At 43.9% G+C, this 144179-nt stretch overlaps 1 protein-coding gene across 1 annotated transcript; it reads right to left on the bottom strand.

Annotated features, from left to right (window-relative positions):
* Window positions 1–26056: 26056 nt before the first annotated feature.
* On the bottom strand, window positions 26057–129323 carry HCRTR2 (hypocretin receptor 2). The gene is made up of 7 exons (XM_068279364.1): window positions 128973–129323; window positions 95278–95456; window positions 72426–72669; window positions 58663–58778; window positions 37413–37636; window positions 31860–31981; window positions 26057–26428 (listed from the first exon to the last, which is right to left on the bottom strand). The coding sequence occupies exons 1-7, from the start codon at window positions 129208–129210 to the stop codon at window positions 26202–26204; spliced, it is 1350 nt and encodes a 449-aa protein (XP_068135465.1). The 5' UTR covers window positions 129211–129323; the 3' UTR covers window positions 26057–26201.
* Window positions 129324–144179: the final 14856 nt, after the last annotated feature.

Genomic DNA, 144179 nt, shown 5'->3' with positions numbered 1-144179 from the left:
CACATTTTGCATCGCTTGCCAATCAAGTAGAGGTAGCTAGTGATTATTGTAATCAGCTAATTATGATTACACAAAATTTAACGTAAATGTAAAAAAAAATTTTTGGGGACTTGTACCCACTATTTTCTTTAACATATGTAGCAATTTTGGTGGCAATGGCATGTATGGGGACTTTGCTATTAACTTTTAAAATGTTATGCAAAATTGCAAATTATTACAATTACTGACAAAATTAATTAGGATTTTTCCCGAAATTATCACATCACTATTTTGCATCGTAATTTTGAATTTCAATGCGAAATTACATCTATGGAAATTTGTGCTCATCACTAGAGGCAGCCTTGGTTTTTGGTATGTGTTGTGCAGCATTAGAGACATGCTTTTAATGCACTCTTTGCACCAAGGCCCATGGGTAAGACATTGGTGGTTGGCCTATTGGTAGGTCATTGCATTTGGCTTTTTTAGGTCAAAAGTAAGTGTGTGTGTGTGTGTGTGTGTGTGCGTGTGTGTGTGTGTGCGCGTGCGCGTGCGTGCGCGGTATGCGCTAGGCTGCGTGAGGCAGGAGTGCCATCTCTCTGGACATTGTCCTGGACCTTTTGCCATCATGGCAGAACAGGAGGGGTATGTGTGTGGCAGACAGACATACATACACACAGTTGACAGCTTTATTATAAAATAGTGTTATCATTTACTACAACTGCCACTGACTATTACTACTTCTACTACTATATATTTCATAAATACAGAAGTGACACATTTTTTACACAGGACTTGACACCGAACAATATGCACCACTAACTGCTCTATGGTAAAACTAAGACACCAATATTCCTGGCAGTCTATGGCCAGTTTTGTGAGCAGATCATTAGCATACTTGGCTGTTTGCTTTTAGGTCGTAGGCTTGAACAAAAGCCCTCAGAGTAAACCCAAACAAACACAGAGATAGATTCCATATTCCAGCTTCCTTGCCAAAATGTGGATTTGGCTCTGGATGGTAAAAGAACCAATATTTGTCAGTTTGTCACAGTTAAAATGATACACCATATACATAATCAGATACCTTTTTGGCACACAAAAGACTGTAAAAGCGTAATGAGGGCTTAGAATATATTTTTTAGGGGACACCTTGTTAGCTTGGTCATGGAGGGTGGATTATTCACTGAGATTTGACCAGAAGGCTAAACAAGTACAGCAAGGTATCATACCATAAGACACAAATACATTGGTACTCTCCGCCAGAGTCAAAAGCTGTAGAGTCTTTAGCCAAACCAGAGGTCAGAAGTCAGAGGGTGGGTATAATCCACCCTCTGGATTACAGAGAAAATTGTCACTGTGGCCTGTTTTTTTGTAGATGTTGTGAGCGTTATATAGGGGCACCTGTAGAATGTAAAACACAATTTTTATACCAGGCCTTTCTTCTTCAGTCAATTCTGAAAGGTGCCAGCATCTGGTCGGTCAGGTCGACAGCCCCCATGTACTTATTATACTCCTTGATGGGCACAGGTGATCCAATTTGCCTGATCACAACTGTCCTGCATGCTGCATCAATTTGTGTTTCTAGAAGTCAGTGAAAATCATAAAAGCCATAGCAGAAACATTGCATTGTAAAATTGCACTGCATTTTGTATTGCAATTGCATTTCACACTATAAAACGCCCCTGAGGCCTTCCAGAGTGGGAAACGTTATAGTGTTTGTGGTGTGGATTGTGTTTTAGGTATATGTGATTAAGTCAAAGCATCCAGAATTCCAATGTAGAAAAGACCATGTACTATGAATTTACTTTATGTGATCTCTGCAGTTTCTAAAGCACACCTAAACTGGGGAAAAATAGATTTTTACTTATCTAGGGCTTTTTCCAGTCCGTGAACCGCCCCCAACCCACCTACCCCCCTCACCCCCAGTAGTCTGTGAGGTTTCTTAGTGTCCTCCGGCTCCTCTCCATAGTGTTTCTGTAACCCCAATTAAAGTATTTGACTAAACTGGGTTGATCATGATCATGTTCCAATAGCTGTGAGAGTTTTTAGGGGGCAGGCTGGCCAGGTAAGTCGGGTTGCGATAATTGTTCTATGCACAATAGATAACTGCTGGAAATAAAATTGCTGTGTGTTGCCTTCACATGGCATTTATACGGCTAATTCGTGCATTGACACGTTACTGTTAATGAACTCTGCTTTTGATGCACCGGTTAATCAGTAGTTTGCTTTAACAGATAAAATGCATTTACAAAAGAGTGCCAGTAGATGGCATAAAAGCACAGTTGTAAAATAAAGTACAATCCCTGAAAGGAATCATTTCATGAGAGTAGAAAAATGTAACAGGATAAAGAAGGGACTATGGTAAATCAAAACCAAAATATGCATGCATTTATAGATTTTAACCTACTAAGATAAATGTTCAAGAAACAGATAATCACAGGTTGAACACCTGTGAAGTGAATACTTTTTCAAATGTAAAGTGAATAAGGATATCTAATACAGCCAATTCAGACAGATAAAAAGCATTGTGTGTGTACGTGCACAAAATAATGCCAAACAGCCCTGAAGCCAGGATAAATAATATGTTAGCAATCATCTGTGATCCAACACCATAAAAGTCTGTGGGCCCAAATCACAGACCAAGCTCTAGCTCTCTGTTTAGCTGGGAGCAATCTAAAATTTGAAGCACCATTACTTTATTGTGTTTCCCCAAACTCATTTTGTCCTTGTGCCTTCCTTACATACCTGAATTGAATTGCTTCTCCATGAAGTTATTAGGAAATTCTTTTTAGATCTTCGTTAAGTCTAGCCTCTGTGAAATGTAAATTACAGAGCTCATGAATATAATAATTCTTAAAGGCCTCAGTATTTCCTGTATTTTTGGACAGGCCTGGTGCCCTCTATTGGGCGCCCAAATTTCTGCGTTTGGTGCCCAATAGCTGATGCAGAGAAGAGTCTCGGTTAACAGGAACTAGGGCATCTGGCAGTCTCAACTCACTGGGGGGAGAATTGGGGCATTCCTACCACAGTTAGCAGAGTATTGCGCAGTGGTAGTGACTTACGAATGCTCCCTGAGGCTCTGCATTGTCCTTTTATGGCTCCCTGGTATGTCACCTGACCCGCATCGGTTCACATGAGGAATAGGAACCGTGCACGGAGGATGCCACAAAGCCTCTGGGAGTTACTGAAGAGAAGAAGACCTGTGCCTGGAGCATTCATAAGTCACTACAGCTGCACAATACACTGCTTTTAATCAACGGGCATGGGTAGTCTTATATTTAACGCTGGTTACTTGACTTCTCAAGCAATCGACATATATCCGGCATTAGGCAATCCCAGCCTTTTCCAGATAAATGAGACTCTACTGTATTTGCTTAGTGCCTATGCTGGCGCCCAAATTGTCTATTAGCTGCTGGTGCCCAAATGTCCTGCTTCCACATCTATTTGTTTTTAAACAATTCTGATTTCCAGGCTGTCCTGCTGACCCTCTGCCTCAAACCTTTAACCATAGGCACTAAAACAAGCATTCAGAACAGATGTGTGACTGATGTTTGAATGGCTTAGCCACATGCTTATTTTGTGTGGTTAATTTAGACACTATTGATGCATGAACGCTCCGAAGGACCGCCAGGTAACTGTAATTGTTTTAATATCAAGTTGGCAGCGTCCATATCTATCTTACTTCATGTGTACTTTAATGGCTATTTTATAATGACAGTAGTTCACAAATGTGAGTACAATTCTTTCATTTTTTGTAAATATTTTATTATATCTTCTCATGGGACACACTGAAGATATGACACTTAGATGCAATGCAAAGTAGTCAGTGTACAGCTTGTAGTCAGTGTAAATTTGCTGTGCCATCAAAATAACCCAACACACAACCACTGATGTCTAAACCACTAGCAACAAAAGTAAGTACACCCCTAAGTGAAGAGTGTCAAAATTTTGCAAAGTGTCATTATTCTGTGTTTCCACCATTATTTCCATTGCCTCAACTCTCATGGAGTTTTTCAGAGCTTCATGGAATAATTACATTTGTGCTTCTCTACTAGGGTTTGTTGCTTTGTCAGGAGCCTTTGAAAATGATCTCCCTATCCTCTAGCCTTCCTGGCAGGATGTTTAATAAATATGCATTGTACCACACATGCAGGTGTATACCAGATTAGATGGTATTTTTCTTTCCATTATACCCAAGTGTCTATTCTTTAGAAATATTCAGTGCAAATTTTGTATTTTCCACATGTTCTCAAACTTTTAGTATATCTAAACCAAGAATACACTCTGACAACCCCCCCCCCCCCCCTTTCCCCAGCACTACATCACCTCAACTTATTGTGACAATGGCATGTATTAACAAAATAAATAAAAACCTTACATATGCAGACAGTACATATTAAGCTTACTGAGGTTTTTGAATCTGGTGTAGGGAGTTACACAAATACATTCATCTTTTACATTTTATGTGATGCATGTAAATAGCAAGTTACAACATTTGCTCTGTCTAGGTTAAGTTTACTGCTGTTTTGTGAAATATACTCTAATGATTGTGCATGGTCTGAAAAGGTTACGTTTACCATTACCATACGCTTATCAGAAAGACATGATCTAAATTGTCTAAATGAGAATTTAGCGTAAAATTCTCGCCAATTATAATCCTACCAGCTGCAATGTATTTGACTTTATTCAGAAGGCCTGAAAAAAAAAGTAACTTGCCCATTATAGAAGGCATGGATATTAGGCAAAGAACCACAAACATCTATTAATCTTGCAATCAACAAAAAGCATAGATCTTCACACTCTACACAGTGAACAGGAACGTGCTAGCCAACTTGCAAAACGGACTCCCAGGATGTATTAAACAAGACTGGGCCTCCAGGTATAAAGACAAGCCAAACCATCAACCAATAAACAACTGTACTGGCACGACTCCACCTTTAACAGCTTTAATCCACTTTGTACATAATACTAGGTACATGTTATACATCACCTGTCCCTGCCATCCGTGCCATTCATCATATAGTGACAAAAACTAAGTTGGAATTTATTTCTTGTTTGTGTGTTTCCTTGCAGACAAGTTGTGTTCATGAAAGCAAGAAATTTGGGCGCATGAGGCAGGTGGACAAAAAGGGCGCCGCCATTCACTCCTATAATAAATATCGTTTAATGGGCGCCCAACAGGAAAAAAGGGCGCCGGAGAAAAATAACGTTTTACAAGCGGCGCCCGGAGACTTTTAATGTTTTATAACATAGCAAAGAAATGAACAGCGCTACTTAAAAACAGATGAGTGCTTACCTTCAAAAAAGTGCACACCCCACTCATGGGATTCAAATACACAATGAGCATACACATGAACTGTCTACCACTTGGAGGATGTTAGTTTCACTAACAATTTGCAATTTGTTAGGTACTTGTCCCTCCCACTGTCGAAGAAGTCTTTCCTCCATGGGAGGGGGTACTTGTCCCTCCCACTGTCGAAGAAGTCTTTCCTCCATGGGAGGGGACCTAACACTAACTAAATTCTACCTATGCATATGCATAGCCTGGGCGCGCTACCAGTAAAATTGAGAATTGCGCAAAAAAAGTGGGATCAGCGCATCACCAGGCCGCCTCTGAATGGCCTCAGCTCAGAGATGCGCTGAGCCCCCCCAGAAACTGCAAACGCACCTTGAACCCAAACAGAGGCTCTGCATATACACCAAAGGAAAACTATTAAGTGGGAGCAGCTGACCAGAAATAAATCAATCAATAAATCATAGCAAAGAAATGAACAGCGCTACTTAAAAACAGATGAGTGCTTACCTGCAAAAAAGTGCACACCCCACTCATGGGATTCAAATACACAATGAGCATACACATGACCTGTCTACCACTTGGAGGATGTTAGTTTCATCACTTGCCAGCAGTAAAATGTAACTATGTGATAAATGTCAGAATATAAATCAGGGATTTAAAATATTTTACAATGGGCAAACACTGACTAAATCATTTATACATAATTATTGTAAAAATTAAGCACTTTTTTTATTACATTATTTTCACTGGAGTTCCTCTTTAAAATAAGGCTATGTTCCCCCGATGTGTGTTGCGTTATGACATGCACATAGCAAGGTGCTGCAATGATTCCACAATCGTAGAGGATGCCATGCATAGTTTGCTTTCTTTTTAAATGGCTGGCTATGAGGTAATGCATGTTGCAACGCGTGTGTTGCTGTGAGCTACAGCTTTTGAAATCCACTGAAATATGTTACATTTGGACTGTAATGGATTTAATGTAAGCTAGGCCTTATGGAATCTATCATAATTTATCTTCTTTCCACAATACAAAATTATAGCCATGATAGTATAGAGCGTATTAAGACAGAAATACGGAACACACACACACCTCTTACAATCCGAGTCCCTTATGTGAGTCAGCAACTTAAATTCAATATACAATTAAGGGGCACCGCTGTCATAAACAGTCCATGGAAATAATACTGAAAATTTCCCTACCATTAATAACAATTTATTTAGAACGGATGATAGACTGACTGGGCATTGAATTATACACTTGACCCATACAAGATTACAGTTAGTTCACATAAACGTCACACTACCAAGAACTTACTCCATTATTCATGGTTAGTGCAGTGCATTTCACTCCTACCAATTAAAGCATGTCTCAAAGTTAAGCCAAACAGACATACATCATATAATAACTCTACTTCAATGGTCTGTCTGCTGCCACTACACCTCACTCCATGCCACCAGTGCTATACGAAGTAAACTACAGCTGGTCCGAAGAGGAGGCTGGATAGGCTCCAGCCTCTGGGCGCAGGGAGGGGGGATGACAACTATTCTCCCTCTCTCTCCTCGGTCCCCCTCCTGCAGTGTGTGGCAGTGCACACTTTCTCCCACCATAGCGTTACAGAGCACAGCAAAGAGAATTACAGCTGCAGCCAGCAGCACAATCACCTCCTCCCAGTTCCAGGCGCTGCAGGTCCTGTCTCTGAGGGGAGTGAGGGGGACATCTGTCCGCAATACAATACTGAGGGTGAGAGAGGGGGAAACCTCTAACTACAATAATGGAGGGAGGGAGGGCATCTGACTACAATACTGGGGGGAGGGGGACATCTGACTTCAGAACTGGAGGAGAGCTAGGTAGGGGGACACATCTAAATACAATACTGAGGGGGACTTCTAACTACAGTACTGGGGGGTGGGGAACATCTGACTACAATACTAGGGGTGAGGGAAGGAGGGAGACATAGTTACATAGTTAGTTTGGTTGAAAAAAGACGTTTGTCTATCAAGTCCAACCAGAAAAAAATAAATAATAATAAAAAAATAAATCAACACCATCCTGAACATGCACATATCCCAGTTGATCCAGGGGAAGGCAAAAAAAAACTCACAAGGCCTGGGCCAATTAGCCTTAAAGGGAAGGTCCAAGCAAAAAAAAAAAATGAGTTTCACTTACCTGGGGCTTCTACCAGCCCCATGCAGCCATCCTGTGCCCTCGTAGTCACTCATTGCTGCTCCAGTCCCCCGATGGCAGCTTTCTGACCTCGGAGGTCAGGGCCCAATTGCGTACATTTTTACACATTCCCGCTAGTGCAGGAACATTAACACATACATTTTTACGCGTTAGTGGTGCAACGCATACATTTTTGTTCCTGCACTAGCTGGAATGCGTAAAAATGTATGCAATGTGGCCCTGACCTCCGAGGTCAGAAAGCTGCCAGCGGGGGACTGGAGCAGCAGTGAGTGACTACGAGGGCACAGGATGGCTACATGGAGCTGGTAGAAGCCCCAGGTAAGTGAAACTCATTTTTTTTTTTTGCTTGGACCTTCCCTTTAAAAGGGTAAAATTCCTTCCCGAATGCAGATGGCAGTCAGATAAATCCCTCGATCAACTCTTCTGGGAAGGGCCTAATAATTATAGCCCACGATGCCCTTCAATGAAAGGAAAGCATCCAAGCCCTCTTTAAATGCGGATATAGAATTTGCCATTACGACTTCCTGAGGTAAGATGTTCCAGATTTTAACCACTCTCACTGTGAAGGACCCCTTTCTAAATAAATGGCAAAAACTGTTTTCCTCCACAGGCAGATCATGTCCCCCTGTCTGTCGTACAACCCTAGGGACTGTCAGGAATCATGTTCTGCCACTTTCTGCCTGCTGGTGGCAGCATTGACTTAAACTTTTATGGACTATGCATTTCCATCATGCAGCAGGTATGTCCTCTTTATATAAAGGCCTTGCAAGATGTAACTTGTGCCAGAACTTTGCGCTCACAAGCTGGAGTATCTGGACAATTCTGGTTTCCTGGTATTTTGTATTCCTGTGTCCGCCACCCTGTTACTGGACCTATTTCCTGTCTGACCTCGATTCCTATCTGCTCCTTTGTACCGTGATTGCTCGATTGTTGCTGACTTTATGCTTGTTGTGACCGTGATTTCTGCCTGCCTCCTTGTACTGTGATTGTGTATATATTTATCCTGTGTATATATCCTGTATATATTTAGTTAGTTAGATAGATAGATAGATAGATAGATAGATAGATAGATAGATAGATAGGGTTTTGGGGATTTGCACTTTGCTTGTATAGTGTATATGCATGTGGTGATTGCATCATAGTGTATATTTGTCTTTGCAATCCTGATGGAATTTGCATTATATTGTCTGAAGCACGATTTTTCAATAAACATTTTGCACAGAATTTCCCTGCCTCAGTGTCTGTGTTGCTGCAAACTGTGATCAATCCCAGTTTCTCCGTTCAGGCTTGTAACAGTGACAAAAAGCTCGTCTGCCAAGCTTTTGTATTGCCCTCTGATGTATTTATACATGTTAGGCCTGGTGCACACCGAGCGGTTTTTGAAGCGTTTCGCAAACCGCTTCCGTCTGTGAAAACGCTTAGCTAATGTTATTGGGCTGGTGCACACCAGCGGTTTGAGGTTTTTAACAAACCGCAAACGTGGGTCCTGCAGCACTTTTTCAGTTTGCAGCAGTGTTTCTGCCTCAATGTAAAGTATAGGAAAAGCGCAAACCGCTCGGAAAAACTCTAGATCAGATCGGTTTTCCAGGGGTTTTTGTTACAGTAGCTGTTCAGTAACAGCTTTACTGTAAAAATATATGAAATCTGCTACACAAAAACGCTCCAGAAAACACTAGGCATGTTTAGAAAACCTCTCTAAACATGCCTAGAATCTCTTTGAAAATCTGCTTCAATAACTTCTAGCGTTTTGCGGATTTAGCGGTTTTGGTGTGCACTGGGCCTTAATCAGGTCACCTCTCAGTCGCCTTTTTTCCAAGTGAATAAGCCCAGTTTGTCCAACCTTTCTTGGTAAGTGAGATGTTCCATCCCTCTAATTAATTTAGTTGCCCGTATTTGTACCCGTTCCAGAAAGTCAATGTCCTTTATATAGTGTGCTGCCCAAAACTGTATTTCATACTGCAGATGTGGCCTCACAAGTGATTTATGCAGAGGGAGTAGTTTACTAGCATCTCGAGATATAATTTCCCTTTTTATGCATCTCAGAATTTTATTTGCTTTAGCTACCACTGCTTGGCATTGTATACGATTACCTAACTTGTTATCAACCAGTATTCCTAAGTACTTATCCTAGTCTGATGTTCCCAGTTTTATTCCATTTATTTTATATGATGATCTACCATTGGTACATCCAAGGTGTATGACTTTACATTTATCAACATTAAATTTCATCTGCCACGTGCCTGCCCATATTGCCATGTCAAGGTCCTGTTGTAATATGTCACAATCAGTCTTAGTGTTGATAATTCTGCATAATTTTGTATCATCTGCAAAGATGGCTACATTACTCTGTATTCCGTCTACTGGATCATTAATAAATACCTTGAAAAGAATAGGACCAAGTACTGACCCCTGTGGTACCCCACTGCTAACAGCTTTCCATTCTGAGTATGTTTTGTTTACCACCACTCTTTGCTTTCTATTCCTTAACCAGTTCTCTATCCACATTCACACATTTTCTCCTAGGCCCTGTATCCTCAGCTTCTGCACCAGGCTTTTGTGTGGAACTGTGTCAAAAGCTTTTGCAAAGTCCAAGTACACTACATGTATAGCTTTCCCAAGATCTAATTTTTAATTCACCACTTCATAAAAGCTGAGCATGTTGTTGAGACAGGACCTGTCTTTAGTAAAACCATGCTAGTGTCGAACTTTCAATAAGATTATTCTGTGCTACATAATTTTATATAGCATCCCATAGGATACCTTCAAACAATTTAAACACAACCGATGTTAAGCTTACTGGTGTATAGTTTCCTAGCTCTGATTTTTTACCCTTCTTGAGTAAGGGGAATACATTAGCTGTACGCCAGTGATAAGAAACTGACCCACTTTAACCACTTAAGCCTATCTGGATGAGTATTCTCATCCAGATAGGCGCCGCTAAAGTCAATATCAGTGGCGTAGCTAAGGAGCTATGGGCCCCGGTGCAAGGTTTACATTGGGGCCCACCAAGCACTCTATACATAACAATTGAATTGATACATTGCACCAAAACCGGCCAAGGACACCCACAGTGTCAGAGGTGCAAGTAGGGGATGGGGGCAGTTTTTTAATGATTACTATTATTTAAAGCATCTATAGAAGTGATTATTACCAGCACAGGGCCAATAGAGAGCTAATACTGTGGTTGAGGGTGGGCCCCTCAGGGCCCCTCTGGCCCAAGGGCCCTGATGCGGTCGCTACCTCTGCACCCCCTATTGCTACGCCCCTGGTCAATATATTAGATTAGCAGTTGCGCTCCCCTATTTCACCCCTTCCCCCTATACATAGGCCTGCTGCAACTCTTTTATAATGCTACATGCACATCCCAATAAAAGTCAGAGTTCTTATAGAGTGTGCTACCCTTTTACATACAATTATGGGATAGTCCTAATAGTTCCTACTATATTAGTCCTCATTTATTGCATCCTCCTCCACTCAGAGGCCACTAGTCGTCCAGGTGCTCCAGGGGAATCGGTCATGAAGGACAAAAAAAGGAGAAAGAACAAAAGAAGAAAATCATAGTGCGATCTGTCTATACTATTTCCACATGGGGACCATCACCCTATGGGGGCCCAACAGTGCAAGTTCTATTGCGGGATCACCTCTGTCAACCTGTATAGTGACCATCAAATGGCACGCTCACCTTGCTGCAAAGCTGCCCTGCCCTACAGACAGCAACTGCGCTTAGGTTGTTACAATGGCTCTTTTCCAACGGTCTTTGTATACCCAATCTCAAATGAAACAATAAGACATCATAGTGCAGTTAAGTCTCACAATACTGGGTTATCCCAGTGGTCCACACCTATTGTCTCCTGCTCACCCTTTGCCACTGCTGCCCACTCTCACAGACAGCTGTCGTCGCTTGATTGGTATATATACACCTCCACAGTGCTTCCAGGTGATATCCTACTCCAAGTTATATTGTATCTTGAAACAGATTTGGGTAAATATCTAAGACTAAAAAACCTCCAATAGTGTAAAACCGATTGATTTAGAACCAGCATCTCTGGATTCTCTTTTCCCAGCTTCTAATGCTAATAAATGTATTTCATGCCACTACCTTTCTCTGCCCCGTGATGGTAATCCTGTATGAATATGCCTAATTCTGACATTGCCTTTCCCTTCAGGCACTGAAGGGGTTAACTCCTAGCTCTATCACATGCATAGATGCAGTAGGCAGTTTAAGCATCTGCATCCTGACAGTATCTGAGCACTGGTCTCCCTCCCCCTAGAGTGGATTTATGCCTGGCTGCTAACAGGGGTGGCTTTTGTGTTTACATCTTACAGTTTTGTTTACAACATCCCATGGTGACCATGGCTGTCCAGCTAGCTTATGCTGAGCTGCCTATGAAGAGTTAATTTATTCACTACTCCTGCAGCTCTGTTTGCTTATTTCCTAGACAATCTAGGACTTACTAATCAGTCATGCCTCTGGCAGAGCTATGTGTGACTTGATTCATTAACTGCTCCTGAAGTGGGAGGATGTCAGGTACTGAAGGGGTTAACACCTAGCGAAGTCACATGCATGGATACAATAGGCAGCCTGAAGCATCTGTATCCTGACAGTGTCTGGGCACTTTCCCTAGAGCAGTTGCACTGTTGGACCCCCATAGGGTGATGGTCCCCATGTGGAAATAGTATAGACAGATCGCAATTTGATTTTCTTCTTTTGTTCTTTTTCCTTTTTTTCTCCTTCATGACCGATTCCTCTGGAGCACCTGGATGACTAGTGGCCTCTGAGCGGTGGAGGATGCAATAAATGAGGACTAATATAGTAGGAACTATTAGGACTATCCCATAATTGTATGTAAAAAGGTAGCGCACTCTATAAGAACTCTGGCCGCTAAAGTCAAACTGGACGAGTACTCTCGTCCAGTGTTTAAGCTGCAGTGTGTACGCATACGCAGGGCCGCGGCCCTGAGCACCCTGGCAGTTTTCCGTTTTGCCAGTTGTGGAAGAGAAGCAAAGCTTCCAGGTACCAAATGCAGTGCCTGTAATGAATGGACATGACCCCGATCACGGGCCATGTCCATTCATAAGAATGAACATGAATCGAAGTGAAACGAAACACTTCCTGGAAAAGTTGAATTGCAAACCACATATATTTTGCAGTCTTGTAGTGTTGATATAAATCCACCACTTTTACTAGAGCGAGTGGCCTCAATTTCCCAGTTAATATCTGGATAATTGAATTGTCCCCGTCATCCGAGGGTGACTTTTGTTTTTGTATCTGATAGTGTTGTTTGATGTCCAGTAAAGATTGTTTGATTATTCTTTTACATATATGGTCAGTGTGGTGCTGTTTTTTTCAGGGTATCTTTCTGCAATAGTGGGGGAGGGAGTGGGGCACCTGACTACAATACTGGGGGAAAGGGAGGGGGGAAATCTGACTACAATACTGACTATAATATGGGGGGGGGGGGCATCTTACTACAATACAGGGAGAGAGGGAGGAAGAGGGGCACATCTAACTACAATACTCTGAGGAGAAAGTTGGGCGGAGGGGCACATCTGGCTATTTTACTGGAGGGCTGCCTAATATTTGCTACCTATACTGGGGCGGGCAGAGATCGGGGGGCATTTTGGGTTTTCCGCTTCTACTCTAGTGCTGGAGAAGCCTATCCCAGTCTTGTGGTAAACAAATCGGTGTCCCCTCTACCATCACTTGCTCCTTTTGCCAACACCGGTAACAAAAGCTGCTCATCTCTTCTCTTTGTTGCTGCTACAGACAGCTAATAATTAATGTTCAAGCACTGTCTTCAATAAGACACTAAGAGAACTGACTCATGGTCACACAAGCCACGTTCCTTATTCTTATGCTGTCTTAATGACAGGACAGCCAGTAGCGCATATGCTGTTCCCCGCAGCCTCAACCATGACATGCTCACAGCACTCCTTTTGTCTCATTTCTGGGATTTTACCACATATACATATACAGTATACATTAGCCCCTATATAAAAATGTTAGATTTATAAAAGCTTACAGTACTACAATGTCAACACACATGCTGGTGCTGACCCACCCCTTGTTTCGATCAATGCGTTTTATCAAAGTACTGATTGTTGAGACTTCAGAAACACTGAAAAGAATGTAATGAATGAAACTGCTAATTTTTTTTTTTTACAATATAACATAAAAAATTATTGAAATTATTTAGTCATTTAGTGTTTTACCCATAGTAAAATCTTTTCTCACCCTTTCCTTTCTCTGATTTGCATTCTGAAATTTATCTCAAAATCTTTCACGTGAAGAGGTGCCTGGCTCTTCTACTGACCACATATGCTATTGCTCAATTGTTATTGTCTGAAGCAGCGGTATCAAACCTGTGAAACGCGTTGCATTGTCCCCCGGAGTATGTAAATAAACTTGTGGTATTTGACAAACACATTGGCAATTTTTGTGTCTGTTTGGAGGAGGTAAGTCCACCACTGTCTCCTCATGTTTTAAACTTTTTACATACTTTTATCCTTTTGGTGCCTCTGTATCCATACTACGCTATCTCAAGTCCACCCCTGGTGGAGGGGTGTTACCCTCTTTTTCTTCATCTACGGAGAGTGACTTCTTAATCCTGAGTGTGGTCAGGTTTAATCTCCCCACCTGCCTACACAGTGGTTGCCTTTGAGGTAACCCTGCTTTGTGAATATAGCTTATTACTCTATAATACTTCATTTCAACTACCAGTACATACTACACTATATCTGGCTCTTGGTGTTCCTACTCTGTTCTGCTGAATGTTTGTCTATTCTGTGTCATAAACCAGTAGACAAAAATACCTGGTCTCCCAGAATGCTCTGGGAGGAGAATTATGCATTGCTAAAAAGCTTAGGCTGTGACATCACTTGAAGGGCGGGGCTACATACCAATATACAGCAATATTTAAATATAGGAAGTGTTTCTGATGCTGAAGGATAATTAACATAAACGTGGGTATCCTAAATAATTTACTGCACTCTACTATATGTCACTACAGTGCCTCTTCAAATGAAAATTCAGTTGTGATTATATAGATGCTATAACATGGTTTGGTGCTATAAACATTTTTTTCCAATTTAATTGTATTACAATGTACTGTTCAGTTTAAAGAGACACTGTAACATCAAAAAGATCCCCTGGGGGGTACTCACCTCGGGTGGGGGAAGCCTCCGGATCCTAATGAGGCTTCCCACGCCGTCCTCTGTCCCACGGGGGTCTCGCCGCAGCCCTCCGAACAGCCGGCGACTGTGCCGACTGTCAGTTCAATATTTACCTTTGCTGGCTCCAGCGGGGGCGCTGTGGCGACTTTCGGCACGGAAATAGACGGAAATACCCGATCTCCGTCGGGTCCGCTCTACTGCGCAGGCGCCGGAAACTTGCGCCTGCGCAGTAGAGCAGACCCGACGGAGATCGGGTATTTCCGCCTACTTCGGCGCTGACAGCCGTCAGAGCGCCTGCGCAGGAGCCAGGAAGGTAAATATTACGTCACCGCTGCACGGAGGGCTACAGCGAGACCCCTGACGGATGGAGGACGGCGTGGTAAGCCTCATTAGGATCCGGAGGCTTCCCCCACCCGAGGTGAGTACCCCCCAGGGGCCGTTTTGTCGTTACAGTTCCTCTTTAAGTTTACAGCCAGAATTTCCAGAACTGAGCACTCAAATTGCACATAATTCCAATACTCATATGGGAGTACAGATTTCTACTACACACCTACCTTGTTGCCAGGGACATGACCAAAATTTGTAGAAGAGTGTCTAAAATGTGTTGGGCCTCCTTACAAAACCCTGCTGAGACATGTTCCCTCTAATATTAGGTAGGGGCTGGTGACCATGAATCGTTTCCTGCTTCCAGCAGCAGGAAAGGTCCTCTCTGCTCTTTTCGGTGCAACTCCACACTGTACCGCCTACCTCCTTGTGGATCCTGGCTCTAAACCAAGCTGATAACCAGAGTTATGCTACAAGGAATTCGGATGCATTTTATGTGCTCTGTACAGTATTTACAGATGGCTGTGCTGTTTTTGGATCTGAGGACTCATGCCCACTTATAATGCACATGCCAATGTATTGTCTCTCAAGTGTTCTGTCACTCTGTATATATACATACTTACATACTGTACATACATACATACACACACCAGCCAATATATATACAGGTATATATATATATATATATCAACATCAATGTAAGGCCTGGGACACACTAGAAATCGCAAAATGCAATTGCTAGCGCTTTGTGTATGCACTTTGCAGGTTATTGCAGCTGCGTTTTCCAGCAATTAAGCCAACTCATATACTAAGCATATGAGTACAAATGCTCACAAAATGCTGCATATCCTCCGATTTCCAAAATCGCAATCGCTCTAGTGGGTTCAACACCATAGCCTGGCATTAGAAAAGCTTTTTTTACAAGCGTCAGTGAGTCTCAAAACTTCAAAATTGCTCCAAAAAGCACTGTAGTGTGTCCCAGGCCTTATAGATGAAAGATGAAAAGCGGGCACAAGAGTACCCAGTAGGTTTTTCTAGTATGGGGCCCAGAAATTTCTGCGTCTCTGCATGTCAGTCAGCTGCACTGGTGAGAGGAGTAAGGACCTGTCCTGCCAATGGAAACCTGAAAGCTTTCACAATCCACCACCACTGCTCTACAAGTCACCACCGAAACACCACAAGAAGCTAACGATTGTCCTAACTGCCACTCGTAGTGCGACCGCGGTACTCCAATAGCTGTTTGCACAGTGTGTGAGCCTAACACTGCACTACAAAGATAGTGAAGACTTGGGGGTTGATTCACAAAAGTTACTTGTTTTTCACCTTAACTGTAAGGAGTGCTAATGCAGGAGATAAACAAATAAGGAGAGATAATTCATGAGATAAATAGATAAGGAGAGCTAAACCATGATTTAAGTCAGTTAAGGAGATTTATACAATGAATTAAGTCAGTTAAGGTGAGCTAAATCACTAGCTAAGTCATTTAAGGAGAGCTAAATCGTGAGTTAAGTTAGATAAGGAGAGCTAAACAATGAGTTAAGTCAGTTGAGGAGAGCTAAATCATGAGTTTAGTCATTTAAGCAGAGATACATTGTGAGACAATAAGTAAGGTGAGATAATTTAACAGAAAAGCTTTGTGACTCAGGCCCTTAGTGTGACAATGTCAAGTGGCACAAATATTTTAAAGTACAGGTCAACCACTTTATTTTAGCAGTCACAGGCTGACAAGCTGTAACGGTGACACAGCCACACACTACACTATATTACATGGCAAGTTTATAAGCTAGCTACAAACCACACCACCAACAGAAACAAAAAATAACAACAAAATCAGTCCTCATAAGGACTATTGGGGTCTCTAGCTGGCAATGGTGAACTGCAAGAAGCAGAACACCTATGGAAACAGCTAAACAGCAGCGGATGACACAGAACTGCTACCTAGCTTTCCCTCAATCAATAGCACAGCTCTCCCTACACTGACTCCAGGCTGTAAAAGTCAAGCTTGTTTTTTTTTGGGGGGGGGGGGGGGGGGGGGGGGGGCATGTGGTAACAATGTCCTGTTCCACCTGACTTAAAGGGGCACTATGGCGAAACATTGTAAAATGTAAACTATGTGCAAACGTATTCAAATAAGTATGTTTTTTCCAGAGTAAAATGAGCCATAAATTACTTCTCCTATGTTGCTGTCACTTACAGTAGGTAGTAGAAATCTGAAAAAAGTGACAGGTTTTGTACTAGTCCATCTCTTCATGGGGGATTCTCAGGGATTTATTTATTTTCAAAAGCACTTAGTGAATGGCAGTTGCTCTGTCCATCTGCCAAAAAACTGTAGCGAGCAGGGAAGCTGGCCAGCATCATTGTTTAAATCCTTTTTAAATCCTTTTTAGGGAATATCTTTATAAAGAGTAAAAGCCTTGCTGAAAATCCCCTATGAAGAGACGGACTAGTCCAAAACCTGTCGCTTCTGTCAGATTTCTACTACATATTGTAAGTGACAGCAACATAGGAGGAAAGTAATTTATGACTCATTTTACTCTGGGAAAAACATACTTATTATTCATCTTTGTTTGCACATATTTTACATTTTACAAATTTTTGCCATAGTGCCGCTTTAAGGGTAAAGGGTAAAAAAAAAAGCTCCATGTTAAAGTACAGGGTGAACGCAAACTTTGCACAAAGTTTGTGGTAAATGCGAATGGCGAACATGTTCATCCATCACCACTTGTGATGGTGGCGGTCGTAAGGGCCATTGCTATCCAAGTGCTTGCTTCATGATTTATTAGCTGTGCAGGATGAGAGCTGTTGCTACATATTTTTAACATCCATATAATCGATTGACTGAAATGATCTGCCAGGTTCTGGTGGAATCGCAGTGGAATACCTGCTATATTTATACACACATAAAGCAAACTAAGCAAAATTTAATTATGTTTACAATTAATCCTTGCAATATGGATATTTGAAATGAATGGAATATGTTTTTCAAACATCCAGCTGTGTAGAGAAGTTCCTATATTTTTCATTGTATATTTGTTGTCATTGCATATCACCACCTTTTTCTGAAATTGCCCTAAAGGACAACTGAAGTAAGAAATATATGGATGCTGCCATATTTATTTCCTGTTATACAATACCAGTTGCCTGGTAGTCCTTCTGGTCTATTAGTGTGCTGTAGTGTCTAAATAAAGCCAGAAACAAGCATGCAGCTAATCTTGTCAGATCTGACAATAATGTCAGAAACACCTGATCTGCTGCATGCTTGTTCAGGGTCTAGGGCTAAAAGTATTAAAGGCAGAGAATTAGCAGGATAGCCAGGCAACTGGTATTGCTTAAAAGGAAATAAATATGACAGCCTCCATATACCTCTCACTTCAGTTGCCTTTCAATTTCTTGTGCTGCGTGATGTTTTATGGAACATTATATTTTCTTGCAAATGAAGCATTAAGGACACATATTGTAGCTATTTTTGTGGCTTGCCTGATGTTCTTTATATGGCGCCTTCACAGATATATTACATTAAAAAGAAAAAAGGCAACATTTGTAAAAAAAAAATGTTTTATTGAAAACAATTTGCATATTCAAAACAGGCATTTACATAACTCCTTTCTTTTGCATTATAAAATAAACATATACACATGCCAGTCTAACGTATATACATATACAGCACAACTCTTTATTGGAGTGAATGTTAGGCAAATTAAATTTGATAATCAAGCCAATATATACAAAACGTAAGTGCGGTCAGGTATTCGTTATAAATGTCCGTGTGCAGTTTTCTTGACTATCAAATGTATCCAACATTTTCTGTTTTGTTTAGAAAATAAATATATGATACAAATTTCGACATATACATATATATTTATTAACTGTAAGCTTTTTTTGCATTTCTCAATAAAAATGTAAAACAATTTTTTCATAAAATATTTCCTACTTTTTGCAATAAAGGATTTTTCCTTCTATTTCTGTTCGTAGTATTTGCCCACAAATGAATTATGGCAGAGATAAAGGGTCTGATACAGGAAACCACAGTAATGTTGCTATGCACACACTTTGCTCTGCAATATAACACTTACTAACGGCACTGTGTATTGTGAGTTACATCGATAGTAAAAGCCAGGGGAACTTGACTAGCACAACTATTGCTATGGTAACGTGCGTTACTAACGAGCTGTACTGCTAGTAGTACGTTAACCTTAACAACAGTCAGGCTAGTCAAATAACGTGGGTTGCACTAATAGCATATGGCAAGAAAATGAGCAGCGCTACTTAAAAATAGATAAGTGCCTACCTGCAAGAGAGTGCAAGCCCCACTTGTGGGGTAAAATACACACTTAGCATACACATGACCTGTCTACCACTGGAGGATGTTGGTTTCCTGTAACTGTTTCCTGTAAGTACCCGTTCCTCCCACTGCGAAGAAGTCATCCTCAATTGGAGGGGACCAAACACCAAACATTAACTACATCCTAACATATGCATATACATAGCCTGGTTGCGCCACCAAGTAAAATTGATAATTGCGCAAAATGTGGATCAGCGCATCACTAGGTTGCCTCCGAATGGCCTCCAATCAGAGGTGCGCTGAGCCCCCTTAGAAACTGCAAACGCACCTTAAACCCAAACAGAAGCTCTGCATATACACCAAAAGCAAGGCTGTTAAGTGGGAGCAGCTGACCAAAAATGAATTAAATTAGTACATGGTAAGGAAATGAGCAGCGCACATGCATATGCATAGGTTAGGATTTAGTTAGTGTTAGGTCCCCTCCCATCGAGTATGACTGAAGGGGCAAGCTGTTACAGGAAACCAACATCCTCCAGTGGTAGACAGGTCATGCGTATGCTAGGTGTGTATTTTACCCCACAAGTGGGGCTTGCACTCTCTTGCAAGTAGGAACTTATCTGTTTTTAAGTAGCGCTGCTCATTTCCTTGCCATGTACTGGGTTCAGGGTGCGTTTGCAGTTTCTGGGGGGGCTCAGAGCACCTCTGATTGGAGGCCATTCAGAGGCGGCCTGGTGATGCACTGATCCACCTTTTGCACTAATAGCATAACTCGCAGTACACAGTGCTGGTAGTAAGGGTAATATTTCAGTGCAAAGTCTGTGCATGGCAATGCTCCCCGGTTCCCTGCATCAGGCCCGTAGTCATTTACACTCTCATGTTTTAAGTGTCTCCCTGTAGAAGATGTTTTATGGATCTCCTATCTGGAAAGAGTATTCAGTTTTAGGGCAGGCTAGAACTTATACGGTGGCGACCAACCAGTTCCTATTAAAAAATATATATATTGTGCAGCCAAACCCTTTACAGTACCTCAGCTTATTTAGCAAAAGATTACCTAAACTTACATTATTGCAAGTTAAAAAAGTGTATTTCTCCCTATCTGGGAAGCTAGCAATCTTAAATGTGTATACAGCTGTTGTATATTTTTGAAGCTTCTGCTTTTGTTCTATATAGATGTACTAATCCTAAAGGTACCTAATGTATCATTCTTCTAAGTACTAGGGATGAGGGATGGAGTAAAAGGGTAGCACTACCTTGTAGAGTCATCTCCAACAACCCTAATGTTCCTCATTATGCTGCCAGTCACAATGATAAACAAAAATTGGCTAGCATTTAAATGTATGTTCACTCACAAAAAAGAAAGCAGTAGCTATCACGTCAAAGGTGCTAGCCACTTATCAGCTAGGCAGGGAACACGCTTAGCAAAATCCCATGCGTTTTCCCCAAAGCACATTGTGGAAAATGCATGTGATTCTGTTAAGTGTGTTCCCTGTCTAAATCATCAGCTTTTGACTAAAGCCTCATACTGTATACATATGGACAGTCACCTGCCAGGGATTAAGATTCAGGCTGTGTCCACACATAAATGTGGACAATTCCATTTCAGTCCTGTCCTGTCAGTTTTATATCAGTTTCCTATGGCTAGGTCCATGCATGCAAAGCGTACAGGCCTATTTCAGTCCTGTCTGTGTGCCCAGCCTTGGACAAGTGTCAAGTCTGTATGTGTTCTTTTGTTATGCAAGGTGGAGGATTGGCATGAAGCAGGAAGGACAAGCAGAAAACAATGCAGATCACTTGCTGAGGCACTGAGGAGGATCAAGGGCTACTGTAAAGGTGGCCATACATGGTACAATTTTTCATTTTTTTTCGATTAGATAATTTAGTTTGATTATTCCGTTAGATCAAATATAAAGATTTTTCCAGCATGTCCGATCAGATTTTTCTCGGAAAAAATGGATAATCGTTCGAATTTCTTGATCGAAAAAAAATATTTTCAAATTTCATTCCATTCGATCATTTAGATCGAATAAACGGGAAAATTGAAAGTTTTTATTGTATCGTGTATGGGCACCATAACAATCAGGGCCGCCACCAGAAATTTTTGGGCCCCATAGTGGGCAAACCTAATTGGCCCCTCCTCACTCCCATCTGCTCCCACATAGCAAATCTCATTCTTTAAAGGCCTAAAATGCACCAATGTCCATTTGTCCACTTTTCACACACACTTATGCATTCTGAATATGCTCAGTTCATTAAGAATGTAACTATGCTTACAATGTTCCCAGCTATGAGAGCACAATGGAGGAGGTGTGCAGTCCAGAAAAATGCATGTACAGTGCCAGAGGGGTTTCCAAGCAGTGGCGGAGCTAGGGGGGGGGGTGCTTTGGGTGCTAAAGCACCCCCTAAAATTCTCCAAGCACCCCTAAAGCACCCCCCAGCGTGAACTGACTTTTAGTGTCTAATAGACACCATGTCAGTTCACCGGCAGCAGCAGCCCACAGCTCCAGCAGCGCCTGAGCAGGGCTACGGTAAAATGGCGTCCAAAGCCCTGCTCTGAAGACTTTGAGTCTGCAGTGCAGGGCTTCGGGTGCTATTTTCCCATAGCCCTGCTCTTAGCGCGGGGGTTTCAGTTGCTGGCTGGCAGAGGATCATGGGAGCTGTACGCCAGGCAGAGGCTGGGACCGGAGTTCCTCAGCAGACGAGTAATTTTTTTTTTATTTATTAGCAGGTGTATTTCCTGATCAAGTCTGCCACATGATTGAAGTGTTTTCTGGTCAAACCTGCCACATGATTGAAGTTGTTTCTGGTCAAGTCTGCCACATGATTGAAATGTTTTCTGATCAAGTCTGCTAGATGATTGAACGTCTGCCACTGCCACATGATTGCACATATTTTCTGGTCAAATCTGCCAACATGATTGAACTATTTTCTGGTCAAATCTGCCGACATGATTGCACATATTTTCTGGGCAATTCTGCCACATGGTTGAACGTATTTTCTGGTCAAATCTGCCACATGGTTGAACGTATTTTCTGGGCAAATCTGCTCACATTACGTGTATTTTCTTGAGAAAACCTGCACAATTATTTGAATTTTCTGGGAAAAGGTTCACCAACACTTGGGCCTACTGTCTTTGCATTGCACTTTTAAAGGGAACCCGAGGTGAGAATATTATTGAGGCTGCCATATTTATCTCCTTTTAAGCAATGCCTGTTGCCTGGCTGCTGTGCTGGTCCTCTGCCACTAATTCTTTCAACCATAGACCCTGAACAAGCATGCAGCAGGTCAGGGGTTTCTGACAATATTGTCAGAACTGACAAGATTAGCTGCATGCTTGTTGCTGGTGTATTTCAGTTCACTACTACAGCCAAATAGATTAGCAGGGCTGCCAGGCAACTAGTATTGTTTAAAAGGAAATAAATATGGCAGCCTCCATATCACTCTCACCTCGGCTTCTTGTTAAATTACAGTTAGCTCCGCCCTCATCCGGTCATGGCCACACCCATTTTTTGCACTGCACGGGTCATCAGCTACTCCAGAAGTGGGTCCAGCACCTGCATAGCATCCCCCCCCCCCCCTCAAAAAAAAATCCTGGGGCCGTCGCTGTTTCCAAGGCGTCCGTACGCAGAAACCCGGTCATGAAATGTATTGCTCTTTCTATTGATATATGTAAATTTACACTACTGTTAGGCTTGCTACATTAAGGGCTTGATTCACTAAAGCATGCTAACACAGTTAGCACGCCTAAAAGCTTTGCACGTGCAAACTAGGGTGCTAAGTAGTTTACACGGGCAAAGCTGTTACTGATCGTGCGCTATTTGGTGCGAGCGAAACGCCGCACTGGCCGCGTGCAAAGTACGCTTATCAGGCTATTTTGCACACGGACAGTGCAACGTTTCGCGCGCACCGGTGCTACGTTTTGCGCACACAAACTTTTGCGTGCATATTAGTGCATGCAAAGGCACTTTTCATGTGCTGAGGGGCTTTTCACTGGCGTGCTAACACTTAGCACGCTTTAGTGAATCAAACCCTAACTTTCATTTACCGCATTTAAATGTATACTTTTTTCCTTAAACGTTAAAATCGATTTTCTCAATAAGGTCTTTTTTTTTCTAATTTCCCCTTGTTCCCACTGTTTTTCTTAACATAATCTGCAAATTTGGTGTATCTAGCATGTAATGGGGCTTTGATATTTACCGCTAAATTCAGCTGGATTTTAATCATGAATACCGACTCGTGCAGGGGTGTAGCAATAGGGGTTGCAGAGGTTGCGACCGCATCGGGGCCCTTGGGCCAGAGGGGCCCCGCAGGGTCCTACCTCAACTTCAGTATTACCTCTTTATTAGTCCTGTACTATTAATAATCACTTCTATAGATACTTTGAATATTGGTAATTATTAACAAGCTGTTCCCCATTCCCTTCTTGCACCTCTGACACTGTAGTTGCCATTGGCAGATTTTGGAGTGCCGTATCAATTGTTATGTATAGTGGGCATGGGGGGGGGGGGCCCATGTAAAACTTGCACCGGGCCCCACAGCTCCTTAGCTACACCACTGGACTTGTGATTCATGATTACATGTGGATATGTGACTCAAAACCGCACTCGAGTCAAATATATCTTTCTACTCGTGATCAAGAGACAATTAGGAAGTGAGTCATGCTCGTGATCACTCGTATTTGTGATCAGGGCTATCCAAGCAACCCTGAGCAGATCCTCATTTTGAGCCAATTGAAGGTATTTCAGAAAATATGCTTATCCATCCTTTTTGCCCATATTATCATCTTCCTTTCACAAATATCAAGAAGTTTACCTGCCATCGTTTTGCGAAAAAATGACAAACACTGAAGAGGAGAGGCTCCATGTCTGGTTGTATGATGAGGCATTCTACAATATATTAAAAGAAATGCTAGTTGGAGTAAAACAGAAGCAATGTTAATCATTCTTGCAGAAACAAGAGAGGACAACAGGGTTCTAAATCCACAATGGCAAGATGGATTAGAAAAGCAATGTCTCTTGCTTATATGAATCAGGGGAAGGAGCCTCCAGCAAGAATACAAGCTTATTGAACAAAAGCAGTATTGACTTCTTGGGTAGAGAGGGCTGGAACATCAAAAGAGCAGATTTGCAGGGCTGCAACCTGGTAAAGTTCAATCACTTTCACTCGTCATTATAAGTTGAATGTGTCTGCAGCAGTAGATCTATCATTTGGGAGAAACGTATTACAAACTGTTGCCACTCCCTAAAATAAGTCTTGTTTATCTTCTCATGGTAACGTCCTGGAGATTACTGTGGATAAGACTAGGTTACTTACCATTAATGATGTGAACATTCATTTGCCACGGCAAATGAACGTTGGTGAAAACAATTGCGAACCATTCACAAACAATCGTTGGCAGCGAACCCACATCACTGTTTACCGATTAATGTCTTTTCTGGTAATCGTAAGGACAGCCCACATTACTTCCCTCCCTATACTTTTCTAGTTATAATTACATTTTTTGAAGCATTATTTCTGGTGGTCTTTTTTATAACTGAGTAAGAGAGTTCCTGTGACTGTGCTTTATACTGCCTGTTGCCAATTAATTATTTAAATTCTTAAATGTGTACATCCTGTCCAGGATTTGTGGATCTCTCAGGGTGCTGACCTTACGATTACTGGAAAAGACGTATCGGTAAGTAACCTAGTCTTTAACACTCACGCTTCATGCACTGTATATCTGTGTGATGCAGAATCACCTAACATGTATTTTCATGTGTATCATGTAACAATGCAAGTCTATGGCTACTGCTTGATCTCATGAGTTTTAGCACCTGCATCTTTATGTTCTTTCTTTGAAAGTAACATTGGATAAAAATAGCTTGTAGTCATAAAAACTACATTGAAAAATGCATTAAAATGCACACAAAGAACACGCTATCACATAACACTATGCATAAAAATGTGTTCTGTGACTGATGTGAGCTTGAGAAAGAGACCTTAGAAAGAGTTGTACTATAATCTGCGTTTGCGTCACAGCGCTAAAGATGAAAGTATTTGTTTGCAAGGGTTTTTTAAAATACAACAGAATGGGAAAATATACTATTTATTTGAACAAGTATTATAAACCAGGTTACGAAGGTAGCCCTTTAGCTTCTCAGGTAACTATGGGACATATTCACTAAACACTGGTAAAAGTACTGTTCAAAGACAGCACACAGCAATTTTACCAGTTTACAAACAGCTGATGTAGCACAGGCTGTGCAGCTATCATTACCTAGGCAACACATGCATTGCTTACATAATGCGCAAGTAACTTATTATGCGTTATACTAGCAATGCATGCGTTACGTAGGTAACACAAGTTGCGCTACTTGCACAATGCACTCTGCATCGGTTGCATAAACACTGGTAGAATTGCAGTGCACTGCATGCTGTTATTCTACCAGTATTTAGTAAGTATACACCTTTATATCACACTTGCTCATGAATCCATTTTAGCCTGAATTGTCAGTATGAGGGAAACGAGTGTCTGCCATTTTCAGCATCATGGTGACAATGGTAAAATTCATACATTTATAGGTAATCAAAGAGCCTTCATGTAAAGTAAAATTATGTTAACTGGAAGATGATTGTTGAGTCGCCTATTTGCAGTGCTTTGATGGAGCGGTTTATAACCTGATTTTCGATACTAGGATATTTAAAAAAAAACCTATATATATATAATGATAAATGATTTCCAGTGCATACTGGTTTTGTATACTAAGCATATGGCTTGAAGTAGTTCTTCACTTATAGGGAATGGCAATAAATGCTTTGGCAAGATATCTGTGCATGGCGTCTACTTTGGTCAGGGTAAACCATAAATACAAGCAAAAAAATAAACTGATGAGCACTAGTGTGCAATATGCAACAATAACCATGTTACACAGTACGGCTTTATTCATATGTCTGTTCGCAAAGTTTCATAGTTTACTTTGATTATTGTTTTACCAGTTGTGAACTGTTTCAGTACCATTTGTGTTCATAGGGCTCAGATTAGTTAGAACAACATGTTCTGAGATTCTTGAAACGTTATCAAAGTTGCTGATTTGTGTGGTTAGCGATTTCCTGCTTTCATTGCTGGCTCTTCCTCGAATAAGGTGATCCTCCTGGTTAGTCGTGGCTTTAAGACAACAGCATGAAAAGGCTGCTTTGAATTCCTCTCTAAATTTACCTGTTGGTTCAGAAAAACAAAAGGAAGAATAACAGTGGTATTGCCAATACCTGGGCATGGCGAGTATTTTCTATTTTATACACAATACTGTAAATCAAAGCTGCACATTATTGCAGCTGCACATTATTTATTAGCGATGAATATTCTTATACATTACCATCCATATAAGTCAATGTCACCATATTATTATGAATCACTGTTTGATGTGTGTAATGACATTGCTTTCAGGGCTGGCATGTTAGTCTATCGCATACTCAGGTTGTGCATCTTGTTTATTCATGATAACGCAACCTTCCTGTCAATCTTTTGAGTGAGAATCTGTCTAGTTAGGCATTTAGGCTAATATAGTTCTGGACATTTAGATTATGTGCCCAGTTTGCAGGGTTGCAGCACCCTAATGAGTAGTGATCATTAGTCATTCAGCATGACTTTTATATGAGGAAAAATCAGTTAAAGGAGTTACCTCAGGCCTTAATTAATTCTGTGATTGATGTATGTGGGGGGAAATGCCCATAGGCTTACCGCACCTCCCGTGGCCCAGGTCTGTCTCCACAGGTCCCAGTCCAGTACACGCATGCTCACATGGGAATAAGTAGCCCCATGCATGCCCTCTGATCCGGACATACTGCACGCATATGTGTAGTATGTCCGCTTGGGCACCAGAGAGCACGCACGCTGGCTATGTCTTCCCATGGGAGTGCGTGTGTATTCCCGTGGACATACTGCAGCTGCACCCACCCCGCCAACCACTGCTGTGGACCTGGACATTATTTAAAGTGGATCCAAAATAAACTTTTACTCACTGCATAAGTGTGTTACTTTCATATAGTTTATAGGGCATTCCTCAAGCCAAATACTTTTTTTGTTTTGTTTTAATACTCTAATTCCCTATAAACTAAACAAGCCTCGCCCACAGATTTTCAGAGTGCCTTGGCATTTTCAGACAGTAGCAAGGGCATATGGGTGCTCAGTCTGGGCAGGAGGACGGGGAGGTGTGACTAGTCTGAGATTTCAGAGGCAGAGGGGAGGAGGCGAGGGGACTGAATTTCCACACAGACAAGCTGATAGCATCTCCAGGTCTCAGCCTGTGACAATGTGACAAACAGAACATGGCTGCCCTCATTGTATCACAGGAATACATATTCATAAGCTGTTTGCAGATAGATATGCTGTGTAAACTATCTAAACTTTAGATAACATATATAGACAAGTTACTTGTTGTAGTTAGTTTTTCATCTCGGATCTGCTTTAAACAGAGACATGTGCTGGACCATGGGAGATGGGATACGCATATGCACACCTCCCCAGTCCCACACACATGGCATCAGTGGTATCATTTAAAAGCTAAAAGCACGGATGCTCTCATTGGCCAGTGGCACTAGCCAATCAAAGTTTTTGTTAAATAGGAAGGATATTGACTACCAATGACTTTCTTAAGTCCTGTACAAACACTACATTTAGTCTGCATACCCCATAACATTGTTTATTTATCTGCTGGTGGATTGCCAAATGATGGGCAGTTAACCTGCCTATTATGCTTTTTTCTATCCTAGGTTTTAGTCTTTGATTGATTTTTTACCAATAATAAGTCTTTATATGGTAATCAGTTCTGCATAGAGTGGCAGAATGGAGGTGGCTGTAGCTGTCTTTCAGAGAGTTGCTGCTGATCATGCATAGCAACAAAGAGGCTGTGGGGAACCTCTTGTCCTGATATATATTTTGCTTTTGAAAAAGGTTTGTTAAAGTAAACATTTTCAGAATAAGCCACATGATCTTATCTGATGTGATATGTAACTGAAAACAAAATCTAAAGAATGGTATAAAATACTACCCCACACAGCTCAACTGGTTTGCTATTCCCCCCTTGAAATTAAATTCAGTCCTGTAAATCACTATCTCAATATCATACAAAGAATTACACCAATGTTATATGTTATGTAACTAGCAGGGCTGTGGAGTCGGAGTTGGAGTCACAGTCGGAGCAATTTTGGGTACCTGGAGTCGGAGTTGGAGTCGAAGTAGGTGGTTTCATAAACTGAGTAGTCGGGAGTCAGGTGATTTTTGTACTAAATCCACAACCCCAGTAAGAATTAGACTAAGGAGTCTGAGTCGAGGAGTCAAAGCCATTTTGGGTACCTGGAGTCGGAGTTAAAGTCGTGGTTTCCTAAACTGAGAGGTTGGAGTCGGTTGGAGTTGGAGTCGGTGGTTTCCTAAACTGAGGGGTTGGAGTCAGAGTTGGATGATTTTTGTAGTTCAACCAGTACAAAGTACAACTCCAGACCGTCCCCCACATACCCCTGTTGATCCAGAGGAAGGCGAAAAAAACCCCACCAGGCATGGTCCAATTAGCCCCAAATGGGAAAAATTCCTTCCTGACTCCAGATGGCAATCAGATAAAATCCCTGGATCAACATCATTAGGCATAACCTAGTAATTGTAGCCATGGATGTCTTTCAACGCAAGGAAAGCATCTAAGCCCCCTTTAAATGCAGGTATAGAGTTTGCCATAACGACTTCCTGTGGCAATGCATTCCACATCTTAACCACTCTTACTGTAAAGAACCCTTTCCTAAATAAATGGCTAAAACGTTTTTCCTCCATGCGCAGCTCATGTCCTCTAGTCCTTTGAGAAGGTCTAGGGACAAAAAGCTCATCCGCCAAGCTATTATACTGCCCTCTAATGTATTTATACATGTTAATTAGATCTCCTCTAAGGCGTCTTTTCTCTAGACTAAATAAACCCAGTTTATCTAACCTTTCTTGGTAAGCGAGACCTTCCATCCCACGTATCAATTTTGTAGCTCGTCTCTGCACCTGCTCTAAAACTGCAATATCTTTTTTGTAATGTGGTGCCCAGAACTGAATTCCATATTCCAGATGTGGCCTTACTAGAGAGTTAAACAGGGGCAATATTATGCTAGCATCTCGAGTTTTTATTTCCCTTTTAATGCATCCCGACATTTTGTTAGCTTTAGCTGCAGCGGCTTGGCATTGAGTACGATTATTTAACTTGTTGTCGATGAGTACTCCTAAGTCCTTCTCCAAGTTTGATGTCCCCAACTGTATCCCATTTATTTTGTATGGTGCTAGACCATTGGTACGACCAAAATGCATGACTTTACATTTGTCAACATTGAATTTCATCTGCCATGTATGTGCCCATATAGCCATCCTATCCAGATCCTGTTGCAATATGACACTATCTTCCTGAGAGTTGATGATTCTGCACAATTTTGTATCATCTGCAAAAATAGCAACATTGCTCACTACTGCATCTACTAGGTCATTAATAAATAAATTGAAGAGCACTGGACCCAGTACAGACCCCTGTGGGACCCCACTGCTAACAGTCTCCCATTTTGAGTACGATCCATTGACCACAACTCTTTGTTTTCTGTCCATTAGCCAGTTCCCTATCCATGCACACAAACTCTTCCCCAGTCCTTGCATCCTCAACTTTTGCACCAGACTTCTGTGGGGAACAGTGTCGAAGGCCTTTGCAAAGTCCAAGTATATCACATCTACAGCATTCCCAATATCCATATTAGCATTCACTACCTCATAAAAGCTGAGCATGTTAGTCAAACAGGACCTGTCTTTAGTAAACCCATGTTGATGCTGAGAAATAAGATTATTTTCTACTATGAAGTCATGTATAGTATCTCTTAGTAACCCCTCAAATAGTTTGCATACAACTGATGTTAAGCTTACAGGTCTATAATTTCCTGGATCAGATTTTTTGCCCTTCTTAAATAATGGGAAAACGTGGGCTGTACGCCAATCCACTGGGACTCTGCTAGTTGCAAGAGAGTCACAAAAGATAAGATAAAGGGGCTTAGCTATAACTGAACTTAATTCTCTTAGGACCCGAGGATGCATGCCATCCGGGCCAGGTGCCTTGTCTATTTTTAATTTATTTAGTCTTGCCTTTACTTCTTCCTGCGTTAAGTATTTAATATTACAGTTAGAAGATTGAGACTCTTCTGCCTCTGTAATTTGCAACAGTGCTGTTTCCTTTGTGAAGACAGAAGCAAAGAAAGCATTTAATAACTCTGCCTTACCTTGGTCGTCCACCATTGAGTTCCCACCCTCATCCTTTAGGATTCCTATACAGTCAACCTTTCTTTTTTTAGAGTTGATGTACTTGTAAAACTTTTTTGGGTTAGATTTGATATCCCTAGCGATTTGATTTTCAGCTTCGATCTTTGCCAGCCTAATTTCTTTTTTACAATTTTTATTGCACTCCTTATAATTGCTTAGTGCAGCCTCAGTCCCCTCCTGTTTTAGGACCTTATAGGCATTCTTTTTCCTCTTCATTTTATCCCTAACCTTTCTATTCATCCATAGAGGCCTTTTTTTATTCCTAGACATTTTGTTTCCATATGGGATATACATACTACAATATTGATTGAGAATACGTTTAAAAGCTTGCCATTTCCCTTCAGTGTCGTCCCCTTGTAGTACATTATCCCAGTTCACCAAACTTAGTGCCTGCCTAATTTGATTGAACTTTGCTTTTCTAAAATTCATAGTTTTAGTGGTCCCGCTGCCCCGTGGCCTATCAGTCACCAGATCAAACGTTATCATGTTGTGATCACTATTTCCCAAATGTTCTTGAACCTGCACATTTGATACATTATCTGGTCTATTAGAAATGATCAGATCCAGTAACGCATTCCCCCTAGTTGGTTCCGTTACCATTTGAGTCAAGTAATTGTCCTGTAGTGCTGCCAGAAATCTGCTGCTTTTACCAGAATGGGTAGCCTCAATACCCCAGTCAATGTCTGGAAAGTTGAAGTCGCCCATAATTATGACCTCGTTTTTACTTGCAGCTTTTTCAATCTGCTGTAGTAATCGCAGTTCTGCAGCTTCATTAATAAGAGGTGGTCTGTAGCATACCCCAATAAGCAAGTGGCAACTTTTATTTCCACCATGAATATTTACCCAAACGGACTCCACATCTTCGCAATCTTCCTCCATCTCATCGTTGAGGACAGCTGTAAAAGAATTCTTAACAAAGAGACAAACCCCTCCACCTTTTTTCCCTGTTCTATCCCTCCTAAACACATTGTATCCTTTTAAATTAGCTATCCAGTCATGGCTTTCATCCATCCATGTCTCGGTTATTCCCACAATGTCATAGCCTTTGTCATTCAGAATGAACTCTAGTTCGTCTATTTTATTTGCAAGGCTCCGAGCATTGGTTACCATGCACTTTATATTTTTACCAACACATTTACCAATTTTGAGGGTTCTAACAAATTAGAGGGTTTTCTGTGCTTTGCAGAACTTTTTGAACATCTGTTTTCCTTTTTACATAATCTTATTCTACACCTTCATCATCCATTATCATTTCATCATTCATCATATTTATTTTTCATTTGTAAAGTATTTATATTCCAGCATAGTATGAAAGGAAAAAAAGTCTTACCACTTAGAAAGTTATAAATTATTGGATTGGCAGCACTGTTTGCATACACCAGCCAATGAGAGAATGTAAACCAAGCATATACTGTCTCTCTGTCATTTGTGTGGTCAAACATTCCAAAAACTCTGTAGAAGCAAGATGGTAAAAAATAGTTATGGCAAATTAATACATACTAACATTGTTTATAGCTGAACTTAAAGGGACTCTGAGCTCAAGATAAAAACGAAATCGGTACTCACCTGGGGCTTTCTGCAGCCCAGTGTAGGTTGGGAGGTCCCAGAGCATCCATCTGGCTCTTCTCCCAGGGCATGGCCAGAAATGGCTCCCCGGCGGCTCCCGGCAACACTGGGCCCGGGTGTCGGACTCCTTCTTCCTGAAACGTCACGTCTGTCATCACCACGCCGACCGCCTCGCGTCATCACGGTGGCCGGCGTGACAGAACGGCGCATGCGCGATCATATCGCGCATGCACAGTATAATCGCACATGCGCTGTACTGTCACGCCGGCCACCGTGATGACGCAAGGCGGCCGGCGTGGTGATGACGTTTCAGGAAGAAGGAGCCCGACACTCGGGCCCAGTGTTGCCGGGAGCCGCCGGGGAGCCATTTCTGGCCAGGCCCTGGGAGAAGAGCCAGATGGACGCTGTGGGACCTCCCGACCTACACTGGGCTGCAGAAAGCCACAAGTAAGTACCGATTTTGTTTTTATTTTGATCTCTGAGTCCCTTTAAAGCAAACAGCTGAGTAAATACAAAGCTGAAATACTGGTTGAACAAAAATGTCTTAAATGTTAAAAGGTATTTAGCCATTCTTGTGATTGAGTCGTTCTTGTGATTAAACAATCACTGTGGTTTTTCCTCATGCAGAGAATTTCAGTGTTTTAATGTATATACACCTAATTTAAAGTTTATTGGTAATTTTAACAATATTCTACAATGCCCACTGTACCCCAACTCTCACATGAAGGGCTTGATTCACAAAAGCGTGCTAAGTGTTAGCACGCCAGTGAAAAGCCCCTTAGCACGTGCAAACCACCTCTTCACTCGCTAATATGCACGTAAGAGTTTGCGCGCATAAAGTTTAGTAAGGTTTTGTGCGCAGCGCTTCGCATGCAAAATCAGCCACTTCATTTGCTAAGTAGTGTGATAAGCATACTTTGCATGTGAAGCGGCTGATTTTGCACGCGAACGGAGCGTAGCACGCAGCGCCGTTTGAGCACACTGTGTAATACCGTACGCGTGCTAAAATAGCACACGAACAGCATCAGCTTTGTAGTGCAAACTACTTAGTACCCTAGTTTGCACATGCAAAGCTTTTAGGCATGATAACTGAGTTATCACGCTTTTGTGAATCAAGCCCGAAGTGTTCATTGAAAATGTCCACATGCAAATTTTGGCACAGGTTGAAGCCGAAAGATTGTTTACCCTGTGCCTGTTGAATGTCCTGGGTGGCATTAATCCTCGGGGGATGGGGGGGAAGGGGGTTGTTGTAATTCAGGCACAGTTTTTCTAAGATTGCCAGCGTTTAAATTAGTCACTGAGTGCCTCTTTAGCTGTAATTTATATTATGGCCTATGGCAGCGCCCAAATCATCAGTGCAGTTCTGCATCGAAATTAGTTGTCTTGTTCATGAACCCTCCCCTATCTATGCCTAACAAGAACCCAACCCTATCTAATAACCACCCCCACCTACTCTTAACACTAACCACCACAAATTTGCTGCTATTTTGCACTGGAGTCCAGTTACAGTGCAGCCAAACTCCAGTGAACTACTGTTCCCGGCATACCCACCAAATTTCCGAGTTCTGCTACAGGCTACTCTGTAACTTCTATTTTTCTCCTGCAGAATTCCACTACAATGTAGTGGAACTTTGCCACCACTATTTTTCGGGCACCCCCTGTGCCAAAATTTCTAGCTGTAGCTGGCATCTAAGGTGTGCCCAAATTTCCCTGGTGCTGCTCATGCCCAAATTGTCCATTTCCACACAGTGGCCGCATAAGCAGATTACTAGGTGAACTTTAGGCTCCTCTAGTGATGTGAGGTAATGCAGTGGTTCCTCTTCTAGGGCTGAGCAGGACAAAGCACATACTGCATACCCTGATAAACCGTTGATAATTCCAAATGCATGCACCAAGTGCAAAAAAGTGACAAGAGCATTACAAGCCTTGCTTACAACTCTTCCATACTGTCTGGCTCCAAACATAATGCATTTTAGGAGGCGAAAAGACTCCACTCCACACACAATACAGGGAGTGCAGAATTATTAGGCAAATGAGTATTTTGACCACATCATCCTCTCTATGCATGTTGTCTTACTCCAAGCTGTATAGGCTCGAAACCAATTAAGCATATTAGGTGATGTGCATCTCTGTAATGAGAAGGGGTGTGGTCTAATGACATCAACACCCTATATCAGGTGTGCATAATTATTAGGCAACTTCCTTTCCTTTGGCAAAATGGGTCAAAAGAAGGACTTGACAGGCTCAGAAAAGTAAAAAATAGTGAGATATCTTGCAGAGGGATGCAGCACTCTTAAAATTGCAAAGCTTCTGAAGCGTGATCATCGAACAATCAAGCGTTTCATTCAAAATAGTCAACAGGGTCGCAAGAAGCGTGTGGAAAAACCAAGGCGCAAAATAACTGCCCATGAACTGAGAAAAGTCAAGCGTGCAGCTGCCAAGATGCCACTTGCCACCAGTTTGGCCATATTTCAGAGCTGCAACATCACTGGAGTATCCAAAAGCACAAGGTGTGCAATACTCAGAGACATGGCCAAGGTAAAAAAGGCTGAAAGACGACCACCACTGAACAAGACACACAAGCTGAAACGTCAAGACTGGGCCAAGAAATATCTCAAGACTGATTTTTCTAAGGTTTTATGGACTGATGAAATGAGAGTGAGTCTTGATGGGCCAGATGGATGGGCCCGTGGCTGGATTGGTAAAGGGCAGAGAGCTCCAGTCCGACTCAGACGCCAGCAAGGTGGAGGTGGAGTACTGGTTTGGGCTGGTATCATCAAAGATGAGCTTGTGGGGCCTTTTTGGGTTGAGGATGGAGTTAAGCTCAACTCCCAGTCCTATTGCCAGTTTCTGGAAGACACCTTCTTCAAGCAGTGGTACAGGAAGAAGTCTGCATCCCTCAAGAAAAACATGATTTTCATGCAGGACAATGCTCCATCACACGCGTCCAAGTACTCCACAGCGTGGCTGGCAAGAAAGGGTATAAAAGAAGAAAAACTAATGACATGGCCTCCTTGTTCACCAGATCTGAACCCCATTGAGAACCTGTGGTCCATCATAAAATGTGAGATTTACAAGGAGGGAAAACAGTACACCTCTCTGAACAGTGTCTGGGAGGCTGTGGTTGCTGCTGCACGCAATGTTGATGGTGAACAGATCAAAACACTGACAGAATCCATGGATGGCAGGCTTTTGAGTGTCATTGCAAAGAAAGGTGGCTATATTGGTCACTGATTTGTTTTTGTTTTGTTTTTGAATGTCAGAAATGTATATTTGTGAATGTTGAGATGTTATATTGGTTTCACTGGTAAAAATAAATAATTGAAATGGGTATATATTTGTTTTTTGTTAAGTTGCCTAATAATTATGCACAGTTATAGTCACCTGCACACACAGATATCCCCCTAAAATAGCTAAAACTAAAAACAAACTAAAAACTACTTTCAAAAATATTCAGCTTTGATATTAATGAGTTTTTTGGGTTCATTGAGAACATGGTTGTTGTTTAATAATAAAATTATTCCTCAAAAATACAACTTGCCTAATAATTCTGCACTCCCTGTAGTAAAACTTCCAGATACAAATCCTTGGTGCAATGTGGGTTAAACAGCATCAAACACCTCAACAGGTGTATGCAGTACCTATATCCTGCACTCCAGCTCTTGAGTAGGGATGATCAATGACATGCAAATACGCAAGTTTCAAGTTTCAAACATGCAAATATAGGCAGTTTGAAATTGGACCAATCAAGTCCCATCCAGGTTTAAATTGAGTAGTCCATTTTCAAGCTGCATATATTTGCACACAAAAAAGTACGGTGGTGCAGTGGTTAGCTCTCTCGCCTTGCAGCGCTGGGTCCCTGGTTCGAATCCCAGCCAGGGCACTATCTGCAAAGAGTTTGTATGTTCTCTCCATGTCTGCGTGGGTTTCCTCCGGGAACTCCGGTTTCCTCCCACATTCCAAAAACATACGGATAAGTTAATTGGCTCCCCCTAAAAAAAAATTGGCCCTAGACTACAGTACTTACATTACATAATATATAGACATATGGCAATAGTAGGGATAAGATTGTGAGCTCCTTTGAGCGCTGTACAGTGTATATATATATCTTGTCACTAACTGTCCGTTAGTGACAAGATATATATATACACTGTACAGCGCTGCGTAATATGTTGGCGCTATATAAATACTAAATAATAATAATAATTAATTTGCATAAACTCTGAAGTATTTGCATACCATTCATCATCCCTACTCAAAAGAGAAAAGCACCATTCATAAAGTAGCCCAAATAGAGTCTTTGTTAGATGAGAGTTGCATCTCCTATCTTTGTAGTTTAGGAAGTTTTTGTATGAAAACCGTGCATGATCATTTTAGCTGTATTTACACAAAGTAACATAGCGTGGGATGCACACATAGCCCAACTCATGTAAATTACTATTTTCCACTTCTGTTTACAAATATTGCAGTAATGAGCTTTGTTAGTTTGTGATGGGCAGTACATAGCATCAGACAGCGATTGGAAGATATACCTGGACGGCAAGCGGAGGTAATTACATTTAAAATAATATATATTAATGAAGGTTTAAAAAATGCAAAACATAAATAAATAGTGATGCACTGAGATAATAAGTGATGTGTTTTGCTGAAGACAACTCAGAAAAGGGAATTGAAATTGTTCAGCAATTTACATAAAGCCACCACCTACCTAATGCTCAAGTAAATTAGTTTAATGTACCAAATGAATAAAAATTCGCCCAGAAATTGGAAGCATTACTTTTAAAACTGAATCTGCTGGTGTGATGCTGGACGATATGACGATATGAAAATTGCAGTAGTGATAGCCATTTTTGCCACATGTCCGCACTACTGAGAATATTCATGGAAAATATATGAGCATTTTTCACCAAATGCTCTACAGTGTATAAAACACATTTCCACAGATGTGTATATGTGCAAATATTTATGGGCTTGAATATGAAAACACATTTTTACCACCAACATTGACATTTTTGAGAATGGGAAACACGTTTTCGCACGAATAAGTATATGCATAAATACCTAAGAGCATGCATGTCAAGCTCCACAATTTTTTCCAGATATATTGAAATCAATGGGCATGAAGGAACATATTTTCAAGAAAGTTAGAAAGTTCTTCTTCTTGTAAAAATGTGCATCTTGCAAAAATTCCATTATGTTTTCTCAAAAATATCAAGTGAGGTGTAAGTTCATTTTGATGCACAATGACCTTGGTGTAAATTTGCATTCATCCCTAGCAGCAAGTCTGGTATCACATGGAATTACAAATAAACGTTACCTTTTCAGAATATTCAGGATGCTGATTGGTAAGTAGCAAATGGCAAACACCAGAAGGACAACCATTAACATTCGTGCAGTTTTCCTCCGAGCCCGAATCTGCTTAATTTCAGCAGCCACTGCATTCATTCTTGGTTTGCCTGTCTGTTGTCCTTGACCTCTAGATTGCATCGGGCACTGTAAAGGCTTCCATTTTCTCTGAACTATAGAAGAAGTTCCTGGAATCTGTCATATAATGTAAGAGACATTTTAAAGATTTTAGAATATTCATCAGTATTTTGACCTAATTGGCATTAACATGGAATAAAGAGCTTTTTATTAAGATGGTAACCACTTGTATTTAGTTGACATCATTTTCTTATATTAGCTGGAGATACTTTCTATCCTTCTCTGAAGTGATTAAAATATCCGTAGTTCCGATCTATGCATCTTTTATAAAATGAGAAAGAATATAAAAATTAATCAACCTTACCTGCTGCTAAGTGGTTATTGCCAAGTCTTGGAAGTCACCCAATATACTAATAAATCACACCACTGACAGAATTGATAATGGTGAAACATGAAAAATGGAGGGTATGGTTCTGCAAACAAAATTTGATAATGGGCTTATTTGGAAGTAATATCCTGCTTGCTATAAAATTCTAAACAGAGGAAAGAAGACATTGTAAGTCATGCTAGGAATCAATGTTCCTTTTTAAAAAGAGTTTTAAAGATAGACTGATCAAGTTGTTCTGGTAGTTAACAGTTATTTTTTTCTCCTGAGTTTCCTCCTAGGTGATATTTTCACATTATATATTAAATGCCTTTTAAGCCATAAGCAAGCAAGAAAATACTCATAAATCATTTTGACAGTACTTCTTTACCTACTTGTTAGTACTTTTTTTTAACTGAGGAGTTTTGAAAAGTTATTTTAAACAGAAGATTAAAAATTATCTCCTGGGAGAAAACTTAGGAGTAGAGATGTCGCGAACCTCCGATTTTCGGTTCGCGAACCGGGTTCGCGAACTTCCGCAGAAGGTTTGGTTTGCGGAAAAATTCGCGAACCGCAATAGACTTCAATGGGGAGGCGAACTTTGAAAAATAGAAAAAATTATGCTGGCCACAAAAGTGATGGAAAAGATGTTTCAAGGGGTCTAACACCTGGAGGGGGGCATGGCGGAGTGGGATAAACGCCAAAAGTCCCGGTGAAAAATCTGGATGTGACGCAAAGCAGCGTTTTAAGGGCAGAAATCACATTGAATGCTAAATTGCAGGCCTAACGTGCTTTCAAACATCTTGCATGTGTATATGTTACGGCCAGAACCCGAAGTTTGGCCAGAACTAGAAGTGGCCGGCCACTTCGGGTTCTGGCCGGCCAATGCGCGAACTGGCCGCTGCGCTGCGGCCAATGTGAGAAATGAAACAATTCCTGTAAGGTTTAATGTGATGTTGTGGCCGCAGCGCAGCGGGGCAAAATGTATCACACATCTTTACTTTATTCAATGGCATTAAGCCGCCCGGCTTTTTCCTCTGCCTCTCTCTCCTCCCCCCCCCCCCCCCGCCTCTCTCTCTCCTTCTCTTTATGGGCACAGCCGGGCGGGGACACGCGTGTCCCTCCGGAGTCGTTCGTCGCGGCAGGGGAATCCTGCCGTTCTTGCAGAGCGGGTGCTGGCAGAAGCAATGTCTGCAGCCTCCCCGCTCTGCTCTCCTGCCGCGAGGAACGACTCTCCTGGACACGAGTGTCCCCGCCCGGCTGTGCCCATAAGAGAAGGGGAGAGAGAGGCGGGGGGGGGGGGGGGGAGGAGAGAGAGGCAGAGGAAAAAGCCGGGCGGCTTAATGCCATTGAATAAAGTAAAGATGTGTGATACATTTTGCCCTGCTGCGCTGCGGCCACAACATCACATTTAAACCTTACAGGAATTGTTTCATTTCTCACATTGGCCGCAGCGCAGCGGCCAGTTCGCGCATTGGCCGGCCAGAACCCGAAGTGGCCGGCCACTTCTAGTTCTGGCCAAACTTCGGGTTCTGGCCGTAACATATACATCAAACAGGGAGTGTAATTAGAGTACTGCTTCACACTGACACACCAAACTCACTGTGTAACGCACCGCAAACAGCTGTTTGTGTAGTGACGGCCATGCTGGACTACTGCGCAACATGGCGTGATTGCTCTTCCTCACTCAGTGATGTCAGGTAATGTGTGACTTCCTTCTCAACTTTCCATGGCATTGTTAAAAAGCTTACGTTTTGTTTTTAATTTACATTTTCTACTTGCTGTGTACTTGTTCAGTACCGCTACAATGAGAATCCTGTGGAGGCGGGCAAGTCTGCCATTGTGACCCCGGGTAATGGCCGGGGAATGAGAGGTTTGAATCCGGTGTGGAGCCTGAGCAACGGCTACCACTACACATCCAAGGAGGGCAGCGGGCAGGCATGCACGCCCGCCCGCCCCGAGGTAGTGACCAAAAATAACAATACAGGAGGAGGACTTTCGAGGCCCTGCTGTGTATTTGAAATGAATGTACTTTAAATCCTTTAACGAGAACCAGTTATGGCGGGCAAAGATGACACCACATTCCTTTCACGAGAATCATATGGAGGCGGGCAAGTCTGTCATTTGTGACCCCGGGTAATGGCCGGGGAATGAGGGATGGAATCCGGTGTGGAGCCTGAGAAACGGCTACCACTACACATCCAAGGAGGGCAGCAGGTAGGCATGCACGCCCGCCCCGAGGTAGTGACCAAAAATAACAATACAGGAGGCGGACTTTCGAGGCCCTGCTGTGTATTTGAAATGAATGTACTTTAAATCCTTTAACGAGAACCAGTTATGGCGGGCAAAGATGACACCACATTCCTTTCACGAGAATCATATGGAGGCGGGCAAGTCTGTCATTTGTGACCCCGGGTAATGGCCGGGGAATGAGGGATGGAATCCGGTGTGGAGCCTGAGAAACAGCTACCACTACACATCCAAGGAGGGCAGCAGGTAGGCATGCACGCCCGCCCCGAGGTAGTGACCAAAAATAACAATACAGGAGGCGGACTTTCGAGGCCCTGCTGTGTATTTGAAATTAATTAACTTTAAATCCTTTAACGGGAATCCGTTATGGAGGGCAAGTCTGCCATTGTCACCGCGGGGAATGAAGGTTGGATTGCGGCCCGAAGTGGGAGCCTGCTGAGACCCATGCTGTAGCTGCCCTGACCGTGCTTTGCAGACCAGGCATCTGTGGTCAGATGGACCCTTGAGCCAGCGGAAGACAAACCAAGTCGAAAGCATTTGCCAAGAATGTTTTACGGAGGGCAAGTTTTTTTGCCCTTTTTTTAAATTTTTTGAAAATGATAGATGGTTGTATTTTTAAATTGTTTGAAAGTTTAGATGGTTGTATTTTTAAATTGTTTGACAGTTTAGATGGTTGTATTTTTAAATTGTTTGAAAGTTTAGATGGTTGTATTTTTAAATTGTTTAAAAGTGTATCCATTCTTCCTCCCCCCAGCCACGAACAATACCATGGGAACGTGGAGCAGCAGAAGCCCCCTGTGACGGCTGCCACGGTTGTTCTCCGCTGCTTGTCTTTTGAGGGGTGCTTCTTTTCCTCAGGTGTTCTTGCCATAGCTGTTTGTGCCTTTGATACGGGGGTCCCTCAACAGGCTGGACAACATGAAAGAGGACATCTGCACAAAGCTGGATGCAGAGGTACTCTCCATCTCCTCTTGCTCTTCCTCAGTGACGGGACGCAACTCCTCTTCCTCCCCCCAGCCACGAACAATACCACGGGAACGTGGAGCAGCAGAAGCCCCCTGTGATGGCTGCCGCGGTTGTTCTCCTTCCGCCGCCTCTTCCTCCTCCACAGAAACACCTTCCTCATCATCACCATCATCAGAGTCTGACTCCTCTCCTTCCCCACACGACTCCTCTTCTTCCTCCTCCTCCCCCTCTGTGCTGCCGCCGGTGTTGTGGAAACATCGGGTACGTGTGTAAATGGCTCCAATGAATCCTGCTGCCCTAACTCTTCTTGTTCACGCTCCTCCACAGCTGTATCCACCACTCTACGCATGGCACGCTCCAAGAAGTAGGCGTAGGGGATCAAGTCGCTGATGGTGCCCTCATCGCGACTTACCAGATTGGTCACCTCCTCAAAGGGCTCCATGACCCTGCATGCATTTCGCATCAGTGTCCAGTTGTTGGGCCACAACATCCCCATCCTCCCAGATTGTGTCCTTGTACTGTAATGATACAGGTACTGGGTGACGGCTTTCTCCTGGTCTAGCAGGCGAGAGAACATCAGCAGGGTGGAATTCCAGCGAGTCGGGCTATCGCAAATCAGGCGTCTAACCGGCAAGTTGTTTCTACGCTGAATCTCTGCAAAGCGTGCCATGGCCTTGTAAGAGCGCCTGAAATGCCCACACAACTTCCTGGCCTGCTTCAGGACGTCCTCTAAGCCTGGGTACTTGGACACAAATCTTTGCACGACCAGATTAAGCACATGTGCCATGCAGGGTATGTGTGTCAGCTTTCCCAAATTCAACGCAGCAATGAGATTGCTGCCGTTGTCACACACCACGTTGCCGATCTCAAGCTTGTGCGGGGTCAGCCATTACTCCACCTGTTTGTTAAGAGCAGCCAGGAGAGCTGCTCCAGTGTGACTCTCCGCTTTCAGGCAAGACATGTCTAACACTGCATGACACCGTCGTACCTGGCATGCAGCATAGGCCCTGGGGTGCTGGGGCTGTGTAGCTGGGGAGGAGATGGCGGCACCAGCCAAGGAGGTGGAGGAGGAGGATGACGACAGCGAAGAGGTGATAGCAGGTGGAGAGGAGGTGGCTGGAGGCCTGCCTGCAAGCCGTGGAGGTGTGACAAGTCGGTCCTCTGCGCAGCCACGTACTCCCTGCTTGCTGCCATCGGTCACCAGGTTGACCCAATGGGCTGTGTATGTAATGTAGTAGCCCTGCCCGTGCTTGGCATACCAGGCATCCGTGGTCAGGTGGACCCTTGACCCAACGCTGTGTGCCAGAGATGACACCACTTGCCTCTCAACTGCACGGTACAGTTTGGGTATGGCCTTTTGAGAAAAATAATTGCGGCCTGGTATCTTCCACTGCGGTGTACCAATGGCCACAAACTTATGGAAAGCCTCCGACTCCACCAGCTTGTATGGTAATAGCTGGCGAGCTAATAGTTCCGCCACGCCAGCTGTCAGACGCCAGGCAAGAGGGTGACTGGCAGACATTTGCTTCTTCCGCTCAAATACTTCCTTCACGGACAGCTGGGTACTGCTGTGGGCAGAGGAGAAGGACCGCTCAAGGGAAGAGGCGGTGTGGAGGAGTGTGGCTGTGAAGGTGCAAGGGAGAAAGTGGATGAAGACGATGCACCTGAAGGAGGAAGAGGAGAAGGAGTTTGGCTTGTCTTTTGAGGAGTGCTGCTTTTACTCAGGTGTTCTTGCCATAGCTGTTTGTGCCTTCTCTCCAGGTGCTTTCGTAAGGCACTTGTCCCTACGTGAGAGTTGGCCTTTCCACGGCTCAATTTTTGCTGGCAGAGACAACAGATGGCTTTGCTCCGATCTGAGACACACACGTGAAAAAATTTCCAAACCGCTGAGCCCCCCTGGGGTGATGGCGCTACGGTGGCATCAGCAGCAGCTGACGTTGAAGGGCATGTGTGCTCCCTGGCCATAGCTGGCGATACATGGCACCGGACACTGCCCCCAGCTGTTTCTGAGGACGAGCTCCCTCTGCTTCTATCATGGAGTCGTCTCCTCCTACTCCTCTCTGACTCCTCCTCTGAACTGTCCCCCTGGTCATCTCCTCTACCGGGAACATATGTGGTATCCGTATAATCGTCATCATAATCCTCCTGGCCAGCTGCGCTTTCCTCAGACACCTCCTCAAGTACACCAACTTCAGGTGGTCCACCATCATCCCCATCCACACACGTTACGTCCATACTATCACCACCTAACTCAGACGTATGAGGTGGTGTACCTGCGCCTTCTTGTTGTTGTTGCAGTAGTGGCTGGGAATCAGTGATTTCACCACCACCACCGAATAACTCCTGCGAAGTGTCAAATGCAGCGGATGTGGTGCTTGTTGTAGCGCTGGTGGCTGCGGGAGATGAGGTGTTCTGTGTTAAATACTCAATCACCTCCTCACGATTTTGGGAAGTGATGGCACGTGCCTTCTTCTGAGCACTGTATTTTGGGGCAGGTCCGCATGAAATCACAGCAACACCACCTCGCACAGCCACAGAACTGCCGGTGCCTGGTGGCCTTCCTCTGGGTCTGCTTCTACCTCTTCCTCTACCTGGTTTGTCCATTTTGTATATCTCGGGGGTATGCTAGCTATATGCAGTGAGGTGGGTTCTCACTCAACACAACAGGTAGTTAGATGCAGTGAGGTGGCCAGGTGGGTTCACACTCAACACAACAGGTAGTTAGATGCAGTGAGCTGGGTTCACTCAACAGTAAAGGTACTTAAAATGCAGTGAGGTGGGTTCTCACTCAACACAACAGGTAGTTAGATGCAGTGAGGTGGCCAGGTGGGTTCACACTCAACACAACAGGTAGTTAGATGCAGTGAGCTGGGTTCACTCAACAGTAAAGGTACTTAAGATGCAGTGAGGTGGGTTCTCACTCAACACAACAGGTAGTTAGATGCAGTGAGGTGGCCAGGTGGGTTCACACTCAACACAACAGGTAGTTAGATGCAGTGAGCTGGGTTCACTCAACAGTAAAGGTACTTAAGATGCAGTGAGGTGGGTTCTCACTCAACACAACAGGTAGTTAGATGCAGTGAGGTGGTCAGGTGGGTTCACACTCAACACAACAGGTAGTTAGATGCAGTGAGCTGGGTTCACTCAACACAACGCTAGGTATATGCAGTGATGATGTGGGTTAAGTAAACACAACAGGTACTGGGTAGTTAGATGCAGTGAGCTGGCTTCACTCAACACAAAGCTAGGTATATGCAGTGATGAGGTGGGTTAAGTAAACACAACAGGTACTGGGGTATATGCAGTACTGGGTAGTACAATGTGCAGCTCCCTGTCACACACACAGGCAGTCAGTCACTGAATGTGCTGGGCTGCTGGCAGTGGCACACACACTATCAATTAGCAAGGCTGTGCATGCAACAAAAGTGTCAGAAAAAAAAAATGTACAGGTTGAGCTCTGAAAAGAGCTGTTGCTGGGTGCTTTAACCACCCTGGCGTTCTATTAAGATCGCCAGGGCGGCTGCGGGAGGTTTTTTTTTAAATAAAAAAAAAACTATTTCATGCAGCCAACTGAAAGTTGAGGGCGCTCCGGAGGCCCTCCGGAGGCGTTCTTCCGATCGCCTCCGGCGCCCAGAATAAACAAGGAAGGCCGCAATGAGCGGCCTTCCTTGTTTTGCTTACATCGTCGCCATAGCGACGAGCGGAGTGACGTCATGGACGTCAGCCAACATCCTGACGTCAGCCGCCTCCGATCCAGCCCTTAGCGCTGGCCGGAACTTTTTGTTCCGGCTACGCTGGGCTCAGGCGGCTGGGGGGACCCTCTTTCGCCGCTGCTCGCGGCGGATCGCCGCAGAGCGGCGGCGATCGGGCAGCACACGCGGCTGGCAAAGTGCTGGCTGCGTGTGCTGCTCTTTATTTGATGAAAATCGGCCCAGCAGGGCCTGAGCGGCAGCCTCCGGTGGTGATGGACGAGCTGAGCTCGTCCATACCGCCCGGCTGGTTAAAAGCAATATTAATCAGTCAGGAACAAGCAAAGCAGCCTAGAACCTAACTAATCTGTCCCTAAGAGAAAAAGTCTGCAGCAGCTGTCCCTTTCCTCTCTCTAGCAGGCACACGAGTGACTGTAATGGCCGCCGGAGGCTGCCTTATAAAAGGGGGGGTGGGGCTCCAGGGCTTACTGTAGCCTGAATGGCTACAATGTGCCTGCTGACTGTGATGCAGAGGGTCAAAGTTGACCCTCATAGTGCATTATGGGGCGAATCGAACTTCCGGAAAAGTTCGCCTGGCGCAAGCGAACGCGAACCCCCAATGTTCGCCTGGAACCGTTCGCCGGCGAACCGTTCGGTACACCTCTACTTAGGAGAAAAAGTTGATTGGCTCTGTCCCAATGTTTATTCAATTTAACTAGTATATGGTAGATTTAGTTCAATAGACACAGGTAGGGTTGATAATGGATTTGAACCTATAAGAATTGTACAACAATTGTATATATACTATCATGAAAACAGGTTCACAAAAGTTTGGTATTACACTATAAACAATACGAGTTGGAATTAAAAAGTAATAGACATCAAATCTTTAAAGAAGGGTTTTAAAAACTACCTAATTTCTTAGTTTAACCTCTTGAGGACTGCAGGGCTAAACCCCCCTAGTGACCAGGCAATTTTTAGTTTAAAAGGCCACTGCAGCTTTAAGGCCAAGCTGCAGGGCAGCACAAAATAGCACACGAGTGATTCCCCCCCCCCTTTTCTCCCCACCAACAGAGCTCTCTGTTGGTGGGGTCTGATCGCTCCCCCCATGTTTATTTTTGTTTTAATAAATATTATTGTTGCCTTTTTTAAAAAAAAAAACCCTCTTCCTTTAAACCCCTTCCCTCCCTCGCTCCCTCCCTCCCCACAGCCGGCCAATTACGGCGATCGGCTGTCATAGGCTTCTGCCTATGAGAGCCGATCGCTCTCTTGTCCCCCAGGGGGACAGCCGTGTCACACGGCTGTCCCCAGTGCAGCGCTGCTGCTGATCGCAGCGCTGCACAAAGTAAATAGACGGCGATCACGCCGTCTACTGGTCTCCCGAGCGGCTGAAGGCGGGGCGGAGCTCCGCCCCCCAAGCAGGAGATGCGCGCGCAGCCTGCGCGTGATCTCCTGCAAAACAGAGCCCCAGGACTTTACGCCAATTGGCGTTAGGCGGTCCTGGGGCTGCCGCCGCGGCCACGCCTACTGGCGTGACGCGGTCGGCAAGAGGTTAATGAAAACTTGATCTATAGAGACAGCTACCACTTTTTCACAAGATATTTGCCAGATTTGTATTGGTGGTGTGTTTTGTCTCACAGTGTGGGCAGAATTACATGCATGGTTCTGATCCATTTCTGTATCATGCCTGAAGAAGAAGTTTATCATTTTGAAAGCTTGCAAGGAAATATTGTGCAATTACTAATTAAAAATATTACATAGCCAACTTCAGTTGTTTTGTTTTTGGACAGTGTTTGCTGAAAGGTTTGGGTTAGAGTTTTATCATAGACAGGATTAAGATCAGGCCCGTTTCTACGGTCGGATGAGATGGGACATTGCCCTGGAAATGGCAGGGAAGGGCAGTGGGGAGGGATGCATGCAGAGGGAGCGATACACTTACTCATCTGCTCATATTCACAGGTACCGCATATTTACCTCTTGGTCCTGAGTACCATCTAATGGTAACAGCCCTGTGGAGTAGGTGGCACTGCAACCATTAGATGGGATGCAAAACCTGGAAGCTAATGTGGGATGTGTGGATGCAAGCAGATGTGTTAGTGTATTGCTCCCCGTGCCCCATGCATGTGCCCCCACCCCAGGCTACCTAACAAGGGGGTCTCTGGCTGCCTAAAGAGGTCTCTATGGCTACGTACAGGGGGTCTTTCAGGCTCCCTACAGGAAGAAGGGGCAGCTCTCTGGCTACCTAAAAGCGGGTCTCACTGGCTCCCTACATGGTGGACTCTCTGGCTACCTAAAGAGGATCTCCCTGGCTACCTAAATGGGGTTGTCACTGTCTTCCTACAAGAGGTCTCTCTGGCTACCTAAAGGGGTCTCCCTGGCTACCTAAATGGGGGTCTCACTGGTTCCCTACGTGGGGGGGAAGAAGTGGCTCCATGGCTACTTAAAGTGAACCTCCGGACTAAAAATCTACTCAGCAGAACTGAAAAGGCTTGGTGTTTCTTTAACAGTTTCACAGCATCAGAACTTTGTTTTTCTTACAAAAGCATAATTTTAGCTGCATTTTTAACTAAGCTCCACCCATCAAAGAAAACAGCCCGGGCTTTTTTTCCCTGATGCTGTGCAAAGCATGATGGGATTTCCTATGTTGTTATTCTCATTGCCTAGCAACTGGGAGGGGTGATCAGCACACAGGACAGTTGGAACTGTGTCTCATGCTCCCTGTCACCTCCTTTCATCCAAAAGGATAGCTGCCCTCATGAAATCAAACATTTGCCTGTTCTTTTAAAACAGAGTGGGTAAGAAATTATATTACCTATCTATTTTAATTAACATAACTAATGTAACTTAATGACAGTATGTTTGTTTAGGCTGAAGTTCCTCTTTAAAGTGGGGCTCTCTGGCTACCTAAAGGAAATTTCCCTGGTTACCTAAACAGGCATCTCACTGGCTCCCTATAGGGGTCTTAAAACAGGGGTGAAGGTGCACAGTCCATAAATGATAGTCTAATAAAGCAGTTGATCTTATAAACAGAGAGGTAATTTTACCTTACCAAAATTTGGATCAGACTATTGGAAAAAGGTCTGTTATTTGAGCACTATGTAAGTTGTGTAACTACCAGTACATTTACAGTGTGCATGGAATTTTGTTTGGTGAATATGGCTTAATGTATCAAATAGTAGAAATGTTTTTTTATTTCTCTTTTTGTGCACTTTGCCATTATTGTGGCTAGTTTTGTTTTTGTTTTTTTAAATGTATGTATGGGTTTCTAAAATGTATTTTTAATAAAAAAATTTTTTTTGATATATATATACAATATATTATGAATAATAAAAAGGCACTTGCTGAATCATTTACTTAATAGTAGGATGTTTTCCCTCAAAATAATATTTCAGAATGAATAGTAGTGACTTATTCCCTGTAGATGAATTTAATGATGATATTGTTTAAAAACTGTTCTATGCGACAGAAATATGTGTCACAGCTATAATGGCAATGCAGACACAGTGCTGTGGTTCTTATAATGCAGCATTTCATCTATATATACATGTGTATTATAAAGCATGCTTAACACAGCTCTATAATTTCCTGAGGGGTTTTCAGGAATCCTGTTTGTTTGTGCTGAGATGATTAATGGAAGCAAAATGTGAACACAACATATTTGCAATAGATGCCTACTGTAATAGAAATCACAGAATATAGCAGTGGTGGATAGATTTACATTCATTTAGCCCCTCATCACTAAAACTTGGTAGTTCCCAAAGCTGTGCAGTAAATTTGTGAATCATCCACATGTATTCCCAGCACTTAATGTACTCTTCAGCAATCTCCTATTCACATTACTAGTCACATAGGCTCTACAAAAAAGAATGAGCTTAAAATGGAACGTAATTCATACCAGCTCAAATAAAACAGAAACATGAATGCTGCATTAGCAGGCTTAAGGTACCCAGACACTTTTATAATACCCAGACAATATTTTATATTCATATTTATAATAAATTGACTAATTAAAATCTATTTATAACTAAGGCCCTCTCAACTTATTTCCATTTGTTTTTGGAGCAAGGGCAGGTATAGTACACAGCTAAAAGCCATATAGTTACACTGAGCAGTACAAAACAAAGTGGTGTAAAGCCTAGTTCACACTATAAAACGTGATCGCTAAGCCCTTAGCAATTTAGCAAAATGGTTTTCCGCGCAATTTTTGAAGGAATATGCATCTTTGCAAATTCCCTTAGAAAAAAATGGCTCCAAAAATGGTACAAGCAGCATGTTTTCAATTTTCTAAAAATCTAGATGCTGCTGTGAGAACACCCTCATAGGGCAACATTGCTGTAGTGCTTTGCAAGCAAGAAGAGCGCAATTGCTCAGAGTATGAACCAGCCCTCATTCTGATTGACATTCAATCTAATTCCTCCTCCTAGTTGTGCAAGGCAGTAAACACGTTCAAACTAGCGTCCAGGAAGAATCAACTATTTACTTGATTTACTTCTAATCTTATGGTATCTGGCTTGCAAATCCCACCTACTTGTAAAATAAATCTTCCATTAACCCCTACAGGTTTGCTACACCTCCTGGAAGTCATATCTTGGATCCTCCACCTTCTTCTGACTGTGCTCTGGTCTTTGCATTGGTGTGTATAATATTGTATGGGTATGTATGAGCCTGCTCATCTACTTCCCAAAACTTCAAAAACTGGGGGGAATTCTAGGGCTCAAAATGTAGTTATTTTTAAAGCTGAAATCCAGGTAAACATACTGTAAATATGCCAGTTAATGGTGTTTAGAGATGTCCCGAACGGTACCCGGCGAACTTCCAGGGGTTCGCGATCGCGGAGAACCGCACATTTTTTGGGAAGTTCGGTTCGCCCCCATAATGCACCATTAGGGTCAACTTTGACCCTCTACATCACAGTCAGCAGGCACATCGTAGCCAATCAGGCTACACTCCCTCCTGGAGCCATTCCCCCCTTATAAAAGGCAGGCATCAGCGGCCATTTTACTCACTCGTGTGCCTGCAGTAAATAGAGAAGGGACAGCTGCTGCAGACTCTCGTATGGAAAGATTAGTTAGGCTCTTGTAGGCTTCTTAGCTTGCTCCTTGCTGATTCTTATTGCTAAATTAGCACCCCACAACAGCTCTTTTGAGAGCTAATCTTGTTCTTGTGATCAATTTTTTTTTCTGTGTGTCCCACTGACACTTGTGTTGCATAGACAGCCTTGCTAATCAGGGCCGGCCTTAGGTTTCACAGCGCCCTGAGCGTAACCAGATTTTGGTGCCCCCCCCCCACATTCATCCTCTTCGCGTGTGAGTGCACCACACACATACACTAATGGGGGGGGGGATGGCGGGGGGATCTGCTGCCTAAATACACTAAAAGGGAATCTGCGACTGCAAGACTAGTAGCCTAAGCCTATATACACTAAAGGGGGGATCTGCCTACATATACAAGACCAGATCCCCCCCTTAGTGTATATGGGCTTAGGCTACTAGTCTTGCAGTCGCAGATCCCCTTATAGTGTATTTAAGCAGCAGATCCCCCCCCCTTAGTGTAAGTGTCCAGCTACAGATCCCCCCCAGTATAGGTTAGCCAGATGAGTGCCCACAGTATAGGTAGCCAGTATACTTGTCCCAGCTATAGGTTAGATAGGTAGGTGCCCCCAGTACAGGTTAGATAGGTAGCTGCCCCCAGTGTATAGGTTAGATAGGTAGGTACCTGCAATATTGGTTAGATAGGTAGCTGCCCCAGTATAGATTAGATAGGTAACTGCCCCCAGTATAGATTAGATAGGTAGCTGCCCCCAGTATAGATTAGATAGGTAGCTGCCCCCAGTATAGATTAGTTAGGTAGCTACCCCCAGTATAGGATAGATAGGTAGCTGCCCCCAGTATAGATTAGATAGGTAGGTGCCCCCAGTATAGGTTAGATAGGTAGGTGCCCCCAGTATAGGTTAGATAGGTAGCTGCCCCCAGTATAGATTAGATAGGTAGGTGCCCCAAGTATAGGTTAGATAGGTAGCTACCCCCAGTATAGGTTAGATAGGTAGCTGCCCCCAGTATAGATTAGATAGGTAGGTGCCCCCAGTATCGGTTAGATAGGTAGCTGCCCCCAGTATAGGTTAGATCGGTAGCTGCCCCCAGTATAGGTTAGATCGGTAGCTGCCCCCAGTATAGGTTAGATAGGTAGGTGCCCCCAGTATTGGCTAGATAGGTAGGTGCCCCCAGTGTAGATTAGATAGGTAGCTGCCCCCCAGTATAGGTTAGATAGGTAGGTTCCCCCAGTATTGGCTAGACAGGTAGGTGCCTCCAGTATAGATTAGATAGGTAGCTACCCCCAGTATAGGTTAGATAGGTAGGTGCCCCCAGTATTGGCTAGATAGGTAGGTGCCCCCAGTGTAGATTAGATAGGTAGGTGCCCCCAGTATAGATTAGATAGGTAGCTGCCCCCAGTATAGATTAGATAGGTAAGTGCCCCAAGTATAGGTTAGATAGGTAGCTACCCCCAGTATAGGTTAGATAGGTAGCTGCCCCCAGTATAGATTAGATAGGTAGGTGCCCCCAGTATCGGTTAGATAGGTAGCTGCCCCCAGTATCGGTTAGATAGGTAGCTGCCCCCAGTATAGGTTAGATCGGTAGCTGCCCCCAGTATAGGTTAGATCGGTAGCTGCCCCCAGTATAGGTTAGATAGGTAGGTGCCCCCAGTATTGGCTAGATAGGTAGGTGCCCCCAGTGTAGATTAGATAGGTAGCTGCCCCCCAGTATAGGTTAGATAGGTAGGTTCCCCCAGTATTGGCTAGACAGGTAGGTGCCTCCAGTATAGATTAGATAGGTAGCTACCCCCAGTATAGGTTAGATAGGTAGGTGCCCCCAGTATTGGCTAGATAGGTAGGTGCCCCCAGTGTAGATTAGATAGGTAGGTGCCCCCAGTATAGATTAGATAGGTAGCTGCCCCCCAGTATAGATTAGGTAGGTAGGTAGGTAACACCCCCCCCCCCTAGGTAGGTAGGTAGGTAGGTAGGTACCCCCCCCCCCCCCATAGAGGAGGGGGGAGCCGCGGGGAGGGCAGCCCGACCTCTCCCTCCCTTCCTCTCCGGGCACCCTCCGTGCTCCCCCCCTCCGATCCGATGCAGACTGCTAAGGGAACAACTCACCTTCCTGGTTCCGATCGCCGGCTCCTCTCACTTGCTGCTGGTCGCCTCTTCTACATAGCCGCTGATGCACAATAAACTTCCTGTTAAGCAGGAAGTTTATTGTGCATCAGCGGCTATGTACAAGAGGTGACCAGCAGCAAGTGAGAGGAGCCGGCGATCGGAACCAGGAAGGTGAGTTGTTCCCTTAGCAGTCTGCATCGGATTGGAGGGGGGGGGAGCACGGAGGGTGCCCGGAGAGGAAGGGAGGGAGAGGTCGGGCTGCCCTCCCCGCGGCTCCCCCCTCCATCACGGCGGCCACACGGGCATGTTTGCCCCATCACCCCCAGCAGCGCACCAGGGGGCGGAGCGAGACGGACCCAGCCGGGGCCCTGCAGTTGCGGCCAGGTCAGGTGGCACGAGCGCCCCCTGGAAGCCGGCGCCCTGAGCGATCGCACCGGTCGCTCAGGTCAAAGGCCGGCCCTGTTGCTAATTCATACTGTGTGTGTGCCACTGCCAGGCCCAGCACATTCAGTGACTACCTGTGTGTGTGACAGGTGCACATTGTAATACCCATCACTGCATATACCTACCTGTTGTTCACTGTGCACCCACCTACCTACGTGAGCGCATGCAGTGTCACTGTGCCTGTCCACTACCTGTCTGTGTGTGACAGGTGCACATTGTAATACCCATTACTGCATATACCTACCTACCTGTTGTTCACAGTGCACCCACCTAATCACTGCATATACCTACCTGTTGTGCTCAGTGCACCCACCTACCTACGTGAGTGCACACAGTGTGATATACCACTCCGTGCATACCTGTTAACTGCACCTGTGTGACTGCACATTGTATTAGTCAAGTCAGTGCATACCTTTCACTTCATCCCCCCCGATATGGACACAACGGACAAAACAGGCGGAGGTAGAGGCAAACCCAGAGGAAGGCCACCCGGCAGGTCTGTGCGAGGTCGTGTTGATGTGATTTTGTGCGGCCCTGGCCCAAAGTACAGTGCTCAGAAGAAGGCACATCGCATCAACTCCCAAGATTGTCAGGACGTGGTTGACTATTTAACACAGAACACCTCATCTTCCGCAGCCACCAGCGCTACTACAAGCACCACATCCATTGCATTTGACACTTTGCAGGAGTTAATTGGTGGAGAATTAACTGATTCACAGCCATTATTGTTACAACCAGATGAAGGCGCTAAGCAAGTTACACCACCTCATATGTCTGAGTTAGGCGGCGACATTATGGACGTAACGTGTGAAGATGATGAAGTACCTGGGGTTGGTGCAGTATATGAGGTGTCTGAGGCAAGCGAAGCTGGGCAGGATGATTATGATGATGACGATGATCCGGATCCCCCGTATGTTCCCAATAGAGGAGATGAACAGGGGGACAGTTCAGAGGGGGAGTCAGAGAGGAGTGGAGTTGAGTTCCTGAAAGAAGCAGGGGAAGCTCGTCGTCAGAAACAGCTGGTGGCAGTGTCCGGCGCCATGTATCGCCACCTATGTACAGCCAGCCAACATGCCCTTCAACGTCAGCTGCTGATGCCACCATAGTGCCATCACCCCAGGGGGGCTCAGCAGTTTGGAAATGTTTTAATGTGTTTGCCTCAGATCGGAGTAAAGCCATCTGTTCTCTCTGCTTCCAAAAATTGAGCCGTGGAAAGGCCAACACTCACGTAGGGACAAGTGCCTTACGAAGTCACATGGAGAAAAGGCACAAACTGCAATAAGAAGAGCACCTGTGCAAAAGCAGCACACAAAAGGAAAGCCACCCTCCTTCTCCTCTTCCTCCTTCAGGTGCAGCATCTTTAGCCGCTTTCTCCCTTGCACCTTCACAGCCACCCTCCTCCACTCCACCTCTGCCCTTGAGCGGTTCCTGCTCCTCTGCCCACAGCAGCCAGGTGTCCATGAAGGAAATCTTTGAGCGGAAGAAGCCAATTTCTGCCAGTCACCCCCTTGCCCGGCGTCTGACAGCTGGCGTGGCGGAACTGTTAGCTCGCCAGCTGTTACCATACAAGCTGTTGGACTCTGAGGCCTTCCATACATTTGTGGCCATTGGGACACCGCAGTGGAAGATACCAGGCCGCAATTATTTATCTAAAAAGGAGATACCCAAACTGTACCGTAAAGTGGAGAGGCAAGCGGTGTCATCTCTGGCACACAGCGTTGGGTCAAGGGTCTACCTGACCACGGATGCATGGTCTGCCAAGCATGGTCAGGGCCGCTACATTACTTACACAGCCCATTGGGTCAACCTGGTGACCGATGGCAAGCAGGGAATATGTGGCTGTGCAGCGGACCCACTTGTGACACCTCCACGGCTTGCAGGCAGGCCTACTGCCACCTCCTCTGCTATATCTTCTTCACTGTCATCTTCCTCCTCCTCCTTGGCTAAGTGGCAGTTCAACTCTACTGGTGCTGCGATCTCCTCTCCAGCTACACAGCCCCATCTCCCCAGGGCCTATGCTGCATGCCAGGTACGACGGTGTCACGCCATCTTAGTCATGTTTTGCCTCAAAGCGGAGAGTCACACTGGACCAGCTCTTCTGCCTGCTCTTAACAAACAGGTGGATCAATGGCTGACCCCGCACCAGCTGGAGATGGCAACGTGGTGTGTGACAATGGCAGCAATCTCCTTTCCGCTTTGAATTTGGGAAAGCTGACACATGTACCCTGCATGGCACATGTGCTCAATCTAGTCATTCAAAGATTTGTGTCAAAGTACCCAGGCTTAGGGAACGTCCTGAAGCAGGCCAGGAAGTTGTGTGGGCATTTCAGGCGGTCTTACACGGCCATGGCACGCTTTGCGGACATTCAGTGGAGAAACAACTTGCCGGTGAGACGCTTGATGTGTGATAGCCCGACTCGCTGGAATTCGACCCTGGTCATGTTCTCTCGCCTGCTAGAACAGTAAAAGGACACAATCTGGGGAGATGGGGATGTTCTGGCCCAACAACTGGACACTGATGCAAAATGCATGCAGGCTCATGCGGCCGTTTGAGGAGGTGACCAACCTGGTGAGTCGCAGTGAAAGCACCATCAGCAAATTGATCCCGTACGCTTACTTCCTGGAGAGTGCCATGCGTAGAGTGGTGGATCAAGCTGTGGAGGAGCGTGAAGAGGAACAGTTACGGCAGGAACAGTCATGGGAGCAATTTTCATCAGAATCAGATGTTTCCTCAACACCTGCGGCAGCACAGAGGAGGGAGGAGGAGGAGGAAGAGTCATGTGGGGAAGAGGAGTCAGACTCGGATGATGAGGAAGGTATTTCTTTGGAGGAGGAGGAGGCGGCAGAAGAAGAACAACCGCAGCAGGCGTCGCAGGGGGCTTGTGCTGTTCGAGGTTCCCGTGGTATTGTTCGTGGCTAGGGGGAGGAGGAGGACTTACCTGACGTCACTGAGGAAGAGCAAGAAGAGATGGATAGGACATCTGCATCCAACTTTGTGCAGATGGCGTCTTTCATGCTGTCCAGCCTGTTGAGGGACCCCCGTATAAAAAAACTCAAGGGGAATGAGATGTACTGGGTGGCAACGCTACTAGACCCTCGGTATAGGCACAAAGTGGCAGACATGTTACCAATTCACCAGAAGGCAAAAAGGATGCAGCACATGCAAAACAAGCTGGCAACTATGCTTTACAATGCGTTTAAGGGTGATGTCACAGCACAACGCTATAAAGGTACCACTGCCAGTAATCCTTCTCACATGTCCACGCAGGCAAGGACAGGATGCTCCGGCAATCTCATGGTGATGTCGGACATGCGGACATTCTTTAGTCCAATGCCTCACCTTAGCACTTCCGGATCCACCCTCCACCAACGCCTGGACCGGCAGGCAGCCGACTACCTGGCCTTAAGTCTGGATGTAGACACTGTGAGTAGCGATGAACCCTTGGACTACTGGGTGTGCAGGCTTGACCTGTGGCCAGAGCTGTCCCAATTTGCCATCCAACTTCTGTCTTGCCCTGCCTCAAGTGTCCTGTCAGAAAGGACCTTCAGCACAGCTGGAGGCATTGTCACTGAGAAGAGAAGTCGTCTAAGTCACAAAAGTGTTCAGTACCTCACCTTTATCAAAATGAATGAGGCATGGATCCCGAAGGGCTACTGCTCGCCCGAAGAGTAAGTCAGTCCCCACACACAGCATCACTGCCTGCACGCCGTGTGACTGGCTGCCTGCCCCAAAACTGGCACACAGCGTTGGGTTAAGGGACCATCTGACCACGCGGTCTGCAAAGCACGGTCAGGCCTGCCTGAAGACTAAGTCAGTCCCCACACACAGCATCTCTGCCTGCATGCCGTGTGACTGCCTGCCCCAAGACTAAGTCACTCCCCACACAGCATCTCTGCCCGCAGGCTGCTTGACTGCCTTCTCCGCCACCACCAGCAGGGTCCAGGACTCCAGGCGGATTCCTGAATTTTTAAGGCCGCTGCTAGCAGTGGCCGCTATAATACTTTTTCTGGTACGTGTACATGCCTGCCTAATTTTTCTGGCTGCACTGCATCTGCAACAACAAAACAAAAGGCATATACATGTGCCCATTCCCCTTCGTGATCATCACCTTGCCGAGGTGAAGGGACTTGCGTACCACAATGAAGCAATGACCACCGGCTATATGAGTGTCTCAGGGGATGGCACACCAAAGATAATAAGGTTGTTGCTTCATTGTGGATAGACCAAATTTGATCAGCTGGATAGTCACTGTTGTTCTATCATTGAGCTACCACAGCCCGGCAACCATATGGGCTTGAAAACCGCCACGGCTTGCACTCTGGCCATGGCGCGCACCAGTCCAGCACAGCCGTCACTACGCAAACAGCTGTTTGCAGTGCGTTACACAGTGAGTTTGGTGTGCCACTACCTGATTTACGTACTGTATACGCATGCAAGATGTTTTAAAGCACTTTAGGCCTGCAATTTAGCATTCAATGTGATTTCTCTACTTAAAACGCTGCTTTGCATCCAATCCGTATTTTTCCCGGGACTTTTGGCGTGTATCCCACTCTGCCATGCCCCCCTCCAGGTGTTAGACCCCTTGAAACATCTTTTCCATCACTTTTGTGGCCAACATAAATTTTTCTAGTTTTCAAAGTTCGCCTCCCTATTGAAGTCTATTGCAGTTCGCGAAAGTTTTCGCGAACCGAACTTTCGCGGTAGGTTCGCGAACCTAAAATTGGAGGTTCAGGCCATCTCTAATGGTGTTGCCCAGCAGTAAATAACCGTATATCTTATAAAAATACATTAAAGACTGCATCCTTTAACTTCCTGTGCAGCAGCTGTTTGTCTAGGAAAGGAGAAAGTAGCATTAGGGAATATTCACATTATGCCAATAGCACAACTCATGTTGTGTACAAAATTAAGTTTGCTGCTTCCATAAAGAGCCTTAAGCAAATAGACTTAAAGCAGATCCGAGATAAAAAAAAATAAACTATAACAAGTAACTTGTCTACATATCTTAGCTAAAGTTTAGATAGTTTACACAGAGAATCTATCTGCAAACAGCTTCAACAGTTTATGGTTATTTATTCCTGTGATACAATGAGAGCGGCCATTTTCTGCTTGTCACATTACACACAGGCAAGCTGATCTGCATCTCCAGCCCCCAGCCTGTGAAAACTTCCCTCCCCTCTCCTCCTCCCTCCTCACCTCTGCCTCTGAAATCTCTGGCTAGTAATCTCCTCCTCCTGGCCAGACTGAGCTCCCATAATGCCTTGCTACTAAGGCTCAGAGTGCCAAGGCACTCTGGAGAAGCTGTGGGTGAAGCTTGTTTAGTTTATAGGGAATTAGAGTATTAAAACAAAACCAAAAAAAGTAATTGGCTTGATGAATACCCTATAAACTATGCATATAAACTGTTGTATGCATAGATAGCAATGCTGGTCTTATCTGTTAAGTCAATCTCTTAAAGTTAAAGTGGACCTGAACTCTTGCACAGGACAGAAGGAAAGCATAGAGAAATGCACCCTGCATGTGTTTAGAGTTTAGCCTGTTTAATTCACCCTCATTTGTGTCTAATCACAAGTGTTAATTTGATCTCTCCCCTGTGTCACATGACTGACATGGCAGAGATGGCAGATAAGCCTGTTTGAAAGCACAGGATGTTAACAATATGTCTGCCTCCATGAATCAGGAAGTAGGAACAGTGCAGATGTATTTTAGGATTTGTATCAGCTGAAGCAAAGACATTTTTTTTCTGTTTAAAGGTTATTAAGTTGATGTGTATCTTTTAGAGCAGAGAGGACATTCTGAGTACAGGTCTGCTTTAACAAAAAAAAAAATGTTTTGCAGAGCCTGAAATACTGCTGAAGCCTGTCAGTAACTAGTGGTCTGTAGCAGGGACAGCTGTTTCTCTTTTGCTAACACTGTGGTCTGGCTCCCATTTACCTGTGTTGGGATGCTCATTCATCCTAATACAAATGAATGGGAGCTAAGCTGTGCTGAAACCAGGTGGTGGCCAGCCAATGTCATTGCTGCATAACGCTGGCTCCCAACAGATTTCCCCAATCAACAGATTTTTTCCACAATGGACGCATAATGTAGCAGCTGAAACATGCTTTAATATACTTGTTAGGAGGTTTTTATGCACAACCTATTAATTATCTTGCATGCATTTATTTTCCTTGGCAGGTGCAAAAAAAGTCTTGTATGCTCGCCTCTTTTCTATAATTGGCAAAAGCCCATTAGATCTCCAACAGCATCTATACCACAAAGACAAATAAAACAGAATATTACCTGCCGACACCACAGTTTTCGAAAAATTTGCAGATATGCCAGAATCATCAGGCATAACGGAACCATATACGTTATAAAGAAGAAACAGATGTGATATACTTTGGAGTAAATGTCACCTGAGGTAAAAAACCAAGTAAAACATAAATAACTGTATGGAAGACAAACTACATTATATGCACATTTTAGTTGTCTAACAGTCACAATAAAAAGTATAATTGATAAATGTTATTTCTATTCAATGTCTAATTCAATAATCTCTAACACAATACAGACAGTCTCCTACTTACAAACAGGTTACATCCTGGGAGTTTGTTTGTAAGTTAAATTTATTTGTAAGTTGAGTCATGTGTTACACAGTGCTGCCCATAATTATTCATACCCCTGGCAAATTTTAAATTAGAGTTACTTTTATTCAACCAGCTAGTAATTTTTTGATGGGAAATGACATAGGTGTCTCCCAAAAGATAATAAGACGATGTACAAGAGGCAATATTGTGGGAAAAAAACATTTCTCAGCTTTTATTTACATTTGAGAAAAAAGTGTCCAGTCCAAATGATTCATACCCTTCTCAATATTCAATAGAAAAGCCTTGAGTGACTATTACAGCAATCAAACACTTCCTATAATTGCAGACCAGCTTTTTTGCATGTCTCCATGGGTATTTTAGCCCATTCATCTTCAGCACTGAGCTCCAAATCTTGCTGTGTGTTTTGGGTCAATTGTCATGCTGAAATGTGCACTGGTGCCCAAGGCTAAGTTTCTCTACAGACTCCCTGATGTTGTCATTGAAAACCTTAATGTATTGCTCTTCTTCATGGAGCCATTTACTGTGATTAGGTTCCCTGGTCCATTGGCTGAAAAATACCCCCAAAGCATTAGGTTCCCACCACCATGTTTGACAGTGGGGATGGTGTTCTTTGGGTTGAAGGCTTCTCCTTTTTTACGCCAAATGAAGGAAACATCATTGTTACCAAACAATTTAATTTTTGTTTCATCTGACCGTAATGCTGGGAATACACGGGCCGACCCGGTGGCTCGATTAGCTGCCGGATCGACCCCCGCGCGCCCCCTGCCGCCGTCCGGATCGATTCCCGCTCGTCCCCGCGGGCGCTTGCTTTTCTTCCGCTCGATTCCCCGCTATTGTCCGCCAGCGGGGATCGAGCTGGGAATCTATCCGGCGGGTTGTCGGACCTGTTGGATATTATCAATCGAGCCATCAGCGGCTCGACTGATAAGCCTTGTTTAAAAGGAAATAAATACATCAGTCTCTCTATATCCCTCTGACTACGTGTGTGCTTCAGAGTTAAAAAAAAAAAATACTTATTTTGCATGGCCCATATAAAGAAAGCCATGCTGTTTTTTTCCAGTTCAGGTAAGAATCTGTTTTCATACATGCAAGAGAGAGCATTGACATTTTCCTAGGAGGGTGCTTCAAACAATCTTTTCTGCAGATAGATGTAATTGCTCTCCATCACAAAATAATATTTGGCACTATAAACACAATGTTTCTGCTGGCTGTCCTGGTGTTTTATTGACTGCGGTATAGAAACACAAACATTTCTCTTAAACTATACTTAAGAGAATGGCAGAATTGCTGGACACCTGCAAAGCAAATCAAATAGATATCACACCTCAGCAAATGGTGACATATTAAGACATTGGATAAAAGAATATAAAAACACAAGCTTCCCGGAAAACTTAAAGGTCTTGTTTCAATTTAAAAAGCATACCAAATGAAAAACCTGAACATCGCCGCTAAAATTTCAGGGGCAGGTGTGCAGTGAGTCTGAGTAAAACAGAATGCAATACATTACATGCAATGCATTACGCTCGACTCATACTTCATGTCTGTAATTCTGCATAACAAAGTTTGGTGCATACACCTCTTTGTGTCATTGGCTCTTATTCAATTGCCTTTTTATCCTAAACGTGACCATACGCCAGATGAAGTATGGGCAGTCTACAACAACCATGGGACAGATCTCTTTCTGATCAGAGAGAAATCTGTTGCCTGCCTGTGCACTAAAGACTGATCCCAATCAGCAATCTGCCTGGCGACGCGACCTCCGCCACCCCCAGTGTTACATGTCAGACACCATTACCGCTGTGCAACCGATTGTCTAATCAATGCATCCAACAGAATTTGACCCAAAAGCGATCAAATCATTGATTATGTGGACGAGTTGTTGCAGCTATTTGCAACCAATTCAATAAAATTATCAAATTGGATCATCGATTGGCCCGCAATATTGCTAGATGTTTGGCCAGCTGAAGTTTTCACCTAGGTGATATTTTCACACCTAATCAATTGTTTTAAGCTACCACCGAGCTAGAAAATACTCAGAATAATGTTGACGGCACTGCTTCACCTGCAGGTGAAACTCAAAAAATTTGATTATTCAAGAATTATTTCACCAATTCAACTTAAAAGGTGAAACTAGTAATAGCGATGCTCTTCTGAGTAGTTATGAGTGCATAGCTACTAAGGATCAAAATGTAAATTAAACAGCTGTGACCACGGAAGATGAGGAGTTAACTTATCCATGCGTCAGTCAGAACATACGCATTGCATTTGCATCGCAAGTCACATTCCATGACACTCCCATGCTTCCTCCTCCAAGTCTGAAGGAGGAAGCTTGGGAGTGATGTGGTATGCGACATGGGCTGAAATGGATTGCATAGGATCCGACAGATGCATGAGTAATTTAACTCCCTGTCTCCCACGGTCACAGCTGTTAACTTATATTTCGAATTTGAGTAGTTACGTAGCTACTCGAAAGAGCACTACTAAAAACTAATATATGAAATAGACTAATTACAAAAGGAGTCACGCTGGATTTTCGAACTGGAGGCTACCAGGCCCCCTGGTCTGAACGAGCATACTAGTTATGCTTCGTTTTTACCACTCTGATGGGCTTGTGGGATCTATAGCTGATCTGGTATCTGTGGCATGCTTGGCCGACCCCGTGGATGGGGGGTTTTCCTACCGCACATCGCCAGACATCTAGATGTGTGATCGCTGTATAGGTATTTGCCATATTATGGGCTGATGTTTGCCCTTATACCAGAAATGTTTAAATACGCGACTTATGTTAATATGAGCCGCGATTTATGTTGAGCTCCTGGGTATTTGAATCAATATAGACAGGACCCTTTCCATTGTCACTATGTAATGTGTTTAGTTACTATGTTATTGTAAAACCTGAGATTCAATGTTCTATATGCTGCATTTGGGAGGATCTGAGATTTGTTTACCTGATGCCGCCCCTGTGCTGTTTCCCTTCCTGGTCTGGCGTGGGCTGGTGTTGCGCTTGTCCTCGCCCGCCCCCTCCGGCGGCATGTCTGGGCATGGGGGCGGGGCTTGGCGGACGCGCCGTGTTGGTTGCTTAGCGACTTTCGCGTGGTGTCTGCCTGCCCCGCCCCGTCGCCCGGCGGGTGTTCGGGCGGGTGGGCGGTGCCGTGCTGACGCTTCGGGTAGATGATTGGTGCCTGCCCGTGGTGTCGGCCGGCTCCGCCCTCCCGCCCGGCACTGGCCGCCGGTGGGGGCGGGCGTGGCTTGGCCTCTCTGCCCTTGCCGGGACCTCGGGGGGAATAAATAGGAGGCGACACAGGAAGTGTCATACCTCCAGAGGAAGCCGGAAGTCCGGCGAAACCGTCGAGGACGCATGTGCTGCGTCCCGGCCTCCCCGCACCACGCACCTGTGATTTGCCTGGCCAATGGCCGTACATCTGGGCATCTAGTTCACCCGGCAGCCTCATCCAGCATCCACTAGCCCCAGCCGAAGACCAGCCTGCAATGATTATCCAGCCACAGAGTATTGGGGCCATCCGGCGGGCAACTTCTGGTTGATCCCAGAGAGGAACTACAGTATATGTAAGAACAATCCATGTTGCTTAAGGCTTGCTTGCTCTCTTCTTTTTGTGCTGCTGCTGCTGCCAAACGGATTCTACTGTGCTGGTGGCCTGCTTGCTGTATTGCTTGTGCTGCATTAACTTGATTGAACTGTGCTGAGGCAATGAGAATTACATGCATTACCCTATGAGGGAGAATCTGTACGCATGGATGTCTATCTCTGCTGCTTGAACCAGAGGCTTATGCTATTGTGGCTTACTACTCTTGTTGGATTTCCTTGCCTTACCTTTCTCTATTGGATAAGATGACCCTGGCCTATACATCTGCTGACTTAATGTCCCTATCTGTGGCTTATACACTAGGAATATATGAATCAATCTACCATCATTTGAAGATATTGCATCATTATTGAACTGTCCGCTTGTCCCATAATTGGAACTTTCATATATTTTCCGAGAGGATTTGGTCCCCCCTTTTTTGGTATCACGATTTAATATTAATGTGAGGACCAGATGAGATTATCCAATGACCGGACATTAGGAGTCTGAGCCCAGACGGATACACTGGTGTTTGAATTTTTGCAGTGGGGCAGGTGCACATGCTTCACTTCATCTTTTTGATTACAGGTCAAGTAGGGGCTAGCTATTGGATGAGGGTAATTGAAGGCTGTAGGGGAAGGGCTTGTCAGGTGGGGTGGGTGCTTCTTTGGGGAGGCTCGGGAGGCTCACATTTTTAAATTGTTTTTGATACAGTGATTAATAAAAGTTTTTGTAGATATTTTCTTAAAAATAGTCTGAGCAGTTTTTGTTTGATTTGGACCATACCCACCCATATATATCTCACAGTGTTTGATGTAATATATGAAATAGACTAATTACATGCAAAGCCAGATATTTAAGCCTTTGTTTTAATTTTTATGATTTTGACTTACAGGTTATAAAAACTTAAAATTCTCAGACCATTATAATATTCTAGTTTTAAAGTGTCAGACTCAGCTAATGAATCCACAACACCTGCACAGGGTTCTTATTTCATATATTAGATTCACCTTGAAATAAATTGACTTTTACACGATATTCAAATTTTTTGAGTTTCACCTGTACTTTTTGGTACTTTTTTTCAGTTGCTGAAAAGTTATTTTAAACAGAAGGTGAAAAATGATCTTCTTTGAGAAAACTGAGGAGAACAAGTACTGTAAATGAAGGCCCTTGAGTACTACCCTCTTTCGCTGAAATTAAGACATCACCTGAAAGTAAGCCCTAGTAGGAATTTTAAGCATGGTCAAATTATAAGCCCTACACTGAAAGTAAGCCCTAGTGGCAGTAAGGGGGAAACATATGGAAATTTTATTACAGGAGCCCATAGTCTTGTGGGCAAGTAGACATGGGACACGCGACACAGGTACAGAGGGGAACACCAGGGGGCAGTAAAGGTACAAAGGGGAAAAAGAGGCACACAGGAGGTGTACCCAGCAAAGGAAAAGGTGTCACAGTGTCCCCACTGTCAGGAGGACACACAGCACAGGAACTTGTGTGTTCATAGAAATATAAGACATCCCCTGAAAATAAGCCCTAGCACAAGTTTTGGTGCAAAAATTTATATAAGACACTGTCTTATTTTCGGGGAAAGACGGTATTTGTAAGAACACCATTGTCAAGCATTTCTTGTACTGCACACCATACGTATGTACTTACAGGGCCGGATTTGTACTTTTCACCACCCAAGGCCCACTTTCCCTGACCACCCCCCCGCCTCCAACTAACAACATCCTAACTACCCCCTCAGTGCTGCATACACAGGAATGTACTCTGTCTTCGTCCTCCACCCCCCTCCATAGCAAAAACATTGATTGCCTGAAGGCTACTGATGCCTCTGTGCAACATCAGTTCCCATATTGTTGCCTGAGAGATCATTTCGTGATTCCCAATGGGTAACAATTATTGCATGTTGGAAACTCCAGGAATATACAGAGGTCTCCCACTAAGGCATTATCTATATATAAAAAATATCTAAGGTAAGTTTTTATATATAAATAATGCGCAGAAGCCCGCAAATTTCTGGCAGAACGGTGGGGCATAGCAGTAGAACAAAGGGGCTGAAGAGGACGGCGAGGGAGGCCACTGTGCTCATGGGGTTTAAGGAGGCCCCAGGTAAGTATAAATAGGAGCTAATGTAACAAACCATCTCAGGTACACTTTAAAGTGTACCTGAGACAAAATAACCTCAAGGACTTATACTTACTTGGGGATTCTTCCAAGCCCCTGTAGTCAGTTAACTCTCTTGCTGTCCTCCCACCTCCTTCAGTATTGCTGCTGTCAGGCCCCTACACTTGGCTATGGCACAGGCCACTGGGCATTCACAGTCCTGGCCATGCACAACCTCTGATTGTGCTCCTGTTGCCAGGAGAGAACTGTGCACAGGCAGTTCATATAGATGGTAGCTACATTTGCACAGAACACTTCCGGTTATGTGATCCTGATAGGGGTGCACACAGCTGGGACCACGACTGTGCCATGGCCCCCAACCCAGGTGGATTGCCCACCCCACTGCGGGAGAACAGAGAAGACCGACATAGAGGGACCTAGGGGGCTAAACGATGCCCCAGGTAAGCATAGAACCTTGTGGTCATTTGTTCCAGATTTTCTTTAACCTCCCTGGCGGTACAATAAATCCGCCAGGGGGCAGCCCAGCACTTTAAAACATTTTTTTTTTAAAGCATGTAGCTAGCCTAGCGCTAGCTACATGCTTCCCCCCTCCCTTCGCTATCCCTCCCACCCCTCCGATCGCCGTTCTGAACGGGATTCCCTGTATGGGCATCCCCGTCGCCATGGCGATGATCGCGATGATGTCACCGACGTCGTGACGTCAGCGGGTATTCCGATCCACCCCTCAGCGCTGCCTGGCACTGATTGGCCAGGCAGCGAAAGGGGTCTGGGGGGGGCGCGGTGCGGTGGATAGCAGCGAATTGGCGGGTAGCGGCAGCGATCGTTATGCACACGCAGCTAGCAAAGTGCTAGCTGCGTGTAGCAGAAAAAAATTATGTAAGTCGGCCCAGCAGGGCCTGAGCGGCACCCTCCGGCGGCTTACCCCATGTCCAGCACGGGGTTACCGCTAAGGAGGTTAAAGGTTGGCTGTATCCTGTGTTTGGCAATGCTCATTTACAACACAGGCAGGGGAAACACACCTTTAAATCACCTTACCAAAGGCTGTGCTTTCTTCTTCATCCACATACTTTATCAACACTGTCAGCACCAGCAGCACAGATGCAAAACCTTTGACCTCATCTGACCTGCTGTAAAATGCCCAGACTTCTGAGCAACTTGATTTAGCAGAGACAACTTGTTAATTAGTAGAGGGAAGAGAGATATGTAAAGCATGGTTAACTAACTAGGCACAGGGGAGTCTGTCCTGTGCCTTGCGGAGGAGCGGAAGCAGGAGATCGTCAGAAGACACACAGGCAGCAGGTATTCCTTTTCTTTTTGGCTCCTGTGCTGTGCAAAGACAGCTGAGTGGGAGATGTCTGTAAAGATGGTGGAGCTGGAGACATGCTGTTAGAGCAGGCTAAGCTGCAATGACCTTGCAGCCGCTGCCTGCTGTTACCATAGATGCTGCTCTGCTCCCTCTCTATCCTAGTTCCCCAATTCACTGACTTTCCAGCTGCCCAATGCACTTGCTTGCACACACACACAGCAGTTTTCAGTGTGTGCAGCACATGAGGTGACTTTGGACAGACTGGGGCGACATGTGGAATAGTGTGGATAGCTCTCAACTCGCAGCGCCCTTTGCATTTCCCCACCCTAGTCCCGGGCTTTGGGGGCCTGCCCAGAAATCCAGCCCTGTGTACTTATGAAAAAGAAAACACTCTGTCTTAACCACTGCGCCCAAACGACCACAATAAGGCCATCGGCGGCGGCGGGCGTGGTTATGCGGCGATAGCGTCATTCGCGACGCGATCAGCCGCCAGCAGTCAGGCTCCGCCCCCTCGTGCTGTAACCCGCCGGCCGATCGCAAGCGCCGGCGGGTTACTAGCTGCACGATCGCCGGTAACTAAGTGTATAATAGGCTTTGTAATGTATACAAAGCCTATTATACAGGCTGCCTCCTGCCCTGGTGGTCCCAGTGATCAAGGGACTACCAGGGCAGGCTGCAGCCACCCTATGTCGCACCCAATCACACTGATTTCCCCCCCCCTGCCCTCTGATCGACCACAGCACCCCTCAGACCCCCCCTGCCCACCCCCCAGACCCATGTTTACACCCAATCACCCCCCTAATCACCCATCAATCATCCCCTGTCACTATCTGTCAGCGCTATTTTTTATTAGGTCCCTAACTGCCCCTGGGGGCCCCTGATCACACCCCCCACACCCTCAGATCCTCCCCAGACCCTCCCCCCTGTGTACTGTATACATATATTCTCCCCACCAATCACCTGTCAATCACCTGTCAATCACCTGTCAATCACCTGTCAATCACCCGTCAATCACCCATCAATCACCCGTCAATCACCCCCTGTCACTAACACTGCCCCCTGGGGGCTCCTGATCACCCCCCCCCCCACACTCTCAGATCCTCCCCAGACCCCTCCCCCCTGTGTACTGTTTACATCTATTCTCCCCACTAATCACCAGTCAATCACCCATCAATCACCTGTCAATCACCCATCAATCACCCCCTGTCACTAACACTGCCCCCTGGGGTCTCCTGATCACCCCCCCACACTTTCAGATCCTCCACAGACCCCTCCCCCCCGTGTACTGTATACATCTATTCTCCCCACTAATCACCTGTCAATCACCCGTCAATCACCCATCAATCACCCCCTGTCACTAACACTGCCCCCGGGGGCTCCTGATCACGCCCCCACACACTCTTAGATCCCCCCAGATCTCCCCCCCCTGTGTACTGTATACATCTATTCTCCCCACTAATCACCCGTCAATCACCCGTCAATCACCCGTCAATCACCCCCTGTCACTAACACTGCCCCCTGGGGTCTCCTGATCACCCCCCTACACACACACTTTCAGATCCTCCGCAGACCCCCCCCAGACCCCCCCCCCCCCGTGTACTGTATACATCTATTCTCCCCACTAATCACCCGTCAATCACCCATCAACCACCCCCTGTCACTAACACTGCCCCCGGGGGCTCCTGATCACCCCCCCCCCCCCACACACACTCTCAGATCCCCCCAGACCTTCCCCCCTGTGTACTGTATACATCTATTCTCCCCACTAATCACCCGTCAATCACCCGTCAATCACCCGTCAATCACCCCCTGTCACTAACACTGCCCCCTGGGGTCTCCTGATCACCCCCCCACACACACACTTTCAGATCCTCCGCAGACCCCCCCCCAGACCCCCCCCCCCCCCCGTGTACTGTATACATCTATTCTCCCCACTAATCACCCGTCAATCACCCATCAACCACCCCCTGTCACTAACACTGCCCCCGGGGGCTCCTGATCACCCCCCCCCCCCACACACACACTCTCAGATCCCCCCAGACCTTCCCCCCTGTGTACTGTATACATCTATTCTCCCCACTAATCACCCGTCAATCACCCGTCAATCACCCGTCAATCACCCCCTGTCACTAACACTGCCCTCTGGGGTCTCCTGATCACCCCCCCCCACACACACACTTTCAGATCCTCCGCAGACCCCCCCCCCCCCAGACCCCCCCCCCCCCGTGTACTGTATACATCTATTCTCCCCACTAATCACCCGTCAATCACCCCCTGTCACTAACACTGCCCCCGGGGGCTCCTGATCACCCCCCCCACACTCTCAGATCCCCCCAGACCTTCCCCCCTGTGTACTGTATACATCTATTCTCCCCACTAATCACCCGTCAATCACCCCCTGTCACTAACACTGCCCCCTGGGTCTCCTGATCACCCCCCCCCACACACACACACACACACACACTTTCAGATCCTCCGTAGACCCCCCCCCCGACCCCTGGGGGCTCCTGATCACCCCCCCCACACACACACACACTCTCAGATCCCCCCAGACCTCCCCCCCTGTGTACCGTACACATCTATTCTCCCCACTAATCACCCGTCAATCACCCGTCAATCACCCCCTGTCACTAACACTGCCCCCGGGGGCTCCTGATCACCCCCCCCCCCCACTCTCAGATCCTCCCCAGACCTCCCCCCCTGTGTACTGTTTACATCTATCCTCCCCTGTAATCACCTGTCAATCACCCATCAATCACCTTTCAATCACCTGTCAATCAGCCGTCAATCACCCGTCAATCACCCATCAATAACCCCCTGTCACTGCTACCCATCAAATCAGACCCCTATTTGCCCCTAGGGCACCCAATCACCCTCCCACACCCTCAGAACGCCCTCAGACCCCAGCCCTGATCACCTCGCCAGTGCATTGCTTGCATCTATTCCCCCTTCTAATCACATATTGAGACACCCATCAATCACCTCCTGTCACCACCTGTCACCCCCTAGCACACCTACCCATCAGATCAGCCCCTAATTTGCCCCGTGTGGGTTTCTGATCACTCGACCAAACCCTCAGATCCCCCTCAGACCCCCTTCCGATCACCTCCCTAGTGCACTGATTGCATCTATTTTCCCCTCTAATCACCCCCTGAGACACCCATCAATCACCTCCTGTCACCGCCCCTAGCACTCCTATCCATCAGATCAGGCTCAATACAACCTGTCATCTAAGAGGCCACCCTGCTTACCGGTTCCACAAAATTCGCCCCCTCATAGACCACCTGTCATCAAAATTTGCAGATGCTTATACCCCTGAACAGCCATTTTGAGGCATTTGGTTTCCAGGCTACTCCTCACGGTTTTGGGCCCGTAAAATTCCAGGGCAGTATAGGAACCCCACAAGTGACCCCATTTTAGAAAAAGAGACACCCCAAGGTATTCTGTTAGGTGTATGACGAGTTCATGGAAGATTTTACTTTCTGTCAAATGTTAGCAGAAATTGATTTTTATTGTTTTTTTCACAAAGTGTCACATTCCACTAACTTGTGACAAAAAATAAAATCTTCTATGAACTCACCATTCACCTAACAGAATATCTTGGGGTGTCTTCTTTCTAAAATGGGGTCACTGGTGGGGTTCCTATACTGCCCTAGCATTTTAGGGGCCCTAAACCGTGAGGAGTAGTCTAGATACCAAATGCCTCAAAATGACCTGTGAATAGGACGTTGGGCCCCTTAGCGCACCTAGGCTGCAAAAAAGTGTCACATGTGGTATCGCCGTACTCAGGAGAAGTAGTATAAAGTGTTTTGGGATGTATTTTTACACATACCTATGCTGGGTGGGAGAAATATCTCTGTAAATGACAATTTTTAGATTTTTTCTTTTTACACAAAATTGGCCATTTACAGAGATATTTCTCCCACCCAGCATGGGTATGTGTAAAAATACACCCCAAGACACATTATACTACTTCTCCTTAGTACGGCAATACCACGTGTGACACTTTTTTGCAGCCTAGGTGCGCTAAGGGGCCCAACGTCCTATTCACAGGTCATTTTGAGGCATTTGGTATCTAGACTACTCATCACGGTTTAGGGCCCCTAAAATGCCAGGGCAGTATAGGAACCCCACACGTGACCCCATTTCAGAAAGAAGACACCCCAAATGATTCAGTTAGTAGTATGGTGAGTTCATAGAAGTTTTTATTTTTTTGTCACAAGTTAGTGGAAAATGACACTTTGTGAAAAAAAAATAAAAATCAATTTCCGCTAACTTTTGACAAAAAATAAAATCTTCTATGAACTCACCATACTCTTAACAGAATACCTTGGGGTGTCTTCTTTCTAAAATGGGGTCATTTGTGAGGTTCCTATACTGCCCTGGCATTTTAGGGGCCCTAAACCGTGAGGAGTAGTCTTGAAACCAAATGCCTCAAAATGACCTGTGAAATCCTAAAGGTACTCATTGGACTTTGGGCCCTTTAGCGCAGTTAGGGTGCAAAAAAGTGCCACACATGTGGTATTGCTGTACTCAGGAGAAGTAGTATAATGCGTTTTGGGGTGTATTTTTACACATACCCATGCTGGGTGGGAGAAATATCTCTGTAAATGGACAATTGTGTGTAAAAAAAAAAATATAAAAATTGTCATTTACAGAGATATTTCTCCCACCCAGCATGGGTATGTGTAAAAATACACCACAAAACACATTATACTACTTCTGAGTACGACAATACCACATTTTTTGCAGCCTAACTGCGCTAAGGGGCCCAAAGTCCAATGAGCACCTTTAGGCTTTACAGGGGTGCTTACAATTTAGCACCCCCCAAAATGCCAGGACAGTAAACACACCCCACAAATGACCCCATTTTGGATAGTAGACACTTCAAGGTATTCAGAGAGGGGCATGGTGATCCCGTGGCAGATTTCATTTTTTTTGTCACAAGTTTGCAGAAATGGAATTTTTTTTGTGTGTCTCAAAGTGTCATTTTTCGGTAACTTGTGACAAAAAAATAAAATCTTCTATGAACTCACCATGCCTCTCAGTGAATACTTTGGGATGTCTTCTTTCCAAAATGGGGTCATTTGGGGGGTATTTATAGTATTCTGGAATTTTAGCACCTCATGAAACCTGCCAGGTGCTCAGAAAAGTCAGAGATGCTTCAAAATGGGAAAATTCACTTTTTGCACCATAGTTTGTAAACGCTATAACTTTTACCCATACCAATAAATATACCCTGAATGTTTTTTTTTTTAATCAAAGACATGTAGCACAATAAATTTGGACAAAAATGTATACAGAAATTTTACTTTATTTGACAAATTTTATCACAGAAAGTTAAATAAATCATTTTTTTTGACAAAATTCATGTCTTTTTTGATGAATATAATAAAAACTAAAAATCGCAGCAGCAATCAAATAGCAGCAAAAGAAAGCTGTTTTAGTGACAAGAAAAGGAGGGAAAATTCATTTAGATAGTAGGTTGTATGGCCAAGCAATAAACCGTGAAAGCTGCAGTGGTCTGAATGGAAAAAAAGGCCTTAAGGGGCGAAAAGACTGTGGTCCTCAAGTGGTTAAATGATCTTAGTTTAAATTGACACTTTTAGCTGTACTTAGACATTGCTCAAAATAGCTTTTGTATTAATATTAATGGATTCATTACAATTATTACAGCAGAGGAAATAAACACAGCCATGATTCTTTCAGGAGAAAGATACCAAACACCTTTAGTAGTTCCCTTTGCACCTTTTCCCAAAACTCTTGTTGCTGGAAACAGAGCTGGTGTAATACTGTTATGTGACTCTCATTCAGAGGATAAAAGTCAAAGCTATTATATCTGTTGATCAATACAGTCTTTTACATAATCTTCTGTTACTTTAAACATTTTTCAAGTGTTTGTCTACTGTACAAAGATTACAAAGACCTGCTTAACCAACTCCAGACCATCCATAGGCGGAGGAAAGTGGCTGCATGCATATGCACATACATACAAGCACGTGTACGTACGAGCCCCCCGTGCCACCTGTGGGTGTATTGCATTCATGTCTCCTGCAAAACAGTTTTAAATCGTCCACTTTGCAGGAAGTGGTTAAAGTACACATAAGAGGCCTGATGTAGGAAACTGCATTAATATTGCCATGCACATACACAGCAATATTACCCTTACTAATGACACTGTATACCACAAGTTATGCTACTAGCACGATCTGCGGTATTCAGCTAGCGTGACAGTTGCTACGGTAACACATGCTACTAACAGTAATGCTTGTTGGTAAGGCATGTTACCATAGCAAGCATGCGGCAATATTACTGCAGTTTACTGCATCAGGCCCATTGTGTGCATTTTGCTTGCTTGGCCTTCATCTTGCAAAACACTTGACAGATAACTGAATTCATATTATTCCATATATTGAAAATACTCAAAGGCTTGCTTACCTTCCCATCGTTCATCACAGACGGTAAATAAAATAGTTTTATTGGCCAAATCAGGAAACACACTGTTACACTCCATGACAATTGCCTGAGGAATCATTATAACGCAGGATACAATCCAAATAATTATAATGCTGTTCCTTGCTCTCTTGGCAGTACTTTTAAACATTAATGGGTGGCAAATTGCATACCATCTATCCAAAGCAATGCAGCTAAGCGTTAACACAGAAACCGAAACTGACACCGTCTAAAAAAGAAAAAAAAAGTGCAATTTATTATTACATCATTCAGAAGTAATTTATAACAAAATAAAAAAGCCAATATTCACAATTAATTATTATAAAAGTAGGTAATAATACAAAGTTAATTCAAAATATAAAAGATATTAAAATGAAAGTCAATTAAGGAATCCATGTTTGTATCATAAAATTATACATTTCTAAGTACAGGTAGTCCCCCACTTACAAATGCCCAACTTATGAGCGACCCACCATTATGAACGGCCCAAATTCTGCGATTCTGGGTGAACAAGTCAAACATTTTTTTTCAAACAGACCTTGTAGTTTTTAAAGAGGATCTGTAACGTCAAAACGTCCCCTGGGGGGTACTCACCTCGGGCGGGGGAAGCCTCCAGATCCTAATGAGGTTTCCCACGCCGTCCTCCGTCCCTCAGGGGTCTCGCTGCAGCCCTCCGTGCAAGATGACATCAATATTTACCTTCCCGGCTCCTGCGCAGGTGCTCTGACGGCTGTTGGCTCCGAAGTAGGCGGAAATACCCGATCGCCGTCGGGTCTGCTCTACTGCGCAGGCACAAGTTTCCGGCGCCTGTGCAGTAGAGCGGACCCGACTGAGATCGGGTATTTCCGTCTACTTCGGAGCCGAAAGCAGCCACAGCGCCCCCGCTGGAGCTAGCAAAGGTTAATATTGAATTTACAGTCGGGTCTGTCGCCGGCTGTTCGGAGGGCTGCAGCGAGACCCCCGTGGGACAGAGGACGGCGTGGGAAGCCTCATTAGGATCCGGAGACTTCACCCACCCGAGGTGAGTACGCCCCAGGGGATGTTTTTGATGTTACAGAGTATCTTTAAACTTGATAAAATGACATTTTGCTGCAGTACACTGTGCTATATAGCGAGTTCCGAGTTCTGCAGACACATTTTATACATTTAAAATCAAATCTGTGATCTAGTGCAGGGGCTATCTAGTATTTTGGGTGGATTACATGAAAGCAATTAAATGTCTAAATCGTAATTACATATAATCGCAATTTCAAAATTTTTTGTAATTTTTCCATAAGCTGAAATTAACACATTACGATCATCACTAGAACAGAAGGAGACACGAAGGGGGACAGAAAGAGGCACAAAGGGGGACAGGAAGCAGACGTGGTGCAGAGAGACACAGTGGAGGCAAAGGGACGCAGTGGAGACTGAGGTGGCATAGAGGGGGACACTGAAGGCACAGGGGGACAGAGGTGACACAGAGGGGGTCACTGGAGGCACGGGGGGCATATAGAGGAGGTACAGGGGACAGAGATGGCACAGTGTTCTGACTAAAGAACGGATTCAGGTTAAGAATGAACCTACAGTACCTATCTCGTTTGTTAACCAAGGACTACTTGTATCACATCCAAAAGCAACAGTGCACAAGGAATGAGAAAATATAATGTATACTAAAGGTTTGTTCACTTGGTTGTCAGAAATGGTGTGATTTATTATTTCACATTCAGTTAAAAATAGCAAGAGAAATGAAGGCTTAAGACTGGCACACACATCCAATTTTGACTGGCCAATTATTGACCAATTTTACTACCTCCATGTAGTATGAATGCCAACAGATTTTTAATACTATGAACAGGTTGTGTAGGTAAGTTCTTATACTACATGGAGGTGGTAAAATTGGTCAACCAAAATTGGATGTGTGTATGGTGCATACACATCCAGTTTTGATTGGTCAATAATTGGGTAGCTTCAATACACAATGGTCTTGATTCTCTAAACTGCGTTAACTGTTAGCATGGGAGTGCTAAGCAGTTAACACACGAAGTGCCGCTCACAGACTTCTGCACATGCAAAGCCCTGCGATTACGCGATCGCGGACATTTGTGCGTGCAAAGGTGCGCGAGCGGCAATTCGCTTGTTAACTGCTTAGCACTCCCATGCTAACAGTTAACGCCGTTTAGAGAATCAAGCCCAATATGTTAAAAAAAATGTGTTGGCTCTCGTACTACATGAAGGTGGTAAAATTGGCTAATCACTGGCCAATGAAAATTGAATGTGTGTACGCACCCCATTAGTGAATAATGATGATGTGTAATGGTGAACTGAGGATGATTACTAAACGTTGTTCCTTGTATTCAGATCAAGTCAGCAGTAGGGCAGGGGCGTATCTGGGTAATATGTTGCCTGTGGCAAATGCTGAAATCGCGCCCCATATCCATTTGTGCCCCATATGCAATTGGTGTCCCATCCAATATGGATAAACAGAGGTGTCCACTCCAGTATATGTAGCGAGAATTGCCCCCTCCCCCCCCCAGTATTTATTATAAAAGTTAGCCCCCAGTATAGGTCACCAGAGTTAGCCACCCAGTATAAGTAGCCAGATAGTCAGAGGTTGCCCCCTAGTATATGTTGCCTAAAGTAGCCCTTCCAGTATAGGTAGTCAATAAGTTTAGGTTGCCCTCCCAGCATAATTAGATGAGTCCCCTCCCCAGTATAGGTTGCTAGAGTTAGCCCCCAAGTATATGTAACAAGCAGCATCTCTCAGTAGGTTGGTGTAGCATGAGGGATGAAAGGGGAGGCAGGGCGCCCATGGTGCTGTGGCGGTCATGGCACGAGCCATGCCTGCCCCCCTCTAGATACACCTCTGCAGTAGGGAAATTAGGCAGTTAACATATGGCTTCTGCCTGCCAAAGTATTCAACACAAAATGGCATTTGTAATGAAAAACACCTATCCTTTTACAGTTGATGACCAGCCCACACATTGTAAAGCAGGGTGGTTGGAATATCTGGGGAGCATGCCATTTTTTAAATGATACTCTTGCTTTGTAATTATATATTGACACATATTACCATGGGAAAATAACTATCATGATAGCTAATAAGGTCATTTTACTGCCATTCCAAATGTGGCTGATATTTAGGTATGATCCATGAAAGATGGATCCAGTGTATCTCTGTCTGAACACTAGACCCATCTGTACTTAGTAATTTTAGTTCACAGTGGTGCGTTGCGGTGCAATATAATGACCCTAATGTAATGCAGTTGTCCACACTGCACCACCTATGCAATGTCCACAGTGAGGCAGGTGCGGTATAACTGTGTGCGGCATCCCAACGCACTGCATACAGTGTGTTAGCGCAAAATGCATACATTAACAGGAACAGTGAAGTATACTTTTAATTGAAGCACACTTTTACTTTTAAGTGAAGCATATAGCTTCACTGTATACAATTCCATACATGGAAAACGTGCGGCACCGCTTTCCTGATTTGTTGCAACGTGTTCTTGCTGTTTCAGGGAATGCTACGTCCACTGTGAACCCAGCCTAAATGGCAAATCACAAGCATACAATCACAAGCATACAAAAAGAATACCTCACATGCTTTATTTCCCTTTTAGCTGACTATTTTCAGATTACATTTTAATTGGCCAAATAATTTCATACAGGATTGGAATGTAAGCAGAAACAAATCAGTAGTATGTCTATGGACCTACGTTATTAATGCATCTTCGGGATGTAGATAATCAGAAATAAAACTACAACATCATGCTGTAAATCTCAGAATAGCAAGCTCAATGTTATAAAACATTAAAAAATAAGATTGTTTCTCATAACAAGAATTGTCCTATTTAATTGCCAACACTGTAAATGCATGCATGGTCAGTTTGATTTTGATAGATTTGTTTTATTTAAAACTGCAATAAAAAGTAAAATGTGATTATGAGTTCATAGATATCACTTCGTACTTTCACATAGTCCCTTGCCAGGCAACACACATTTCCTCCACAGAACATAGATAGCTATTAGTAATAGTCCGTTTTTTAGTCTGTCAAATCCCCAAAATGACCCTTTTGAATTATTCAATTACAGTGTTCAAGAAAACACCAGAGGTAACATAAGATTAGTTACATAGTAAAGAATGATGATGAGGGGGGAAAATAAATACAATATAAATGTATGAGTCTGGACTGACAGGGTAATGCTATTGCCTAGAAGACTCCACAATGCACAAGGATATATCTGCAGTTTTATTGTCCTCTAAATATATCTCACAGCGCCTCTGGAAATCCATATGCAAATATTAACTGATTTACAGTCAAAGCATAGATACATCCTACAAGCAGGGCAGAGAGCAGCTGGGTCTGCCTATTTCCCATTGACAAGGTTATTCTACAGGGATGATGTATGCCTTGCAAAACTGTACATTGTATTACTTTTCTTCCATGCAGCTCAGTACACACAAGCTATGTTTTTTTTCTTGTGTATATTGAAGTAGTTCATATGGTGCCTTGAAAATATCTGTTTTCAGTCTAGTGCCCATGTCTTATCTTTTGCATCCACTGTTATCTAGTTATAAATAAACTCTGACCTCTCATTAGGCCCATAACCTGGTTATAGCAAAACAGCATATATGCTGTTCTAACACATAAACTCCATGTCACCTGCGTAACATCAGTGTATAAATTAAATTTTTTTTAAAAAAAATAAGGCAATACATTCACTATACAGGGAAACTATCACCAAATTTTTACTTAAGCTTGTTGGGACTTCAGTTTTTTGTTTTTTACCTAAGAAGTTAGAACTGTATAAAATGTTATTTAAAGCAAACCTGGACAGAAAATAAACATATGAGATTATTAACTGTATGTGCTTAACCCTTTAGCAGCTAATTTATTTAGAGGCTTGCAAGTGCTCAAGGCCAATTTATTTTAGCCCATTTTTGTATTTCGTATTTGTTTCATTTCCTTGCTTCTAATTAGTACTGCTGTAATGTGTATTTATAGCCACTTGTCAATAGGGGGCAGTGTGAGACAATAACATAAGGATTTCTGCTGTCAGTTTCTATGTTTTCTGCTAGCAAAGAGAGGTCAAAGCATTCCAAAAATGTACAGCACAACATCTGAGATCAAAAGCAGTGCACTTATATCAAACAAGATAATTCTAGTGAAGCTGCTAATGGATATTTGGGAAAAAGAACATTAGAAACATTGAAATGAGTCTCATATTTTTGTTTTCAGTTTAATGGACTGATTGTTTATAAGGAATTCTAAACAGCAGCTATGACAATCTGATGTAAAATCTGTTTAACTGAGCTGAAAAACAAACAGAAATGACACTTTGAACTTTCCAGCACTAAAGCCTTATCAACATTGTTTTGTTAGGCAGGTAAAAGACTTTCAGTTTCCATTAACCTTTCAGAACATTGGGCTAAAAAATCCTCAAACTATTCAACAACAGAAAGGGACTTCAGTCTACTAAGATAGCTTACCTATGTTTTTCTCATCATGGGATTTATTAACTTACAGCCATTAATATTTCCATGTGTAGTGCATGGCAATAGTAATGGTGCATATGCCAACAAAGCACCATATATTGCACAATTAGGTTAACCCACAGTACATAGGCAATATGAGTGTTGCTCTTGTAATGCATGCTATGCAAGTAACGCAACACATGTTGCTATACCAACGCTTGCTTACCCATGTCCTGTGCGTCACTCTAATTGTGCAATGCATGGTGCTCTACTTCCTTAAAAACCTGTAACATTGCTTTGCACTGTTCTGTGACATGTCATTTCGGGTATGCATTAAGCACTCTGCAACCGCATAATGCAGGATGTCGGCTGCAGAGTGGCGTCCTCATTCCTCGATCATGCCATATGGCATGATCTCGTGAGGAGTGAGATTTGCAGGGAACAAGCACTCGTTTCCTGCATTAAACATAGAGGGCCACTGTGATCAGCCTGCCAGCCACGATTGGAGCTGGCAGGCTGATTTCAAGAAAAATCTTTTTTTTAAAAGAGCAGCACTGTACAGTGGACAGCTCTGTCACTTAACTGTTCCTCTGAATGGCTCACAACCTAATCCCTATCATAGGCTGATGCCTATGTATGTGCAGTGTAGTGTATGTATTGCTGTCTAAGGCTAATTGGGGGGGGGGGGGGGGATAAAATAAATCATTTTTTCATTTTTTATGTTTTTTTACAAAATAAAGATTTTTTTGTTAATAAAAAAAAAAAAAAACCTAAAGATCACAGCAGCAATCAGAGACTACCAACAGAAAGTTCTATTAGTTGGAAGAAAAGGAGGTAAAATTAATTTGGGTGTTAAGTTGTATGACAGAGCAAGCTGTGAAGTGCTGAATTGTAAAAAATGGCCTGGTCACTGGAGGGGTATAAACCTCTGGTCCTCAAGTGGTTAAGACACTTTCAGGTTTTTTCAGCTTTTGTACTGGCCATATTACATAGCACTTTACACTAAGTCTTGCAATTGTAATTTTGTCTTTAGGAAAGTCCAACAAACTCCCACTTTCAGGCTAGTTATTGTAAATAATTCACACAAAATATCCTGCATCACAATCATGTAATTATTTTATATTGTCTTGTATTTACCAGTAAATATACATTATGTATGCTATTTATGTAAGCATTGAGTTTCTAGAGGTATTTTTACATAAAGGTTCTTTAAACATCACTTCTATAGTGTTTCAGTTTATAATGCCATCGATATGCTTATTATTCTGTTTTATGCAAACTGTATGCTAATTGTATGCAATACATGTAACTTGGAAATAGACCAATCAAATTAAGTTTGGTCAATTTTCAGGCTGCTAAACTTATATTTGCATTAAAATTGGCCATCTCTAGTAAAGATTTTTTTAAACACAATACATTAATGCTTAGACTGCCAGTTTGTGTTTTTGTTTTTTTAAAGCTTCACACCAGTGCCAGCTATGTTTGTATTGTATTTATTAAAGGTCTTGCCCAAATCTACATGTACCTCAGTCCACATTAGTTATAGTCAGTAGGGAGGTCATTGAGGTGTCAATAAATTTGAAATGATTGAGAAGTATGCTATTTGTTATGATACAGAATTACACTAATTATTATAAAAATCTACTTTTCAAACGGCATAGATTTACAGTAGAAAGTTAGCAATGAGCCAAAACTTTGTACTAAATTTTTATTTAGACACCCATAGTTTTGTACTAAAGTTTTGCCCATAGGTTTGTACTAAAATGCCTTTATACCATGGTGTATAATGTAAAAACACAGAACACCTATAGATGTCTGTGGCAGTCTAAAGACCCTTACCCATTAAGCGATTTTTCCGATAACCGATGAATTATTGAGCCACGAGCGATCGTTTCGGCGATCTTGCAGCATGAGTACAGGCCCGCAATTATGGAACAATGTTTGGCAACATGTGGCAACGACAACCATCAGGGAGGATCTTTAACCCTTTCTGGACCAGCACCCTCTGCCCCCTTAAGGACCAGAGGGTGCTGATCCAGCAAACCGCCGCTTCCCAACGAATCGCCGCAAGTTACCGTCGCTCCCGCCGGACACGCCGCTCTGTCCCCGCCGCAGGCTGCTCTCTCTGCCGTCGCTATGATGGCAGAGCGCTGTGCGCCGGTCAGGAGCCGCTTTCATTGGCTCCTGACCCTGTCACTCCATGTAAGCCAATGGGAAAGGCTTACATGAATGACAGGGCCAGGAGCCAATGAAAACGGCTCCTGCCCGGCTCACAGTGCTCTGCCGTCATAGAGGCGGCAGGGCAGCTGATTGCGGCGGGGGCAGAGCGGACCGAGCGTCGCGGACGGACTGGGGCGCGCGGTCAATGGGACGTAGAGTTTACGTCCGGTCAGGACCGCAGCGCCCCTTGCCCGACGTAGATTCGTACTCGCTCGGTCCGAAAGTAGTTAAGATCCCCGACGACTCCCGTGGAAAGTAATGCAAACGCTTGAACTCTTGTTCGCTCCTGTCATGTGCCGTCGAGTGACGTTGCGTGTACCCACCGGAAGGAAGATGGTTCAGGGAATGCACGTCATGGGATGCCCCTGTGATCCATCTTCCTGCCTTGTTAGGTGTGTATTCAGATTTAGGGTTAAGAATGTGGTTTCCCAATTTTCATTTATCTCTTTAGCCTTCATTGAGGGAAATTAATTCTGATTGCTCAATGCTTTTAATTTATTATTATTTTTTACTGCGCTTTACAAACTCGGTAAAGCTGCTGCTGAGTAGGATAAGATTTTGAAGACCTGACAAAATTATTGCTGAGAGGAAAAAGCTGATAAATCTATAAGATTATTCTGTAATGAAATGCAAGAGTCAAAGCAGTAGGTACTGCTGTGTTTATTTTTTGTAATTGTTTGTAATTGGTTATTGTCTGTTGCACTTAAAGTCAACTTGTTACAATGATTTCTTTTTCAAAATTTGAATCCCTTGAGTCCCTTTAAAAATGTGACCTAATTGTTTTGCGATGTCTGCCTATGATTTTTATTTATTTGACATGCCTTTCTGTATCAGCTCCTTTATCTTCAGCAACTGTCCAAGCTTAATACTCTCCAACTGTGGTAATTTCTGTGCCAAGTTACAGAGAGATAGTATTTTCTCATCCTCCACCCACTTCCTTTCTATTCTGCAGAAATGTTTGCTTGATAGAGGTTGAGTAGCTCATCTGTGCACTGATTTCGGGTAAACTGTAACCTGAAGTGATTACCTGTACTGGGGGACCTATTCCTGGCTACCTATAGTGGGGACAGCTATAACTGGCTACCTATAATGGGGGCACCTATAGCTGGCTACATATACTGGGGCACCTATAGCTGACTACCTATACTGGGGTACCTATTTCTGGCTACATATACTGGGGCCACCTATTCCTGGCTACCTATACTGGGGAACCTATTCCTGGCCACCTATACTGGGGCACCTATTCCTGGCTACCTATACTGGGGCACTCATTCCTGGCTACCTATACTGGGGCACCCATTCCTGGCTACCTATACTGGGGCACCTATTCCTGGCTACCTATACTGGGGCACCTATTCCTGGCTACTTTTACTGGAGGCATCTATACCTGGCTACCATACGGGGTGAGGGAGTTGGGCACATCTGGCTACCATATTGGGGTGGGAGAGGGGGCACATTATTTAATGTAGGGGGTGGGTCCAAATTCTGCATCGGGGCCCTGAGGCCTGTAGCTATGCCACTGCTTAGATTTTAATTCATGCAGTGAGTTAGAATAACACGATCAGTTACAATGCAGTACTGTGAACAGGCCCATACAATTGTAAGGGCAGTGATTTGAAGTGCATAATTAGGCCCTGTTCACAGTGGTCAGTTGCGTTGCAGAAAAATTCTGCATGTCACCTCACTGCCCATACTATTGTATGGGGCAGTTCACAGTACCGGAATGCGTCACTCTAACACATTGCATGCAAGCTTCGCATTAAAGTCTATATCCAGTCTCAATTGCAGTTCACAAACATTTTAATGTGTAGGTTATGCAACTGACCACTGTGAACCTAGCCTGATTCTGCAACGCAACTGATCACTGTGAACAGGGCCTAACAGTACAGCTTATCAGCTTCACTGATCAATAAGAGTTAACATTTAGAGCAATTCTGGATAGAGCACAAGGGATTCTGAGTACTACAAATACTTATCAGTGTCTCAGTGACTGTTTCTCTTTATTGTTCAGCTTATTGCACTGTTTACTGAAGGCCATCACTTATTGTCTGGCAATAGCAACAACCACAGGAAACTGGCAATCTTTTATAAAAGTTGCAATCATGAATGCTGATCCTCACTTTTATAAACAGTAGTGTTTTTATTACAAAATGTTTTGCACTTTTCTAATGAGCTGTAGATTGACACCTTTATGGATAGCTCCCCTGATTTAAAGCAAACCTGACGTGAACATAAACTTATATGAGATAATGAATTGTATGTGTAGTACAGCTATGAAATAGAACATTAGTAGCAAAGAAAACAGTCTCATATTGTTTTCCAGTACAGGAAGAGTTCAAAAAAACTTCAGTTATCTATGCAAAAGACCTTCTCTGAGCTATTCGGCCCACTGGGCCGAATGCAGGCCTGTTTTCTGAAGCACTTAAACAGCAAAGAAACAGTGAGAGACAACTTGTGAGAAGGTTTTACTGCAGGAAAGTTCAAAGGGTAATTATTTCTGCTTTGTTTTATAGCTTAAAAGACAAAAAAGGCCCATATGCAATTAACTTTTTCTACTGACTTTTCTCCTATGTGGCATTTTTAAATTTGTAAATAAAATGCCTTTTAAGCCACCAGAAAGCAAGAAAATACTCAAAATAATTTTGATATTACTTTTTCACCCACTTTTTGGTACTTTTCTAGTGGAAAAGTGCTGGAAAATTATTTTAAATAGAAGATGAAAAATTATCTCCTAGGAGAAAACTCAGGTGTAAAAGTGAATTGCATATGGGCCCAAGTGTGGTTTCTAAACTGCAAATATGACATAATGATGCAATGTTATAAAAAAAAAGAGCTTTATAACGTAAAATAATAATATGAGACTGCTTTCTTTGCTACTAATGTTTTATTCATTATCCGTACTACACATACAATTCATTATATCATTAGTTTTTGGTTTTATTTGCTTCAGGGTTGCTTTTCCATTCACAGCCACACTGCAGTTTTAAAACTTGAGCTCAAGCAGCTGAGGAAACCGAAATGTAACGCATGCCATTGCCATCCACAAAGTATATCCCAACTGAGATATTGCTTTGATTTGCTCTGTGGGCCACTGTAATAAGGATACAATCAATCAAATTCAAGGGAATTAGCATATCAGTGTATAAATTGTTCAGTCCTTGCCGGTTTCTGAACATGAAACACCATTACAAAATAAATTGTTCTGAGTCATCTTTAATTAACTCTATGAAAGATAAATTAAATGGTTTCCTACCTGTTTCATGTTCCTTTGCTGCCATCAAAGGCCTTGTTCCTCATCTTCTGTGTGTTGATAAAGTCTATGCCCTACAGATAAAATAAATAAAAAATAACCCTGACACGGCTTCTTCCCGCTTGCAGTTATGTCCACTACTAAATGAGAACTATTTATACATCCATGTTACAGCTCAGCTGGTATAAGCAAAGCACCTTTCACTTTTCTTGAGCACTGCATACTGTAGATAAAGAGGGAGGTGCTGAAGGAATTATTATAATAATACTACACTTACAATGTAGGGAAAATGAAAACCTAGTAAGATCTGTTTAACTTTAAGAACCACTAATGCAAAAAAAAAACCATAAAATACATGTAAAAACATACAAATAAGAAGTACCTACATTTCTCCCAGAGTAAAATGAGCCATAAATTACTTTTCTCCTATGTTGCTGTCCCTTAAGCCTCATCTACACAGTACAATTTATCATCAGATCGGATCTATTAGATAATTTCCAACCGGTCCAATCGTATTGCGTTATAGATTTTGCAATAGATTTTGGGTATACTTATCAAAGCAAAATCTATCGCAAAATTGATCTAAAAGAATTTGGACATCTACACACGATGCAATTTCTTATTAGATCTTTCTAATAGATCCGCCTATCTAATGGAAAATTGTACCGTGTAGATGAGGCTTTACAGTAGGTAGTAAAAATCTGACAGAAATGACAGGTTTTAGACTAGTCCATCTCTTCATGAGGGTATTCTCAGCATGGCCTTTATTCTTTATAAAGACACTTCCTGCTCACTGCACCTTATTTTGCCAGTTAGATGGAGCAACTGCTATTCACCAAGTGCTTCTGAAAAGAAAGAAAACCATGAGAACCCCCAATAGGAGATGGGCTAGTCCAAAACCTGTTAGATTTTTAATTCCTATTGTAAGTGATAGCAACATAGGAAAAAAGTAATTTTAATGCATTTTCCTCTGGAAGAAACATACTTCTTATTTGTATCTGTTTACATGTATTTTATATGTTATGATTTTCCGCGATAGTGGTCCTTTAACACTACTAAGTTATACTTATTACACTATTTTGTTTAGACTGAAAGTAACATTGTACTATGGAAATCTGAATATGATATACTAGTGAAAAACGTGGACTATATAATTATAGGGGGTCTGGGTGCTGCTGAACAATTGGGAATAGCCAAATCTTTCTAAGACTTCTTACATTATTAAAGTGAGCCATTTTTAATGATAGTTTCCCTTTGTAATACTGAATGCAATTACCTTTTACTAATAAACCTTTAATATGTTTTATACCCAATTTACTTTGATCCGTGCATGAAACATTATACTGTGCATATTTGATGAATTTGAAATATTCAAAAAAATTTTTTTTTTCCATCTTTTCAACCAACTAATTGTTTCTAAACTGCTCACATTCAGATATGGGCTCCTTACACACTTTCAATAAAATTGGAATGCAACAATGCGAAAAAGTTGCATCACATGTTATGTGATGCGATACGTTGCTGCGATACATACAGTACCATTGAAAGTATGCTTCATTGCCACTGTAAATGTGCATGTTACCCTGTATGCCCACTGCATGCAGTGCGGTATCCCAATGGAACTGCTGCATTGCACCGCAATCAATGTGCTAGCCCCATAGGAATATCATTGCATCATGTTGTGATGCAATCATGCTGTGGGTTGCAATGGATCACATCCAGTGGCATAGCTTTAGGGGGTGCAGAGGTTGCGACCACATCAGGGCCCTTGGGCCAGAGGGACCTCGAGGAGCCCTCCCTCAACCGTAGTATTAGCTCTTTATTGGTCCTGTGCTTGTAGTAATCACTTCTATTGATACTTTGAATAGCAGTTATCATTAAAAAAACTGTTCCTCACCCCTTCTTGCTCCTCTAATACTATGGATATCCTTGGCAGATTTTGGTGCACCATATCAAATGTTATGTATAGAGTGCCTAAGGGGGCCCCAATGTAAAACTTGCAAAGGGGACAACAGCGCCTTAGCTACACCACTGATCACATTGCATATAATATGCAAGGAGGCATATCCTAATCACCTGGTAAAAATACAGGGACATCATTTACCTTGATGACAAAGGCCACCACATAAAATGACCTTAAGCTAACCAAATGTAAAATGTATGTGTCGGTGTTCCATTCTAGATAGTAAATGAATTAAAAAAAAAAAACATTTTAGTTGCCATCCATCTCTGCTATTGTTCTGCAGTCAATAGAAGTAAGCCACTGCTTTGTTTTGTATAACAAACACGAAAGGAATGCTTAGACCAGGGAAATGTTTTGCAAGGAAGGTGTTTTATCCCCCAGTTGGTCCTAAGATCTGGTGATAAGAACTGTCTGAATAATATATTATGTATTCCTTTCATGCACTATATAAAATGTTCAAAAGAAAAAGATTTAGCACTACAAGAGCATTTCCCATAGCTTGCTCAATAAAATCCTAGGCAGAAGTCTTAAACATTAATGCTACTAAAGTAAAATTACAAAACTTAAAAAAATAAGTATTGTATGACAAAAGTAGAAGTCACTTTTTTCAATTCAGGAAAAATGTTTTGTAAATATTAATTTTGTTTTAGTTCTTGCTGCTGCAAATTACATATAAAGAAACTAGTGAAAATACATAATACTTTGCTTATTACACTTCATACTAACTGTCAAAAACACTTGTGTAACTAATTTCTGCTTCATGGTGAACTCTAAGAAGATCATAATATTTATATTTGTAATTTTAGTTTAAATCTTTATCATAATTTATTGATTAAACAGGTTGTTTTACATTTACTGACATTTAGTCTTCACCCTTACTCAGTTTACTTTTCTCCTTTTCCAGGAGATGATTTTTCCTCTTATTTACAAGATATTATTTTAGCACCTAGCAATCAAGAAAGTACTACAGATATGCAAAAAGGAATGCCACATTTATTTTTAGGAGTTGGTTGCTTCCTGGAGCTTGAAAAGTACTTTATTGATTAGTTATGTAAACATTGCATGTGGGAACAGGGGAAAACTTAATTTACTAAAGGCCCTTATCTGTTTTACTGATGAATTACTGGTAACTTTCCTTATCTGTTTATCTCATGAATTCGAAAAGAAGCTTTAAAGGTGCATACACACGCACTACTGTACAGAACGACGGGTCCGTCAGACCCTCCCGCTGGGCGGTCGTTCTCCGGACAGTAGTGCGTGTGTACAGTCTCTCAGTAGACTGATAAGGCTGTTTCAGAACCAGAAACAGCCTTATCAGTCTGCAGACAGACTGTACACACGCTCTACTGTCGGGAGAACAACCACCCAGCGGGAGGGTCTGACGGACCCGTTGTTCTGCACAGTAGTGCATGTGTATGCACCTTTAAGGCCCATACACACGTCGTATTTTTCCGAACGACGGGTCGTTTGAACGTCCCATCGTTCAGTCGTCCGCACGCCAAATCGGGCGTGTGTACAGACTTTCGTTCGGGTGATAAGACTGATCTTGAGCGATCTGCCGGGCGGATCGCTCAAGACCAGTCTTATCGCCCGAATGACAGTCTGTACACACGCCCGATTTGGAGTGCGGACGACTGAACGACGGGACGTTCAAACGACCCGTCGTTCGGAAAAATACGACGTGTGTGTGGGCCGTAGCCTCCCTGGCGGTATGGACGAGCTGAGTTCGTCCAGCAAAAACTTGCAAAAAACGTTAATGACAAGCTGAGCTCGTCCATGCCGACAGGGAGATTTCCTGTTTCTCTGCCCCGCCGGCTGCATTTTTTTCTTATCAGAGGGATTCCCCAGGATGGCTGGATGCCTGACTGCACGCTGTGGGTAGCGATCTGTGCTACCCACAGCGTGCAGAACAAGCATCCAGCCACCCTAGGGAATCCCTGGGCAGCCAGCGGGGCAGAGAATGTGCGGGGGATCCCCCTTGTATGTGGAGGCTGTGCTGGCGGGGGATCCCCCTCTGTGCGGGTGGGGGGAACCCCTTTATATGGTGGCTGTTGCGGGCACGGGATCCCCCTCTGTGCGGGCGGGGGGATCCCCTTCTATTGTGGCTGTTGGGGGCGGGGGATCCCCCTCTGTGCGGGTGGGGGGAAATCCCCCTTCTATTGTGGCTGTTGCGGGCGGCCTATCCCCTCCTCCCCCTCCCTCCCGATCTCCCCCCTCCCGATCTTCTCCCCCCCCCCCCCTCTAAGCCCATTGAGTAAATAGATTTACTCACCCGAGGGCTTTCTCCAGTGACGGCAGCAGCACTTCCTCCTCCATCTCCGAAGTCTCGTTCTCTGTACAGTTACATTACGAGGCTTGGTGACGTCACCAAGCCTCGTAATGTAACTGTACAGAGACCGGGACTTTGGAGATGGAGGAGGAAGTGCTGCTGCCGTCGCTGGAGAAAGCCCTCGGGTGAGTAAATCTATTTACTCAATGGGCTTAGAGGGGGGGAGGGGGAGGAGATCGGGAGGGGGGAGATCGGGAGGGAGGGGGAGGAGGGGGATAGGCCGCCCGCAACAGCCACAATAGAAGGGGGATCCCCCCACCCGCACAGAGGGGGATCCCCCGCCCGCAACAGCCACAATAGAAGGGGGATCCCCCCACCCGCACAGAGGGGGATCCCCCGCCCGCAACAGCCACAATAGAAGGGGGATCCCCCACCTGCACAGAGGGAGATCCCCCGCCCGCAACAGCCACAATAGAAGGGGGATCCCCCCGCCCGCACAGAGGGGGATCCCCTGCCCGCAACAGCCACCATATAAAGGGGTTCCCCCCGCCCGCACAGAGGGGGATCCCCCGCCAGCACAGCCTCCACATACAAGGGGGATCCCCCGCACATTCTCTGCCCCGCTGGCTGCCCAGGGATTCCCTAGGGTGGCTGGATGCTTGTTCTGCACACTGTGGGTAGCACAGATCGCTACCCACAGCGTGCTGGGGGGGGGGAGGATCGGGGGGGGAGGATCGGGAGGGGGACATCTTGCTACCTATAAATTTGGCTAAACACCTGGCTCACTATATACCTGGCTAAACATCTGGCTACCTATAAATCTGGCTAAACACCTGGCTCACTATATACCTGGCTAAACATCTGGCTTGCTATATACCTGGCTAAACACCTGGCTCACTATATACCTGGCTAAACACCTGGCTCACTATATACCTGGCTAAACATCTGGCTCACTATATACCTGGCTAAACACCTGGCTCACTATATACCTGGCTAAACATCTGGCTAACTATATACCTGGCTAAACACCTGGCTCACTATATACCTGGCTAAACACGTGGCTCACTATATACCTGGCTAAACATCTGGCTCACTATATACCTGGCTAAACACCTGGCTCACTATATACCTGGCTAAACACCTGGCTCACTATATACCTGGCTAAACACCTGGCTCACTATATACCTGGCTAAACACCTGGCTCACTATATACCTGGCTAAACACCTGGCTCACTATATACCTGGCTAAACACCTGGCTCACTATATACCTGGCTAAACACCTGACTCACTATATACCTGGCTAAACATCTGGCTCACTATATACCTGGCTAAACACCTGGCTCACTATATACCTGGCTAAACACCTGGCTCACTATATACCTGGCTAAACATCTGGCTCACTATATACCTGGCTAAACACCTGGCTCACTATATACCTGGCTAAACACCTGGCTCACTATATACCTGGCTAAACATCTGGCTCACTATATACCTGGCTAAACACCTGGCTCACTATATACCTGGCTAAACACCTGGCTCACTATATACCTGGCTAACCATCTGGCTCACTATATACCTGGCTAAACACCTGGCTCACTATATACCTGGCTAAACATCTGGCTCACTATATACCTGGCTAACTATACCCGGCTAACTATACCTGGCTGCACATCTGGCTAACTATACATCTGGGTCTTATACTCACCATTGGCATGCTGATCCCTTGTCGCGTACCTCTGATAGCTTCCCCAGTGTCTTCTACCATGTCCCTTGGCGGATTTTGCTTCTCCCTCGGCGATCACATGTCCCCCGTTGATCGGCGTTGATGACACCAGGGTCACACAGCGTCATCAACATCTTGCAGAAAACACTTTTTTTTTTTTTATTGAATTCAATACAATAATCTGTATTGAATTTAATATAAAAAAAAAAAATTGGTTGCAAAAAAAATGGTTGCAAATTATTGGAAATTAATTGAAACACTTTTTGCACGGAAATCCTGGGGAAACTGAACGCCTGGGTGGTTAACAGTCAGATGCGCCAGAATAGATTAAACACATTTATAAACCTCTCAAAAGCATTTGACTTGGACCCAGACAGCAGTACTAGTTTTTACTGCTTTGATTGCCTGGTGAAGTGGGATAGAACCTGTGAAATGCATTGCATTGTGGAGTACTTAAATAAACAGTATCTTTGTTTAACTTTAATCAACACAGTCTGTGTTTTAATTGTTGGGGAGGTAAGCCCACCACCGCCACCCTTTTTAACCGGTTTTTAAATGTTTTTACTCTATTCTGGCGCCTCTGTTCAAGCTTCTCTTCTATTGCCAAGTCCACCCCTGGTGGATGGGGTGTTACCCCTTGTTTCCTATATACAGAGAGCGACTTCTTAACCTGAGTGGGGTCAGGTCATAACATCCCCACCCGCCTATACAGAGGTTGCCTTTGTGGTAACCCACATTTATGAGTATAAATTCTTGTACACCTCACTACTACCAATTGCTTCTTGAACGTACTGCACTATTTTGGGATCTCTATGTTCCTTTTTCTTTCTCTGCAAGTTTATCTCAGTCATGAATTAGCTCTACTTACATTTAAGGTGAAAATAACTAAGGTGAGTTAATTCAAGAGAAAAGCTTTGTGAATTAACCCCAGCAATGCCAGAGATCTTGCCTAAACACTACAAAAGTGTTTCCTCTTTATAATAGAGAAAGAGAAAGATATCAGCAAATGCAGTGATGACAGTTGTGGCATGTGGCACTTATGTCACTACAGTTATAGTAGTAACAGCCACAATGCAAAAATTACAGTGGATGCAGCAGTAGTAAATATAACTAGAAAACAAACAGAAAATGACCAGTAAAGTGAAGGCACCTATACCTAGCTACCTATACTGAAGGCACCTATACCTAACTACCTAGACTGAAGGCACCTATACCTAACTACCTATACTGAAGGCACTTACACCTAGCTACCAATACTGGTGGCACCTATACCTAACTACCTATACTGAAGGCACTTACACCTAGCTACCAATACTGGTGGCACCTATACCTAACTACCGATACTGAAGGCACTTACACCTAGCTACCAATACTGGTGGCACCTATACCTAACTACCTATACTGTAGGCACCTATACTTGGTTAACTATACTGAAGGCACCTATACCTGGCTACCTATACTGAAGGCACCTATACCTGGCTACCTATACTGAAGGCACCTATACCTGGCTACCTATACTGAAGTCACTTATAGCTGTGAATGTTGGTAGATCTCAGTAGCTCGCGAGCCGAAAAAGTGTGTGCACCCCTGCCCTAGAGCTATCTGGGTATTCTGTAGTACTGGTCCAAGTACAATCTCATAGAGCCTTATCAATCCATGCCATGCACTGATGAGGACCATGTCATGCACCAATGAGACTCTATAAAATGTATGTATAAGCTCTAGGCCCACTATGATTTTCATATTCTAGAGTGATGCATCATGGGAAACCACAGTTGCACACTTAAAGGACAACTGGAGTGAGAGGTATATAGAGGCTGCCATGTTTATTTCCTTTTAAGCAATTCCAGTTCCCTGGCTATCCTGTTGATCCTCTGCCTCTAATACTTTTAGCCATAGACCCTGGACAAGCATGCAGCAGATTAGGTGTTTCTCACATTATTGACAGATCTGACAAGATTAGCTGCATGCTTGTTTCTGGTGTTATTCATGCACTACTGCAGCTAAATAGGTCAGCAGGGTTGCCAAGCAACTGGTATTGGTTAAAAGAAAAAAAAATGGCAGAATCCGTATACCTCTCACTTCAGTTGCCCTTTAATGCTAAATTACTGCAAGCATCTTCTGTTTTAAGAGGCAAAATTAAATTCAGCATTGCTTTTAATTAAGAAGGCTTTTTGGTCTATTTTAGCCCCTTATACTTTCCTAATGATTCTGGGTCACCATGGATCTTGGTATTTTAGAATGAATGATGGCAGCAAAGCAAACTCTTCAAACTCTTTTACATATTATTGCTGCTCTTTTGGTCCAAATGACTGGTCTGTAACATATTATGGTTTATCATCATCATTTAAATACTAAAATATTTCCATTTTCCTTTACTGAAGAATTAGAATAGTGACATAATGTGGTGAGTATAGTAGCTATGTGCTCTCAACCAGTGCACCTCTAGAGGTCTAAATAGTGCTAAAGACAACTAGTGAACCTCTAGACATAAATAATTTCTTAGGACACTGTCTGCATGGAGTTGGTAGGTTTTTCCCTCTGGTTTTTGGATTTCTAGATGCAGTTCCAAAACTTTTAGTACATTGAAATGTTTGGTCTTCTATGCTGAGTAGGGAAATAGCATCTACTTAACTACCAATGCTGTGGATGATCTGCTGTTCTCTGTAGGGTAGTGTTCCCCAACCCCATCCTTAAGGACAGACCACCAACAATTTCAGCTCTGTTGAGATGCTAATTAGCCTACATGTAAATGTTTATAGTTTCCTTCAAAACATGTGCTGTTAATGGGCCTAGAGAGAAGTGTTGGGGAACTCTGCTATAGAGCACGGCCAATTTATACAGACCTGTATTAAGCTAAACATTTAGGCTATGTTGACAGTGAAGCATTGTGGTGAGATGTCACGTTCGCATTGTAACACAAAACGTCACACTGCAATGCTCTACCTTTGTGATATTCACAGGGCAGCTGGTGCGATATATCGACGTGCAGCATCCCAACATGTGACAGTAAAGTATCCTTTTAATTGAATGTATGCTTTACTTTATGTGATGCAGCGCGTGGAAAACATGTGGCAAAACTTTCCCGTTCTGTTGTATTCCTGCTTTTACAGGGAATGCAATGCTTGTAGTGAACCTTGCCTTAGAGATGAACTGGACAGATAATTTTTTGACTCCATGTGTGGGGAGGATGTTGGGGTACTGCTATTACCCATGTATCAGTTGCACCTACTTATGCTATAGTTTCCTGTTTGGTTGATTATGTCTTGCAGTGTTGCTGTCACTACTAACAGACAAAGGACAAAAAATAAACTATAGTCAGAACTGCATGCTGCTATTCAAATCTGCAGTTACATCCACAGCAGGTTAGAAGCAGTTTAACTCTTCAGCTGGTTTTACACCTATTTTTTGCTTGGCAATGCAGTGCGATGCTCCTGCCACATCACATTGGAACACAAAAATGTCAATCATATGACCCCGTGGAAGAGTGCGCTGACAGGGTCATATGCATAGCACCACCCTTCGTTCAGTGACGCACTAGTGACACACTTCCTGCTGGGCAGGAAGTACATCACTGGGAGTCCCATCAGTCTGCGCATGCGCTGCGACGCCCCACACTCCATCATTTACACTTCCATTACTCCAATCTCTATGCGTTAAGCGTGGTGCTTGCAGTTATGCGCTGCTGCCCTTGCCTCAGATTGGATACTTCCAGGTCACCACAACTTACTGCATTAGGTGTGAAAGTCTCCATAGACTTTCTTTGCTTTTGTAGCCCCTTGCATTAGAATAGGTAACCCAATGCAGGTTTAACCTGCAGGTGTAAAAGGGACCTTCAGTGATCATTATAAGATGCTAAAGCTAAGTACACACTTGAGATAAAAGTCTTTGGAAAAGGAAAGATCACAGACAAATTTTACCCCCTTCCATGTAGTATGATAGCCATACTCTACACAGTCAATTCTATTGAGCTGAACTCCCATCAGATAAAAATCTTTGCAGGCCGCTGTACACAAAGATGCTGTACACAGGCAAAAGATCGGTATCTGCAAAAGATCAGTTCCTGCAAAATGCATTCATAGTCTATGATATCTGCAGATCTCATACACACTGGGCTTGATTCACTAAACTGTGATAACTGATATCACGACCGTTTTCGTGCGTGATTGCGAATTTGCATGTGCAATTGCGAATTTTCATGTGAAAATGGTCGCCTTTTCATGCAAAAATATGTGATTGCACGCAAACGCAAAAAAGCATGCGAAAACGGCCATGATATGAGTTATCACGGTTATCACGGTTTAGTGAATCAAGCACACTCTGTTTAATGGACAGTCATCTGCAGATCCAACAGTCATCTATAGATCTGGTGGATCTAATCTGCAGATGAAAGTCCGTCAGGGCCAGGCAGAGGCAGAGGGGAGAGAGGCGCAGGGCACAGGGTAGGAGGGGTGCACAACTCCCTCAGCTATTATTTCCCTATTGTGTAGGAAAGCAGAGAGAGATAAGAAAAGGGCATACATAGCAGTGACTGCACTCCAGATAACTAGAGATTAAGGTGTTGGGGTCCTGGGATGCCTCTTAGTCTAATAGCAATCTGTGTGTGACACACATTGGTGTCTCAGCCTTGGGTACTGGAGGACCTTGTCCCGGCTCTGATGTCCATTAAACTAGGTGTGTATGAGATCTGCAGATATCATAGACAGAGCCGGTTCTAGACTTTTTGCTGCCTGAGGCAAACTTGTGAGGATGCCGCCGCCCCCCAGTTATTCGATCCCAGTATCTCTAGAGGGGGTAGGAGCCAGGACGTGAGAGCAGCGGGCACAGCGGCGGGGAAGGGGGTCATACCCCCCTCCCTCATCTGGAGCTCCCCATCCGCACTTCCCCTCCAGCTATTTTCCCAGGATTGCCGTCCATCAGTAAGAGAGGAGCAAAGGCAATTACTCACCTCCTTCTGGTCCAGGCTGCGTTCCATCACCCAGCAGGAAGTGATGCGGCGGTGAAATGCAGCCTGGACCGGAAGGAGGTGAGTAATTGCCTTCGCTCCTATCTTACTGACGACGGTAATCCCCGGAAAATAGCTGGAGGGGAATTGCGGGCAGGGGAGCCACAGCTGAGGTAGGGGGCTCCCCTGTTCCCACCCACGGCCAGGCAGGTGCTAACCCCCCCCCCCCCGCTTTCGCCGCCCAAGGAACCTGCCTCACTGCGCCTTATGGGCGACCCGGCCCTGTTCTTAGAATATGAATGCGTTTTGCAGGAACTGTTCTTTTGCAGATACTGATCTCTTGCATGTGTACATCATCTTTGTGTACAGCATCTTGCAAAGATTTTTGTCTGATGGGGAGTTCAGCTCAATAGACAGACTGTGTAGATATGCTCTCAAGGGTGGTAAAATTGGTCTGTGATCTTTCCTTTTCTAAAGACGTTTATGTCAAGTGTGTACTTAGCTTAAGTCTCCAAAATGAAAATTACAATTACATTTTTTAAATCAAAGTTTACAAGCATATCGTACATTTTACCAGCATAGGTCAAGAATTCTCATCGCTATGAGCATGGTAACTATGAGTAACTTCACTAGTTACTGTTCTCAGTATGCCTTTTTCTTACCATTTGACACTGTTGGTTTCATCCCAGGGATGTATGTTAGTACATTGCTCATGATGATGAGCACAGCCAAAATGTAATGAATAGCTCATTGTGACTGTAACTGCAGAGGTGGATGGGAGCATGCATGAGTGGAGTAAAATGATGTCTGACTTTTCATGGTACAATCTTAAATACAACTGCCCATATGTGAAGTGTCATTTACTTTACAGATTGTTTTTAATACATAAACTATCAACTTCCAAAAACACAGGATACAAAGTTGATAAAGGATTTGCCAGTTGAAGGCACTACCTTAATGATACAGATTTTGATTACTGCAAACAATAGAATGAAAAATAAATTATACCTGCAAGTAAGGTATGACTTTGCAGAGAGTTTTTCCAAAAAACCAAGTTTCAGTAATGTCAACTACCAAGGTTGCTGGAAGACATGTGATAGTTACAAGCACATCTGCAAGGGACAAATTAACTATAAAATAGTTGGTGACTGTCCTCATGTGATGATTCTTCCACACTGCAACACAAACTAACATTGCATGCATGTATTAATACAGGATTGTAAAAATTATAAATACATGAAAAACAACAGCAACCAAGTAAAATACACAGCATGTACTCAACAAGAAATGTTTCTCAGTAATTTTTCAAAGTTAATTATTTTCTTCCACCACATATAAATGTCCACAAGGGATCCTTAAAGAGAACCTGTACTGAATAAAAATATTTAAAATAAACACATGAGGTAACTTCCGATGAACATTACATAGTTACCTTGCCATCAGTTCCTCTCAGAAGCTCACCATTTCTTCTGACAAGAATCCCTTCCAGTTCTGACAATATTTTGTCAGATCTGAAATATATCAGTTGCTGTCAGTAAAATATCAGTTGCTGTCAGTTATGGCTGAGAGGAAAACTGATGTACTAGGTAATGTCCATGTTTCCCTATGGCTCAAGTGGGCGATGTTACAGTTTAACAGTGTGCTGACCAGAAAGCTGTTATGGGTAATGGCCATTTTCAAAATGGAGGACGAAAAATTCCCTTGATCACAGTGAACAAACAGGACACGGGACAGGAGAAAGACACTGAGGAGTAGACTACATGGAAGGTAAGTATGACTTGTGTATACTTATTTTGACTTTTAATTTTCAGTTCTGGTTTTCTTTAAGTCTTAAATAAAAATCAGTTTTACTCATCTGGGGCTTCTACTAGCCCCCTGCAGCTGTCCTGTGCCCTCGCAGTCACTCACAGATCCTCCTGTCCCCTGCCGCCAGCTATTTTCATTTTCGTCCGACAAGCGCAATGGCCTGGCCATGCGTCTGCTTCTTCACATTCCTGTCCGCTATATCGTCCTGCGCAGGACGCTATTGTGCGGCCAAGCCTGACGCCGAAACGAAACTAGCTGGCAGGCAGGGAACGGAGTATCTGTGACTGCGAGGGCATAGGACAGCTGCTTGGGGCTGGTAGAAGCCCCAGATGAGTAAAACTGATTTTTTAAATCCCAGGCTTAATTGTCACTTTAATGAATTAACAAAAAAAATCTAATGATCTAAGCCAAGTCCAACAAATGGACTAAGACAGAGATTTAAAGGATGCCTGAAGTGACTGGGATATGAGGGCTGCCATATTTATTTCATTTGAGGCCCGATTACACTTACCACATTGCGAACGGTTCCCGGCGAACTTCTGTCGTTCGTGATCATGGCGAACCGGGAACTTTTCCGGAAGTTGGGTTCACCCCCATAGTGCATCATGAGGGTCAACTTTGACCCTCTACATCACAGTCAGCAGGCACATTGCAGCCAATCAGGCTACACTCCCTCCTGGATCCCCACCACCCCTTATAAAAGGCAGGCAGCGTCAGGCAGTGGACTCACTTGTGTGCCTGCAGTAATTAGAGAATGTAGAGCTGCTGCAGACTCTCATAGGGAAAGCTTAGTTAGGCTCTTGTAGGCTTGTTAGCTTGCTCCTGGCTGATTGTTATTGCTAAAAAAGCACCCCTCAGCAGCTCTTTTGAGAGCTAATCTTGTTCTTGTGATCTATTTTTTTTGTGTGTGTGTGGCCCACTTGCATTATATACAGCCCTGTCAGTCAGTGTCACTGTGCCTGTCTGTGTGTGACAGGTGCACATGTAATACCCATCACTGCATATACCTACTACCTGTTGTGTTCACTTCAGTGCACCCACCTACCTACGTGAGCGCACACAGTGTCACTGTGCCTATCCGGTACCTGTCTGTGTGTGACAGGTGCACATGTAATACCCATCACTGCATATACCTACTACCTGTTGTTCACTTCAGTGCACCCACCTACCTACGTGAGCGCACGCAGTGTCACTGTGCCTATCTGGTACCTGTCTGTGTGTGACAGGTGCACATGTAATACCCATCCCTGCATATACCTACTACCTGTTGTTCACTTCAGTGCACCCACCTACCCAGGTGAGCGCACGCAGTGTGATATACCACTCCGTGCATACCTGTTAATTGCACCTGTGTGACTGCACATTGTATTAGTCAAGTCAGTGCATACCTTTCACTTCATCCCCCCCAATATGGACAAAACAAAAGGCAGAGGCAGGCCATCTGGCAAGTCTGTTAGAGGTCGCGGCCCACGACCAAAGTACAGTGTTCAGGAGAAGGCATGTGCCATCAACCCCCAATATTGTCAGGACGTAGTTGACTATTTAACACAGAACACCTCATCTTTCTCAGCTTCCGCACGGAAGCGTGACATATCTTCCTTCTCCTACTCTGATTCTGGCACCCCACTTAACACTCAGTCGGCCGCCACCACCAAAGTGCCATCACCCCAGGGCTCAGCGGTGTGGTGATTTTTTTGTGTGTCTGCTTCAGATGAGAGCAATGCCATCTGTACTCTCTGCCACCGAAAATTGAGCCGTGGAAAGACCAAGACCCGCGTAGGGACAACTACCAAACAAAGGCACATGATTACAAAGCACAAACTGCAATGGGATGACCACCTGAGGGAAAGCAGCACACAAAAGCAAATCCACCCACTGCAGTGGAAGATATGCAATTATTTCTCAAAAAAGGCGATACCCAAACTGTACCGTGATGTTGAAAGGCAAGTGGAGTCATCTCTGGCGCACAGCGTTGGGTCAAGGGACCATCTGACCACGTGGTCTGCAAAGCATGGTCAGGCCTGCCCGAAGACTAAGTCAGTCCCCACATACACCATCTCTGCCTGCATGCCGTGTGACTGCCTACCCCAAGACTAAGTCGCTCCCCACACAGCATCTCTGCCTGCAGGCCGCTTGACTGCCTTCTCCGCCACCACCAACAGGGTCCAGGATTCCGGAATTTTTAAGGCCGCTGTAGCAGCCGGTATGATAATTTTTCTGATGCATGTACATTCCTACCTAATTTTTCTGGCTGCACTGCGGCTGCAACAACAAAACAAAAGGCATGTACATGTGCCAATTCCCCTTCGTGATCATTACCTTGCCGCGGTGAAGGGGCTTGCATATTGAAGCAATGACCGCCGGCTATATGAGTGTTGCTTCATTGTGGACAGACCAAATTTGATCAGCTGGACAGTCACTGTTCTGTCATTCAGCTACCTCAGCCTGGCGACCATATGGGCTGGAAAGCCACCATCACCTGCACTCTTGTCATGGTGCGCACCAGTCCAGCACGGCCGTCACTACACAAACAGCTTTTTACGGTGCGTTGCACAGTGAGTTTGGTGTGTCAGTGTGAAGCAGTACTATAATTACAATCCCTGATTGATGTATACACATGCAAGATGCTTTAAAGCACTTTAGGCCTGCAATTTAGCATACAATGTGATTTCGGCCCTTAAAACGCTGCTTTGCGTCAAATCCAGATTTTTTCCCGGGAATTTTGGCATGTATCCCACTCCGCCATGCCCCCCTCCAGGTGTTAGACCCCTTGAAACATCTTTTCCATCACTTTTGTGGCCAGCATACATTTTTCTAGTTTTCCAAGTTTGCCTCCCCATTGAAGTCTATTGTGGTTCGTGAAAGTTTGCGCGAACCGAACTTTCGCGGGAGGTTCGCGAACCAAAAATCGGAGGTTCGGGCAATCTCTACCCATCGTCTCCTCCTAGCGCATCTTGTGGCAATAGACATGAAAGTCATCGGAGCATGTTACACTTCCTGCGATGTGCTGGAAGTGGTCCGGATGACGCAGAGACTGTGGTGCATTGTCGTACATCATACACAATGCAAGTTAATGTGGTAACGTGAACATTTAGAATTTTTCTTACATACGCACTACTATGCACATGTTGAATTTTCAGGTGGCGGATCTCCTGTCCGGCAGTGTGCACGTGACTCGGGGGTGCCGGTTTTTGGGGGCAGGTTGCCGCAATTTCTCTGCCGCAGTCTGCTGCAAACTGTGTGTAATGGTGCGGTGCGATGCGGGTGCAATTTTGCCGTGTGCCAATTGGACCACATCAAGTGTAAAAGGAGCCTTAAACAATGCCTATTGCCTGGCTGCTCTGCTGATTTACTGCTTCTAATACTTTTTACCCATAGACCTGGACTAGCATGCAGATGGAATGTTTCTAACTGAAGTCTGGCTGGATTAGGTGCATGCTTGTTACAGGTGTGTGATTTAGACACTACTGCAGCTAAAGATCAGAAGGATTAGTATTGTTAAAAGGAAATAAACATGGCCAGTTTACACTGGGGGAGGGGCCTGTGGCAAGCAGCATAGAATAGTCATACAAGTACACATCTGAATCATTTAACTGTGCCATGCCCAGCTATAAGGATTCGGGTGTGTTCTGCAGGAAACTGCAGTATGCTGCCCAGAATCGCACTGCAGTGTGATTCTAAAGGCAATCCATAGAAGAAATAGACAGTGTTTTCCCATGCAGCTTGCATGCAGGGAAACGCTGTAGAATCGTGCTGCAATCGACACTAGTGGAAACTGGCCCAAATTGCTTGGTGGATATTGCTACAATTCAATCACAGAGTTCTTTACTATTAATTTATTCAAATATTGCAAACATTATCCTGTTATTCCCAGAGTTTCAGTAATTTACAAGATAAGCAGCAGGGTATTGATAGATGGGAGCTACTAATGCCATCAACGGATGTACAGTGGTGTGAAAAACTATTTGCCCCCTTCCTGATCTCTTATTCTTTTGCATGTTTGTCACACTTAAATGTTTCGGCTCATCAAAAACCGTTAACTATTAGTCAATGATAACATAATTGAACACACAATGCAGTTGTAAATGATGGTTTTTATTATTTAGTGAGAGAAAAAAAACTCCAAATCTACATGGCCCTGTGTGAAAAAGTGATTGCCCCACCTTGTTAAAAAATAACTTAAAGGTGGTTTATCACACCTGAGTTCAATTTCTGTAGTCACCCCCAGGCCTGATTACTGCCACACCTGTTTCAATCAAGAAATCACTTAAATAGGAGCTATCTGACACTGAGAAGTAGACCAAAAGCACCTCAAAAGCTAGACATCATGCCAAGATCCAAAGAAATTCAGGAACAAATGAGAACAAAAGTACTGTAATTGAGATCTATCAGTCTGGTAAAGGTTATAAAGCCATTTCTAAAGCTTTGAGACTTCAGCGAACCACAGTGAGATCCATTATCCACAAATGGCAAACACATGGAACAGTGATGAACCTTCCCAGAAGTATCCGGCCGACCAAAATTACCCCAAGAGCGCAGAGAAAACTCATCCGAGAGGCCACAAAAGACCCCAGGACAACATCTAAAGAACTGCAGGCCTCACTTGCTTCAATTAAGGTCAGTGTTCACGACTCCACCATAAGAAAGAGACTGGGCAAAAACGACCTGCATGGCAGATATCCAAGGCGCAAACCACTTTTAAGCAAACAGAACATTAAGGCTCGTCTCAATTTTGCTAAAAAAACATCTCAATGATTGCCAAGACTTTGGGGAAAATACCTTGTGGACCGACGAGGCAAAAGTTGAACTTTTTGGAAGGTGCGTGTCCCGTTACATCTGGCGTAACACAGCATTTCAGCAGAGAACATCATACCAACAGTAAAATATGGTGATGGTAGTGTGATGGTCTGGGGTTGTTTTGCTGCTTCAGGACCTGGAAGGCATGCTGTGATAGATGGAACCATGAATTCTAATGTCTGCCAAAAAATCCTGAAGGAGAATGTCCGGCCATCTGTTCGTCAACTCAAGCTGAAGCGATCTTGGGTGCTGCAGCAGGACAATGACCCAAAACAAACCAGCAAATTTACTTCTGAATGGCTGAAGAAAAACAAAATAAAGACTTTGGAGAGGCCTAGTCAAAGTCCTGACCTGAATCCTATTGAGATGTTGTGGCATGACCTTAAAAAGGCGGTTCATGCTAGAAAACCCTCAAATAAAGCTGAATTACAACAATTCTGCAAAGATAAGAGGGCCAAAATTCCTCCAGAGCTCTGTAAAAGACTCGTTGCAAGTTATCGCAAATGCTTGATTGCAGTTATTGCTGCTAAGGGTGGCCCAACCAGTTATTAGGTTCAGGGGGCAATTTCTTTTTCACACAGGGCCATGTAGATTTTGAGGGTTTTTTCTCACTAAATAATAAAAACCATCATTTAAAACTGCATTTTGTGTTCAATTATGTTATCTTTGACTAATAGTTAACGGTTTTTGATGAGCAGAAACATTTAAGTGTGACAAACATGCAAAAGAATAAGAAATCAGGAAGGGGGCAAATAGTTTTTCACACCACTGTAACATATTCTCTCAAATTGTTAGCAACAAGACACTAGACAAACCCATCTCTAGCTTTCCACATAATACAACATTTGGTAACACACAAAAACATGAGGGAATTGAATACATTTGATGCTGAGATTTGGGAATTATTATTATTATTTTGTATTTATATAGCGCTGACCTTTTCCACAGCGCTGTACAGAGTATGCTTTCTTGTCACCTTAATGTCCCTCAGAGGGGCTTACAATCTAATCCCTACCATATTATGTCCATGTATGTATTGCATAGTGTATTTATCATAATCTAGGGCAGGGGTGTCAATTTCAAATACAAAGGGGGGCGAATTTGTACACTTGGACCTAGTCATTGGCCTACCTCAATGTCTAGTCACCTACTACCTCCCTGACCCTTATACATTTCCCAGATGTCTAATAGACCCCTTCCCTCCCCTATCACATGTCTAATGGCCCCCATCCCTTCCCTATACAGTTCCCTGGTTTCTAGTGGCCCCTCCTTGCTCCCCTATACAGTTCCCTGGTGTCTATAGGCCTCCCCCCTCCCATATACAGTTCCCTGGTGTCTAGAGGCCCCCACCCTCCCTTATACAGTTACTTGGTGTCTAGTGATCCTTCCTCCTCTATACAGTTACCTGGTGTCTAGTGATCCTCCCTCCCCTATACAGTTCCCTGGTATCTAGTGGCCTCCCCCCTCCCATATACAGTTCCCTGGTGTCTAGAGGCCCCCACCCTCCCCTATACAGTTACCTGGTGTCTAGTGACCCTCCCTCCCCTATACAGTTCCCTGGTGTCTAGAGGCCCCCACCATCCCCTATAAATTTCCTTGGTGTCTAGTGATCTTCCCTCCCCTATACAGTTCCCTGGTGTCTAGAGTGTATAGAGCTTCCCCCCTACCTCTTCCATATGGCTTCTAGGGTGTTATAGGTCTTCACCTCTAATATAGCTTCCCTGGTTGTCTAGAGTTGGCCAAACATAATGCAAAGTGGGAAAACAACTTGAGGGCCAAGTTTAATGACTCTGAGGGCCAGATTGGGCCCATGGGCTGGAGTTTGACATGTATGGTCTAGTGCCAGTTTTTTGGAGGGAAGCTAATTACCTTATCTTTATGTTTTTGGGTATGGATTATCTTAAGCCATGTACACACCTTTAATTTTGAATGGCCAATCACTGACCAATTTTACCACTTCCGTGTAAAATGGGAGTTTGCCTACACAACCTGGTATATATATATATATATATATACATAAACACACACACTTTTTATCCACAATATAAGCATACAGTATACATTTTTGTTATTACCTGTCAGGTGTGATGTGTGGGGTTCAAATCTATGGGTCAGGTAACTCAAACTCTAAAGTTGGCCAGACGCCATTCAATTAAAAGATCCATTCTTACACCAATTCGATAATTACGATGCGTTGGCCCAAAAAATCTGAAGCTTTTTTTTCATTCGTTCGAGAAATCTGATCAGATTTCCCATTTTTATTTGATAAAAGAAGATCGGGAGTGTTGGATTTTTCTGATCAATTTTTATCAAATTTGTATGGTGTGTGGCAGATTGTCAATTACTTGATGTACAGACCCAAGTAATTTTTTTTCTGAGTTTTCAATAATTTTTTTCATACATGGAGAAAAATTGAAAGGATGTGTGGTACATAGGTCAGATTTGTGAAATGTTATAATTAGTCAAAAAAATTGATTGCAATTCTTAATTTGAAAAGACATTTTAAAAAAATGAGGATGTGTGGCCACTTTAAAGAGAAACTCCAACCAAGAATTTAACTTTATCACAATCAGTAGCTGATACCCCCTTTTACATGAGAAATCTATTGCTTTTCACAAACAGACCATCAGGGGGCGCTGTATGACTAATATTGTGGTGAAACCCCTCCCACAAGAAGCTCTGAGGACCGAGGTACTGTTGGCAGTTTCCTGTCTGTGAACCTTGTTACATTGTGGGAAATAGCTGTTTACAGCTGTCTCCAACTGCCAAATCAGCTAGCAGCAGCTACATAACCTGCCCACAGTAAAAATGTCACCATGTAATAAATGTCAGAATGTAAATCGGGGAGAGGAAATATTTTACAATGAGCAAACACTGACTAAATCATTTATACATAATTATTGTAAAAATGAAGCACTTTTTTATTACACTATTTTCACTGGAGTTCCTCTTTAAGTAGAAATAAGCATACACATTATTTTAATCACCTATCACCTGTAATGGAGTCAAACACAAACAAGTAGCTCTTGGAGGAGGAGGATGGAGAAGGAGGAGTGCTAAAAGTGGGTAGTGCCATAAGTGTCAAATATAGATTGACAACGTTTCTTTGCCGCAGCTTTTCAGGGTTTTGCAGAGTGTATCCTTATGTCCAGCACCCTGTTGTGTTTGAACTTTCCCTAGATTGGCGCAGTGTATGGCTGCCGGTAAGTTGGGCGCAGGGCGAGCTGAATGACACCTCTCAGGTGTAATCTGAAGTGGTTCAAATATGTGGAACAGGCCACTCAATTACTGTAAACTGCTAGTAAAAATAAGCATACAAAAGTATTTATAACCCCCCCAGAGGTGTAATGTTTGGTGTGCAACTCTGTGGAACACTAAAAGTTGCAACATGTAACTAGAGATGTCGCGAACCTCCGATTTTCGGTTCGCAAACCCAGTTAGCGAACCTCTGCAAAAGGTTCGGTTCAGGAAAAAGTTCGCGAACCGCAATAGACTTCAATGGGGAGGCGAACTTTGAAAAATAGAAAAAATTCTGACGGCTGGAAAAATTATAGAAAACATGTTTCGAGGGCTCTCATACCTGGAGGCAGACATGATTGAGTGAAATACACATCAAAAGTCCCAGGCAAAAATCTAGATTTCACATAAACCCCTATTTTAGGCCTCCCTCCCTCCTCCTCCGGGAGGAGGGTCTCATCTGCCGGGGAAGTATACTATTTCAAAAGCCATCTTGCATACCGTGGCTGGGAATTGAACCCGGGTCTCACTGTGTGGTGGGCAAGTACCTTAACCGCTGTACCACAACAGTACTAACTGAAGCTGGCCTAGCATTTACCATTTATGCTCAACCCAAGAGAAAAATTAGACAAGACAAATAACATTTATATCACGCTTTTCTCCTGGCGGACTCAAAGTACCAGAGCTGCAGCCACTGAACGTGCACTAGTGGCTGCAGCTCTGGTGCTTTGAGTCCGCAGTTAAGGTACTTGCCCACCACACAGTGAGACCTGGGTTCAATTCCCAGCCAATGTGAGTTGGTTTTTATGCTACAAATCCTTAAAGGGAACCTAAACTGAGAAGGATATGGATTTTTCCTTTTAACCTCCCTGGCGGTAAGCCCGAGCTGAGGGAGATATCTCAGCCCCTGGTGGGGCGATTTGCACCATGTAAAATGCTGTGCGCGCAGCTAGCACTTTGCTAGCTGCACGCACAGCTTGATCGCCGTCTCTCTGCGGCGATCGCCCGCACGCAGCGGCAGAAGAGGGCCCCCCCGCCAGAGCCCTGCGCTGCCCGGACCAATGAGTTCCGGGCAGCGCTATGGGCTGGATCGAGTGCGCCTGACGTCAGGACGTCAGCTGACGTCCATGACGTCATGCCGATCGTCGCCATGGCGACAGGAGAGCGCAAACAGGGGAACGCGTTATATACGGCGGCGATCGGACTAGAGGGCCACATGCGCCCTCTAGTGGTGTTTCATGTAGCTACCACTCTGGTAGCTTTACATGAAACAAAAAAAAAAATTTAAAAAAAAAGTTTTTTTTTACCATTTGAAAAAAAAATTAACCGCCAAGGAGGTTAAAATAATACCAGTTGCCTGAATCGCCTGCTGATCCTGCGTCTCTAATACTTTTAGCCACAGCCCCTGAACAAGCATGCAGATCAGGTGCTCTGACTGAAGTCAGACTGGATTAGCTGCATGCTTGTTTCAGGGTGTGATTCAGCCACTATTGCAGTCACAGAGATCAGCTGGACTGCCAGGCAACTGGTATTGTTTAACAGGAAACATCCATATCACTCTCAGTTATGGTTCCCTTTAAGCAACCTAATGTTTCTATTGGATTGAGCATTAATGGTAAATGCTAGGGCAGCTTCAGTTAGTACTGTTGTGGTATAGCGGTTAAGGTAATTGCCCACCACACAGTGAGACCCGGGTTCAATTCTCAGCCATGGTATGTAAACTGGCTTTTGAAATACTATAATTCTCTGGCAGATGAGACCCTCCTCCCTCTGGTAGGAGGGAATAGGTAGGAGGGTAGGAGGTAGTGAGTAATATACAAGAACCTAATTAAACTCTCCCTAGCAGAGTGTGTAGCAGCTGTCCCTTAACTAATTAGTGTAGGCAGACGAGTGAGTAAAAAGGCTCAAGGACCTTGCCTTTTATAAGGGGGGGTGGGGCTCCAGGCGTGAGTGCAGTCTGATTGGCAATAATGTGCCTGCTGACTGAGATGTAGAGGGTCAAAGTTCTGCTCCATAGAGCATTATGGGGCGAATCGAACTTCCAAGAAAGTTTGCCTTTGGTAGGCGAACGCGAACCACCAAAGTTCGCCTGGAACCGTTCTCTACATCTCTACATTTAACAGTAACTTTAAGTAAAAATGTCAAAATGGAATGAAATCAAGGTAATTTTTATTAGGGGAGGCAATAGACACAGTAAAACACAACTGTTATGGTGGAATTACACAGTAAGTATTGATAAGATTGCCATGTGTTCCCTGCATACTTGCAGCTGTATGCAGTTTATTGCATCTGGCCCAATGTGACCTTGCAATAGTACAGTACCTACCTAGGTGTACACACATTTCTTAAGTTACTTAGCACTCATAATGGGGTGTTTAGAAGCCACTCTATTTATTACGATCAAACTAGAGCCCCTTTTTTAAATGTGAGCACGCCCCCACTTAAGGATCCTTTGCATGGCCCTGACATGTAGGACCCATATACAAATGTAAGTTTTAGAAGGAGATGGTATAACAGCTGCTAAGAATAGGTTATGTCCACTTTAAACGGGCACTATGGCAAAAAAATTTAAAATTTTAAATACGTGCAAACATAAACAATTAAGAAGTACATTTTTTTCCAGAGTGAAATGAGCCATAAATTACTTTTCTCCTATGTTGCTGTCACGTACAGTAGGTAGTAGAAATCTGACAGAAGTGACAGGTTTTGGACTAGTCCATCTCTTCATAGGGGATTTTCAGCAAGGCTTTTATTTTTTATAAAGATATTCCCTAAAAAGGATTTAAACAATGATGCTGTCCAGCTTCCCTGCTCGCTACACAGTTTTTTGGCAGTTGGACAGAGCAACTGCCATTCACTAAGTGTTGTTGAAAATAAACAAATCCCTGAGAATCCCCTATGAAGAGATGAACTAGTCCAAAACCTGTCGCTTCTGTCAGATTTCTACTACCTACTGTACGCGACAGCAACATAGGAGAAAAGTAATTTATGGCTCATCTTACTCTGGAAAAATGTTACTTTTTATTTGTATATGTGTATTAAATTAATTAATTTTTTTTTGCCATAGTACCCCTTTAAGTAATGCATAAGTAATTTAGTTTCCAGTTTCCCGTCATTTACAGCTTTTGGAATGTAGTTGTTATTGCTGTCGGTGTAAAGCATATTTTTTCCTACTCTTTCCTATTTTTGGTTTTTAGTTTATTAACATTTGCAGTCACAAAGTTTTCCTGGGCTCTAGTGTAACCGAGTTCATTATGTGTACCTGTTGTAAAGCATTCTAGTAAATATATTCTGATATTGGCAGGCTGCCGCTTTACTTTGTTACAGCTGACAATAAACTTTATTGTCTCCATACAACACAGACCATTTTCTCACACAAGAACTTCAATTTGGGATTTGGCACATGTAACAAATGATCTGTATTAACTTGTATTCTATTCTTATCTGATATTTTAGTCACATAAATAGTAGATAACTGTTCCATTGTTAGTGAGTATCCATTTTTCTGCAGAATATATTTTTAGCAGCGCATTATAATGCAAGAACATTTCAGCACATCATTGAGGCACTGTGGATAAATGGCCAACCCTTTTGCCTTGCAGCATTGGAGCTCCAGCCAGGAGATCTGGGGTTTACCTGCTTTTCCCAGGTCTGTGTGAGTTTCTTCTCAGTGGTTAGATTCTTCCCAAGTCCCAAAGTGATGCAAGTAGGTTAATTAGCTTCCTTATAAAACTGTCCCCAGAATGAGGTAGCGAATAAGCATTACACTGAAACGAACTGATGGACAACTAGTGATGTGAATTTTTTAAGGGGCCACTCACACTTGTCTTTGGGGTACCCATTTTTCTGCAGGCACGATTCTGCATTTCTGATTTTTTTGTATTATTTTTGAATACGCATTCATGTGCAGCATGGTGGCATAGTGGTTAGTGCTCTCACCTTGCAGAGATGGGTCCCTGGTTTGAATCCCAGCTAGGGCATAATCTGCGCGGAGTTTGTATGTTCTTCTCCCCTCAAGCCTGGATTTACATCACATTAGCTTTAAGCACAGATGTCCTGGCACCTTAGACTTCGCTCTCCATGGACCTACAACCCCTCGCCAAACTGCTGGCCAAGTGTGCTAGCTGCCCCAGCTGTCACTTCTCCCCTACTTCCCCTGCCTAGTGTAGGTAGCTACAGGTGCCCCTTAGTATTACGTAGCCAGAGGAACCACAGAATTAAGTAGCTAGAGGTGCTCCTAACGCAAAGGAGATCTCATCAGTGGAATGTTGAGAGCCGAGTGAGTAACCTCTCATTTACATTCTGCTCGGGAATCTGTATAGGGAAGGAGGGAGGGAGGCACCTGGGGTGGGAAGTGAGCCGCCTTTCTATCATCAGGCACCTGTAGGCACATGCCTATAGTGCCTTATGGTAAATCCGGCCCTGTCTCCCCTGTCTGTGTGGGTTTCTTCCGGGCAATCCCGTTTCCTTCCACATCCCAAAACATACAGATAAGTGAATTGGTTTTCCCCTAAATTGGCCCTAGTCTATGATACACACACTACAGGAAACATAAATAGACATATGACTACAGTAGGGATTAGATTGTGAGCCCCTCTGAGGGACAGTTAAGTGACAAGACAATATATACTCTGTACAGGGCTGTGGAAGATGTCAGCACTATTTAAATACTAAACAATAATAATTTGTGATATTTATATCTGTTTGTATGTGAAGTTTACACAGCGATTTTTCTCGTAAGTACAGATGAAGTTAAATTTCATGAAAAGTACAAGTAATTAACTGCAAAATGGAATACTTGCATGATTTTTCTGCATTCACATTGAAAAACATCTCACACACTAGAAAAGGAGACCTGCCATACGAATTTTAAATACAGAAAAAAGCAATCACATATTAGCATATGAACACTAATTTAATGCGATGCCATTAAAATACATTTGATGTTTGGTGAACACAAGTTCATAAAATCGCAAGTGATTTTTAACAAGTTTTAACCTTGCCTAAAGCTCCTGTTTTGGAAAATGTGTTAGTTCTGCATACTTTTATAAATAATAATACATTTTAGTTGATTGCCAAGAAATGTTTTGAGGCTGTTTATAAATAATCAGGAAATTTGGGCACCTGTGGCTAATGAACTGTTTGGGCACACCATAGGCACTAAAGCAAAATATTGGCTAAGAACCACCAGGGTAGATCTTGGGTTTAGGCACCACCAGAGGGGTCTGAGGGTTAGGCACCACCATGGGGGGGCTTAGGGTTAGGCATCAGTAGAGGGAGGGTTCTGAGTGAGAGTAGGATTAGGTTTAGTTGTATGAAAATCCAAGGAGCCTTCTTTTTTTGGGAGGGGGGAGGGGCAATTTTTGCATACTGTCATTGGCCAAATACTTCCGAGTTGACCTTGCATTCACTGATTGGTCCAATGCTTCAGAGTTCTGTGACTGGGCTAAAATTACTGAGTTTCAGTAATGCAGTATTTCCGCATGAATCCGATTTTCATTTTTCGATTTCCGAGGAGTCTTTTTTTTTGTGGTCAATTTTTTGCATTCTTTGATTGGCCAAATACTTCTGAGTCAACTCTGCAGTCTCAGATTGGTCCAATGCTTTTGAATTCTGTGACTGGGCTAAAATTACCAAGTTGTGGTATTTCCTCAGAAATTCGATTTCTGAGTTCAGATAGGAAACACTGATTGCCGATTTCCAATCAGAAATGGGGAAAATCCAAATGAGCATCCCTGCTAATGATATTAATGTTTGGATGTTGTGAGTCATTCCTTTTGTTTTGCTTTGGCCAATTATGAGTCGATGTGGACTTGTCTTGTGGGATCATGGTTGAAAAGTTCAGCTGCGTCCCATACACAGCTTCCGGGCTGATGAGCGCAAACTGTTATCCAGTATTCTCTAGTAACATGCTGCAATTATCTTGCCATAAACTTTCAAAAAGGTACCTGTAAAGCTGTAGCTCACAAACTCTCAAAACATCAGATAACTAGCTGCATACTTCACAGTAGAGATGGTGAACTTTTTATCACAGGCCTTTTAGACTCCTCTACAAACATAGAGCTTGATTCACTAATGTGATGATATATAACATAGGACACTGGCAAAGGCTATTATGGAGAGGATCCAGGTCTTTTATTATTCCACCAACACTTGGATTTCTGCATCCTTGATATGCCAGCAAAACAAAACTTAAATAACAGCAGCATAAGCAGAACTACCTTCATATGTAGTGTCCACAGATAGAGAACTCCAAAACAGTCCAAGAAGCTCAAAGGTAAAGTCCAGGCAATCAGTCCATTATTCCATATACAGGCAATTGGATTTATTCACTCCTGTGACTATTGCATCCAGTGGATTGGAGAAACGCTATAGCTTGCTGTCCCCTTCACTGACTCACCCCAAAAGCTCCAAGTACCTGACCTTCAATGGCAGATACAGGATCCTATCTCCCTGGAGACGCCTTGCTCCCAGACCATTCAGTAGATACAGACAATTCCCTCCTCCAGGCAGGGACGGATCTAGACCAAGTTGCCCCAAGTTGCGCCTGGGGCAAGGTCAGGTTTTGGCACCTAAACTGCCATTCCCCATCCAAATTTTGCCGCCTTTTTAAGAATTACACAAACTGCGCCTGGGGCAAGAGACCCGCTTGCTCCCCCCTAGATCCGTCCCTGCCTCCAGGAGCTGTGTGGTCCAGCAGAAAGCAGTCAGATCATTGTCAATTCCGTAAACAGAGAAGATAAGGACAAGTCTGCTAGCAGACAGAAGGACAATAGAAACTCCACCTGACTCCAGCTAAAATCAACACAAGACAACATGCAGATCACAGCAGGAAAAAATACATTTAGCAAGAATAATAAATACCATACATCACATTCCTCCCCCCATACTTCCATGGACCCCCTTAATTGGGTGAAGCTGGGGTACAGGTACATGTTAAATGTGCATAATTACTCCTTCTTAGTCTAGGTGGGAGTTCATAGTTCATTTTTCTGGTCCTTGTTCGTGCCAGTTTAACTTTTACACGATGCCCACACAAGAGCTGTCGATTCAGCCCAGCTACGGCCCTTTCTGCATCTGCTGGACTCTCAAAGTCTACAAAACCAAATCCAGGTGGACTTCTTGCAACCCAAACATGATGTACAGGTCTGTAACGGCCAAACGCCTGTCCCAACTCCCACTCGTTGGAGTTTGCAAACATATTTGCATGCAATTTTTCATTCAAAACATGGTTTTCCTGTGCTCCTACTGAATTGCCTTAAAGCATTAATCACACATCACACACACAGAAGTCCTGCTATCCAAATTTAAAATGCTAAAAAAATTACAAACGCAAATTTGCATAAGAACGCAAATAGAATGGGATGCCTGAAGGAATTCTTATAAATAGAGATATTTATAAGCATTGCAGTTCATTTTTTATTTAGTATCTTTCTTTATTGTAATTCAAAGACTGTAAAAAAACACCAGTATTTGGCACCTAACAATTATCATTATATTATTATTAGAACATGAATGAGAAGCCCTCCACAACTATAGAGGACATATGTCAATTTAAAGGAAAATAAATGTGAAATTCCCCTCAATTCACAGCAACAGTTTTGACTGAAAAAAATACACTGATCAATAACAACATTAAAACCACAGAGAACTGATGTGACTATAGCACTGATTATTCGTATTCACAAGAAAAAGTATGTGCACCTTCCGTCCGTTGCTTAGTAGTGTTTATTGGATCAAATACGGCTTCAATATGGAAGAATCATGCATCAGTCAAAAACAAGGTTATAATCTGACCTGCGTGGCAATCATGGTGGAGGAGGTGGGTGGCGGGCACTGTTAGAGGAAAGCGACAGCCGTTTCCTGTCACTCAGACACTTGGTCACGCAGCGTTCCACCTGGATGTGGAACTGATTATTCCCTTACATTGGCACTTGTCAAGGAGTGGAGTAGATAAGGCATAAAAAGTGAATAGTCAGTCGATATACAAGGTGATGTACTGACGTTTAAAACATAGACAAGAGTAACAGTCTGAGTGACTCTGATTTGATTGTTATGGTTCAACTGAGTCAGGGCATCTCTAAAACTGGAGGTGTTGAGAGGTGTTTCCAGAAAACTGTAATGCCTATAACAGTTGTCTAAGAGTCCATTTGATAGAACTGACATCCCCTTGAATATAATTCATTGAGCTGTTTCCAATAAATGCCTTTTTCCTTGTGCATCTCAGTCCGGAGGGAAAAAAAACATGCATCGATTTTCTACATGCATTTGTCCATTAAAGTGTACTCGAGGTGATATGTGACACGATGAGATAAACATGCGTATTTACAGTACAAAGCTTATTAACCTATTGGGGACCGCCGCAGGTTGAATCAACGTCCGGCAGGTGGAGATACAGTTCTGACCGGATGTTGATTCAACGTCCGCGCTAAAGAACCGCTCCCGACGCGATCGTGCACACCCGGAGGGGGAGATTAAGCTGTCATATGACAGCTGGCATCTCCCCTCAGTGATCAGCAGCCATTGCGTATGGCTGCTGATCACGTGATCACTACGATCGCCGTCGGATCGTAGTGATCACTTTGACAGCGGCGGCGGCAGGAGGGAAAAGAAGAGGATCCACTCGATGCCCCCCTCTGCTCTGGCCGGCATCTCCGCTCCATCTGACGTCAGCGCCGGGTCCTGGCTTGATGACGTAATCAAGCCGCGACCCGACCTGAGCGTCATTTGGAGCGGAGATGCCGGACGGAGAAGAATAGGGCTACTGCGGCTCATCACTGGAGCCTGGAAGGTAAGTGATGGCTACCAGCTACGGGGGGACACTTGCCACCATGGGGGGACACTGCCCAGCCAGCCACAGACGGGATCCGGCCGCCCGACCCCCCCAAACGCGCACACCCCCTCCACCGCAAAATGCCCTGGTCCTTAAGGGGGGGTTAGGCGGCCGGTCCCGAAGTGATTAATAACCAAGCTGTTTTACTTGTTTTATTTTGCTGCCTGAAAGAGTTAATTTATAGGCATGGAAGTAACAGCTTCTGCCTTGTACCTTGTTGGTAATATAGTAAACATCTCTGATAAGCAGATTACAGCCATAAAAGGTTTCCTGAATACAACTTCTGAGGTTAGGGGAGAGATAGAAAAAGGTCAGTAGTTTATGTATTTTAACTCTGGGACTTTTAATAGGCTGCCACTGTGATTACAGACAGTAACACATTCAACCTACTTTGTAAATGTTTAAAGGGACCCTGAGAAGTAGCTATAAAATGAAATATGCACTTACCTGGGGCTTCCTCCAGCTCTCCGTAGCCCACAAGGTCCCCTGGCATCCTCTTCTTCCCTTCTGTGGTCCTGCTGGTGGTTCCGGGAGACTTCGGCTGAAGTCGCGTGTGTGCGCCCCTAGTGAGCACCCTTTGCATCATTGTGTCACCAGTCACCATAAGCGTCCTGCGCATGCATGATTCGGTCTTTAGAGAAGCCAAAGTCGCTGGATTACCGGAGCCGCCAGCATGACCATGGAAGGGAAGAAGAGGATGCCGGGGGACCTCATGGGCTATGGGGGCTGGAGGAAGCCTCTGGTAAGTCCAGATTTCATTTTTAGCCACTGTGAATGTAAAAGAAAACCATGGGATACTTAAAGTCATTTTTAGGAGTAGGAGGATGAGTATAATTGTTTATCTCATCAGTATATTTTCACATTGAGTTCACTTTAAAGAACAACTATCGAAGGAACTGTTTTTCTGTAAACCCCACATACCTATAGAGATTTTAGCCAGCAACACTAAAATGACTTTCAGAGGTCTCTCAGCACAGCCTGTGTTTAAAAAAGCCATGTCTACCAGTTGTTTTGTAACAATTTTGTGCCGGCATCAGGGGGGGGGGGGGGGGGGGAAGGTCGTTAGAGCTGAACTGTAACCTAGGTGTAAACTTTTTTTCTGCGGGGCAGAGACAGACACACAGACAGGAACATAGAGCTTCAGCTGATGATTATTTACACACATTTGAAGCTATATTTCTGCTTTCTATCATTCTGAACAGCTTCCAATCGCAGTATTAGAGTCAGTAAATATTGTTTTTGTATGCTGGATGTGCTGAGGACAGTCCTCCTTAGTAATGCTTACAGTGAGAACTGTTCTCTGTAAATGTCATTTTCTTCATATAAAACATGAAAATATAAAAAAAAGTCTTTGTATTGCTATTTGCTAGTTTTTACTGGAAATATATATGGCATTTAGAATTTTAGTTAACCTTGATAGTTGTCCTTTAATGAATATGGTGCAGCAATGGACTACACACGTGTGTATCTCAAACAAACGTGCGCATTGTCCAAGAAACATCATCACACCCTGAACCACTGCCACAAGTGGAAACAAATGATCAGGGTCGTAGGTGCCTGGTGCTCAATGAAGTATTTAAACACTAAAAGCTAACCTGTCTGGTTCAATTCCACAGAGAAGCTACTTACACTGTAAATCAAATTAAAAGAAAAGTGTCAGTACAGAAAGCATCAAAGCTAGCTGCTTAGGGTACCATATAGCCACAAACCAGTCAGAGTGCCATACGAATCCCTGCCCACAGCTGAAATAACCAAACTGGGAAAGTGTCAGATCATGGAGGAGTAGAAAAAGATGGAGCGTCTGATGAATCACATTTTCTTTTAGATCTCAATCTGATTTAGCATCTCTGGAAAGTCTGACCCATGTTACCTTCATTTTGCAATTAAGAGGACTGAAAGGTTATGCTGATAGTGTCCTGGTGGTGGAAACCACAAGATACCTCCAAAGGACTTGCGAAGTCCATATCTTGTTTTGGTGGAACAGATGAGACCCTTTCAATACTACCCAGTTTTTAACATTCATTTGAATCTGGTATTCATAGTACCATACAGCTGATAAACTGGGTGCTAGAGGAGTCTGAAAGAATGTTGAAAAAGTGCAGTTTTGGCTTTCACTGGGGTTTTCAGCACTATGCTCTGTCAATACATGATCCTTAGGCAATGGCTGTTTCCTGATGCCTACCTCTAACTTTCCCCTAATGTAAACCTTTTACCTTAAAGTGAACCAGAGACGAAGCACCCTCATGTATTTTACCATATATATCAGTGGGAACATTAGAGAAAACACATACCCTGCGCTCTGCTTCATCCTTCACTGCTCAGCCTGCTTGTTAACAGCCCTGATAAAATCCCTGACTGAGCATTCAGTCTGGCTTTGCTCAGAAATCATTATAGCTGAGTCTGTCTTCTCTGATGTCTTTTCAAGCCCAAGCCTGCCCCCTTCTAGCTCTGCTATAATGATTCAGCTATAATGATTCCTGAGCAAAGCCAGACTGAATGCTCAGTCGGGCATTTTATCAGGGCTGATAAGAAGCAGGCTGAGCAGTGAAGGATGAAGCAGAGAGCAGGGTAGGTGTTTTCTCTAATGTTCCCACTGACATATATATATATATGGTAAAATACATGAGGGTGCTTCGTCTCTGGTTCACTTTAACATTAAGGGCTTGATTCACTAAAGCGTGCTAAGTGTTAGCACGCCAGTGAAAAGCCCCTTAGCACGTGCAAAGTGCCCTTGCACATACTAATATGCACGCAAAAGTTTGCGCATGCAAAGTTAAGCGCTCCGCGGTGCATGCGAAACGTCGCACCAGTGCGCGCGAAACATCGCACCGTCCGCGTGCAAAATAGCCTGTTAAGCGTACTTTGCACGCGGACGGTGCGATGTTTCACGCGCACCAAATAGCGATCAGTAACAGCTTTACCAGTGCAAACTACTTAGCACCCTAGTTTGCATGTGCAAAGCTTTAAGGCGTGCTAACTGTGTTAGCAAGCTTTAGTGAATCAAGCCCTAAGTCTTTTCTGATGTTTACTCCTCCCTTGATAATTATTCCTTGATATTTAAGTTTATTTATTAACCACTTAATGACAAGCTGACTTATAAAAATGTCCTGCTTGAGCCTCTTAATGGCTCCTAGATGTTCAGACAGTGCTGCTGACGCTGTGCGTGTGCACACGTGCACGTGAAAATAGTGAAAAAAAAAAAAAACACCAAAGAAAAAATACACCTTTATTTCCAAGTACAATATTGTCACCATACTTTGTACTAGGGACATAATTAAAATCTTGTGATAACCAGGACAAATGGGCAGATAAAATGTGTGGGTTTTATGCACAGTAGCAGTGTTTGTATTAAAATTATAAGGGATGAAATTGGAGAAATAGTGAATTTTTTCATTTTTCCTTGTTTTCCCCTTTAAAATGCATAGAAAATAAAGTAATTACTGAAAACAAATATCAACCCCAAAAAGCCCATTTGGTGGTGAAACAAGATATAGATCATTTAATTGTGATTAGTAAGAGATTAAGCTATTGGCAAATGAAAGAGATGAGCACTGAAAGGTGAAAATCGCTCTTGTCCGTTAGGGTAAAAACCGCCTTGGGGTGAAGTGGTTAAAGGGATACTGTAGGGGGTCGGGGGGAAAATGAGTTTAACTTACCCGGGGCTTCTAATGGTCCCCCGCAGAAGTCCTGTGCCTGCACAGCCAGTCACCGCTGCTCGGGCCCCGCCTCCAGTTCACTTCTGGAATTTCAGACTTTAAAGTCTGAAAACCACTGCCCCTGCATTGTTGTGTCCTCGCTCCAGCTGATGTCACCAGGAGCGTACTACGCAGGCCCAGTATGGTCTGTGCCTGCGCAGTACGCTCTTAGTGACAACAGCGGGAGCGAGGACACGGCAACACAGGCAAAGTGGTTTTCTGACTTTAAAGTCTGAAATTCCAGAAGTGAACCGGAGGCGGGGCCGGAGCATTGGGGAGTGGCTGTGCCAACACAGGATGTCTGCGGGGGACCATTAGAAGCCCCGGGTAAGTTAAACTCATTTTCTCCCCGACCCTCTACAGTATCCCTTTAAGCTACTTTAGCACTGCCAGCAATTTTTGAACTATTTTATGTATTTAATTTAAGACACAATCTTTTGTAGAAGTTCTAATTAGATAACAGATGCAGCCTATATAAGGAGTATTCAACAATTTTTGTGACTTCATCTTGATTATTGATATATAATAATGAGTTCTGTGCAACTAGGTGCAGAAAGAGGACTAAAACTAAAATTATTATGCTGCTTGCCATATTTCACCTAGCCTGAAGTGCTGGTGTATCAAGTATTCCTTGTCTGCAGGGCTCCGGCCAGCTTCATGCTGCAGACTGGAGGTGCAGTGCAGCCACCGTACCACACCGCCAAAAACTGCACCGCCAAAAACAGGCCTTTGGGGATTACCGCCTTAGTATGCGGTAATCCTCGTCTGGCATCCGGCCAAGCAGGAATTGTTGCTCAACCGATGCAATTGATGATGTGCCCAGAAGAATATTGCTAAAATATGCTTTCATGCATACACAACACTAAAAACTGCGGCAGGTTTTCTAAATACATGCACATTACTATAGACTTACATGACTTACGGTGTCGCGCAGATTGCCGCAGGAGCTGCAGGGTAATGTAGGTATGGACGCGCATTAGATAGGGCACTTCCGGCCCACCATGCCGCAACGTGAGGAGTATGAACTACCCATAGACTTTTATGGGTAGACTTGTATTATGCTGCGGTGGGAAGAGGGAAGAGTGGAAGAGGTGATGGAGGAGCAGATGTGCAGCATACTGTAGTGTTATCAGTTAGCGTAGTGGTAAGATACAGTGCTTTTTCTAAAGCATTAGGAAGCAGATTTGTATATCAGGGTGGTGCCACGTAGTACTAGGATGTGAGTTCTTATTAACCTAAGGTAACCAAAGCTCACTCGCAGGCTAATTTGTCATTTGTCCCCGTGTTGTTTCCCCAAACATCTCCACAACCTTAGGCTGGTTTCAGGTGTGTGATTCAGACACTACTGATACATGACAAATCAGCAGGACTGCCAGACAACTATTATTATATTGTTTAAAAGGAAATAAATATGGCAGCCGCCATGTCTCCTATGATGAAAATGCTTTTCCTAATGCTAAACCGCAACTGCCCCCACCTGTGATTGATAAGCAGGCTCTGATGCCTAATGTTATCATCCCCCTTTGTACACTGACATGCAGTGAAGTGAACGTATGTTCGAGCCTGTGGAGTGCATCCTTCTGTGTTTAAAAGAGTATCACTGTGTGGAGCAGGAGTGGTGTACCTGCCTGAGGGATTGCACCGGCCAGAACTCTCCTGAATTATAATTGAAAATAAACTAGGAGTGACCAGCCAGATCGCATTGAGGTTATCATCCCCCTTAGTAAAAACTCTCTTTATAGTATATATCCCCTTATTCATACTTAGCTTTAACTTCTCTTACTAACATAAACTTACTTGAAGCCTACCTTTACCTTTCTAGTCCCAACAATCCAAGAAAATGGGATGGAGGGTTTGTGGCTAAGGCCAACCTGCCATCCCATTTTCTTGATGGCCCTTATCTTCCATGGTGGTAGATCACCAGTGAGAATAATTAGGGGATGTGCAAACTAAAAACCAAAGGGGTGCATAAATCATTTCAATCAAGTCACTGGCTCACTATTAAAATCACAGTGCTGGGCCCAAAAGAAACAAACTATATATATTGAAGGAAGAGAAAATGGCATTAAATGGCCAAATTGCAATCTACTTTTTCATTATTTAAAGTGCAAGATAAAGAATGATTATATCAGTATCTAAGAAGATCCAAAAATCAGCACAAAGAAAAAAACAGTAGACAGTGTGGTCATAAAGCTGCGGGATGTTATAAAGGCATCTAGAAAACTAGGAAACAGAGTGTAGGAGAGGGCATCTGGGAGGTGGCCCTCTCTTGTGGCCCCAGAACAGTCTGTATAGATGCTATGGTGGTTACTCCTCTGAAGTTAGCTGTAGCCCTAATTTTCCTTTACAAATTCCAATGCATAATTCTAGCCAATATTTTCCTTCCTTCACTTAGGTCTCAGTGCCAGCACACAGTGTACTACACCTCCACCACTGAAATCTTCTGGATTAAAGCACCGAAGAAGGTAGCTAAGCACCCAAACCATTTGCTTCTGACATCAAGTTGTTTTTTTTAAAGCAACCAATTGCTTCCAAATAAAGCCTGGTAATAGCCTACAATTTATGTTTTAAAACCCCTATCTTAATTTTAAAACAAAAATGATCTTCCCTAATATCTAGTAAACCACCCCAGTTCCCTGTTCAAAATATCATCCTGTCCCTGAATCCTAGCATAACTCACTGTGCAGGTCACTGTAGCATATAGCGGGCCCCTGTGTAGAACGGCATGGTACTTCCATTTCCATTACTTCCATTTTCTTCCAGTAATTCCATTTAGTGTCATTTTTTTCCACCCACTTCTCCCACTTATTCTTATCATAAATAACTTACTGCTATAACCATGGGTAGAATTAAGTACCAAAGCTTAGTAAGTTAGTAGCAACTAGCAACACACGAGATTGAACAAAAACAGGCATAAATAGTTTGCAATTACAGGTTGCAGGAAAATGTCTCCATTCACAAAAGCAAGTAAAATTATTACATTGCTAGAACACTAGAGGGCTCTACAAGATCACTAATGAATCACACATAAACATTTGCTGCTAGAAATAAATGATTAAAAAAACAGATCTAGAAAAAAAGGAAAGCTTGGGTGCCTTTCACACTTGCATGAAGTAGAATACCCAATCTATAAAGCGGAACAAATACTGTAAATCAATACTCATTTCTTCTTTAATGTAGGTACAACACTGTTAGCAAGGCATAAACCTATGTAAAACCAGGTATATTATTCAACCAAACTTTGCTCTGCTTTGCAAATACCTCAGCTTGAAATATATTCATTATGAATGTTGTGCAGCATTGCAATGCTGTTGTATGCATAGTAGTTATAGTACAACTAACATTATGCACAGTGCAGCAATAAAAGCTATGAATGCAGACTATGCAGTTGTAAATACCCTCAATACAAAGCAGTGGGTCTCATCCACAAAACAAACTAGTAATAGTCCAAGGTGTGTGTATATATATATATATATATATATATATATATATATATATATATATATATATACATACATACATACATACATACATACATACATACATACAGTATATATATATATTCACACAATTCAACTGTAATGTCTAATATGAGACCTACCAAAGTGAAAACAAATTTGTTAATGTAAAGTAATTTTTAAATGTGGGCAGTGTCTATAATTCAAAATGAGGGCAAAAGAAGTATACTTCTTCTACTCTACTTAGGTGTAAATTAATCTCATTCATCTCAAAATGGGGACTTTAATTAGATTTAAAGAGACTCTACAATTAATAAAAAACCCTCTGGGGGATACCTACCTCGGGAGGGGGAAGCCTCAGGGTCCCAATGAGGCTTCCCCCTACCCTCTAGGTTCAGGAAATCCAGCGCTGGCTCCCCCGAATACTCCCCCAATCTTCCCTCCACAAGCTTGACAAGGGATGATTTATTTACCTCGCCGGGATCCAGTGCAGGTGCACAAGCGGATCTTTGTTCAGGCTAGGGGGCCACGGAAATAGCTGATCCCAATTGTATCCGCTCTACTGCGCAGGAGCAAAAGGACACGCGCCTGCACAGTAAAGTGGATCGATATGTCCGCCTTAACCCAAATGAAGAGCGGCTAGTACGCCTGCACAGGATCACAGTAGGTAAATATTTACCTCAACGCACTTTGAGGGACCCTGGCACTTGAACGGAGGGACGGAGGAGGATGGGGGAAGCCTCGTTAGGATCCAGAGGTTCCATCTCCCAAGGTAAGTATCCCCCAGAGGTTTTTTTTTCCCATTACAGGTTTTCTTTAACCACTTAAGCCCAACTGGACGAGATTTCTCGTCCAGTTGGGCTGCGCGCACTCCCGCGGGTCGCGTGCGCGCCCGCGGGCCCCCCCGTGCATGCCCCCGCTGCTGGCCGCTAGCCCACCGATCAGTGAAAGGGATTATAAATCCCTTTCGCTGATCGGACCCCCCCGGAGAAAAGCCGACAGCGTCTCTTCAGACGCTGCGGCTTTTCTGAGCTCTGGTCTCCTTTCTTCTGCCTGGGAGCGAGATCGATCGCTCCCAGGACTTTTTGATTCTGGCCATCTTGTGGCCAAATAGCAAATTACACCTTAAAAAAAAAGTTTTAAGAATAAACCTATAAATATATTAAAAAAAACCCTGTTTATCTCCCACACCAAAAAATACCCACATACAAGTTTAAATTAAAAAAAAAAAAAAATTACAATAATAAAAAAAAAAAAAAACATAAATAGTTACCTAAGGGTCTGAACTTTTTAAATATTCATGTCAAAGGAGTATATCAATATGATTTAATAAATTATGGGCTTCTAAACAGTGATGGACGCAAAACGGAAAAAATACACCTTTATTTCCAAATAAAATATTGTCGCCATACATTGTGATAGGGACATAATTTTAACAGTGAAATACCCGGGGCATATGGGCAAATACAATACGTGAGTTTTAATTATGGAGGCATGTATAATTTTAAAACTATAATGGCTGAAAACTGAGAAATAATGAATTTTTTCCATTTTTTTCTTATTCTTCCTGTTAAAATGCATTTACAGTAAAGTGGCTCTTAGCAAAATATACCACCCACAGAAAGCCTAATTGGTGGCGGAAAAAACAAGATATAGATCAATTAATTGTGATGAGTAGTGATAAAGTTATTGGCAAATGAATGGGGGGTGAAAGTTGCTCGGATGTAAAAAAATTTCAACCCTTCGGGCTTAAGTGGTTAAAGGAAACCAGAGTTCAACTTCCAGCAAAAATGTATACTTACCCGAGGCTTCCTCCTGCCCCATAAACATGTGTCAGTCCCACGCCGTCCTCCCGCGTTCTGCCGTTCAGCCGCGATCAGCCCCAGTAACTTGCTCAGTGACATCAGTCCGCATGCACAGAAGACTCAGACTGGATGCAACTGAGAAAATTACCGGGGCTGATTGCGGCTGAATAGTAGACCATGGGAGGATGTGTGGGACTCGCATGTGTTTATGGGGTGGGAGGAGGCCCCAGGAAAGTATCGATTTTTGTTAGAAGTTGATCTCTGGTACACTTTAAACTTTATTTTTAAATTATTGTTTCTTTTAATTGTCAAAAAGATATAAACCTAAACCGTGGTGGCAGGGTTCCGTTCCACGTAGTAATGGGGGGCATGCTGGGAGCAGTAGTTCGCCAGAGTTTGGCTACACTTTGGCTGAATTCCAGTGCAAAATAGGTGGGGGATGGTTAGGGTTAGGATTGGGGGGGGGGATAGGCAGGGAACACACTTGCAGAGGCATTTTTCCCTGCTATTCCTGGGTACACATTGTAGTACATTAATGCTTGCGTTCGTTATGCAATTTTCTAGATGTGGTGATATAGATTGTAATTGTGATTGTGTGCGTCACACAGAAAAAAGCAGAAAGCTGTGCAGTTCAAAAAAACTTAGGAGAAAAACGCAAATAATGCTACTGACACGTGCTTCTCGAGTGGGGTCATGGACTTCAATGCCAGTGCCGCCATGGGGAGTTTGCCGTCCGCAGCAAAAAATGCACAATTTCAGCAAGCGTGTTCCCTGCTTTAGTGCCAGGCATAAATGTGTGTGGGGGGGGGAGGTTAGTGTTAGAAGTAGGTTGGATTAGTTAGGGTGGTGGGATTACGGTAAGGCATAGATAGGGAAGGGTCCAATTGAGAAACAAGGGAACAGAGGGTAATAGAACAATGTTGGTCAAATCTCTGATATTCTACTATAGCTGATAGAATAACAGTCATATTCCTGATATTCTATTACTGCTATTTCATACCCATTTTTCCTTGTGCCTCTTTTTGCATAGTCACGGGACACACAGCTGTGCGGGAAAGAATACAGAGAAGGCACATGGATGGTGCCCAGTAGTTAGCCTGGAGAGGCCTGAAGAGCCTATAACTCCTCAAGGTAAATATGTGAGGTTGGGGGAGGGAAAAAACAGATACTGTATTTTTTGGACTATAAGACTCACTTTTTCTCCCTCAAAAGTGTGTGGGGGGGAGTCACTGTGACTTGTAAACACCTGCCAATATGAACTAGAGATGTCGCGAACCTCCAATTTTCGGTTCGCGAACCCCGTTCGCGAACTTCTGCGGAAGGTTCGGTTCGCGTAAAAGTTTGCGAACCGCAATAGACTTCAATGGGGAGGCGAACTTTGAAAAATAGAAAAAATTATGCTGGCCAGAAAAGTGATGGAAAAGATGTTTCAAGGGGTCTAACACCTGGAGGGGGGCATGGCGGAGTGGGATAGACACCAAAAGTCCCCGGGAAAAATCTGGATTTGATGCAAAGCAGCGGTTTAAGGGCAGAAATCACATCGAATGCTAAATTGCAGGCCTAAAGTGCTTTCAAACATCTTGCATGTGTATACATCAATCAGGGAGTGTAATTAGAGTACTGCTTCACACTGACACACCAAACTCACTGTGGAGCGCACCGCAAACAGCTGTTTGCGTAGTGACGGCCGTGCTGGACTGTGCGCACCATGGCCAGAGTGCAGGCTGTGGCAGTTTTCAAGCCCATATGGTCGCCTGGCTGTGGTAGCTCAATGACAGAAAGAACAACAGTGACTGTCCAGCTGATCAAATTTGGTCTGACCACAATGAAGCAACGACCTTATTATCTTCTTGTATGTAGGTAGGCATAGGTAGGAGTCCCAGTATAGGTAGGTAGGCATAGGTAGGAGTCCCAGTATAGGTAGGTAGGCATAGGAAGGTGCCTCAGTAGTTAGCTAGGCATAGGTAGGAGTCCCAGTATAGGTAGGTAGGCATAGGTAGGTGCCTCAGTAGTTAGCTAGGCATAGGTAGGAGACCCAGTATAGGTAGGTAGGCATAGGTAGGTGTCCCAGTAGTTAGCTAGGCATAGGTAGGAGTCCCAGTATAGGTAGGTAGGCATAGGTAGGAGACCCAGTATAGGTAGGAAGGCATAGGAAGGTGCCTCAGTAGTTAGCTAGGCATAGGTAGGAGTCCCAGTATAGGTAGGTAGGCATAGGTAGGTGCCTCAGTAGATAGCTAGGCATAGGTAGGAGTCCCAGTATAGGTAGGTAGGCATAGGTAGGTGCCTCAGTAGTTAGCTAGGCATAGGTAGGAGTCCCAGTATAGGTAGGTAGGCATAGGTAGGTCCCCTAGTATAGGTAGGTAGGTAGGTGTCCCCGTATAGATAGTTAGGCAGGGCCTGGCTGGCTCAGTAATAACAATTACCAAGGTCCAGCTGCAACAGATAGGGCTGTATAATGTCAGTGAGCAACACACACACAAAAAAAAAACACATCAGGAAAACATTATCTCTGAAAAGAGAGCTGAGGGGTGCTATTTTAGCAATAACTATCATCCAGGAGCAAGCCAAGAGCCTAACTAATCTGTCCCTAGGAGAACAAGTCTGCAGCAGCTGTCCCTAGTCTGTCTCTAGCAGGCAAAGGAATGAGTGTAATGGCCAGCGAGCCTGCCTTATATAAGGGGGGGTGGGGCTCCAGGGCTTAGTGTAGCCTGAATGGCTACAATGTGCCTGCTGACTGTGATGCAGAGGGTCAAAGTTGACCCTCATAGTGCATTATGGGGTGAATCGAACTTCCGCAAAAGTTTGCCTGGTGCAGGCGAACGCGAACCCCCAAAGTTCGCCTGGAACCGTTCGCCGGCGAACCGTTCGCTACATCTCTAATATGAACCTCCAGCCCGCCAAAATGTCGGGGACTTCCTGTACTGTGCCCATGCAGAGGAGGACACAGTGGGACAGAAAGGGGCATAGAGGAGGACACATAGGGGACAGAGGCGGACACAAGGGGGACAGAGAGGGACACAGGGAGACACAAAAGGTACAGGGGGGGATGAGATACAAAAGGGGCATAATCCACAAGATGCCCCTTCACCATGGATGCACCAGGTTTAGTATATATTTTTTCCCCTGGTTTTTGTCCTCTAAACCTAGGTGCGTTTTATGGTCAGGTGCATCTTATAATCTGAAAAATACGGAAGTTACCTCAGGAGAGGGAAGCTGTGCATGAGCAGGAACCCCCGAAGTGCTGCCCCACTGCACCTGCACTGATGGTTCGCTATTTACACCAAAGCTTAAATAGATCTGTGCTACTGTGCATGAAAGAGCCATCAACGTAGGGTCGGCAAACAGATTTTCAGAGGGGACAGCGGAGGAAAGACGAGAGAAGCGGGACAGGGGAACTCTCTGAATCATCAAGAGGCTTCCCTCTATTGAGGTAAGTACCCAAATTGTGCACTATTTTCCTTGCAGGTTTACCATAGGTTTATTTTAAGCCCCCTAAAATAATGAGGCCCTGAGATATCCCTCTGCTCTCCCAGCCGGTTGAGTGGTAGTACAGTATACAATAGTATTCTTCAATAAATACAAAAGTACTTTAAAAAAGTCTGCTAAAAAAAAAATGGCCGTAAAATACCATAATTACATCACTTTTGTTGTAAAACTGTATTTTAGAGTAATCACTGATGCCCGAATTAGCCGCTAATGGAATATTAATAAATACCCATATTCTACTATTTTGCAGTGAAAATTTCGATAGTAAAATACCGGCAAATTATTTTATTACAACTATTCTCACCCAAAACCCTCCATCTACCTGCCTAACCTTAACTACCCCTCTGCTGATGCCCAACCCTAAACCCCCACAGGCATAACCCTAAAACCCCCCTCCTGATGCCTAACCTTAACCCCCCCCCATACCTAACCTTAATACCCCCATGCCTAACCTTATCCCCTCCTGACCCCTAACCTTAAAATCCCGTCAGATGGCTAACCTAACCCCCCCCCCCCCCCCCCCCGATGCACTCGCACACCGATGCCTTAACCATGTTTTAAATGAATACCATTTTGCAATGGAAAAAAAACATGTTGTGTAGTGTAAACTGTTTTGTAACGGAAAAAAATCCACTGCCCGAATGTTTGGTTTGGCACCTTGTAGCTGCTATTTTACATTAGAGTCTACTACAGGCACAACCAAATTGTCCATTTGCCATTCACGCCCAAATTTGAGTGGTTCGGCACAAATACTGTATTTAAAAATGAAACGCAACAAAATCATGTGGGTACTTACACATGTTCACTAAGCTGTGGTAAAATCATTTTAGGTCAGTCACTTGGCACACATTGGGCTAGATGCAATAACATGCATAAAGTTGCTGTGCGTGTGGAGCGCTTGACAATTTTACTTTTACTACTGCCTGTGGAGCACCATGTATTAACCGTGGGCGTAACCATGGCAACATTTGCATTCCTATGGTATGCTGTGGTGTCCTAGGTAATACAGGACACACTAATTGCAGAACTTACACTAACTCACTGTTGGTAGCACTGGTAACTGCTAAACTTGCTAACAAATAGTATGCTTATAATTCATTAGCAGGATGAGGAAATAAAAAAAAAAATCTCATTGAACATTTATTGGACATGAACACTGCCAATAAGAATCCTTGCAAGAAAAGACTCTCATTGGCCCAATAAATGGATCAATGGGAATTCCCAGTGTGGCAAAAATCAAGGCTGTTTATGCATTGATCAATGGGAATTCCCAGTGTGGCAAAAATCAAGGCTGTTTATGCATTGCACCCTTTATTGTTCAGAATCATATTGACTGGTTTAGCCTGGGCAGTAAATCACACACCTATGGGCTGTTGGTTTGTGACCAATACAAGTTGACATGGAGATAAGTAGTTACAGGAGGTGGTAATGCAGTTTTGTTTTTGTTTTTAATACCTGTACTGTATATAAAAAAACAAAGCAAAAACAAAATAACTATATATAGTATGATGGTTTCTTTCAAACCATAGGCAATAACATGTGGCTAAATATAGCTCAACAAGAGCAATAATTGTCACCCAACACAAAGCATCATTCTTAGCACACTTGGGGCTTGATTCACAAAGCGGTGCTAACCTATTTAGCACGTCTAAAGTCTTTAGACGTGCTAACCAGGGTGCTAAGTAGGTTAGCACCGGATTTCTCAATCAGATCGTGCGCTAACTTTGCGCGCGCAAAGTTTTATGCGCGCTAAGTCCCATAGGCTTTAATGGGCACTTCGCGCGGTGCGCTCTGTGCGTGTAAAGTTTTACGCACATAAAGTTTTACGCGTATAAGGTTTTACGCGCAAAAAGCTCGTTTAGACGTGCTAAGGAGGTTTTCACAGGCGTGCTAACAGTTAGCACCGCTTTGTGAATCAAGCCCTTGGTGTGTTTGGTTTAGTGGATTAAGTAACTTTTTTTTCACATTAGCTTGCAAGTGTTAGTAAAACTATGTGCTCTATTAGGTAAATGTATATATATATAGATGATAGTTTTCATGCACAGAGTGATTTTTCTCTCAATTTGTGCCGAAGTGCTCAAGTGCCTCCTTGCCCAACTGTTGCTTGATTGATGGGTTTCTGACTTGTAATGATAATAATGGAATCCCCCAAGGTTTTTCCTCAATAATATAGAAACATTCTCCACACATAAAACGGATGTTAAATCTCTTCAGTCATAATAATCAGCCGGATTCAAATAGGACTACCATACTTAGCAAAGCTTTCAAGCACTCACAAAAATGTCAATTAACCATAACCCTAAACTACAAGGCAGTGCTTTCTGAGAAGGGGACTGGAGCACAGTCAGGGCCGGCCCGCCCATGAGGCGGGGTGAAACTTTTGCCTCAGGCGGCACTTCTGGAGGGGCGGCAGCCGCCCGTCTGTGTGTGTGGGGGGCCGCCCGAGCTGGAGGGGATAGCGGGCAGGAAGGGGGTATTGGGCCTAGCGGCGGGGAGGGGGGTCGGACCCCCCCCCTCCCTCGCCTGGGTCCCCCGTCCTCCGCTCCCCTCCAGCTTTAGAAGTGAGGTCGCTGGCTGCAGCTATATTGTAAGAGGCAACGGGCGGGGAGGACTCACCTCTTCCTCGTTCCAGCCCGAGCCTGCGCTCCACTGACGTCACTTCCTGCTACGCCGCAGGAAGTGATGTCAGTGGAGCGCAGGCTCGGGCTGGAACGAGGAAGAGGTGAGTGATCCCCGCCCGTTGCCTCTTACAATATAGCTGCAGCCAGCGACCTCACTTCTAAAGCTGGAGGGGAGCGGAGGACGGGGGACCCAGGCAAGGGAGGGGGGGGGTCCGACCCCCCTCCCCGCCGCTAGGCCCAATACCCCCTTCCTGCCCGCTATCCCCTCCAGCTCGGGCGGCCCCCCCCACACACACACGGCTTGGGGGGGGGAGGGGCGGCGATTTTTTTGAATTTTGCCTCAGGCGGCAAAAAGTCTAGGGCCGGGCCTGAGTACAGTACATTGCTAGCAAATACTAGGAAAATATTACAACACAAGTGCTCAGTGTACTCCAGTACCACTGCACATTGAAGCCAACATATAGAGATTGCTATGGAAATACAATGTAAAAAGTACCTAATATATCCCACATACTCTATACAGCTAAAATAATCTCAACTCAGCAAAATCATTTGTTCTAAACTTCAAGGCACAGCAATCATTGCTATAACAACTTAGTAAAATTCTACATTGAAGTTCACTGTATGAGCTCAGCCTCGGGTTTAGCTGAGCTGGAAGACTTCCTACTCCCCACCGTGCCTCCAGCACATACATTGCAGCTCTGGTGATTTCAGCACCACTATGCAGTGGACAGAGCCGCACACGTAACCTCCACGAGGTCAAATGCACACTGGGTCAAATATTTATTTCAATTAAGACTCCTATCTATAGCAATCAGTTCACCTATCTAAAATGCAGATGCTCTGAGTTTTTTTTTTTTTTTTTTTCAAAGATTTCTGTAATTTTTAACTGTCCCGTTTTTGCTCTGCACTTGAAGACACCCAGTTAAAGTTAACGGTCATTTGCAATGTGATCTGTTACTTACCTAAGATGTTTCCAATAAGAGCAATAATAAACACTGCAATATATCCAGCAATTAGCACCCATTCATATTCCTTTGGGTATAAATAATCCCTCCAAAGATAGCGCAGAAACTCTTCATCGTAATCAGAGGATGGGTTCAGAAGCGGCTCCTGTGTCACGTTTAATTCCTGAACAGACCAATTCATGTAAAGGTAATCATCAACTGCCGTCTCCGGCATGCTTCTATTGTAGGATCCCATTACCTTGCAACATAAGACATGAAGAGCAGACGATTTCCAGTGGACAACTCAACTTATATCGATGTGAACAAAAGCATCCTTTTATGGATGTCAGAATCCATTTCGTAGCAAAATGCTGGTGAAGTAGGATTGTAGTAGAAGTTAAAGATATCTAATTCTCTCCCTTATTGTCTTTGTCAGATGCTGCTCCTTTACTCATGTTTACTTTCTTGTCCTTTCACACGAAGAGGAATAAGCACTGATGTGAGGAAAGCCTTTATCTTGCTCCTTTCCCAGCGTTTGAATCCATGCCACTAGCTGCTGTGCAGAAGTACACACTAACCCTGTAGTCCTGCCTCTTTTCAGCCTGTTTAGACGATAAAAGAGATGAGGAGCTTGTTTTCTTCAGTCCCCTTTCATCATGCTATCATTGGAGTTATCAGCTCAATAGAAATTCCATTATGTGTTCATTTTGCCACCCAAATTACTTGAAAGCATATTTGATTTAGCTCTGACTGATTTATAGGGTTATCAATTGCAAATGTGTGCTCTGAAACAATCACTTCTCTCTGTTTTATTCATGTGCACCTCCTGTCATTTCTCTTGGCTTGCTGATTTGTGTGTTGCAGACCTCAGATGAATGAAACAGAAAAAAAGCTTCTTACAGCGTAAGGCTATGATGAGTTAAAGCTTGTATGGCACACATGCCATATGCAAAGCAAAGTTTATAGCAGCAAAATATTTCTGTTTAAAAGAGAGAGAGAGATATCTCTAGTTAATCACTTAATCAGTCGGCATGCGTTAGTGCGCGTTGGTTTGCGTTTTCTCCATAGCAGTGCATTGTGAAAAAGATTTCAGTTGAAACGCGTTAAATGTAAAAGGTGCCATAGGAAAACATGGGCATTACAATCAGTTTTCTTTCAGTTAAAACTGAGAGCAACTGATTAAGTGTAAAAGGACCCAAAGGGCCGGTTTCCATTACAAAGTGATGGGAATGCGGCTACCTAGCCGCATCGCATCACTTCCACCGCCGACCGCATCACTTCCGCATCTGGGACGCGGCTGCGGGTGGATGCGGCCGTGCGAGAATCTGCAGCATGCTGCAGATTCTCGGATCGCTCCGCACAACATGCACACAATGGAAACTCTTCCATTGGCGTGCATGTGTTTCAGCACCGCTCCTAGTGGAAACTGGCCCAAAGGGTTGGTTCACACTGCAAGAGTTTTTTCTAAGCGGTTGTGCTTTGAAAAGCTCTTGCTAATGTAATGCTATGAGGGTGATCTCACTTGAGCAATGTGATTTTACAAAAGTAAACCATAGCATTGCCTTGGCAAGAGCTTTTCACTAGCACATAAAAAGCTCCTGCAGTGTGAACCAGGCCTCACACAGATTTTTTTCAATTTACCTAAATTTCACTTCCTACAACTTTGTATGTTTTGCTTGCCAACCGTAAGTGAATTAATGCATTGCATGTCATGCAGGGGCTTTGGATGTGGGGTCAGTGGAAACTAATGACATAAGGGCCCATATGCAATGAACTTTTTCTCCTGAGTTTTCTCCTAGGTGATATTTTCATCACTTGTCAAAAATGCCTTTTAAGCCAACAGAGAGCAAGAAAATACTCAAAATAAATCTGATAGCACTTTTTCACCAACTTTTGGGTACTATTTCAATTGTAAAATTTGTTTAAAGAGAAGATGAAAATTATCTCCTAGGAGATAACTCAGGTGAAAAATGTGAGTATTGCATATGGGCCAAGTTGTGTGTAGAGGTACAGTAGTATTAAAGTAAACCTGGAAGGGGCGTAACTAGAAATCACTGCCCCCCCCCCCCCCTGCAAAACTTTGCATGCCCCCCACCATTCAGGTTTCTGCACAGGTATACTGAGAACCGATGTTCAGTTGACTAGTGCACACTTGAATCTCTTTCCCCCATGCAGATGAAAACAGAAAGCAGTGAAGCACTGCACGCATTGGGCTCTATTCTCAAAGACCAAACGTTTCCCACAAATTTTACCGCTATATTTCTGCCAGCGGTAAACTCCGCATTTTTTCAGCATTCTGTAACATTTTCCGCATGTTTGCCGCATGCGGAAAAAAAGATGCGGAAACAGCAATTAATCATGCGGGAATCATGCGGTAAAAAGGTCGCATGAAAAAGTATTTAAAAAAAAAAGTTACAGTCCAGCAAACACAGCCCTTAAGCCTCCAGACTTTATTAAAGTCAATGGGATGCGGAATATATCACCTACTACTTGTAGGTGATAAAAAATCGGTAATTAACGACGAAATGATGCGCCTGAACATTTTTGAGAATTGATCTTTTATTGCGGAAAATACCGACTTTTGCGGAAAGTTTTCCGCATGAATCCCGCACTTTTACCACACTTTTTCCGCATGCGGAAAAACATGCAGAACATTTTGAGAATTTCAATGTGGCGGTGTTTTGGTCGGTAACTTCCCGCATGCACTTTACCGCATGCGGGAAGTCTTTGAGAATAGAGCCCATTTTCTTTATCAATTACATTAGCTTCTGTGATAAAACGTGCATGTTTTCACATACACAGACACACATAGGGCTTGATTCACTAAACCGTGAAAACTCATATCATGGCCACGCAAGCGTATTTGCGCATGTTTTTGCACGCAATCGAGAATTTCCATGCGCAATTGCGAATTTCCACGTGCACTCACTAATATTTGCACACAAAAATTTGCGATTGCGTGCGAAAATTCACAAATGTGCGCAGAAATGCAAAAACGCGCACAGAAACATTAGCGTGGCCGTGATATGAGTTATCACGGTTTAGTGAATCTAGCCCATAGTGTGCAGAAAACGCATACATAAAACCGACAGACAAGTGTGCTCCCAGCCTCAGCTGATTACACTCAGTCCATCTATGATGGAGTAGAACTGGCTGTGCAGACTCCTCCAGCACCACTACAGTACACAGCACAGACTATTTTCTTCTTTACTGCTTTCTACTCTGTCATTAATGTTTTTGTTCAGTCAGTTTTGAGGAGCTGTAATTCATTTTTTTTACCACTAGATGGTAGACTATATTCCCTTGTCTCTCACTATGTGCTGCCCTGGTCTCTTCTCTCTCCAGGTCCACTCTGTGAGCCTGCCTGATGTCCATTGTGCATTTCCTCCCTGTTTGTTTAGCAAGGAAGGATGGTTAGGCAGGCATGGTGTTAGTTACAATGGTGTCCCACAAGCTTTTTACTTTGTGATGGAAGATGGCGACAGTTTTTAATGAAATTTTGCCCTGGTAAACTGTCTGGATGCTGGCAAGTCATGTTGGTTGCATGAGTGTGTGCTAATTTGCCATCCATGTGGCTGTATCTCACCAGTGGGCCACCATCTCTGAGGCATAGTGGATATTGGAGGTAAGCAATACAATAGAACAATGCTAAATCTATAAATGACAGCCCTCCAACAGCTGCTCAGTGATGGCATATTACATACACTAAGCTGCATCTATAGGGCTACATTCACTCAGGGGCCATGCACACGTGCCACTTGAGGGGAAAAAAAAGCATGTGACATTCTGCATGCATGACAATGATCTTAACAATTTTTGTGTTTCTGCTTTGAACAAACATTTGTGTGCATTTTTTGTAAATGCAAATTTTATGTGAATTTTTCTGTTTTCCATTGACTCGCATTTCAACACAAATCACACATCCCCCCCCCCCCCAATTCCTACCCCCGGGGAGGAATCAAATGCAATGCCACTGAGATACATAACATTTACGGTTAAAGCCTTTTCACAATTTTGCAAATCACACACACATTTTAATAGGTGTGATACCTGCCTAAATCTTGCTGCTGATAGCGCATGTGAAGTTTAGTGGGTGTTTGCAAAAAGCATAAGTCCAATTACTCATAATGTGCTTATTTCAGGAATAACATGCATTAAAGGGGAACTGAAGAGAGAGGTATATGGAGGCTGCCATGTTTATTTCCTTTTAATCAATACCAGTTGCCTGGCAGCCCTGCTGATCCTCTGCCTCTAATACTATTAGCCATAGCCCCTGAACAAGCATGCAGCAGATCAGGTGTTTCAGACTTTAAAGTCAGATCTGACAAGACTAGTTGCATTCTTGTTTCTGGTGTTATTCAGATACTACTGCAGATAAATAGACCAGCAGGGCTGCCAGGCAACTGGTATTGATTAAAAGGAAATAAATATGGCAGCCTCCGTGTATACCTCTTACTTCAGTTCCCCTTTAATGCAGCAAGTTGCATATTATACCTGCAAAATATACAGTGCCAGGCTTAAAGGAGAACTGAAGTGAGAAGAATGTGGAGGCTTCCATATTTATTCCTTTTAAACAATACCAGTAGCCTGGCAGCCCTGCTGATCTGTTTGGCTGCAGTAGTGTGTGAATCACACTAGAAACAAGCATGTGGCTAATCTTGTCAGATCTGACAATAATGTTAGAAAGTGAAACTCCTGATCTGCTGCATGCTTGTTCAGGTCTATGGCTAAAAGTTTTAAAGACAGAGGATCAGCTGGAGAGCCAGGCAACAGGTATTGCTTAAAGGGATACTGTAGGGGGGTCGGGGGGAAATGAGTTGAAGGTACCCGGGGCTTCTAATGGTCCCCCACAGACATGCTGTGCCCGTGCAGCCACTCCCCAATGCTCCGGCCCCGCCTCCAGTTCACTTCTGGAATTTCAGACTTTAAAGTGAAGTGCACCATGTGGCAGCCCAGCACAAAGACCACCTGGGAGACCTGCAGATCCATTAACAGCAGGCATATGTAAGTCAGACTCTTTTACCCATTTCCTGTCACCTGTCTACCTGCCATGATCTGTCACTCACTTCTACCTGCCTCTAGCAACTAGAATACTAGTTGCCACCACCTTCTGCCATCTACCGCATCCGCCTCACCATTGGCTGCCTGCCTCTATATGCTGCTAGCTGCCGCCAGAATGTATTAGGGTACACTTAAAGCGGTATAAAACCCTGACATAATATTCAACAAAACATGTTTTCCTACTTTTTATATGCGATACGGTTATCATATTTGCAGTTGTGCATAAGTATTATTCATTTACAAATTCCCAAAAGTACAGTTTTTTGCTTTGAGAACTGCCTTTACATTTTATTCATAACTGGTTTTATTTATCTTGTATTGAAGGCAGAAATGCTTTGAGTTTCTGTCTGTGTCCAGGAGCTTCTGCACAGTCAGAGAATGTGTCACATTCCTCACTTGATACAATTAAATAAACACAACATAACATTATCTCCACTTCGGATGCGTCCAGCTTTCTCTGCACTGAACTTTCAAGCCCTGTGTTTAACTAATTGAATGCTGTTCTAGTAAAAAAAAAAAAAATGGTGGTAGTATATAATATGCTGTATATATTTTTTTTAGAGCAAAGAAGAAATGCTGGGTTTCATTCCGCTTTAAGACCTAATTATATAATTTGGGGGACTAACTACTATAATTTGGGGCTACTAACATTGTACAACTAAGTGACACCCCTGGCTTAAAGTTTAAATGTTTTATTAGGGGATACCTGATTTATGCTATAGGTGAAATACACTGTTTAAGGCTTTGTTAACCTCTAAAATCAAAATCGCTGATGCCAGCGATTTTCTATAAATATATATATATATATATATATATATATATATATATATATATATATATATATATATATTTTGCATGTTTTCCCCCCCCCCCCTACCTGGCGCCCCACTGCACACTACGATTTTGTACAAAGCACTTAGTAAGCGCTTTTGCAGAGCAATTCCGTTTTTTCACTTCCTGACTTTAGTCAGGAAGTGAACACTTTCACCCGAAAATGAATAAATACAATGGCCTCAAATTTACTAAGCTTATCTCCTGTCTTAAAGAGACTCTGAAGCGAGAATAAATCTCGCTTCAGAGCTTATAGCTAGCAGGGGCATGTGTGCCCCTGCTAAAACGCCGCTATCCCGCAGCTGAACGGGGGTCCCTTCACCCCCAAACCCACCCCCGCAAGACTTGGTCGCAAAGTTGGTCGTGAAATATCTCTTCCTGGAGGCAGGGCTAATGGCTGCAGCCCTGCCTCTAGTCGCGTCTATCAGACGCGCATCGCCGCCTCTCCCCCGCCCCTCTCAGTGAAGGAAGACTGAGAGGGGCGGGGGAGAGGCGGAGGTACGCGTCTGATAGACGCGCATGAGGCAGGGCTGCGGCGGTTAGCCCTGCCCCAATGCGGAAGCGCTCCCTCGCTGCACGGAGGGGATTCGGGGGTGAAGGGACCCCCGTTAAGCCGCGGGATAGCGGCGTTTTAGCAGGGGCACACATGCCCCTGCTATCTATGAGGTCTGAAGCGAGATTTATTCTCGCTTCAGACTCTCTTTAAATAACGTTTTTTAGTTATCACCATGGTGATAAGGCATGTAGTATTCAGGAAACATTTTACCTCAGGCAAACCTAAAGTTAACTCTTCTGTCTTTAACCACTTGCTAACCAAGTGGTTTCCCATTGATCTGTGCTGGGTGGGCTCTTCAGCCCCCAGCACAGATCGTATTGCAGGCAGGGCGATCAGACTTTCCCCCCCCCTTTTTTTTCCCCACTAGGGGGATGTCCTGCTGGGTGGGAGGGGTCTGATCGCAGCCGCTCTGCTGTGCCTTGCGGGGGGGGCTCCTCAAAGCCCCCCTCCGCAGCGCTATTCCCCCCTCCCTCTTCCATCCCTGGCTCTGTGGGCGGTACAGGACGGCGATACATCCTGTACCGCCTCTAATAGGCTTCAGCCTATCAGATGGCAGCGATCCCCGGCCTATCAGAGGCCGGGGATCGTCGATCTCCTTTACGGCGCTGCTGCAGCGCCGTGCAGTGTAAACACCGGGGATTTCTTCCCTGCGCGTTTACATTTTGCCTGCGAGCCGCGATGGGAGGCTCGCAGGCAGTTCACGGAGACACCCTCCGTGAACTGCCATGGAACGGAAATGGCAGCAGACAACCAGTTTATGCCAATCGGCGTTAGCTGGTCGTCAAGAGGTTAAGTTAACTCTTCAATCCTTAAAATAACTCCAGAATTCTAAAGTTAAAGACAGGCTGTTAAAGAGAAACTCCAACCAAGAATTGAACTTTATCCCAATCAGTAGCTGATACCCCCTTTTACATGAGAAATAGAATGATTTTCACAAACAGACCATCAGGGGGCGCTGTGTGACTAATTTTGTGCTGAAACCCCTCCCACAAGAGGCTCTGAATACCGTGGTACTCTGGGCAAACTGCCACAATGTAACAATGTTCACAGACAGGAAATGGCTGTTTAAAGCTGTCTGTAACAGCCAGAGCAGCTAGAAACAGCTACATAACTTGCCCACAGTAACAATGTCACCATGTAATACATGTCAGAATGTGAATCTGGGAGAGGAAAGATTTTACAATGAGCAAACACTGACTAAATCATTTATACATAATTATTGTAAAAATGAAGCACTTTTTTTATTAAATTATTTTCACTGGAGTTCCTCTTTAAATAACTGCATGTGAAAATAACTACAGAGGTAACTTTAACTACAGAGGAGGTAACTTAAAGGATACCACAACTGAAATGTGACATAATGAGATAGACGTGTATGTACAGTGCCTAGCACACAGATAACTATGCTGTGTTCCTTTTTTTCTTTCTCTGCCTGAAAGAGTTAAATATCAGGTATGTAAGTGGCTGACTCAGTCCTGACTCAGACAGGAAGTGACTACAGTGTGACCCTCACTGATAAGAAATTCCAACTATAAAACAGTTTCCTAGCAAAAAATGGCTTCTGAGAGCAAGAAAGAGGTAAAAAAGGGGAATTTCTTATCAGTGAGGGGGACTTTAGGGAGGTTTGGGATAGCAACAGAGGCTGGGCTGTATAGGCAGATCCAGCCTCTGTATGCAGATAATATTCTTCAAACCCTCCTCGGGTTCTCTTTAAGGTGCCCATACATTAGAACGAGTATGGGCAGATTCGACCAAGAGACAAATTTATCTCTAATCTAATCTGCCCATACACTACAGGTTGATTCCCGTCCAATTTCAGCATGAAGTCATCAGGGAATCGGTTGAGCCACCGCTGCCCCCAAAATGTATAAATGTATGTAATGTAGTGCATTTATACATTACCTGTCCTGTAGCAGCTTCCACACTGTGTCCATCCATCTCGTCGGGTAACAGCCGCATACACGCTAGCGGCGCATAGCGTCTGACGTCAGCCGCTATGCACCACGTCAGAGCACCCCCGGCATGTATACGGTACCCGGAGATCGACGGAAAACATGTGGAAGCTGACACAGGACAGGTAATGTATAAATGCACTACACACTGCATACATTTATACATTGCGGCAGCGGCGGGGGTTTCGTCGTCTTATTGCTTGTCCTCAAATCGGCCGCCGCACACCCAACCAACCAATTTTGTCCCAAAATTTTCCAACATGCGCGATCGACTGTGCGCCCAATTTCTGTCCCGAAATTGGTTGCTTTGACGGTCGGGCATGCACTTGGCAGCACCAATTTTCATCCAGTTTGATTATAATAATTGAATTGGATGGTTGGTTGGTCATCTAGTGTATGGACCCCTTAAGAATTATTATTTTTTAAATGCATTTTAACGGGAATATTAAGGGGAAAAAATGGAAAAATTTCATTATTTCTCAATTCTCGGCCAGTAGTAGCTTTAAAATAATACATGCTACCATAGTTAAAACCCAAATATTTTATTTGACCATTTGTCCCGGTTATTACACCATTTAAATTATGTCCCTATTGTTAGAAATCACCTTTTGCTCTGGCACCAGCTCCCCGTTAGAGGTGCACCTCACAGAATGTGAGATGACTCGGCTCTCCTCACAGCAAGCATTATAGGAGATAGACTTTCTTAGGCATCTTCACAGTTTGATGGAGTTTATTCAGTCAACAGATATACAGATACTCCTCTCTACATGTCGTTACATCTTAACGAAGCAATCATTCGTTAAGTCCATTTGCGTTACAAGCTATTGACTAACATTCCTCATGAATGGTAATCAGTTATCTTCTTTCTATACTAAGTTACGTCTAAACTAGGTATATACAGCATACAAGATATAGCATACAAGATAAACTAACGAGACATAAATAAATATATAAGTAAAGATTAAGACCAGCGGTGACAGGGACAGAAAAGTGGCTCTCTGTAAACCGGCTGTTGGTTTTATACGAACCAGAAAGAGCTAAATGTGACCTCATCTGAGCCGTCCCCCCAAAACCGACCATTGGCTCAGAACTCTCGTGGTGTCATAATACCCACCTACTTGATTAATATTCTATGAGCCCCTTGTCCTAGTTGCAAGAATGTTATGTTTTGTAAATATGGCCTATGTTGATTGTTCCCGTAGTCTATTTGTCTGGGGCAGTGTAGGCCTAAGACCTTGTACTAGGAACATCTTCTCAGTATCTGCTTGCATCATCTGCTTCCAGCAGACACTGAGATGCTTCTGCTTAAAGGTATACTCTGCGAACATGCCTTACTGAGGCCTACTTAAATTATAACACCTATCACAATGTATGGCGCCAATATTTTATTTGGAAATAAAGGTGCAATTTTTCAATTTTACGTCCATCACTATTTACAAGCTTATAATTTAAAAAATATTAGTAATATTCCCTCTTGACCTGCATATTAAAAAAGTTCAGACCCTTAGGTAACTATTTGTTTTTTTTTTCAATTGTATTTTTTTATTATTTTTTTGTAAAAAAATTTATTTGAGTATTTTTTGTAGTGTGGGAGGTAAACAGTTAATTTTAAATGTAATGGTTTGTGATTTTATTTAAAAAAAATGAATTTAGATGTAGTTTTACTATTTGGCCACAAGATGGCCTCCGTCATTTTTTTTTCTTCCTGGAAGCGAGCACTCTTCCAGGAAGTATAAGGACGACGTGAAACTTTTTTATTTCTTTAGAAAGATTGCGGCTTCTAATAGAAGCCGTCGGTCTTTCTAACGGGGACTTAGATCAATGAATGGGAACTGCGTTCCCATTTACCCACTGCCAGCTAGTTTAGTTTTCGCTGACAAACTTACTGCGTCTGCGCCTGGTGGAAGCCCCAGGTAAGTACAAATAATTTAATCAAGGCTCAAGTATCCCATTCATGGCAGCATGGCTTTGTTCACCTTGTCCATTGCCGAAAAAAGTAGGCCATTTATGAGACGATGATTGGTGGTGGCCATGCAGGAGTGACCCTGGAATGGAGGGTGAGGTAGAAGAAAGGGACAAAGAGGAAGAGGGGGTCAATGACAAGGTGAAAGGTGGAAAAGCTCAAATTTTGCTAGAACAATAACTTCTGGTGCCCCCATTTCAGATTCTCCCCCAGTTGCCCATACAGTTACCCAATAACCTGCAAACAAAGTATACCATTCCTAATTTTGCTTGACTAGGTGTCAGTGGTTTGATGCACCCTGCCACAAATGGTGCTATAGTGTCAGGGAAACCTTCTCTGTCACATGCTCATTTAAGACAAGGGCTTGAGATGGCAAATTTTAAGACCCAAACAGTGAGGAGGGAGGCAGGGGAAGATACAGCTGCAGCATGACTAGGAAGCCATCAGATGCAGCTGATGTCTCCTCGTGATCTGCCTAAATTGGTATTTCTGCAGAACTGACTTGTGAGATTTACGTATTTTGAATGCTCAGCATAAATTTAACATGCATACTTCTATCAGAAGACAATATTGTATAGAACGACTAAACAGCTGCAGTCTCGAAGATACTTTTATTTGCTCTGACAATTAACAAGGAAAGTTGCATTGCAAATTATGCTTTTTTCCACACAATAGGGTCTATTCAATAAACTGCATTAAGCAGAATAACATGCATAAAGTCTTGCCGCATGATAAGGACAGAATGCAATACATTAAATGCAATGTATTATGCTCTACTCATCGTAAGAGCTTCAGTTTTTCAGAGCACAGTGTGTAAGAGCCCATAGAGAAACATGGATAATGGACTGCACATCATTTGTCCTTTGTTACTGAATTGACAGCAACTTATATAGTGTGAAGCCAGGTTTAAAGTGGGATGTTGTGTTGTGATGCGACGTTAAAGTCTCAACGCAGCATTACAAAACACACGCAAGAAAAGGTGGTGGTAACGCACAATAATGCTGCGTTACCGTCACATACAGTATATACAGTGGAGCAAATGCAGACGTTAACGTCTTCATTTAGGCAATCATGTGACGCGGGGGGGGGGGGGGGGGGGGATTAAGTTACAATTAGTGATTAGACACAAATGGGGGGGGGGGGGATTACACAGGCTAAACTCTTGAAACGCATACAGGGTGCATTTCTGTTATGTTTTTCTTGTGTCCTGTGCAAGAGTTTAGGTCCACTTTAACGCATAACAATAGCGCCCCACTGTGAACGCAGCCTGAAAGGAACCTAAGGGCTTGTTCACACTTAGACTGACTTTGTTCTTTTTTTTTTAAGCGCTGGCAATTTTTAAAATCTCCTTACAAGCACTTCTGCAATGTTGTTCTATGTGAGTGTTCTCACATGAGCGATGAGCTTTCTATCCAATCGCAAACGCAGCTCCTGCACCATTTTCAGAGCCTTTGCAATTCAGTAGAAAGGATAGGAAAAACGCTAAGCACTTTGAAAAATGCTTTGAAAAGTGATTTCCCAAGTGCTTTCAATGAATAAATACATGGTATTTATTAATTTCCGGGTGTGCTTAAAAACAAGAGAGTCAAGAGCTCAATATGGTGCAGTATTGTCAGGTAAAATGAAGAGTTCAATACAATTTTATGTGTATATACTCACAAACACGGGTTACCCATAGACAACCACTTTAAATGCAGGTGGGGAGCATTAGGACCTGACCCCACACAGGTTAAGAAGTCGCTCTCTGTAGATAGTAGATGGGGATGCACCCCCTCCACCCAGGGTGGACTAGAAGATCAGCAAAAACTCGGTATACAGAAGCGTCAGAGTAGAGTAAAACGTTTTAAAAAAACGCTTAAAAGCAGAGGGGGATGTGAGGGTGGACTTACCTCCCTCTTACAAAAAAGAAAACTTGTTTAAGGCTCGATAAAACATAATTGACAAATGTATTCAACTCCACAAATGCGACGTGTTTAGCGGGCATGACCCCGCATCCTCAGGCATAAAAAGGGAGCACAATGCAGTAGGTCAAGCAATGGGTTTGAGAGCCTCTGTGAATTCATTTCCGGGGCAAAGAGTTCACTTACTGAAATGGCCCGAACGGTTCCCTGGCGAACGGTTCCAGCCGAACTTCCGGTGGTTCGCGTTCGCGGAGAACTGCAAGCTTTTCCGGAAGTTCGGTTCACCCCATAATGCACCATTAGGGTCAACTTTGAACCTCTACATTACAGTCAGCAGGCACATCGTGGCCAATCAGGCTACAATCCCTCCTGGAGCCATCCCGCCCCCTCCCCTTATAAAAGGCAGGCACCGTTGGCCATTATACTCACTAGTGTGCCTGCAGTAAATAGAGAAGGGAAAGCTGCTGCTGCTGCTGCAGACTCTCATAGGGAAAGATTAGTTAGGCTCTTGTAGGCTTGTTAGCTTGCTCCTTGCTCATTCAAATTGCTAAAATAGCACCCCACAACAGCTCTTTTGAGGGCTAATCTTGTTCTTGTGATCTATTTTTTTTCTGTGTGTCCCACTGAAACTTGTGTTGCATAGACAGCGTTGATAATTCATACTGTGTGTGTGCCACTGCCAGGCCCAGCGCATTCAGTGACTACCTGTGTGTGTGACAGGCAACTGCACATTGTAATACCCAGTACTGCATATACCTACCTACCTACATGGGCTGAGGGCACGCAGTGTTACTGCGCCTGCCCGCTACCTGTCTGTGTGTGACAGGTGCACGTTGTAATACCCATCACTGCATATACCGACCTGTTGTGTTCAGTGCACCCACCTCATCACTGCATATACCTACCTGTTGTGTTCAGTGTACCCACCTACCTACGTGAGTGCACACAGTGTGATATACCACTCCGTGCATACCTGTTAACTTCACCTGTGTGACTGCACATTGTATTAGTCAAGTCAGTGCATACCTTTCACTTAATCCCCCCCCCCCCCGATATGGACAAAACTGACAAAACAGGTAGAGGAAGAGGTAGAGGCAGACCCAGAGGAAGGCCACCCGGCAGGTCTGTGCGAGGTCGTGTTGATGTGATTTCGTGCGGCCCTGGCCCAAAGTACAGTGCTCAGAAGAAGGCAAGTCCCATCAACTCCCAAGATTGTCAGGACGTGGTTGACTATTTAACACAGAACACTTCATCTTCTGCAGCCACCAGTGCTACTACAAGCACCACATCCATTGCATTTGACACTTCGCAGGAGTTAATTGGTGGGGAATTAACTGATTCACAGCCATTATTGTTACAACCAGATGAAGGCACTAAGCAAGTTACACCACCTCATATGTCTGAGTTAGGCGGCAACACTATGGATGTAACTTGTGAAGATGATGAAGTACCTGCTGTTGGTGCAGTTTTGGAGGTGTCTGAGGCAAGCGAAGCTAGGCAGGATGATTATGATGATGACGATGATACGGATCCCACGTATGTTCCCAATAGAGGAGATGAATAGCGGGACAGTTCAGAGGGGGAGTCAGAGAGGAGTAGGAGGAGACGAGTTGCTGAAAGAAGCAGGGGAAGCTTGTCATCAGAAACAGCTGGTGACAGTGTCCGGCGTCATGTATTGCCACCTATGTACAGCCAGCCAACATTCCCTTCAAGGTCAGCTGCTGATACCACCATAGTGCCATCACCCCAGGGGGGCTCAGCGGTTTGGAAATTTAATGTGTCTGCCTCAGATTGAAGAAATGCCATCTGTTGTCTCTACCTCCAAAAATTGAGCCGTGGAAAGGCCAACACTCATGTAGGTACAAGTGCCTTACGAAGGCACATGCAGAAAAGGCACAAAGTGCAATGGAAAGAGCACCTGAGCAAAAGCAGCACACAAAAGAAAAGCCACCCTCCTTCTCCTCTTCCTTCAGGTGCAGCATCTTCAGCCGCTTTCTCTCTTGCACCTTCACAGCCACCCTCCTCCACTGCGCCTCTGCCCTTGAGCGGTTCCTGCCCCTCTGCCCACAGCAGCCAGGTGTCCGTGAAGGAAATCTTTGAGCGGAAGAAGCCAATTTCTGCCAGTCATCCCCTTGCCCGGCATCTGACAGCTGGCGTGGCGGAACTGTTAGCTCACCAGCTGTTACCATACAAGCTGGTGGACTCTCAGACCTTCCATAAATTTGTGGCCATTGGGACACCGCAGTGGAAGATGCCAGGCTGCAATTATTTCTCTAAAAAGACGATACCCAAACTGTACCGTGAAGTTGAGAGGCAAGTGGTGTCATCTCTGGCACACAGCGTTGGGTCACAGATGCCTGGTCTGCCAAGCACGGTCAGGGCCGCTACATTACTTACACAGCCCATTGGGTCAACCTGGTGACCGATGGCAAGCAGGGAGTATGTGGCTGTGCAGTGGACCAACTTGTGACACCTCCATGGCTTGCAGGCAGGCCTCCTGCCACCTTCTCTTCACTGTCGTCCTCCTCCTTGGCTGAGTGGCAGTTCAACTCTACTGGTGCTGCGATCTCCACTACAGCTACACAGACCCAGCTCCCCAGGGCCTATGCTGCATGCCAGGTACGACGGTGTCACGCCATCTTAGATATGTCTTACCTCAAAGCGGAGAGTCACACTGGACCAGCTCTTCTGGCTGCTCTTAACAAACAGGTGGATCAGTAGCTGACCCCGCACCAGCTGGAGATAGGCAACGTGGTGTGTGACAACGGCAGCAATCTCCTTTCCGCTTTGAATTTGGAAAAGCTGACACATGTACCCTGCATGGCGCATGTGCTGAATCTAGTCATTCAAAGATTTGTGTCAAAGTACCCAGGCTTAGAGGACGTCCTGAAGCAGGCCAGGAAGTTGTGTGAGCACTTCAGGCGTTCTTACACGGCCATGGCATGCTTTGCGGACATCCAG

Source organism: Hyperolius riggenbachi, chromosome 4 (genome assembly GCF_040937935.1).
Source record: "Hyperolius riggenbachi isolate aHypRig1 chromosome 4, aHypRig1.pri, whole genome shotgun sequence".
Lineage (NCBI taxonomy): Eukaryota > Metazoa > Chordata > Amphibia > Anura > Hyperoliidae > Hyperolius > Hyperolius riggenbachi.
Note: the sequence above shows the minus strand (reverse complement) of the source record. Positions and strands in the feature narration are given on the sequence as shown.

Bases quoted from the DNA above. Each gene is read 5' to 3' on its own strand.
- HCRTR2 (XM_068279364.1), bottom strand. From the start codon at position 129,210: ATGGGATCCTACAATAGAAGCATGCCGGAGACGGCAGTTGATGATTAC. The intron at 72,670-95,277 runs GTATAATTTATT...TTTCTTTTTTAG, and splicing joins AAGTCATACCTTACTTGCAG to ACGGTGTCAGTTTCGGTTTC. The intron at 37,637-58,662 runs GTAATATTCTGT...ATTATATGACAG, and splicing joins GAAAACTGTGGTGTCGGCAG to ATTCCAGGAACTTCTTCTAT.